The sequence below is a fragment of the Mesocricetus auratus genome, unplaced genomic scaffold (assembly GCF_017639785.1).
Source record: "Mesocricetus auratus isolate SY011 unplaced genomic scaffold, BCM_Maur_2.0 Super-Scaffold_100676, whole genome shotgun sequence".
Taxonomy (NCBI): Eukaryota; Metazoa; Chordata; class Mammalia; order Rodentia; family Cricetidae; genus Mesocricetus; species Mesocricetus auratus.
Genome location: NW_024429266.1, coordinates 82072796 through 82216974, shown reverse-complemented (window position 1 = coordinate 82216974; position 144179 = coordinate 82072796). Strand labels below are relative to the sequence as shown.

At 34.7% G+C, this 144179-nt stretch overlaps 1 protein-coding gene across 1 annotated transcript; it reads left to right on the top strand.

The window, feature by feature from the left end:
* Positions 1-52353: 52353 nt before the first annotated feature.
* On the top strand, positions 52354-140797 carry Cdh19 (cadherin 19). Its single transcript, XM_005077231.4, has 12 exons — positions 52354-52625; positions 70262-70564; positions 74300-74591; positions 89884-90003; positions 98188-98352; positions 105472-105656; positions 106163-106416; positions 115913-116034; positions 121399-121520; positions 131129-131246; positions 133623-133874; positions 139378-140797. Exons 2-12 carry the CDS (start codon positions 70346-70348, stop codon positions 139866-139868), a joined length of 2340 nt encoding a protein of 779 aa, XP_005077288.2. The 5' UTR covers positions 52354-52625; positions 70262-70345; the 3' UTR covers positions 139869-140797.
* Positions 140798-144179: the final 3382 nt, after the last annotated feature.

The window sequence follows — 144179 nt, the reverse complement described above, 5'->3', positions numbered from 1 at the left end:
TTGAACCACTAATATTTTACTAAGTAAAATTATCAGATCCTGAACATAGTTTTTGGGAAAAAAATGGTAAAAGTTTCTATCAAGTCATATTAATGAGATCAAAGCTTCTAAATATTAAAAATAAAAGTCTTAATTATGGAGATAGTAAAAGTATTATAGCATTCAAAAGCCTATATGTTATTTAAAACCTTCTCATGGCCCATTATCACAGGAAGAAAAAACATAAAGTGAATTTACTCATTTAAATGTTCAGTTTTAAAATGTTAGAATACAGATACTGTAAAGAATTCGAAGAATGTAATAGAAACAAAAGGGTTAAATGTGATGAAGTTGGGAGGACATAGTAGAGGAAAATTCTACAAGGAAATATAACTAATACCAAAGAAACTTAAAAATACTAAATGGAAACCTAGAAGTTTCCTAAAATGCATACATACATCAATGGTGTTGAAATGGGGTTACACTGTAATAGAGATGCATTGCCTTTTCCAATCAGTATAAGCTATCAAGTAAAATACTAATGCCTGAAATGAGCTGCCTCATTCTCAGATGTTGATAAGTGGAGTTTCATGAATTCTCCCTGAACACTACAGATTTTTTCCATTGGTTATTGTTAATCTCCAGAAGTTTATGGTAATGCCATATTCCTGAGGACACCAATAACTGGGTCATAGGGTATGAACAAAACAAGCTAATACCAGCCTGAAATCTTCAGTTCTACAGGATAACTTTCATTGCCTTGAAGGTACTATGAATGTCACCTGTAGATGAATGTTTCTGTCCCACCCAGTGTCACAGCTGTTTAGTTCCAAATAAACATACAGAGGCCTATATTAATTATAAATGGTTTGTTCTACTTCTCAGGCTTCTTAATGGATAGGTCTCTCTTAATTATTAACTCTTATTAATGTATGAGAATGTCTGCAGGTCCTACCTAACTTGTGACAACATGGCGTCTCCTTTACTGCACCAGGTACCTTTCTCTACCCATGTTTGTATTTCCTTCCTGGCTAAATCCCACCTGTCCATTGGCTGAAACAGCTTTATTCATCAACCAATAAGAGAAACATATATTTACAACATACAAATAGTCATCGCCCATCATTTTCTCACTTCTGTCCGAATAAAAGAAGGTTTAAAATTGAACAGAGTAAAATTATATACCACAAACCATTTATGAAGCAAGAAATATAATTAACATTTGGCAAAATTTAAAGAAAATATTTTGTCATCTGTCCTATTTTTGTGAGTCTGAAGTTCTATATGTAACTTACCTTTTGTCATAAATACAGAATATCATTCCCTAAATATCTTGTCTTTAAATCCATCAAAGACCCCAGAAATATATAAGCTCTAGAATGGACAACAACACCTTACTTCCTGAACAGTCATCAAAGTTTCCTTGTAATGTTGGCACATCCATCTTCAGCCCATAGGCCATAGTATCTGGTAGAAGTTTCAACGAAATAGACAGTTTGAAGATCTGTTCTATCTTATATTGGAAAAGTTCATTAGTTGCTTTCTTTTGTAAAGAAGGAACCAGGAAGGAGCATCCTGTCTCTTGACAACTTCAGGCCAGCCATCACTTTCCTATGTAAGTTGCTTGTCCCGTTTGTACCGGATGCTTATGGTCATCAGTTTAGGCAAGGGCAGTTCTTTGCTCAATAGGACAGTTTTGCCACATTGATGGCAAACTCCATAATGATTTTCCTTGAAGCACATATTCCTCTATGGCACAATTCGTTTTTCAAGGAAGAGTTGTATCTCATTTTCATGAAAATCCCTTGTAAACCATTTTAAATGATATATTCTGGAGGTCTTTGAAAGTTTATGAAGAATGCCTACCCACTTTAAATGCTGAATATCTAGAAACCCTAACTGACATAACTTTGAGTAATATAGCTGATCTAAAAATCTGTATTTAGTTATACATTATAGCTATAAAAGATCTGCATAAACTCAGTACCAAACCGAGAGTAATTTACATATAACAAAATTGACCTGGAATTAGTATCCATAAACCAAATCCTTACCAATACAAAGTATTCATTTTTATATAACATATTCCCGCCTATTTTTAGAAAAAGATTGATCATTAATCATTTATAACCAAACTTGATTAAATGAAAACAAATATTTATAAAGTTGAAATGAGAAGCCTTCCCACCAGCCTGGTTCCAGAGCCGCATCAGTCCCAAGTAAGCACACAGGAGGCTATATTAATTATAAAGCTGTTGGCCTTACTTGTTTCTTTCTAGCTAGCTCTGACTTAAGTAATTATCCCATAATTGCTAATCTAAGTATTTCTCTTACCGGAGAGGTTTCCAGGCTTCCTACCCCACGGCGTTACATCTTGACTTCCTGGGTTTCTCCTGTGTTTCTCCTACCCAGAGTAATCCTGGATTACTAGTCCCACCTATCTTGGTTCCCTATTGGCCAACAGTGCTTTATTGACATATACACAGGACTTCCCCATCATAAAGTATATTTGGGAATTTGTGCTTAATTCTCTCCAAATCCTCCTATTGTTTGGGGACTCTGTCAAAGCTCTGGGCACCCTGAGAAAACCTTAGATCCCTGCATCAAAACAGTATTTTTTGTGACATAATCAGCCATTACTTTGATAAATTCATATTAGCTGTGTGTGACTTCACAAGAATAGCACCTGATGAAGTAAACTGAAATCCAATGTTGGGTCAGACAAGGATTGAGGAGTTGCTCATGTAATCCTACCACTAGCTAGGAAGTATGTAGCCACAGCTGACTGATTGTGAAAGGTGAAAGTACCACCTATTTTCCTCAGAAATGTATCCCTGGTTCCCTTTTCAAGCACCAGGATGTGTGGTCTTACACATACGCATTTAACAGAGCACTAAGCAGACCCAGTAGGTTTTTTTTAAAGAGAGAACACATAGAGCTTGGAGTGAAAATTGATGAGGAAAATATCATCAAAATTGTAGAAGAATAAAGAGGGATAAATTTTCTCAAAACCTAAATAAGAATGTATTTTCCAAAATAAATGAAAAAATAAAAAAAATAGAGTACTGGAAAATTCTATTCTTTAAAATGAAATTAAAAACTGATTTACAGTTAATGGTAATAAAATTTAACCTATATTTTCACAGCAATAAACTTCCTCACGTTTGTGTTTTGTGTTTCTTTTTAATAAGATAATAGCCTGTCTACAAGCCAAGCAAAAGTCAATATGTGGAATGTAAATAAGGGTTATAGAAGACATGGTGTTGGGTTAAGGTCCAGAAGATGAGAGAGTACAGAACTGGAGTTCTTTGAATAGAATCATTCAAGAACATGAAAGTAGGAGTTCCTCAGGGGTGTAACAATGAAAGAACCTTGCTGAAGGAAGAAGAGTATCCATTAACAAAACACTTCCATTAAGATAAGGAATATCTCAGGGATCAGCAAACAACAGAGCACATATAGTGGTCCAGAAACCAGGAAACTTTATTTCTGAGTCAGTGTGTGACATGTGTAGAAGTGGGTTTAGGTATTTGGAATTGATGGAATTAACAAGGTGCCACAGTCTTTCCAGAGAGAGTTAACTTTTTGAGATGAAGAATTGAATAAACATTGAGAGTTGAGACTAAATGCCTTTCAGGAGGTAAGATCAAAGGAATGACTACTAGCAAGGATACTGCTTTCCAGTAGTCATGAGAAAGGAAGTGAAAAGAAGGGTATTAAAACATGTGTTAAGTGTTTATATAGAGACACAAGAAAAACAAGATTTGTGTATACATGGTTTGAGGCTCACAAGTTGGCATGGGACAATCAATCATGGAATTCATCCCTAGGAAAGACTCATTCTCTATCATCAGCAGTCAACAGAAGTCGTAGTTCTTTGTCTTGTAATGGGACTCTGTAAAATATTCTCTTTTTCACATTAACATGTCTTCTGAAATTATTATTATGGTTTTGTTTATGGAGCCATTTTGAGGAGCTACTCACTAATTACTATTTTGGATCTTACAAGTGTTTTGACCCCTCTTCACTGATATTATATGACTCACAGATACAGGAAGTATCTATAGGTGACTGATGTATGCATGATCTGCTGATCTCTACATATGTCTATCTGTAGTTTTCCGTGATAGAGAAATCACAAAAACCAAAACTGGACTCAGCAAGTTCTCTCTGTGTCTATATTGGTAGACATAAATACATATGTATGTATGGGTAAAAAATATGATCAAAGAAAAGAGGTTTACAAATGGAGAATGGAAAATATGACTAGGTGTGTTCCTGTTATCTGGTATCTCTTCAAGACCTTTATCATGAAGTGGTGTTGGATATTGTGAAAGTATTTTTTAGCATCTAGTGAGATGATCATGCGTTTTTTCTTTCTCAATTTGTTTATATGGTGGGTTACAGTGGTGGATTTTCATATGGTGAACCCTCCCTGTATTCCTGGGATGAAAGCTACTTGATTATGGTGAATATTTTTTTATGTTTTCTTGGATCCAATTTGCCAGTATTTTATTGAGTATTTTTGCATCAATGTCCATGGGCGATATTGGTCTGAAATTCTCTTTCATAGTTGTGTCTTTGTGTGGGTGGGGTATTGACACCTCATAAACAGTTTGGCAAAGACCCTTCTGCTTCTGTTGTTGGAATAATTTGAGCAGAATTGGTAATAGCTGTTCTTTGAATTTCTGGTAGAATTCTGCACTGAGGCCATATGACCAAGGGATTTTTTTTGGTTGGGAGACATTTTATTACTGATTCTATTTCCTTATGGTTTATAGGTCTATTTAAATTGTTTGTCTGTTCTTGATTTAATTTTGTGGGTGATATCTATCCTTTAAATTTTTGATTTTTTGGAGTACAGATTTTCAAAGTATAACCTGATGATTCTCTGAATGTCTTCAGTGTCCATTGTTATGTTCCCCTTTTCATTTCTGATTTTATTAATTTTCATGTTCACAACCTGTCATTTAATAAGTTTGGATGAAGGGTTTTCTGTCTTTTTGATTTTTCTCAAAAAAAGCTAACTCCTCATTACATTGATTCTTTATATTTTTTTCCTAGTTTCTACCTTATTGTTTTCAGCCCTCAGTTTGATTATTTACTGGCTTCTATTCCTCCAGGGTGAGTTTTCTTCTTTTTGCTCTAGAGATTTCAGTTGTGCTATTAATTCTCTAGTGTAACTACTCTCCAGTTTCTTCATCTGGGCACTTAATGCTATGAATTTTCCTCTTAGCACTGCTTTCAAAGTGTTCAATAAATTATGGTATGCTGTGTCTTTATTCTTAATTGAATTCCAGGAAGTCTTTAATTTCTTTTTTATTTCTTCTTTGACCCAGCAATTATTCAATTTCAATGAGCTTGCAGGGTTTCTGCAATTTGTGTTGCTGAATTTAAAATTTAAACCAAGGTGGTCTGATAGGATACATGGAGTTATTCCAATTTTTTGTACCTGTTGATGTTTGCTTCGTTGCCAAGTAGTTGGTCAATTTTTGAGAGTGTTACATGTGGCGCTGAGAAGAGGGTGTGTTCTTTTTTATTTTGATGGAATGTTCTATAGATGTCTGTTAAACCCAATTGGATCATAACTTCTGTTAGTTCCTTTGTTTCTTTTTAAGTTTCTGCCTGGTAGTCCTGTCTAGTGGTAATAGGGGAGTGTTGAAGTCTCCCACCATAAGTGTGTGAGGCTTTATTTGTGATTTGAGTTTTAGTAATGTTTCTTTTACGAACATGGGACATAGATGTTGACAATAGATATTTCAACTTGATTGATTTCTCCTGTGAAGAGTAAGAACTGACCTCCTTCATCTCTTTTGATTGATTTCAGTTTAAAGTATAAATTGTTAAATATTAGAGTTGCTGCCCCCATTTGTTTGTTGGGTTCATTTGATTGGAAAATCCTTCCCCCACTCTTAACTTTGAGGTAATGTCTGTCTTTTAAGCTGAGGTTTGTTTCTTGTATGTAACAGAAGGATGGATTCTGTCTTCAAATGGATTCTGTTATCCTGTGTCTTTATGGGAGAGTTAAGACCATTAATATTGAAGGATATTAATAACCATAGATTGCTCATTGTTGTTTGTTTTGGAATGGTTGGTGTTGGTGGAATTGTACGTGGATTTCCACTCCCCCCACTTTCTTTTGCTGTTGGGATTATCTATTGACTTTGTTTATCTGGTTGTAGTTAACTTCCTTTGGTTGGAGTTATCCTTCCAGAAATTTCTGGAGGACTGTGTTAGTATATATGTATTGTTTAAATCTGGTTTTATCATGGATTATCTTGTTTTCTCCATATATATTGAGTGACAGTTTTGCTGCATATAGTAGTCTGGGCTGGTATCTGTGGTCTCTCAGTGTTGGTCGAATATCTATTCAGGACCTTCTGACTTCCAGTGTTTCCATGTAGAATTCAGATGTAGTTCTAATAGTTTTGCCTTTATATGCTACTTGCCTTTTTACTTAGCTGCTCTTAATATTTGGTCTTTATTCTGTATGTTTTGGGTCTTGATTATTGTGTGGTAAGGGGATATTTTTTTGCTCTAGTATATTTGGTGTTGTGCAATCTTCTTGTACCTTCATTGGCATGTCTTTCTTTAGTATGGGAAATTTTTCATCTCTTATTTTGTTGGATATATTTTCTGCCCCTTTGAGTTGGGTTTCTTCACCTTCTAGATCTATTATTCTTATGTTTGGTGTTTTCATGTCCCATATTCCCTAGATGTTTTGTGTTAGGGATTTGTTGGACTTAAGATTTTCTTTGGTCCATGAATCTATTTCTCCTACTGTATTTTCAACACCTGAGATTCTCTCTTTAGTTGATTGTATTCTGTTTGCTATGCTTGTATCTGTAGTACCTGACGACGTGCCCAGTTTTTCTATTTCCAGCATTCCTTCAGACTGTGATTTTTTTATTGTCTCTACTTCAGCTTTCAACCATTGCACTGCTTGAAGTGTTTCTTGCAAGTTTTGCTTTGAATTTTCCTCCATTTCTTGATGTTTGTGTATTTCCTTCTCTTTTTCCATATACATGTATATTATATATATATATATACATATATATATATATATAATTTAGAAACAAGCTTGCTTGTCATGTCAATCCCAGCTCCTTCTCCCTCCCTTCCTCCCCTGGCCCTCCCACCAGCCTCCCCCTACCCCCCACCCAGTACCGACTCCATTTCCCAGGGAGGGTGACACTTTCCATGTGGGATCTCAAGAGTCTGTCATTTCATTCAGGCAGGGCCTAGGCCCTCCCACAAGTGCCCAGGCTGAGAGAGTATCACTCATTGTGGGATTGACATGCAAAGTCCATTGTGTGCCAGAGATAAATACTGATCTACTACCCAAAGCCCCATCCTCTTTGAGGGCCTCTACCATTTTCATGAAGTTGTTTTAAAGGTTATTATCTTCTGCTTAATTTTCATTGGTAAGTTCAAATGTTGCTGATGTGGAGTGTCTAGACTCTGGTGGTGTCATATTGTTTTTCTGTTTTGAGTGTGTTTTTGTATTGTCTCCTTCCCATCCCTTCTTCCAGTGTGTTAAGTAAGAGCCTCTTCCTCTACTCTTCCCTCTGCCCTGAGTGGGGACAGGAAAAGACCATCTCTTTCAGCAGGCTCCTGGTTACTTGGTCATTGGGCAAATCAACTTGCTATGGTCCCCAGTTCAGGAGATTCCAGAATGGGTGAGCAGAAGGAAGTAAGGACCAAGACGGGTTCTGGATCTCACCAATTTCAAACTTTTATTTCAGGACATTTTTCATGTGTAAAATGAATATTTCCCCTGTAGACAATAAAGAAATAATTGATACAATTCTTATACAATTACCATGATAAATTGATCATTTTGAATAGCTTCAAATTGAACAGTTAATTACACTTTTAAATCACTAGGCTTTCTAGGGAAAACATTTCATTTATATAATAAAACAAGGTCATTTATCCAAATCAGCTCATCTAAATGTAAAATAATAACTTGGTTTGAGAAAATCTGAATTTTCTAAGGCTACTTGTTATATATTAAATGTGCAAATTTCTCCATTACTTAGCAACATATTTATGTATTGATTAATTTATTGAAGTGTATGCTGAATTATTTAACCATACCTCACTAGATCATTTTAGCAGGCACTGCCACTTTTGATAATTCTAGGCTGTGAACAAATCCTTTTGGTGAAATATTTTCTACTTTCACATTTTCATAAATCATGAACATATTTGATAGCATTCAGTGTTACCTTACATAAAGGTACAAGTTTCTAACACTCTTCAGCTCAGACACTTGTTGGTCTTCTGTAGAGTGTTCTGCTTTGTTAAACATCTAAAATCATCATGTTTGTATATATTTCCTTCCACTTGTGTTTTACTGAATTGATTTAATTGCACTTTTTGTACCTACCATTTCAATTTTGTTAAACTTCAGATAGGCACAAGCATATTATTGCTTTCCTTTGAACTTAAGAAGGGAAATATTCTGTATGCTTTTTAAGATATAGAGTATTAGAATCCATACAAGGGCATGAAATGAGGAAAATTGGGTAAAATTAGGAAAAAACTGGGAAAAGAATGAGGTCTAACTTGAGGTCACTTGTGTAAACACATAAATGCCTATTTTAAAAATTTATTTAGAATATATTTGAATACACTATATGTGTTTGAGCATGTGTAATTTATCTTTTAAAGAAGTCAAATGCAGACATTTTTAACTACAATGAACGAAAAAAATACCCTAATTGTTGACTTTTCAAACAAAAAAGTTCACAGAAAATTCAATGCTTCATTTCTTATCATTTGCAATAATACTTTTTTAAATATTTGCACTCAAACTACCAGCTTTTTCATGGACAACCCAAGCTGTTTCAAAGAAAACAGGTTGCTCCCCAAAATAAAAAATCAAGGAGTCTTCAGTGAAGACACTGGCCATGCTGAAGGTATCAGTTACAAAACACATGGAATATAGAGAAGCTGAGCTGCCTCTATATAATCTTCAATCAAAAATTAAGTGTCTTTGGTTTATGAAGGCACTCTGCAAGATATATATATATATATATATATATATATATATATATATATATATATATAAAACCTCACCAACTATGCAACCCAGCTTCTTTGGCATACAGTGCTTTTGTTCTGCAAATCTACTAGAACAATTGTGGGGGTAACCAACCAATGCCTGATTTGAATAGGAGGCCCATTCCTCAGGAAGGAATTCATGTCAGACACTGCTTGAGTGGCCAAGAACTAGAGACTAGAGAGCATAGAGCCCAATAATAAAACTGAATATTTTTGATCTTCAAAATAATACTAATAAAATGACTCCTAATGATTGTCTTCTATACACAGAGATCAGTTCCTTGACAACCAACATCAGAGAAGTACCCCCTGAAGCAGATTGGAAAATACATACACAAATACACACAGACACACACACACACACACACACACACACGTGCACACACACACACACACACACACACACGAGAAAGGGGGGGAGACTTGAAAGCCAGTGGTGATAGAGGACAGGAGGACACCAAAGGAGTAACTCCCAGAAACTGAAGTAGCATACACATGTCCTGCATGGATCTCCCCAAGGTCATAGCTCTCACAGTAGTGCTTTCATGGAACTCCTGATTTTCAGAGCTAGTTGATCTCTGATTTTGTTCCTTCAATTAGAATATTTTCCTTCGATTCATTTTCCTTGTCTGATTCAAAGTGAGACCTTTCTCTTTTATCTTATGTTTTTTTCTCAATATGTTTTTATTTAAATTAGAAACGTGAATGTTTCACATGTCAGTCCCAGTTCCATCTCCCACCCTTCCTTGTCCCTTCACCAGTACCCCAGCCCTCCACCCAATCCCCACATCATCCCCCAGGGAGGGTGAAGCCCTCCTTGGGGGGATCTGCAGAGTCTGTCATTCCATCCAAGGCAGAACCTAGGCCCTTCCCCATGTGTCCAGGCTGAGAGAGCCTCCCTCTATTTGTAATGGGCTCCCAAAGCTCATTCCTGAACCATGGTAAACACTGATCTACTACCCAAGACCCCAGTGATTTCTGTGGCCTCCTCCCTGGCATTACATTCATGGAGTCTGGATCAATCTCCTGTTGGTCTCTCATCCATCAGTCTGGGACACTTTATATGAGAAAAGAATCCATTTTTCAATAAAAGGGAAAAAATCAGCTTTTGATGAATTTTAGTTGTGTGGGTGACTTATTGTCAATTTTCTAATTCTGGTTTATGAAATCATAAAATCATCTTTTTCCATCTTTCTCTTTTGAAACTCATTTGCATTCATTAGGAAAGTATACTTATCCAGTCATGCTTGATTCATTCCTGAAATAATCCCAAATTTTAATAAATAATCAGGAAAGGTGAATTTCATATACACAGTCAATAGATATATTTTGGCATTTTTTGTAAATAAGTCTCTTAGCTTTAGTTTCATTCTCTGAAACTCAAGAATATATAAGTCTTTACAAATATTTAATGAATCTTCCATTATATATACCTAATTAATTTATGATTATCATATTAAAATTACAAATATATGAAACAATGGAAATGGATTTAATATTGTATGTGTTGCAACAACATATGGGTCCGCAGTCATCCTCTATAAACACATTACAACTTATTGACATCAGAATTCTTAATTATCTCCTTTTATCAGTATTTTAACATACATGTATATGTGAATGTGACTTGTGACTTCAAACTCAGGGAAATGTAAGTATTTCCTAAATAGTGATTACATGTGTTATAAGAATAATGGTATGTGGAACCATTCAGTGATATAATTTTAGGCTCCAATAGTTAAGCTGCCCAACCAAGAAAGACTAACTCTTATGTGTGAGTTATGTCTTCCAACAATTCATATATTGAAGGTCTAATTTTCAGTACCACAGAGTTTGAATGCATTTGTGAAAAGAATCTTTAAAGAGATAATGAAAACCAGGCTATTATATTGAGTCTTATTATAAATATATGCATTTTTGTCAGAGATGTGCAATCAGAGAGAGTTGCAAGAGAGGTAGTACATTAAAAGAATGGTTACCTACAATCCAGCATGGGAGGCACAGTTATAAGCAAGTTTGCAAGCTTGGTCAACCACAGCTAGGCTTAGACTCTGGGAACTTCTGTTTTTTTAAGCTTACAAATCCATGCTATTTTATTTTGTAAGACCTAACAAACCTAAGCTCACACAAATAAAATTAAGATTCTCATTATATATGCCATCTTGAGAGGAAGGAATGAGAAAGACACTGGAAGTGGGAGGAACCACACTAGCTGAGTCAAATAGCTTTGAAATTGCTGTTTCTTCAATTCTTGTCCCATGCTTTCTTCCTTGTTTGTATGTATACATGTATGTGTGTGTCTGTGTGTGTTTTTATGTATGTGTGCGTTTGTGTATGACATTACTCCCAAGGAACAAAAATCTCTCTCCACATTTAATGAAATAACCAACACACAGAAGTTAAGGTATCACTAAAGTCCAAAATAATGATTAAGATTTTTATTTAGGTGACATACAGAATTATTAATGAAGTGTTATTTAAATGAGCAGTAATGATTGAAGGCATATACCTCACCAATATTTTCCCTCACTAACAAGATTGTGTGGTAGCTTAAGAGAGCTTGAAATTTAGACATCAGTGCACAATTTCAAGGCAATTAAACAAATTGGATATTGTCTCTTTCAGTCAACTTAGGTGGTCAAGAAGATTGCCTTGTCTGGAATTATTCTAGGCAACAATATTTTCTAGGTGTCTTCTCAGCATTCATCACTGGTTATACATTCTTGAGAAGGGATGGACATACTAAATATGATATGTTTATGGACTTCCTTAAGCTTTTGCATTCTTTCCTACTTAAGCTTAATTAGCGTCCATGCAAGAAGGGAATTCATACCTGAACTTAGGAAATCCTCTTCTTTAATGAAATTACCTACTAGGTAGAATATTTTATCTAGGGGATACAACTATACAGTAGTGACTCTTTCAAGCTGACTACCCAGGTTGGAAATCTGATGATGTTCCAAGATTTATCATGACAATCTAAGGGACAGAAGGAATCTAGGAGTAATAAACACACTTTAACAGTGGGAAATTGAGGATTATGACCACATACGTTATTTGAACACACTGATTTTTCTTGAATAGAAGCTTCTTGCTAAGTTTCTTCACTGATAACTTATCAAAACAACAATTTAAAATATTTCATATGTTTCATGTACAATGGCTATATAATGAGACCAGAGAGTTCTTATGCACTTGGTACATTTCCACTTCATATACCTGTTTGTATCCTCATTATGTCAAATTCAATATTAATTTATAGTTTCTGTGCTTTTATTTTGGTTGATCATATTCCACAAGTTAAAAGCTGTCATAACTTAAACCATAGAGATGTGCTCATCGTACATAATTTCCTGCTTTACTATCATTGTGTTATATCATTGTCTATCATTTCTTAATGTAATTGAATTGCCTATATTCTGAAAGTCCTATAATCTTGTATGTAACAATAACTATTGGTGAAATTTAAATGATGCCCTTTCCCAGGCTGAAAGAGCAATTAAAGTTATACTTTTAAATTTTAAATTAGAAACAGGCTTCTTTTACATGTCAATTCCAGCACCCTCTCCCTACTCTACTCACCTGCCCCCCATTAATCCCCTATCCTTGTCCCTTTCTGCTTCCCAGGGATGGTGAGGTATTCCATGTGAGATCTTCAAAATCTGTCATATGATTTGTGACAGGGCCTAGTCCTGTGTGTCTAGGCTGAGCGAGTACCCCCCCTAAGTGGAATGGACTCCCAAAGTCATTATTTTTGCTAGGATTAAATAATTGTTTTCTTTATAATATTTTTCTCACAAAACTTTCTAAATGAAAAGACATAAAATTTGTTTTATCCCCCCCAGAGACACCTGTAGGCAGAACAAAGCATCCAGCATCTGCTGCCGGACTTGCCCCTCCCTGCACCCTCTGGGAGAGAGTCTCTTGACCTATACTCACAAGACATTTCCTGCCAAAGAATTCCCCAAAGAGACCTGGAGGCACAACACAACATGAATCATCTGCTGCAATTCCTATCTTGGTCAAACACCCACCCATTGTAAGTGGAGAGAGCCTTGGACCCATACACACCAGTACAGGGAGAGACCCCACTTGTACCCACTGGAAGAAAGGATGGGAAGATGAGAGTATAAGAACATATTCAACAACAAAAAGGCTTACATGACACTACTAGAGTCTATGGATTCTACACCAGAAAGACCTGAACATCCCAATGCAGATGAAGCAGAAGAGATTGGACTTAAAACAGAATTATGAAAATGATAGAGGCTCTCAAAGAGGAAATGAGAAAATTACCTTTGATAAGTGGAATAAGAAACAAACAAAAAATTGGAAGAAATAGAAGAAATGACAAATAAAAATGCAAGAAATCAACAGATTTCTTAAAGAAGGGAAGCCAAGAAAAACAAATGAAACAGATGAAGGAAATAATTCAAACAGTTCATGGCCTGAAAACTGAAATGGAGAAGATAAACAAAACACAAACTGAGGGAAAGCTGGAAATAGAAAATCTAGGTAAATAATCAGGACCTACAGATGCAAGCATAACAAACATAACACAAGAAAAGGAGACAGACTCTCAAGTGTTGAAGGTAAACTATAGGAAATAGATTTATTAACCAAAGAAAATCTTATGTCCATCAATTCCTTAACATAAAATATTCAGGAAATATGGGACACAATGTGAGACCAAACGTAAGAAGAACATGTATATTGGAAGACAAAGAAGCCAATCCAAAAGGTGAAGAAAACATATTTAACAAAATCATAGAAGAAAACTTTCCAAACCTGAATAAGGATTTGTTTATGAAAGTTCAAGAAGCTTATAGAACACCAAATAGACCAGACAAAAAAGTCCCCTCCTTGCTACATATTAATTAAAATACCAAACTTACATAATAAGGATAGACTATTAGGAGCAGCAAATGAAAAAGGCAAAGTAACAAATAAAGGCAGAACTTTCAGAATTACACCTGACTTCTCAATGGAAACTCTGAAAGCCAGAAAGTCCTACATAGATATTCTACAAAAACAGAGACATCATGGATGTCAGTCCAGGCTACTATACCAAGAATAGTTTTCAGTCACTATAGATGAATAAAACAACGTATTCCATGAGAAAACCAGGTTTAAACAATATATACCCAGAAAGTCAGCCCTACAGAAAGTACTTGAAAGAAAACTCAAATACATGCAATTAACTATACTCAAAAAACATAGGCAAAATATAATCCCACTATACCAAAAGCCAGAAAATGGGGAAAATTCACACACAATAACACCATCCAAAGCAAATCCAAAACAAGAAACACCAATCAATGGTCATTAAGATCCCTCAATATCAGTGGTCTTAAATCACCTATAAAAAGGCATATGCTAACAGAATATAAATGAAGACAGGATCCATCTGTCTGCTGCATAGAAGAAACACAGCTCAACTTCAAAGACAGATGTTACCTCAGAATAAAGTGTTGAGAAGAGATTTTTCCATTAAAATGGCACTAAGAAGCAAGCTGGTGTAGCTAATATAATATCTAACTAATTATATTTAAACTAAAATTAATCAAAAGAGATGAAGTAGGTCATTCCATATTCATCACAGGCAAAATCCATCAAGATGATGTCTCAATTCTGAACATGTCTGCCCCAAATACAAAGGCGCCTACATTCAGAAGAGAAACATTATTAAAACTCAGTTCATACATTAAAACCCATATGCTTATAGTGGGAAACCTTAACACCCCACTCTCACCACTGGAGAGGACTACCAGACAGTAACTTAACAAGAACCAATATACAAACAGGAGTTATGGCCCACCTTGGCTTAACAGCCATCTATACAACATTCCATCCACATTGAATCTTCAGCACCACATTGAACCTTCTCCAAAATCGACCACATACTCAGCAATAAAGAAAACCTCAACATATAAAAACCAAAACCAAAACAAAACAAAAACAAGCACAAAACACAAAACTGGAATAAACCCATGTATCTTAAAATTAGAATGCAACATCAACACAAATTGCGGAAACCCTACAAACTCATGGAAATTGTTCATCACTCAGTTGCATTATTTCTGGGTCAAGGAAGAAATACAGTTGAAGGCACAACATATCCAAACTATGGGGCACTCTGAAAATTGTGTTAAGAGGAAAGTTCATAGCAAATGATCAACAGCCTATAATCCATACCTCCAGAGAAGTAGGAAACTAGGAGGACCCAAAGAGAGTCATACATGATTCCCTATTGAAAGAAACAAGAGCTCCTGAACCAACTGGGAGGAAGGGTGAGGGGGGAGGGAGTTAAAAGAAAGAGGAGTGGAGAAGAGGGGAGAGCGTAACATGAGGGATCAAGAAGAATACATGGGTGTCAGCTAGGAGGCCTGGACAGTCTATGGGGCCTCTGACAGTGGAACCAAGCCTTCATTCTGTAGCAAATGGAATCAGAAGCAGATATCCACAGCTAAGTACTAAGCCAAACTCCTGGAATCTAGTTGTAGAGAGAGAGGAGGGATGAGCAAAGTGGTCAAGGCCATGCTGGAGAAACTGACAGAAACAGTTGAACTGACTAAGTGCATTCATGGTCACTCAATTTTTGTTGACTGTGAAGAATTGTCACTTATATTGATTTAATAAAAGGATGATTGGCCAGTAACTAGTCAGGAATAGATGGGTCTAAGAGGCTAGGCAAATTATGGCAAGAGGTCAGCAGATAGTGAGAGGCCAGTCAGATGCAGAGGAAGCAAGATGAGATTGACTTATTAAGAAAATGTACAAAGACATGTAGCTAAACATATATAAGAAATGTATATTAATTTAAGTAGTAAGAGTTTGTCGGTAATAAGCCTGAGCAATAGGCCAAATAGTTAATAATTAATATAAACTTCTGTGTGTTGATTTGGGACTGAATATCTGGATGATCCAGTGGGAAAGAAAGTTCTGTCCATATGTGGTTCCCAAATATTTGGAAAGAATTTCCATGTAAAAACTGAAAAAAAAGCTTAAAAGGGAATTCTAAACACAAAAGAACAGAATGTAGTAAGGCTTCTTGGTAGCAGAATTTTCTATGGTGGGCTTTGTTTGCAAGAGGAAATAAGAGGTGTTGCACCATTACAAGACTCTTCCTGATTAGCAGCAAAAAGTACAAGGCTATTTTAGGAGACACTGTTACTAAAAACTTTTATGGAGTTTATAAGCAGCCAGTGGCATGATAATTGGTGATGACAAAACCAATAAATGCTGGAGAGATGTAGCAATAAACATGGCTCATACCAGTATCTCCAACTTCATGATAGACTCTCAGGAAGCCAAGGAATGGGCAGAGACAGGTTTAGCACAGTAAATACTCATGTGGTAGGAAAAAGGTAGAGATTTACAGCAAAGACTGACACAGATGAAGAAAAACCTCTAAACAGTCTACAGTGTCTATAAAAATATATCATTTGTTTTAACTATTTACTGTACAGTGCATATCATGTATTTCTTTCTTTTTTTATTTAGGTTAGAAACAATCTTGTTTCACAGGTCAATCCCAGCTCCTTCTCCCTCCACTCCTCCCCTGCCCTCCCCACCAGATCCCCTAGTTCCTCACCCAATCTCCACTGTGATTACCAAGGAAGGTGGGGCCCTTCATGGTGGATCTCCAGTATCTGTCATTTCATCCAGGGCAGGGCCTAGACTCTCCCCCAAGAGTCTGGGCTGAGACAGCCTCCCATATTGTGGCATGGGCACTGAAAGTCTATTTTTACGCCACGGGTACATACTACCCAAGGCCCCATAGATTACATAGGCCTCCTCACTGACACCCACATTCAGGGGGTCTGGGTCAGTCCCATGCTTTTCACACAGCCATCAATCTAGAGTCTAAGAGTTCCCCCTTGTTGAGGTCAACTGTTTCTGTGGGTTAAACCAGCCTACTCTTAACTACTTTGCCCATCAGTTCTCTCTTTTGGACACTGGATTCTAGTTCAGTTCAGTGTTTGTTTGTGGGTATCTTCCTCTGCTTTCATCAGTCACTGGATGAAGGTTCTGTTTCCTAGACTCCTTGGCAGTGGGTGTCCAACCAAAGTTACTAAGGAAGCATGCCAATTCTTCACTTGCCACTCTACTAAAAATAGATCTATATCTCAAATGTTATTGCACCTCCTGCCCTCTTGTGATGGTCTGACTTCTGAATACTTTGTCCCCTGTATTGCCAAGGCCAAGGCTCAACTCTTTATCACTTTCCCTGTAAATGTGCTCTTGAACAATGAAAACCAACTCCTGTAATCTATCTCTTTAATGGTCCTGAAGAAGAGTGTTTAGAATAGAAGAAGCTAGAAGAAGTTATACATAGGACAGAGGTAGAATTGTTGCAGAAAAATAAACCGATAGGGAAATGTAGTGTGAAGAATTCATTTTGACCTCTGATTTTTCTAGACCCCACACATTATGCAGCATTCTACAGGGTCCTTCTTGCAGGTAGAGTGGGGTAAGGGATGGTCCAGTTTGGGGCTGAGCAGGATGGTGAGTATCTATAGCTCAGAACCCCCCCATTAGTTACCAGGGAGAAAAAATACCCACTGAGTTGGGAGTCTGTCAAACCAGCATCTCAATTTATTCCAACAGGCAGGAACTTATATAGGACTGAGGTAGGGGATAGGGTAAGGTGACGAGGAGTTAAGGGACAATGGTATTCCACCAAGCAGGCAGGCTCAAGAGTTTACACTGGGCCTCAAATCCGAGCCCTAAACTCAAGTCATGCTCAGGTGCCTATACTGGGCTTCGCATCTGAGCCTTTCCTAGGCCCAACAGCTTTCTGACTGAATTATCAGAGGCCATTGAGGTTACAATGAATAACTTATTTATTTATATATTTTTCATATTTTGGAATTGTTATTTAATTATGTAATTAATCTTTTTCTTTCATCCACCAACTTCCTTGACCCTTATATTTTCTAATTCTCAACTATCAAATTCATGATCTCTTCAGAAAAATAATGCTGTAATATGTATTATCTGATAATATGTTTACATATTATATTATATATTGTTTATAGTGGGTACATATATGCATATATAAATAAATACATAAATATACCTTGTTCAGCCTTTGTGAAGTTACCTGTAAGTTTATGGTCTCAAGGGTGACTGCATGTTAGTGGACAGTCAGTTGATGTTCTCCTTCCTGCCAGGAAGACCATTTATCTAACTCTTACAATTTTCTAGTATCCTATAATTCTTTTTCTAGAGTTGAGGGCTGGTGATCTTCCCTCCTGTCATTTTAACATGCCTATTTCCAACATCACTGTCCAGGTCTTATTTAGGCGGGCATGTTAGTAAAATTTCATGCATATAGCCACTTTGATGTTTCTAGTAGATACAGCTTAACAGAAAACTTTCTGTCCCTATTGTTCTTATAATCAATCTTTCTGCCCATGTGTTTTTCTAAAATAATCCCTGGAATTTACGTGATGGAGTCCATAAAATTGCATAGTAGATCACAGTTAATATTAAGAAGGACAACATATATATATATATATATATATATATATATATATATATATATATATGAGGACAAAAGTCAGGAGGCATGGCCTGTGAGGAATAGTGCCTTTTTAAATTGCTAGTTGCCTCTAACTGTACTTCCGTTGTGTGAAAATATATTCCCGTTCTAATTTCAGCTTTGGGACTTGTCCTACAATCTTAGCACTATATTCTTCATACATTAGGCACAATTATTCCTGTGTATTGATAGAAGTATGACTTTCCCCCACATTGTGTAATTCTAGTGAATTAAAAAGTCACAGTCAAGTGTTTGTTCCACATTGTAATAAAAAAACCTTAGTTGCCTATTATCTATAATTATCTAAATGTCAAGACAATTTGGCCAGACAAGGTGTCTTTGTATAAATAGACCTTTTTAGCACAGTAAACAGAATACCAAAAGACAGATATTAGGGTTCAATCATCAAGCTGAAGTTCAGAAAAGGAAAGCAGCTGGCCACTAGTTTTTAACTTCACCTCAGACAGAAATGCATCCTAGCTCTACCAAACTTCAGACTACAATTCCAGGCTACTGTACTCTCTTCAAAGAGTCTGAAAATTCTTGAGATTGACTACTGAGGACTCAGTCTGCCTTTTCTATTTCTCAAGTGTGGGGATTAAATATGTGAGCTCAATCATCCTTTATACTTATTCATTCTCTTTTAGCACTGGGTGTCATTCAACTCAAAGAGATCCAATTCCAGTTATCTCCTGAGCCCTGGAATTAAATGTGTGAACCAGTACTGCATGATGTCTATAGCTTGAGGATGCAGACATTGATTTCTGAACACTCAGGCAAGCTTTAATAAATAATAAGTAATGTACATCCACAAATCTCCACAGATATTACTCAAGGACATAATGGCAGTACATCTGGATTTGTTGAATAAAAGCCTTTTGGAGACTAAAAGGAACAATAAGTGTCCTGAACTCACCTCATCCAACTTTATGGAAAATGTAGCACTCCCCTGATTGGACCCCAAATGCTACTAACACTTTCTATACACTTTCACCTCCGTTTATTGATTCAAGTTTTTATCTTAGGATAATTTCTGTGTTTTAGCACTGAGGTTTGTGTAATTAACAGAAAGAGGGAGATGGTTTTCTCATACAGTTTCTGTGGGAAATGAGCCCTGCAGATAGCCAAAAGACTGGGAGACATTAGATCCTGGTTTGAACAAAATAATTACAGGTCCTTTCCTTGTTCTAAACACATAAAGTAGAAGTTGTGCCTTTAGACTTGAAAGTATTTTTTTCTTTTTTTATCATTTTTATTTTAATTTTAAATAGCTTGTTTTACATGTCAATCCCAGTTCCCTCTCCCTCCCCTCCTCCCGCACTCCCCTTCCCCCCCACCCTCCCACCCTATTGCCAAATCCTTCCACATAGGGGATATCTAGAGTCTGTCATTTTACTCTGGGTAGGGTCCAGGCACTCCCCTAAGAGTCCAGGCTGAGAGAGCATCCCTCTTTGTGCTATAGGCACATGAAGACTGTTTGTATACCAGGGATAGACACTGATCCACAGCTCAGGGCCCCATAGGTTGCCCAGGCCTTCTCGCTGACACTCACATTTGGGGGGTCCAGATCAGTCCCATGCTGGCCTCCCCACTGTCGGTCTGGGGTCCAAGAGCTCTCCCCTGTTCAGATCAACTGTCTCTGCTGGTTTTGCCAGCCCATTCTTTGCCAATTTGCTCGTCACTCCTCTCTCTCTGTCACTGGGTTCTTTGGGTTCAGTTCAGTGATTAATTGTGTGTTTGCCTCTGCTTCCATCAGTCACAGGATGAAGGCTCCCGGATGGTTGTAGACATCAAGTTCATTATCAGGAATGGGCATTTTTTTTAGCAAGCTAACATTTGCCATATATTCTGATTCGAATCAGCATTGTGTGTTTCAGCCTTGCCTTCTGCAAGTTGCTATGGATACTCACTGACACTGCTTCTGAAGGGCAGCTGCACTCTCTGTGTGCCAGGAGAAAATGAGGTTTGCTATAATTTGCACTTTTCATGTTTTATTGATCACAAACTCTTAGTTTGTAAGTTTACTCACACTTAGGAAATGTAGATAAGTACATGAATTTTTGCTCCCTTCTTAGATTTATCTATTGGTTTAATATACCCTCTTTGTGACCCCTTCTTCTTTAACAAAGAGAATGAACTTTTTATAGCCACAGCTGCAACCAGCCATAAAGCTGACAAGTTATTGTTAAGTGTGTCTCTTGTAGTAACTAAAAAGAATGCTTTGTAACCCTGATATGCCTTATAAAATTTCTATTGTCAAAGAATTGCTGTTTTATGTGTATATAAACTGTAGACTTTAAAATACATGACTCAAACAGGAAGTGTGAGTTCACTCCATCATGTCATAGATTAGAAATTTCCTCAGACCTTCCTGCTTCACTCTGGCCCTCTGAACTTAAACCTTGATGTACCTTTGCAGAGCTGAACACTCAGTCTATTGTTAATTAGGTACAAGAATTATTTTGTAGATGTTCTAATTAAGATTGGGCACCATACAATCTCTTGTATTTCATATTTTGTCTTTGCAAAATGTCCTTGCATTTTACTCACTTATGGTGTTCTGCAAAGATCTCTGTGGCAAAGAAGAGGGAAGAGGGGTTTATTTGAAGAGGAGTGAGATCTTTATTTGTCTATGTATCCATAGGTGACACTATTGAGAATAGTGTTAGGGAGCCTCTGGTAGTGGAACCAGGATGTATCCCTAGTTCATGTACAGAATTCAAGAGCCCATTTGCCATGGAGGTATACTCTCTTAGCCTAGATACACAGGGAGGGCCTAGGCCCCACCTCAAATGACTTGACAGATTTTGATGATCCCTCTTGGAAGACCTCACTCTACATTAGGAGTGGATGAGGGATGGGATGGGTGGACAGGGGAGTTTTGGAAGAATGGTAGGGAGAGCAAACTGTGATTAATATGTAAAATAAGATTGTTTCTAATTTAAATAAATAGCATTATAAATCATTCTGGTTTCTTAAATTGTTGGTTTTAGGTTATCCCTCTTGTGTGTACAAATATTAAGTGTGTATCAGGCACAAAATAGATATTTCTTGGGCATCACAAACCCATTTCCATGAGACCTTGCTTATCTACACTGCCATGTTGTAGGTCCTCGACACTCATTACTTCCAATGCCTCATTTTCATTTATTTTGAGACTCTGGCATTTTTTGATTCAGGAGTATCCATCTTGTGTAGCCTCTATAGTGTGGGTAAATTTTATCTCATCTAAATCTGGATGTTTTTATATGATTGTGTAAGTCCTAACAATATCCATTCTAGAACAAGAATTGTGTATCATATGGCCTAATAGATTTCCTATCAGGGCCTTGCCATTGGTTGTCTTTCTAAGTTCCCCTTTGAGCCACAACAGGTTTCATTATAAATTGTAAAGCCAGTTGAGACCATATGCTCACATTAAACTTTTCAATATAGCAAAAGGATTTATTAGTATTTTTTATTTTTCTCTGAACAGAAACAGTTCTTCTGAATATTGTTTTGAAAATATATACATGTAACCATGTGTTTGTTTTGTGATTAACAAAGAGCATATACAGGAACTATGTTTATTTTACTCCAAGTAATTCCTTTAAATTTTCATTGTAGATTATTCCTCATGGCAGTCTTAATTAAAAAGTAATTCAGTAAAAAACATGGGTAACTAATTTTGACAACACAATAAAATTAAACAAATTCCTCTTGTAAATTCTGAATTGCTTGTACATGTATTTGAATTTCCACAATATTATAGCATACTTGAGACATTCACAACATATGGTAAACAAAATGAATTTCAGACAGATGTCACCGCAAGAAATTGAACAAATGGGTAAATGAGTGGACTACCACCTGAAGACCCACAAATCTAGGTCAGCGGTCAAGGTGCCTGTGAACAGGCTATTCACCACTCCTATTTTACATTTAAATCAACAAGCCACACTAACCTCTTAAACCCAATCATAACCATGAGAGCATCAGTTGCTCCTGGAAACACAGACACCTGCTATATAGATTGTGAGAAGCAAGACTCCCAGAGACACAGACACCAACTCCACAATTTGGACTAAGAGCGATTACTGCCACTGGAGGAACAGGCACCACCTGCACCAATCAGAGAAATAGATGGGTAGATGACATTGCAAGAAGACCCTCAATAACATAATGAGAAATGTTTTACCACCAGAATATAGTGTTTCTACAATAGCATGACTGAAATATCCCAATGTAGAAGAAGCAGAAGAAAATAATCTTAAAAATAACTTCATGAGGATGATAGAGGCCCTCAAAGAAGTAATGAAATTTTTCCTTAAAGAAATGAAGGAAAAGACATACAAAAATTGGAAGAAATCAATAAATCCCTTAAAGAAATGCCAAGAAAATGACACAATCAGTTAGAGAAAACAGTTCAAGGCTTGACAGCTAAAATAGAGGCAAGAAAGAAGACAAAAACCAAGAGAATTCTGGAAGAGGCAGACCTTCCAGACAGAAAGTATAGATACAAGCATAACCAACAGAATACAAGAGATCAAAGATACAATATCAGCTGTTGAAGATATGATAGAGAAGGTAGAGTCATCAGTCAAAAGGTTAAGTCCAATAAAAATTTAAGACAAAACATTCAGGAACTCTGGAGCACTATGAAAAAAATCAAAGCTAAGGATAATAGGAATAGAAGAAGGAGAAACACAGAAGACACAGAGACACAGAAGATATGTTTAACAGATTCAGAATACTTTCTTAATCAAAAGAAGGACATGGCTATGAAGGTACAAGAAGTTTACAGAACACCAAATAGATTGAACAAAATATACATATTATAAAGTTCCCTCACACATAAGAATCAAAACACTAAACATACAAAATAAAGAGTATTAAGAGTTGCAATTTAAAATTGCCAAGTAACTTATGAAGGCAGATTTATGAGAATTATAGCTCACTTCTCAGTGAAAATACTGAAAGCAAGGAGATCCTGGACAGACATTCTGAAGACACTTAGAGAACATGAATGCCAGCCAAGACTACTGTAGTCAGCAAAATTTTCTGTCACCATAAATGGAGAAAAATTTATATTCCATGGCAAACCCAGATTTAATTAATACTGACCCACAAATCCAGCCCAACTTAAAGTACCAGAAGGAAAATTCCACCCCAAGAATTTAGCTTCACCCACAAAAACAAAAGCAACAGATAAAATCACACCAACAAATCCCAAAGAGGAGAAACATGCAAACTAACATAAAAAAACCAAACCAAAAGTATCAGGAATTAACAATCACTGGTCTTCAATATCTCTCAATATTAATCATCTCAATTCATCAATATAAAGAAACAGACTAACAGTAAGGGCTGACCTTCTTCTTACAAGAAACACACCTCAACTTTAAATACAAATATTACATCAAGGTAAACAGTTGGGCAAAACACTTTGAAATTAAATGGTCCTAAGAATCAAGCATGTATAGGTATCCTAATTTCAAATAAAACAAACATCAAACTAAAATTAATCAAAAGAGATGACTGACAGTCCATATTTATCACAGGAAAAATCCATCAAGATGAAGTCTCACTTCTGAAAAACTACTTCCAAATACAAGGGGACCCACATATATAAAAGAAAAGAGTAGTTAATCTTAAATTGCACATCAAACCCTATACATTAATAGTGGGAGACTTTAGCACCCCAATCTCAGCAATGGACATTTCTTCCATAAAGAAACTTAAGACATAAGGGAACTAAGAGATGTTATGACTCCAATGGGTTTAAAAGACATCTATATAACATTCCATCCAAACACAAATATAGCATGAATAATGTAAACTTAGAGACAGTTATGGGAGTTCAAGGTGAAGATCAGAGAAGCAAAGATACCAGTCACTAGTTCTTACGTCTACCTCAGACTAAAAGGGTGATCCTGGTTTCAAAAATCCTTAACATGATTGAAGACTGAATGCCCAAGATTGAATACTGTATGCCCTTGCCCTATCTGATTATCTCTCTAATGCTGTAATTAAAGACACAAGCTCTCTTTCTCTTTTAGAATGATTCAATCTCATGTAGCCCTAGATGGCCATGAACTCACAGAGATCCATCTTCCTGTGTCTCTTGAGTCCTGGGATTAAAGTTTTGTGCCACCACTACCCAGCCTGGGATTAAAGTTTTGTGCCACCACTACCCAGCCTCTTTGCTGTGGTAAGCTTTACATTCTGATCCTCAGTGGCTTTACGAGATCATAAACAGTATATTGCCACAGACAAAAAGATGGTATCTTCTCACTGCCTCATGGAGCATTCTTTAAAATCAAACACATACTTGGTCAAAAAGCAAATCTCAACAAATACAAAATCTTGAAAAAAAACTGTTTCTTATTAGAGTTAGAATTCAACAACAACACAAATTACAGAGCTATAAACTCATGGGAAATGAATAATGCTCAACTGAATCACCAGTGGCTCATGGAAAAATGAAGAAATTAAAAACTTCCTAGAATTCAATTAAAATTGATATACCACATACCCAAACTGACAGGGTACTTTGAGAGCAATGCTAAGAGGAAAGTTCAAAGTACTAAGTGCCCACATGAAAATTTTGGAGAAACCTCACACTAGTGACTTAACAACACGTCAGAAAGCTCTAGCTCAAAAAGAAAGAAACTTTCCTCATTCATATAAAAGGCAGTACAATTGGAATATGGCAGCACAGATCTATGAAGACAAATTCATAGTCAGTCCAGTCATCTCTAATAACAGAACATTAACATGACAGTGCATTGAGAACAGAAACTGAGAAATTACACAGCAACTAGGATCACCTCATTCTTACATAGAAGGATGTTGTAGAGAAAGCAACAAAAACAGACTCAGGTCCAAATGAACACTAAAGTAGTCAATCATTGTTGTTTTCATTAATATTACACAAATCAAGTGAATTATTGATATTTATCAAGGTTTGTCTTTTGTATTATATCTAGTGAATACAAATATTTGAAAATGTGCCACCTGGGCTATTAGAGTTTACAAATCCAACTCCTTATTACCACATTCTAATCTTCCATAGCTAGGAAATTAAGAGTATAAATATTGGATTCATATTATTTAAGGATGGATTTTTATCCTCAAGGAGTCTGGAAAATTCGAATAAGTTATTGAACTCATTATTCTAAAGTGTCTTTAAATGGAAAATCTATTACTTCATGGATTTGTTAAAAGATCACTTAAAATGCCTAGTGAGAGCACATAGTCCTCAGTCCTAAAGCTGGGGAACAAGCATTGCACTGAACCAAACCCTCTGAAAATGGGAGCCAGTAAGTAGGCCTGAGAAGTCTATGGAACCTCTAGCAGTGAAATCAGTATTTGTCCGTAGTAAACAAATGGACATTGGGAGCCCATTCCCTATGGAGGGATACTGCTACAGCCAAGATACACTGAGAAGGGCCTAGTCACTCACCCATATGATTTGACAACTTTGATGTACTACCATGTAATAACTTACTGTCCTTGGGGAGCTGATTGAATGTGGGTTGGGGGTGTTGGTAGGGAGCATGGGAGGATGGGAGTGAGGGAGAAGGTGGGGGATTGATATGTAAAATGATTGTTTCTAAAGAAAAAAAGAAAAATCTTTGCTATTGTTTTTTCTTTTTAAGAAATCTTCACTCATATATTACATCCTCACAGAAGTTTCCCATTTCTCCTCCCCATCCTTCCACATTACTTATCATTTTCCCAAATTCTCTTCCTTTTTTCCATTTAGAAAAATGCAGGCCTCACAGGGATATCAAACAAACATATCATGTCAAGTTAAAATAAGTCTAGGCAACTTGCCTTGTATTAAGAATGAATGATGAGTCTTGGCCCAAAATACAAGTCAGCAAGACAAAATAGCAGTCCACAGAATGGGAAAAGATATTCACCATCTCAACATCTTACCAAGGGGTGATCTCCAAAACTCACAAAGAACTCAAGAAACTAGTCTCCAAAACACCAACTAATCCAATTAGAAAATGGGGTACAGAACTAAATAGAGAATTCTCAATAGAGTCTAAAATGGCTGAGAGACACTTAAGAAAGTGCTCAACATCCTTAGTCATCAAGGTAATGCAAATCAAAACAACTCTGAGATACCATCTTACTCCTGTCAAAATGATTAAAATAAAAAAAAAACAATGACAGATTATGCTGGAGAGGATTTGGAGAAAGGGGAACACTTATCCACTACTGGTGGGTGTGACAAATTTTGCAGCCACTTTGGGAATCAGTATGGAGATTCCTCAGGAAAATGGGATTCAGTCTATCACAAGATCCAGCAATTCTACTCTTAGGGATAAACCCAAAAGATGCACCCTCATACAATAAGGACATCTATTCAGCTGTGTCCATAACAGTATTATGTGTAATACCCAATAGCTTGAAGCAACCTAGATGACCCTCAACTGAAGAGTGGATAGAGAAAATGTGGTACATTTACATAATGCAATACCACTTAGTGGAAAAAAATGGAATCTTCAAATTCACAGACAAACGTGTGGCACTGGAAGAAACCATCACTAATGAGGTAACCCAGTCACAAAAAGAGAAACATGATAAGTACTTACTCATATATTGATTTTAGACATGGAGCACGGGATTGCTAGCCTACAATCCCACCTCCAGAGTGTCTGGGAAACAGGGAGGACCCTAAAAGAGATACTCATGGCACCTTGGAGAAGGGGAATGGAACAGGATCTTTGCAATTTAGGAGGATTGGGGGAAAGGAGAGGGAGCTGGGAAAAAGGGAGCGAGAGAAGAGGGGGGGAGAGGAGAACATAGGGAAGCAGGAAGTTTGACTTGGGGAAAGACTAGAGGAGAGCAAAAAAGAGAAACCATAATGAAGGGAGCCATCATAGGTTTGAGATCTGGCACTAGTGAGATTTTGAGAGATCTGCAAAGATGACACCAACTGGCAATCTAAGTAATAGTAGAAAGGCTACCTTAAATGCCCTTCCCCAACAATGAGATTGATGACTACCTTATATGCCATCCTGGAGCCTTCATCCAGTAGCTGAATGAAGCAGAGGCAGACACCCACAGCTAAATACTGAACTGAACTTCTGGAACCCAGTTTCAGAGAAGGAGGAGTCTTGAGCAAAGTGTTCAAGACTGGGCTGGTGAAACCCACAGAAACTGCTGCCCTGAACAAGCGGGATCTCATGGACCCCAGACTGTGGCTGAGAGGCCAGCATGTGACTGATCCAGAGTCCTTTAATGTGAGTATCAGTGAGATCTATGGTGCTTCAGGTCAAAGGTTCTACCGTTTGACTTACTATTGGAATTGTATATTCTATGAGCTTTTACAAACTCAAAATGACATGTATTCACAATTTAGGTAACTAATGCCTGCTGAGGGAGCACCTTAATTGGTTAAATTGGCTAAATTTTAACAAGCCATATCATATGTATATACATATATATGTATATGTTCATGTGAAAGATAATATATTCGATGAGTAAATAAGAGTTGGTAAACATTTTCCATAGTACGCTGCAGAATAATTTTATTTTTGTAGGTGATATATTTGTTCCATTTACATACTCTTATTATTGTCACATGAAATAATGCAGATTTACTATAGGTTGTAAGTAATTGTATGTCTTTAATCCCTCTCCTCTCTCTTTGAGTCTTTTACATTGCATGCATATCTTTTGAACTTGACACTCAGATTTCATATGTGTTGATCATATATTTGTATCTGTATTCTTACAATATTTTATGATGGTGAGATCCTGGCTGCTTATCTATGACACTGAGCTCTTGTGTGTGTTTATGTAATTTCTGTGGTTTACACTGTTTTACTCTGCATGAATTTGATATGTTAATTTCTTTTTATCCGTTGATGGGCATGTTCATTTCTGTATCTGTGCTACTGTTGCTGATCCTTCAACGAGGTTAGTATTCAAATAACACAGCTTAACACAGCATAGTAAAAAACAATGTAAATAAATGGGATGAATATAAACTTAGTCAAACATAAAGTAATAAACTAGCTAAAAGTAGCAATGATATTTTATTTAGTTTTGGTATTTAGTTTCTTCTTTTACTACATGAATGAGGGTACAAACTCTGTTTCAATACACTATTTTTATTTTTGATATATACCATTTATTCCTTTTTCTGGATTATACTACACTAACATTTAAAGTTTCTGTGGTAATTCTTTACTATTCAGACATTTTCCTCACACAGTTTAATCAGAATAGAATTTCCCTTCTCCCTCTCATGCCAGTTCTTTTCAACCTCTTCTCCCATTCAATTCTGCTATCCATTTGTCATTAGAAAAGAACATGCCTCAGAAAGGTAGCAACTGTTTTTTTGAATATATGACTGCCTTTGCTTACTTTCGCATTGATGAAGTTCAATCATGTTACCTTTCTGACACTTTTTACTTTAGACTTTTTAACATGATTTTTCAAGACATCATAATTTTTTCAATTGGCAACATTTGACAACCGTGCTTTTGAACACTTTATATTTTTCAGAAAATACTATGCATTTCAGACACAGGGAGCAGAGGCTCCTGAGCTAGAACTGACTTTGGTACCTACTCTTAGAGGACTAATGTTCAACATAATAGAAGGCATTATGCATGCTTCAAAGAATGTGGGTAACTAACAATCCTAAACAGCTGTGATGCCTATGAGCCACATGAACAAACTGCATTGCACAAACCTTTAGTGTGCAGTAATGCTTCACATACTTTAGAAGTAACCAGAAGCTCCTTAATTAGAATTAAGACCTGCTCCCCACAAGGGAAACTATACCTGATACAGGAAACCTCGCTACCTGCTCGGTCCTATGAAATCATAGATATTGGACAAACTAGAACCACTAATTTACTAAAACAGCATATTCACTGACAGCAATCTAAAGATTTGTTCTTATGGTATCAGGTAATTGTATTCCTCACCCCTCATTAAAGAAATGTCTCTTTATAGCTAACAAAAAACATTACAGAAAACCACAACCAATATAAATATAGAGACTCGTCCCAATTGTTCTATCTTCAAAATATGAACATAACTAGGTTTCAGGTATCATTGTTTAAGGCGAAATGGAAAAATTGTAAGAGTAAGAAAATTGGACTTTTCCATGAGGATGCAGCTCAATGAGTGTCAGAAGCTACACCCACAATGTTTTACCAACATTGTTGCCTAAAGATGAGATGAACAAGGTGATATAAATGTATGTGACAAAATAATTGAGGAAAAGCCGACAAGAACTCAGACTAACACAAAAATTACAGGCAATGAAAGAATGGAGAACTGGTTATCAAAACTTAAATCAGATCAGTACCCATCCCAAGTATACACACGGTCTCTGGACTCCCATAGAACAATGTGAGGTGCACTCTCACCCTGAACTCTTGGGGAAGGGTCTAGGCCCTGCCCTATATGAAATGACAGACTATGGACACCCCCATGGAGGGCCTCACCCTCCCTGGGGGAATGAGGGGATAACGGGGGGGGGATGGGGGGAGGGCACGGGAGGAGGGGAGGGAAAGGGAGAGGGACCTCGTACTGACTTGTGAAGCAACCTTGTTTCTTATCTAAATTTAAAATGGAAAATAAAAAATTATTAATATAAAAAAAACTTAAATTGTAAGCCTTGAAAACATGCATAAGATTAATTATATAGATACTGAGGAGTTTCTATCTATAAATATATATATTATACATATATTTATTAAGCAATTTAAAAAAGCACCATTATTTTTAAAAGGTAGGATATACATGAAAGTATTAAGAGAGGGATGGAAGAAAAATTTAATAGTATAATACAAAAATAATATAAAATCATATATATGTTTAGAAATGTAAGTTATTTACACCTTCATCAGTTAATATTATTAAAATGTTTGTATTATATAGAGTAACACAGATTTAATGAAATTTCTGTAAAATTCCAATAATTCAGAAAGAAAAAAATGAATTCTAAATTGATATATAATCTCAAAAGACTCAAATAATGAAAAAATATTGAGCAAAACATTAATATTATATGAATCAAAACATATGATTTTCAAGTACATTGCCAAAGGGAGTAATCTGAACAACATATTACTAGCATGAAAAGCAAATTGGTGTCTCAATTGAACACTAAAGAATCTATAAATAAACTCATATAAAGATTTATGTTCAATTCATGTTAAACAGAGAAAGCAACATCTAAGTGTGGGCAAAATAATCTTTTCAATAAAATTAAACTCAAAAAGGAGCAGGTTTAGGTACAAATGTACTCACAATACTGGAATAATATTTTTAAGTTATTTATAATTCCTCATCCAAACTTGATAGATTTATTGTAACTTATTACACCATACTTAGTTTATACCCATTGGAGGCCTGCACATTTCTGAAGGCAAATGGGGGACAAGTTGATATGTGGGAGAGGAGAGATGGGGAGTGATAGTAGCAGAGAGAGAGGAAACTAGTAGGACTATATTATATAAGAGAAGAATAAATTTTAAAAATATCATTATTGCCAGGTGTTGGTGGTGTATGCCTTTAATCCCAGCACTTGGGAGGGAGAGGCAGGCAGTTCTCTGTGATTTCGAGGCCTGCCTGATCTACAGAGTGAGTTCCAGGACAGCCTCCAAAACAATACAGAGAAACCCTGTTTCAAAAAACAAAAATGAAATAAAATGAAGTAAGATAAAATACCATGATTAACCAATGATTTAACATACGATGGGTAGCTGAATGTGGTAGATAACAACAATATTCCAACCTCCCTACATGCTGATGCAGGTAGAGTCCAAATTTAAGATTAGCCTGCGATTATGCCAAACATGTTTCTAACCAAAAGAGTAAGAATAATAACAAACTTGTACATTAGAGGTATATTCACTTTTTTTAGATTTATTGTTAAGATTATCCTTGGTATTTTATTAATTCCTATTATGTACAAATACCAATGACAGTTATTGTTTTATATCCATGGCCATAGAATAAAAGTAAAACAAGTCACTGTTTTTCCACTGCATTTTGTTACATACTACCTTTGATTTTTAATTCCCAATAGAATTTTAATTTCAGAAAGTTTATTTCTGACAAATAGTTGATATGACTTTCCTTTGTCCTTTTATCATTATAACTTTTTTTGGATGTCATTGTTTATATAATTAAATATAAATTATTTTTAAAATTTTTTATATTTTTAAAAATATTTTAAACATGTTACTCCCAGTTCCCTCTCCCTCCCCTCCTCTCCCATCCCCCATTAACCCCCAAGCCCCACTCTATTCTCCGTCCCCTCCCCAGGTAGGACAAAGCCTTCCATGGGTTATTTTCAAAGTTTATCATATCATTCTGCTCAGGGCCTAAGCTCTCCCCCATATGACCAGGCTGAGAGATCATCCCTACATGTAGAATGTACTCCCAAAGTCCATTTATATGCCATCGATAAATACTGATCTATCTGAGGTCCCACAGGTTATAGAGGCCTCCTCTCTGATACCAATGTTCAGCGGTTCTGTATCAGTCCCATGCTGGCCTCTCATCATGGGACTGATCCAATGAGTTATTTATGTGTGGTTTTTAGAAATGGATCCTTGCTGAAAGTTTATGGAGAACAATCTATAATATTTTTTTATATTTGTGTGGAAGACATCATAAACAGAAAGAAGTTATCTATAGCTAGCAGTTGCTAAAGTTAGTTCACTAGAAAATGTGTTAATCTACCTATATCCCATTTTAACCATACCCTTAAACTTATTTAAAGGAGATACCTGAGTCTAAGCATAACCTTTCACATACCCAACCCTAAGCAACTAAAAGCAACCTTATACAGGTGAATACTATCCCTTAAAATCAACAGTATGGAAAAGTGGTGTTGTTTTTTATGATCACTTCCTGCTGAAATGGGACCATGATAATTCCATGGGATCCTGTAGGACAAAAAAACTAGAACAACAAAAATATCTAGAAGACCAGCTGTAACATTGTATCTAGTCTCTGAGTGACAAGAGATGCTTGACTGAAGTTCTTCCCTGAAGCTCTGGCCAGGGTGTGATAAGAAGGTGCACTGTTTCAGCTACCTCATTTGGAGTTGTCTCCAGCCTTATAGTCACAGACAGGTTTTAGGGTGGTTGTTAGTTCAGAGGCATGAAGTTGAATCAAGTGGAATCGATGAAGGTGGGGGGCTCATCTTCTTTCATAGTCAGATTCTTCTTTGTATGATGGTTCTTTCTAGATAGATATCCTCTTTTCTTTAAGCATCTACACATTTGGTGTCTTCTCGCTTTTGAAATAGGATTTCCTGTATATGTAAGAACAAAATACTCCCCCTTCCTTTGTGAGGTCTCCATACAACTCGTGGAATATACCTTGGTGGATAAACTATCATTTCTCCTCATTAAGAGGTTTCTCCTTTTCATACCAGATCTTGATCAACATTGATGGGTTCCAAAGAATTTCTTCTCCTGTAGAAACAAAGGTGAAATCTCTACTCCAATGTAACACATATCCTGGTATCCTAAGTGAAGTAAAACATCTTTGAAGTACACTGGCTGATTTAATTCAGAAGTTTTTCTATTGTCCAGTGTTTTTCAGCAGCTGTATTTCCTTTCTTATTAGCATTAAGGAAGTTTAATGTTAGTAAAGAATTATGTAATCTGTGTTTGGGGTTTTTTGTTCCCCTTGCCTGTTTATAGAGCATTTCCTTTAATGTGCGATTAGATCTCTCAGCCACTGTTTGTCTAGTAAGATTGCATGGTATACCAATTATATACTTTAATTCATATTTTAAAAACTGCTTCAATTTGCTGGAGACATATGCTGGAGCATTGTCAGTTTTTATTTGTGCCACTATACTCATAAAAGTCATTACCTATAATAGGTATGTAATAACAAAATCAGCCTCCCCGAGCTCAGAGCAGTGACCCATTGAAACCCTGAAAATGTGTCTATTTTATGGTGCCCATATTTTAATTTTCCAAATTCTGCAAAGTGAAACACATGTTTGGACTTAAGTTTTGTACAAGGTGATAATCATGGATCTATCTGCAGTCTTCTGCACACCAGTACCCAGTTAGGCCAGCACCATTTGTTGAAGATGCTTTCTTTTTTCCATTGTATACTTTTAGCTTCTTTGTCAAAAATCAAGTGTTCATAGGTGTGTGGGTTAAAATCAGGGTTTTCAATTCGGTTCCATTGGTATACCTGCCTATTTTTGTGCCAATACCAAGCTGTTTTCAGGACTATAGCTCCATAATAGAGCTTGAAGTCAGGTATGGTGATACCTCCTGAATTTCTTTTATTGTATAGGTTGTTTTGGCTATCCTGCGCCTTTTGTTTTTTCCATATAAAGTTGATTATTGTTCTTTCCAGGTCTGTGAAGAATTGTGCCAGAATTTTGATAGGGATTGCATTGACTCTGTAGACTGCTTTTGGCAAGATTGCCATTTTTATTATGTAGATCCAACCAATCCAAGAGCATGGGCGATCTTTCCATTTACTAGCATCCTCTTTGATTTCTTTCTTTAGAGACTCAAAGTTCTTGATATACAGGTCTTTCACTTCCTTGGTTAGCATTATCCCCAGATATTTGATGTTGTTTCTGGCTATTGTAAAGGGTGATGCTTCTTTTATTTCTTTCTCAGTCACTTCATCATCTGTATGTAATAAGGCCACTGATGTTTTTTGATTTTACCTTGCATCCTGCCACTTTTTTTTCAGGTGCATTGAATAAAGCAGGTCTCAATTTAATGAGAGTTAGTGATGGGGTTACTAAATTCTCTGACCCTTGTTGGAGCCTGTATCTGGCCCATTGTACTGACTTTTTAAGCCACCCAAAGCTTATTTGTGTGCTCCTCACAGCCGATCCTGGAGTTCAAGATGGCTTTGAGCTATTGCTTTCTTCATGCTGAGCAACAGAGCACATGCTTCATCGAAGATTTAAAAGGTCTAGCATTCCTTGAAAAAAAAAGAAAAACACAAGTGAAAGGCAGCACTCTTTCTGTTGACGTTCTGGTCAATATACTGCCCAGCGAGTGCAGAAAACTTGGTAAATCACATCAGAATGCTCTACTCCCACTGGATTAAGAGACACAGTCTGTTGACCATACTCCCACCAGCCTTCACATCTCATGGATTTCTAGATGAAAGATGAATTTTCCATAAAAACACTGAGATAACTGTGACTGTTGATCAACATGTGAAAACTTCCCCTTCATTAACACTGCCTGTAGTAAGGTTTAGGTTTCACTCATGAGATTAGAACTAGAAATTGATTGAAGACCCTCAGTCAATGAGACAAAATAATGAAACTAACAAAAATCTTAGATCAAATAGACACAATGTAGAATGTCATAGAAGTATGAGGTCCAGAACCTTTCTCTGGTAAGAGACATGGAAATACTCAGACTAGCAATTCTGGATTAAATATTAAGTCAGTGCTAGATGATAAGAAGTCATAGCAAACGACCAACAGCTTATAACTGATGTAGCATCCTGTGTGTTATTTGGGGGGCTCAAAAGCTCGGCTGGGCCCAGACGGCAGGCAGGAAGACTACAACTTACAGGGCATTACCTGAAGAAGCTGTGAGTGAAGCAGAAACTGACAGAAGGCCACAGTGAATAAAGTCTGGAGTGCAAAGTTCACATGGCCCCGTGCAGTTTTTGACAGTGTCCATAGGTCTTTGACTTTCACCTGGCATCCTGCCACTTTGCTAAAGGTGTTTATCAGCTCTAGGAGTTCCCTTGCGGAGTTTTTCGGGTCACTTCTGTAAACTATCATATCATCTGCAAATAGTGAAAGCTTGACTTCTTCTTTTCCTATTTGTATCCCGTTGATCTCCTTTTGTTGTCTTATTGCTGTAGCTAGAACTTCAACAGCTTCAACTTGCCTGTCAAAAGACACAGACTAGCAGAATGGATACAAAGACAGAACCCATCCTTCTGCTGCATACAAGAAACATATCTCAACATCAAAGACAGAAGTTATCTCAGCGTAAAGGGTTGGGAAAAGATTTTCCAATCAAACAGACCCAAGAAACAAGCGGGTGTAACAATCCTAATATCTACCAAACTAGACTTCAAATTAAAATCAATCAAAAGTGTTGAAGAAGGACATTTCATATTCATCAAAGGAAAAGTCCATCAAGACTAAGTCTCAATTTTAAACATCTATATCCCAAATACAAAGGCACATACATTCGTGAAAGAAACATTACTAAAGCTCAAATTGCACATAAAATCTCACACACTAATAGTAGGAGACTTCAACACTCTGCTCTCACTGCTAGACAGGACCTCCAGACAGAAACTTAACAAAGAAACCAAAGAACTAATAGAAGTTATGACCTAACTGGGTTTAACAGACATCTATAGAACATTCCACCCAAACACAAAAGGATATACCTTCTTCTCAGCGCCACGTGGAACTGTCTCTAAAATTGACCACATAATAGCAAATCTCCACAGATGCAGAAAATAATTGGAATAAACCCCTGTATCTTATCAGACCACCATGCATTAAAATTAGAATTCAACAATAACACAAATCACAGAAACCCTACAAACTCATGGAAATTGAACAATGCACAATTGCACCATTCCTGGGTAAAGGAAGAAATAAAAAAAAGAAATTAAAGACTTCCTGGAATTCAATGAGACACAAACTTATGGGACACTTTGAAAGCAGTGCTGAGAGGAAAGTTCATAGCACTAAGAGCCCACATGAAGAAACTGGAGAACAGTCATACTAGAGAATTAATAGCACAGCTGAGTGTTCTAGAACAAAAAGAAGCAAACTCCCCCAGGAGGAGCAGCCTCCAGGAAATAATGAAATTGAGGGCTGAAATCAGTCAAGTAGAAACCTGAACTCTTGGGGAAGGGTCTAGGCCCTGCCCTATATGAAATGACAGACTATGGACACCCCCATGGAGGGCCTCACCCTCCCTGGGGGAATGAGGGGATAATGGGGGGGGGTTGGGGGGAGAGCACGGGAGGAGGGGAGGGAAAGGGAGAGGGACCTGGAACTGACTTGTGAAGCAACCTTGTTTCTTATCTAAATTTAAACTGGAAAATAAAAAAAAGAGGGGAACTGTTGATGGGGGAGCCGTACAGTATTTGCTTAGTGAAGGCATTCATGAAATTTATACTGTCCCAAATTGAAAGTTACCTCCTCATTGCCACTGAATGTTTTGCATCGTTATGACACTTTTCATATTGAAGCCATGATTGCATTCATGCATACACCTCTCTCTCCTCCACATGAAAAAAATTGAGATTAAAAACTGAGTTTTATCACTAAAAAAAAAAGAAAAAAAAAGAAACCAGGAAAACATTGAGAATAATCAATGAAACAAAGAGTTGGTTCTTTGAGAAAAACAACAAAATATCATTGTAACTCTTAAAGTAGTGTTTTGAACAAAGAGCTTAGATGATAGAAACATTGTACAAAATTTTCTCTTTTGGGCCACAATCTATCTCACAAATCATGACATGGAACCTTAATATTAACATTAACAGCTTGTTCTTATGCTCATTTCTTGCTGTGTGTAATTTATCCTGTTTCTTTTCATGTGCATTTTGCTTCAAGACTTTTTAACCAATATCTTTATGTATGTACTACCATGTTTAGCTGGCTTGTGGCTGTTCCCTGGCTTCCCCCTCTCATTTTCCCTCATTCTCTGCTTCTTCCCTTTTCTAGCTCCTAATATTTGTTTTTGATATGTTTTTAATATGCTTCTTCTGACTAGCTATTGACCATTCAGCTCTTTATTAGAGAAAACAGGTGCCTGAGGCAGTCAAGGTAAAGGTAATTCAGCACATCTACACATAATTAAACAAATGTAGCACAAACAGAAGTATATCATTTTTCATCATTAGCCAAAGCAGCAGAAATTAATGTAACGCATCTTTAAAGAGTTAAAATAATATTCTGTAGCATAAACAAATGTGACAGATCTTTTCCCAGTTAAAATAGTTTTCCAGAACAACAAGAGTTGTAATTTCCAACATGACATATGATTTAAAATTTAAATAATCAAAGAGAATATTTAAATGATGAGAGTATGAACCACAAATTTCATAAAAATTAAGTTTTATAATAATTGTTTTCCAAAATAAAAGTTTCATGGACTCATATTTTTCTGTGACTCAAAAATAAATAAATAAATAAATAGATAGATAGATAGATAGATAAATAAATGATAGCTTTTCCCACAAACAACCTACCTAGCACCTGGCAGCAATAGGATGGAGAACAAAAGGTGGGTTTATGCTTGAATCTTTTGTTTCCAACAACAAAAAAAATGTTGTTTTAGGATTATAACATCTTGCTATTGTGTTTTAAGTGCTTTTATCATATTTGTGTTGACTAATTTGAAAGGAGGTTATGTTTCCTTGAGATTTGACTTTAACATTGAAACCTAGCCCTCTGAGAGCATCATTTTTGTCTCGTCTGATAGCTTTTTTCAGACTCTTAAAAAACATGTATTTTCAACTAGCTTTAATATTACTGGTTTTTTAAGACTTCTCCCAATATTATAAATTTAAAATAGCTTACCATCTATTGCTTCACTTCTCCTTCTCCCAACAACATACTTGCTACAATGTTAAATCCAACAGTGTTTCCTGCCCTGCTCTTTCATTTCCCATATGTTGGTAGCATGACTGTTAACATAGAATAAAAAAAGAAAGCTTTACATAAGTCAGTTGTGTTTCACATTATATAATTGATATTTGCTACTATAAACATGGTAAAAACTGTGGAGATGTCATAGGTACTAGATGATACATTTAAGGGTTGTTTTCCCTTTATGGTCACATTGGAAAACTGTAAGCATTTGTAGGTTTCTGCTGCTCTCAATCATGGACAGTGATGTTTCTTATTGTATTTTGGTTAGTTCAGAGATTCATGAGTGCTCAAAGTGTTTGAAATAAGTTACTGTGATTTGTTAGACTTAGGTATAATATCTATTCATTGGGGATTTCCTCATGTATATATGTTTCTTTATTGTTTGATGACTAAAACACTATGAGACCAATAATGCAGGAAAATAGGTGGGACTAGGGGATGAGGAGAATTGTGGGAAATGTAGGCAGACTGGGTGAACATGTAGAGCCCAGGAAGAGAGGACATGGTAGGTGTTCTTTGCTAATAGAAGACCATGTGGAAATATATAGATTTATAGAAATGGGTTAATAACTAAGACAGAGCTAGCCAATAAGAAATCCCAGCAAACAGCTAACAGTTTTATAACTAATATTAAATGTCTATTTATTTGGGGGCTCAAACAGCTGTGGGAACCTCTAGCAAGAATTTATAGCAATATGTTTTTATTCCAAGTTAAAGTTTCAGGGAGCATCATGGAATATTTTGAACTTAAGTAAAACAAGAGTCAGGGAAAAGGAAGATGGCTGTGGTTTGCTGTTTCTATACATGAAGCAGCTTTTGGAAAGATGAACTATCAACAGTTGTGGTTTCCTATTGAAGACATGCAATATATCAATTCTGTTAAAAATTCAAGCATGGGATGAGTAGAGGCCTTAAAAGAGGAACTAATATCAGCTATCAGTTTTGAATATCAGAAACCCATTTGTCCTTGAAGATTTAGCAACCCTGGTGTATGATATCACATCTATATTCATTTGAACATAACTAATGATATTCAATTGGTTAAGACAATAATAGTAACAATAATAATAAAATTTTCCTACTGCTGCTGATGGACACTGATGAGAATAGTGATAGTGGTATTAATGAAGTAAAAATATGAAAAAAGATATGAAGTTGTGATGGAGATTTGGTGGGAGGAAGCAGTGAATAGGAAGTGGATATATTCAAGATATAATTTAAATATGTGTTAATCTTTTACAGAATAAATAAACATTTAAAATAAGATTTCTATGGTTATTAGATGCTCTTTGATAGTCACTTTATTCTTTTTTGTTGTTGATGTTTTGTTTTGTTTTGTTTGTCGTGATGGGATTTCTCTGTATTGTTTTGGAGCCTGTCCTGGAACTCTCTCTCTAGACCAGGCTGGCCTTGAACTAAAAAAGATGTGACTGCCTCTGACACCCAAGTATTGGTAATAAAGCATGTGCAACCAACACCCAGCTTGATGTATTCTTTGATTAAGAAATTTTCATGTTTTAAAATTTTGAAATCATGTATCATTTAGATTTGTCTCTAAAGTCTTCCTTGTTTAATATACAATGCTACTTAAAATAAGATTTCAAAGGAAGTGCTATTTACATATCTCAGGTGACAGAATACTCACCTATCATCCACAAAGCTGTAGGACCAATTCCAATGACCACCTAAAAACAGAGCATGGTGATGAAAATCTTTTATCTCAACAAGCTAATAGAAGTGCTAGGATTTAATGATCAAGAACTGCTCATATGAGCAATGGAAGTCAAGATCATAATGGAGAAATCTACAGAGAGAGCTGAACCAAGCTCATGTAAACTCATGAACTCTAGACCTACACCTGTGGAAACTCCAGAGGCCTGAACTATGCCCTTCTTATTTGGGAGGCATTATGAAGCTTGGACTATCAGAGGGGCCCCTGGTAGTAAGACAATTACATAATCTATCATTTTGAAGCCCATTTCCTGTGTTGGTATGCCATGGTTAGTCTTAATGCATGGGAGAACTTCTGGGCCCTGGCCCACCCTATTTTACCAGACTATGTTGACTCCTCATGGGAACTCTTACCTGTGAGGAGAAGTGAACTTCAGGTGTGTGTGGGGAGGGGAGGTGCAAGGAGGGGAGAGGGAGGGTGGAAGGAGCCAGGGGGGATTGGAGGAGTGATGGGAGGAAGAATTGTGGTTGGAATGTGAAATGAAAAATAAATACAAATATTGAAAAAAAATTCATGGACTGGGGTAGAAATTATTCCATAATTAAGAATACTAGATGCTCTGGCAAAGGACCAGAGTTCATTTCCTAGCAAACATGTTGGAAAGTCCAAAGTCATTTGTAATTGTACAAGTAGGATTTTGGAATCACTTTTTTGACCTACACATGCACCCAATTCATATCTGTATAGACTGACACACACAAATATATAAATAAAAATATGATATAAAAATTTGAAGTCCACAGGTGCTATCTTTATAAACAGGTATAATATCAAAATGATTACTAATGATTCATCAATATACCCATAGATTAATACATTTCTCAATATTTTTCAAAGAAGCTTACATTCATAGTAACTGAGTGATCAATAACACAGAGACCCAAGGCTCAGAAATCATTTCGGAAGAGTGTCTAAAGAAACTAGAAGCAATAGAGAACAAGGAAATATTGCCTTCTCGATACAAAGTCACATGTATGAATTTGGTCACATTAAATGCTAACATGGAGAGGAAATGAGCATGAAATTCCTCCCAATACTGAGGAGCTATCGGTAATCGATAGCTGCTAGAAAGATGATAAAGAATTGAGTTTTGCCACTGGTAAGTCTACCATCTTTCAGTGAAGGCTACATATCTAAGATTACATCAGCAGCACAAACTATATATAATTGGTTAAAAAAACAGTAAGTAAGGGAGTTGATGCTTAGGAAAGTGGGGTGGCTCTGCAAGGAGTGGGATAAGAAAGTAAATATGAACAAAATACAATGCTTGGCATTTTCAAAGAATGAATAAACAATTATTTTAGAAAAAGTTCTGAGATAATGTCAGCTAGCCTAGTAGATATGATCATGCATGGGTTAATGATTACATAGTCTACAAAGTTGAAAATGAATTTTGGTGTTTTAGAATCTGTGTTGCCAACTTCTAAAATGTGTGCCTAGATAATGGATACATGAATTTGTTTATTGCCAATTCTAACATTGGATATCTTTTGTTATGAGAATAATTTTGCAGTTTAGCCAAACAAATCATTTTGCAAATGTCATTACTCACAGCAATGCTGTCTTACAGGAAAGAGCAAAAACAAAGGCAGAAAGTGAACAATGACTATATCTGTGTAATAAATACATATGTATCCATGTACATATGTCAAAAATTTTCTAATCATTTTAGGAAAATGTCTGCTATTACTGAAATCTATAGCAAACAGTTACAAAAGATGTTTGCTGTATTTATTATTTTTTCACAATGAAACATTTTTTTCTGAATTTGACAATAAACTACTACCATTCTGTGAATCACAGATCATTTAGGGTTTCATTTTTATCATGTGATTTATGTAAATTCATATTTGTTATTGAAATACATGTACATAGTTAATAAACAGAAAAGACAATGTAGAAAATTTGACTACCAGAAAAATAACATCATAAAAAAGATAATCCATACAGAGAAGTCAATGTTATCATTCTTTCATTAACAGTTTGGTAGGTATATATAAGCATTACTGTGAGTTATACTCTAGTGTCGATTATGGCATTCTTATTTGCAGGAATCTGTGTCCTTTCTCCACTAAGCAGTTCTTTCTCCCAGGTGCATCAGAGAAGTAAGGAGTTTGAGTATTGTCTTTCTTCTGCTGGAAATACACAGATAATGATTTATGTCAACATAACAATAAACAACACTGTTTGCAGCTTCAAAGTAAAGTGTTTTCTTTTTGTTTACCTATGTTTTCTTCTTTAGAAGTCTTCTTCTTTCTTTTCTTTTGCTTTTATTCATTTTATCTTAGAGATAATCTTATTTTACATATCAATCATTCCGTTCCCTCACCCTCGAAAGCATCATCCCATGTCCCCCACAGACTCCTCCACAGCCCACCTTTCACCCACTCCGAAATAATGGTGATCATCAAAGTCTGTCACATCCTTTGCGGGGCGTAGTCCTTGCTTGATGTGTCTGGACTGTAGTATTATCCTTCATAGAGAATGGGCTCCCTATAACAGTGGAGCCAGTGTTTATCTGTAGTGTACAAGTGTTTTCTTTTAAGAAAACCGAGAAAGGAGTTGACAGCAGATAATGGATAGAACTTGAAGACAGATACTGAAGGTCCTATTTAATTTCATGCTTATGCATATCATTTCAAACATTAAGAAACATTTTAGTATGCTTGACTTTTGTTATCACTCTGGTATTCAGAAGATTCTTGTTACACTTATGCCATATAGTAGATACACTTATAATGCCCATTATTATAACATTAAGCATCGTGTAACATAGATCTTGAAATATACCATCTTGACTTACAATGATAAATTAGGCTCCTATATATTGTTGAAGACATTCAGGATGTTTATAAAGAAATGGAAATTAAAGACCTGTTTTCAAGGGGCAGCTTGCAATTCATCTGCCAAAATAGTTCAGGACCTCAGTAACCATATTTGTCTGTATTTGTTTTTAGATGTGTATTCCTCATTTATAATTTTAAAAACGTGATGCTTTTAGGATATTGGTGAATTTTAATCTTTTACCCTTTTTATTGTCCTTTTCATATTTTCTTTATTTTGAATTGATACAAACACATAAAAAGCATAAGCATTAAGTACCATAGATTTTTTATATTTTATATTTAAATTCAAAAAATTCTTCTATTTCACATCAATCCAAGTTCCCTCTCCCTCCCATACTCCATGGCCCCTACCTGGCCCCCATCCCATCCCTCTTCTGCTCCATAGAAAGGGCAAAGCCTTCCATAGGGGATCATCAATATCAATCATATCATTTGGGACAGGGCCTAGACCTTACCCCATGTGTCTAAGCTGATATTGTATCCTTCTATGGGGAATGGGCTGTCCATTCATACACTAGGAACATATACTTTCTCCACTACCAGAGGCCCTATAGACTTTCCAGGTCTCCTAACTGACACCCACATTCAAGGAGCCTGGATTTTGCCTATGTTGGTTTCTGAGCTGTCAGTCTGAGGCCCATATGCTCCCCCTGTTTCAATTCAATTGTGGGTTTCACTAGCCTGGTATTGACCACTTTGCTCATCCCTCCTAACTCTCTACACCTGAATTCCAGAAATTTGGCCCAGTTCTTAGTTGTTGGTCCCTACTTCTGCTTCCATCAGCTTCTGGATGAAGGCTCTAGGATGGCATATAGGGTACTTATCAAGCTCGGTATAGGAGAAGGATATTTAGGATAGCCTCTTCACTATTGCTTAGAATCATAGTTGGGATCATCCTTGTATAGTTAGACATTTCCCTAGTGCTAGATTTCTCTTTAAACCTATAATGGCTCCCTCTCTTAAGGGAACCATCTCTTTTCTTACACTCTTCTGTACTTCCTGCTCCCTCATGTCTTCCTTCCCCCTCCTTTTCTCTCAATCTCTTTGTCCTAGCTCCCTCTCCCCTCCCTCCATCTCCCAAACTGCTCAGGAGATCTTGTCCCTTTTCCCTTCTCCAGGGTCCTATGCATGTCTCACTTAGGGTCCTCCTTTCTTCCTAGCATCCTTGGAGGTGTGAGTTGTAAGCTGATAGTCCTTTGCTCTATGTCTAAGAAACATATATGACTGAGTACATATGTTGTTCGTTTTGTGACTGGGTTGCCTCAATCAGGATGAGTTCTTCTGGTTCCATATATTTTCTGTATATTTCAAGATTTCATTTTCTTTTTATGCTAAATAGTACTCCATTTTGTAAATATACCAAATTTTCTTTATCTGTTTTTCAGGTGAGGGGCATCCAGGTTGCTTTCTTGTTCTTGCTATTACAGTTAATCCTTCTATGAAAATACCTGAACAGATGTCCTTGTTGTATGAATGTGCCTCCATTGGGATTAGGCCTAAGAGTGGAATTGCTGGATCTTGAGGTAGACAGATTCCCATTTTCTTGAAGAACCATCATACTAACTTCCAATGTGACTGAGCAAGTTTGCACTCCCACTGGCAACAGAGGAGTGTTCCCCTTTCTCTGCATCTCTGTATCAGCATAAACTCCTGTCATATCACCCTAAACATGCTTGATCTGGTCTTTTACCCTTTTTAAAATTTAGATTATCTCAATATTCTAGTTCATTATCCTTCAAGGTCAACTTCTATTTGTGTTGATTCTGTAAATAAATATCAAAGCAGCCAATCAATATTTTACAGAAGATTCAGTATGTAATGAAACACTATTTGTAGTTATCTGCAATACTTTATGTTTTTCCCATGGCATAGTGACTTCAAATTTTCTGCAGAGTAAAAGCATACTTTATATCTGGGTAACTACAGCGTGGCTGGAAACAAGTCTGTCCATTCTAAGAACAGTGTTCTACTAAGTTCCAATTGTTTGGTTCTCTCCTGTATTTGGAAAATGCTTAATTGCTATTCCTCTTTATATGAATTAAACAAATTAGATATAATTATTAAATTTATTCAATGATTCCTTCCATTATAGCCATGGAGTCTAAACACTTAGTTGTTGATCACTAAATACCCCAAAGAAGTGAAATGAGGCAAGATGACCTGACCAGATTGGGAACATCGGGGGAGGGGTGAGGGAACCAAGAAAAAGAGAGGGGGATAAGAGGAGAGGAGAAGAAGGCATGGGGGAACAGGAAGGTTGAGTCAAGGTAAGAATAGAGGAGAGCAGGATGAGAGATACCATAATAGATCGAGTCATTGTAGGCTTGAGGAGAGATCTAACACTAGTGAAATCTCCAGAGATCTACAAGGATAACACCAATTGGCAAACTAAACAATAGTGAAGAGACTACGCTAATAGCTCCTCCTTGATGATAGGGTTGTTGACTACCCTATATGCCATCCTAGAACCTTTATCCAGGGACTGGTGGAAGCAGAGACAGATACCCACAGCTAAACACTGAACTGAACTCCTGGAACCTAGTGACAGAGATGGAGGAGTGATCAGCAAAGGGGTCAAGACCATTATGATGAAACCCACAAAGATAACTGACCAGATAAGGGAGAGCACTTGAATCCCAGACTGATGGCTGAGAGGCCAACAGGGGACTAATCCAGATTCCATGAATATAGTGCCAGGGAGGAGGCCAAAGAAATCACTGGGGCCTTAGGGAGTAGATCAGTGTTTACCATGGTTCATTAATAAGTTTTGGGAGCCCATTCCAAATAGAGTGATGCTCTCTTAGCCTGGACACATGGGGAAGGGCCTAGTAATAAAAAATAAAAAGTAAAATAGTTGTTTTTATTTTATTTATTTATTTATTTTTATTATTTTAACTTTAAATCGCTTGTTTTACATGTCAATCCCAGTTCCCTCTCCCTCCCCTCCTCCCGCACCCCCTGCCCTCCCCCCCCATCCTCCCACCCAATTGCCAATTCCTTCCACTAACCCCACATCTGACAGAGGGCTAATCTCCAAAATCTACAAAGAACTCAAGAAGCAAGTCTCCAAAACACCAAAGGATCCAATTAAAAGGTGGGGTACAGAACTAAATAGAGAATTCTCAATAGAGGAGGCTAAAATGGCCAAGAGACACTTAAGAAAGTGATCAACATCCTTAGCCATCAGGGAAATGCAAATCAAAACAACTTTGAGATACCATCTTACTCCTGTAAGAATGGCTAAAATCAAAAACACCGAAGACCATTTATGCTGGAGAGGATGTGGAGAAAGGGGGACACTCCTCCACTGCTGGTGGGAGTACCAACTCGTACAGCCACTTTGGAAATCAGTATGGAGATTCCTCAGGAAAATGGGAATCAATCTACCACAAGATCCAGCAATTCCACTCTTAGGCACATATCCAAAAGAGGCAAATTCATATAACATGAGCATCGTCTCCACTATGTTCATAGCAGCATTATTTGTAATAGCCAGAACCTGGAAGCAACCTAGATGCCCCTCAACTGAACAGTGGATAGAGAAAATGTGGTACATTTACACAATGGAGTATTACTCAGCAGAAAAAAACAATGGAATCTTGAAATTCGCAGGTAAATCGATAGCAATGGAAGAAACCATCCTGAGTGACGTAACCCATTCACAAAAAGACAAACATGGTATGTACTCACTCACATATGGATTTTAGACATGGATCAGGATAGTGCCAGTCTGCACTTCCACTGACAGAGAGTCTGGGAAACAGGAAAGAACATAAAAGATATGCATGGTACCCAAGAGAAGAGAAAAGAGGCAAGATCCTCTGAACAGATGGTGAACATGGTGAGGGGTGGGGAGGAGGGGAAGGTGGGAAATAGAGAGGGGGAGAAGAGGAAACAAGAGTTATTTTATTGAAAGTATTCTATATATTCAAGAAAATCCCTATTTAATCTCAATGAAATACTGTGCAGAACATGGTTAACCAAGTCAACAGGGAAATATTGAAACAAAAAAGAATCTTACTAGCCATGTAAAGATTGAAATACAAGAAAAGTAATTGGGAACTCAAGGTATCTGGTCTCAAATTATATTACAGAGCTACAGTACAAAAAAGAACAATAACATGAAAAAATCCCACATTCAACAAAGAAAGGAAGATGAAGACAGATAGGATGGAAGGCTCTCCAAATGACACACCAACTCTAAGGTTTTTTGCTTTTGTGTGTGTGTGTATGTGTGTGTGTCTTTCAAAACGTTTCTCTGTGGTTTTGAGGCTGTCAAGTATATCAGGCTGGTCTTGAACTCACAGAGATCCACCTGACTCTGATGCCTGAGTGTTGGGATTAAAGGCATGTGCCACTACTGTCTGGGTCACAGTTATTTTGTCCATGTGTGTGTAAACCTTGGGTGCTGTTCCATGGGATAGCATTCTCTTGGATTTTGCTCATTTGTGTTTTCTTTTTGCTTTGGTTTTCAGACAAAGTCTTTCATTTTGCCTTAAACTAGCTTCTGGTGCTATGAAACCTGGCCAGAAATCCTCAGAGATCTGCATGTTCTTTCTCCTAAACTGGGATTATAAGTCAGTCTACCATGCCTATCATACTTTTTAATTGGTTCTTTGAATGTGTGATAATGTCTTCTCATGTACAATGATAGTACTTCTCAGGGAGAACATCTCTTAGCCGCTAATTTTTCAAAATAATAAAAACATGTATTTACATTACTCCAACAGGGCAATGAATAATATAGTGAAATGATAAAAACACTAAAATTAAGTTTAAAAGCATCCTAACTACATAGGAAAATATAAGCAGAGCTCTGAGGCAGTCTAATGAATGAAATAAATCTTTCCAACATACACTTCACACACAGCATTAATATCTAGAATGTAAAATAATATTAAATAAACCACATAGTAATGCAAGCAAATATTTTAATCAATAAATCCCCTATGAGGAAATAGACAGTTTTCTAAGGAAGAAATAAAAAGGGACAATGAATATGTGAGGCAGACTCCCATGGCTAAGCACTGAGCTGAACTCAAGAAATCCAGTGACAGAGAGGGAGGCCAGATGACCAAAGGGATTAAGACTGGGATGGTTTAACCCCCAGAAACAGCTGACCTGACTGATGCCTGGGAATACAGCATGGGACTGATCAAGACCCCCTGAATGTGGGTGTCAGTGAGGAGCCCTATGTAATCTATTGAGCCTTGGGTAGTAGATCAGTATTTATCCCGGGTATACAAATCGTCTTTGGACTCCCATCCAAAATGTGAGATGCACTCTCACCCTGAACGCTTGGGGAGGTTCTAGGCCCTGCCCTAGATGAAATGACAGACTATGGACACCCGCATGGAGGGCCTCACCCTCTCTAGGGATCTGAGGGGATATTGGGGGGATTGGTGGGAGGGCACTGGAGGAGGAGAGGGAAACAGAGATGGAACTGGAATTGACAAGTGAAGCAATCTTGTTTCTAATTTAAATTTAAATTTAAAAATAAAAAAATATAAAAAAATCAACATTTTAACATTTTGGAAATTCAGATTAAAGCTCCTTTGAGACTCCATCTTGAAAAGTGTATTCTTTCCCACTTACCTGGTCACAGAACCATGACAGGCCCAAATGAAAACACAGGAGGCTATTTTAATTATGAAGCTCTTCACCATTTGATTGGTTTCTTATCACCTGGCTCTGACTTAATTATTAACCTATAATGGCTAATCTGAGTATTTCCACTTGGTCTTCTCTTACTGGATAAAGGGGCTGGACCTCTTACTCATCTGGTGTCCTACATCGTGATTCACTGTGCCTCTTTTCCCAGAATTCTCCTCGACTCCTATTTCCACCTATCTTGCTTCCCTATTGGCCAACTTGAAATTGTCTTTAAAAATCTATGTTTCTGGCTCCAATAAAAAATCTAGAAATTGAAACAGCTTAGAATCCCATTAAATGATGAATATCCAAACATATATTTACAACCAACCACATAGGTATTACATAGAATACAATGTAATGAATTCATGATGAAAAATGTTGTTTGCAGAAAAAAGCAGATGAGTCTATACATTCCTATATTAATAAAATTAAATGAGATTCATAACTGGGGGAAATGAGATTTAAATAAGAACAATTGGGATTAATGAGAACAATGGTGAAGAAATAAATGTTATGTAAAGGTAGAGAGATATATTGATGTCAGAAAGGGGCTAGCACGTAGTGACACAGTGGTGTGAACACTGGTGGCCCAAAGTTAGAGGGACATGCAAAGGAGAATAGCTATAATTACATATGTATGAATATAACATAGTGTAACTAATTTTACATTTAATTTTTAAACATATTTATTTGTCCTAATTATGCATGGCATTTTTGGACCCCACTTAAATGCTTGTTTGATCATTCTGAAGGTTAAATCAAGTTCTTAGATAACTGAGTAAATTTGGTTCTGTACTTTACAGTACAACATTTAAAGCTTGCCTTTGTTTTGTGAGAAAATTGAATTATAGTAAATAAAACTGTACTATTGAGATTTTTAATGAAATTTCTTATATTTAGATCATACTACATTTGACCTTTAATAAAAATATTGCAGAAAATGCCACTTTAGATTTAGAAGAATTAAAAAACAATTAAATTGTTAAGGACTAGTATCTGGATGTTGGGTAACATTTAATTGGTATTTGAAAGATGTTTAGAAATGGCCAGAGCAAAGACACTATACATGAAGAGAATGGGGATAAATGGATGGAAAATGACCAAAATAGATGTCAAAGAACAAAAATCACTGTAATTAAAGTGAAAATATCATGCCTAGTTAGACACCTACACTGCACCCAATGCAAGCAATGAGGGAGGTTGTATGTTACATTCTTCTGAATTAACAGATGACGATCTCAAAATTTAAAAATTTGAGTCAATTTCCAAGCTAAGGCGAATCAGAAAAAACAAGGAGCAAGGTTGAAAAAGAAAAAATAAGTGACTCATCAGTCATGCTTCATTACATCTTTAAACCAATGTGCACAACATTTCCTTGTATGAAAGTCTGGTAGCTTTTATACATTTGTAACCTGCAGAGCTTAATCTGGTGTATATATCACTGATAATGATTTTGAATTTAATTTCATTTTTCTTGATATCTATAATCTATACTGTCAGTGGAACCTCTTACTAAAGAAAGCAGTGGAATACACCCCAAAACAAAAGGTTGCAGCAATATGGATGAGGTTTGAAATGAATGTCGAATTCCGTAGTTTTTAAAGTCAATGAGTTTGGTGTACAAGAGTGCAGCTCCAAAGGAAGCAATATAAGTCTGACTCCCATAATTGTGTGTCAGCTTTCTTTCACTTTCTGTCTTTGAAAGATTTGAAGTGTGTTATTTATTTTTTTAGTTTTTTGTTTTTTTTTTTTCTTTTTCGAGACAGGGTTTCTCTGTGGCTTTGGAGGCTGTCCTGGAACTCGCTTGGTAGTCCCGGCTGGTCTCGAACTCACAGAGATCTGCCTGCCTCTGCCTCCCGAGTGCTGGGATTAAAGGCGTGTGCCACCAACGCCTGGCCGAAGTGTGGTATTTAATTACGTGCACATTGGAGTTTATATTAAGCAGAAAAGTTTAGCAAGGATAATAGTGGTTATAAACATGATACTTGGTGATGCCAATACTACTGCTCACATGACATTTTTGTATACATTACATACAATGTGAAGAAATATGTGAATAGTTCTCAGAAGAAGAATTGTAATATTTTGTTCTAAATTCTCTTAGTCTTCGCTTTTTTTAATGACTGTAGTCATTTCGTTTTTCCTAGTGTGTTCAGAATGCCAGAAACATTGGCCAGAGTCTCAGACAAAAGAAACACACTGAGGATTCAAGAGATTGTTTTGTGGGCATCATAGCTACAAATTCAAAGTAAAGAGATTATTGAGGGGCATTGGTAAATAGATTCATGGCTGTATTTTCTGATCTCACCATCATAAAATGTATCAGCATTCTAACTATTAATCATTTTTAAAATCTCTAAAACCAGTTTTGTGACTGCAGGTTAGCCAAGAAAAAGGAAAACAACTGTTCATCCCAGAAATTGTTCCTTCTGTCATAGGGTTATTCATAGGAAGCAATCTCAAGGACACCCAGGATCAAAAACCAAAAACAAACAAAAAAAAACAACAACCAACCAACAGTTAACAACAACAACAAAAACAGTTCCCCACACAGAGAAGATGCATGACAAACATCAGATGCTAGAGATTTGGATTTCATTGTGGAAGGGAAAAACTGGAATGGTCACAGACATTTTGAATTTTTTTAGGCAGAAAGAACAAAGAGAATCCTTAATTTTGAGTGTGCTGCCTCAGGAAAGATTTTTAAATAATGTGATTAGTAAAACTAAGGACCTCTATGTTGATACATATTCAATTATATATTAAAAATAAAGTGCTTTCATGTGAATATACATAAATGCACATATACAGTTTAGACTACCATTGCTTTGAAAATTTATTCAGCTAAAATTTAGAAAACAGTAAGTCATCATTCAGTTGATTTTGAGTATAGATTTTCAATAATGCCTGCAACACATAAGGCATTATTCATAAAAATCCATGGTAATAAATAAGTACATAATTACTATTATGTGCATAAGTGCACAGAATTCAAACAAGCTTCATGTTATAAAGTCACATGAAAGTTTTTGACTACTTGAAATAATGAATTTTATTTTACATTCCAATATGAAAGCATAAATTGACCAGAATATAATCTTGCACTAGGAAGTTACGAGTTATGTTCTATTCCAGTTGCTGATGTATCCTCATGGTTACTGTAAAAATGAACTTGAATGCAACACAGATTTTTCATGTCTCATTTTTATTCCAGAAATTGAAGTCTGTTTCCTTACACGTATATAAACACTCACATATTCAAGGTTCAAAATAATTTCATCAAAATTATTTACATTCACCGGGCGTTGGTGGCGCACGCCTTTAATCCCAGCACTTGGGAGGCAGAGGCAGGAGGATCTCTGTGAGTTCGAGGCCAGCCTCTACAAGAGCTAGTTCCAGGACAGCCTCCAAAGCCACAGAGAAACCCTGTCTCGAAAAACAAAAAAAAAGTATTTACGTTTTAGACAATGTTTATGCAATATTAGCTCTCCTCATTTGCTCAAAATAATTTTAATTGTAAATAACATGCACAGGCAACTTGTAAATGCATGCTGATTCCATAATAAATAATAAAGCTCATATCAGTAATTTTAAGTCCCCTTCTTGTGGTTTCAAGTTAGTTTTTTTTTTTACTTGTTGTTTGCAAATAGGAGAGCAAGGTAAACAGAGATAAAGAGGGAGAGAAAGAAAGAGAGAGAGGAAAGAAGGAAGGGAGAGAGAGAGAGAGAGAGAGAGAGAGAGAGAGAGAGAGAGAGAGAGAGAGAGAGAGAGAGAGAGAGAGAGAGAGAGAGAGAGAGAGAGAGAGAGAGAGAGAGAGAGAGAGAGAGAGAGAGAGAAAAAAATGACGGACAGACAGAAAAGCTGTGCTGGTACTACTTGTTTTGCTGTCTCCAATTTAACCTCAGACTAACAACGGCCATCAGAATGCCCTCATGGTATTTTGCACAAAAGACTCAGTGTTCCTGGTTCTAGTTAGAGAACCCGAAATAGCAGGAGTAAGCAATGACATACAATGTTGTGCTATTAAAGTCGCAGCATACCAAACACAGAGCACATTGAGATGTGGAGATTTTTCTGAGAAACGTGTAAAGTTAATTTAGAATATCTTTTTCTTCTTCCTCCGATAACTGCTTCTAAGGTGCGGTTTTCATTTTTTCAGTTGACCTGGGATTTCAATTTGAGCAGGTAAGACGGATGATCTGACATAGACTGAAATATAAATAATAAGCATTTATTAGAATAAGTTGGTAAGTAGTTGAAAAATTTTGGCAAGTTGGCATTTGATAATGCAAAAGCAATGTAGAAATAAGTGAAACAAATAAATGTGTTCGACATTTGATAGAAAAATACACAGAAGAAGAAATTTATATTATCTTAATAAAAATTCAGGGAAATGATGAAATAGTAGGAGATTAGAAACAGGTTTCTTCTATGAAGAGATAAGACTGCACTTTATCTTAAATTGTCATGCATTTGCATTTTTGCATTGTGAATATGGATAATGATGGTGTGTTCCTTCAAATCATGAGAAATATATTCCTATGTAAAATAAATATTTAAAATTTTGGAATGGGATTTTCTGCATGTTTCAATAGCACTGTTTATTTGAAGACTAACAGTCTTCCTTTCATTTTCTTTAAAAACTAATGTGACAGGATTTAAATAGTAAATAATATGTTTCATATAAATATTAAGACATCGAGGGAGATAGATACATTTTTGCATATATATATATATTTTGAAAGACATTTATATATCTCAAAATAAATGTTAGGCAAAAATAACCTATCCAGCCGAAAAATAGCAAATCAAAATTAAGAAAATAAAGAAGTTATCTCGTATATTATGAATCAATTCTATCAACCCTAGTTATCAATTTAATATATCATTTAGGGTTTTAATAAAAACCTAAAATAAGCAAAAAAGGTAGTTATAAAATATACAATATTAAAAAATATATAAAATGTTTGGTTCCATTTATACATGAGCTTTTAGAATGTATTCATTACTACAATAAAAATCATTAATTTAAATTTCATATCAATACTATGTTTATGATTAATCAATGCCTATGTAATTTAATAAAATCTTTATTCCAAAATGCAAATTTAAGCAAGAATATATCATTTTATTATGAAATCTTAAAATGGTGGAAGTAATTTTTTTACGTGAAGAATTAAAAACTTATATTTGTGTGGAAATGAAAAACTTACATAAAAAACAGGCAAGCAAATGTCACAGGTTTCTGCCTTCATCATAATGCAGCTAAACGGTCTGAAAAATTCTATATACTATTTTTTATTTTATTATTAAAGCATGTCAACTTCTTTAACACAATGATAACACTATCAAAATATGTAGACGAATATGAAATATAATTAAATTACTTGCATTAATCAGGAAAGGATATAGTCATTGTTCTGTGAAATTCAAGCAGAGCACTATGTCTTTTCTCTAAGTAAATACACATCGACATTATTGGAGTACTTCTTGAACTGATAAGTATAACGCTGCCCTTTATGTATAGTGCTTTGTGAGAATGAACCAGGCTACAGTATTCTTTAACTTCCCTGAATAAGACAGCTTTTCTAAATAGAGCTCCCTTTGTGATATGTTAGACATGAGCATTCTTTTACATATTTTTCACTGTTAACAGGGGCTTATAGGATATGTTTACTATTGGGGCATATCAAATTTATGAGCTAATAATAAATAAGCATTCAGAGATATAAAATCACATGTCAAAATGCATGTATACAGAAAGATTATTTCAAGTTGTTTCCATACTTTTATAATTTTACATTTACAGTTATTTTTATGAAAGTACCATTACATAGAATACTTACTTTACAATTAATATTATAATTTTGTTTAAATTATACCGAATAAATGTGGATCAATATTTTCATTATTAGTAAGAATGTGTGTGTGCCTGCTTATGTGTTTATCTAGGATTATGTTTTAAGGTTATATTCTAAAACAAAGAATGCTTAACATTTAGTTTGTAAGATATCATGTAACTATTATCAGTGTTATTAGTTGAAAAATAATCTGTGTCATTTTCTTTTTCATGTAAGCTTATAATGGATTATCATAAGATCCACCAGTCCACTAACATTCTTAATTTTCCACATCTAACTTCTACTTCAACATCTAATTCTATTAATCCTATGTACTCTTTTTTTCTGAATTTTACATATCTGAAAAATTATGACAATTATCTTGCTATCTTTGGTCTATTTCAATTCCTATGATGTCCCACTTTTCTGAAAATGATATAATTTAACTCTTTGTTTCAAATGTTTATATTGTATATATATATATATATATAGTTATACTACATTCTCTTTATTAATTGATTTAATGATGGTCATAGAGTTTGGTTTCATAACTTGTTTATTGTGATATTACAAGAATAAACATAGCAATCCACCTATTTCTTAGGCATTTAGATTTAGAGAATTTTGTCTATGTATCCATGGATGGACAACTGAATCATATAGTAGTTCTATTTTTGCTTTCTTAAAGGAACAGTCACATGCTTTCCATAGTGGTTGAACTAAATCTGTCATACTCCCGTAATACATGATTATGCCCCTTTCAAAACATTATCTTCATCATTCACTTGTGAAGAAACTTGCTTGAAATGGAAACTCAATAAGAATTTCATTTACTTTAACCAAATAACTTATGGCATTCAATAATTTTGTGTGACCAGTTATTTATTGGTCATGTGTAAATACAATAGCTTGAGTGGTATTTATAATGTTAATTTGTTACCCAATTCACTTTATTATTCATTCTTTTACTGATCTTTAATTTCCTCTTAGATGGAAACCTGGAAACCATTTCCTGTCATTCTATGGGCTGTCTTTTTACTGTGCTGATTGTCATACTTTGTGACTATATGGTCACATCTCTGACTCTATAGACTTTCTCTTTATTCTGATGTTGTCTTTCAGCATAGAGGCTTGGTGACTGGAAGGTCTAACTTGTCAGCACTTGCTATTCCTTCATGGACTCCTAGAATCTGCCTATACCTACATCTTGAACTATTTTCAATCTTTTGTTATAAAACTTCAAATTGTCATATTTAACATGAACAGTGTTGCAATATGAGTGAAAATTTATAAAAATTTATAGATTCATTATTCAAAAAGAACTCTACAGATTTCTAAGAAGCATATGTTAAAGATGCTGACTTTTTAAATAGTTCATGTCATCTCATTTTTTAAGTGTCTCAGATAGCTAATTAAGCTTTTATATGATTTTTCCATTTCTTTAGTCTGGATGTCTTTTGGTCTCTTGCTTGGCAGTATCTTTACATAATTATAATAGCACTATAGTATAATTCTATCTCCATAATTATGGTAACTTTAGTAATTCTTATTTTGCTCATTAGTACTTTGATTATGTTATGATTTCCCTACCTTTTGAGGCCCTGTATTCATTCCACCTCCCATAAGGAGGAGAAAAGTCTTATGCAAATATGTGAGATATTTAGATTTTTCATGCTTAATTTCATTAATTTACATGTATATTTCAAGTACAATAGGTAAAATATTTCATAAAAGATTAAGTTTTATATAAGTATCACTGGTTTCTAATGCACATATAAACATTCATGCTTGTTTTCATTTTCAATGGCAAAAAGGTATATTGCATTGTTTATTTTTATCTTCCACCTCTTAACATTCTTTTATCATTATCCTCAGTATCTGTTACAGCAAATTAAAAATAAAAACTATAAAACATTGCAATTAAAATAAACCATGGCCAAGGACTGCATATATTTTTTTATCTATTTCACTCCCACCCACAAAATATTATAAATAGTTCATTGGAGGCTATTGTTTAGTTACCAGCTGAAGACAGAGTTTCTGCCTAACCTGGTTCAGCAGCCATTGAGGTAAAAATATAGAGAGAGGCTCATATTATTTATGAACACTTTGTCTGATGGATCAGGCTTCATATTGGCTAGCTGTCTCTTAAGTATTTGCTCATTTGTATTAATCTATGTATCTCCAATTTGTCTAGGCTTGCCAGGGAAGCTCAACCATTTTGCTCCCTCAGTATCTATCAACTATTTTCCTACCTTTCCCAGAATTCTCCTAGTCTAGTAGCCTCACCTATACTTCTGCCTAGTTAATGGCCAATCAGCATTTATTCATCAACCAATAAGGGAAAAATATATTCAAGCATACAGAAGGACATCCCCCATCATCTCCTCTTTTCTTTCTAAATAAAAAGGAAGGTTTTAACATTTACCTAGTAAATTTATATAAAGCAAAACACTTATTAAGGAAAAATTATAGCTAACCTTATTTAGTCCTTTTATACTTGGAAATTTTTTTAAAAATATTTCATCATCTATCCTATCTTTGTGTGTATAGTTTTAGATATTACTTATCTTTTATCACTACTAAGGAAAACCATAACCATGACTTTCTGTCTCTACCTCCATCAATAAATTCAGAAGGATAACATAAAAATTCAAGAATTGACAGAGACACCTCCCTGCCTGGACAGTCACCCAAGTTTCTTTTACAACATTGAGGTATCGTATCTGGCAGACTTTTTAATGAACTAAGAAATTTAAAGGTCTGTTTGTTGTTGTATTGACAAAGTTCATAAGATGCTTTCCTCTGTAAAGCAGGAGCCCTGAAGGAACATTTTGTCTCTTAGCAAGTTCTGCACTGAATTTCTTTTTGAACTGCTTTTCCATTTTCACAATGTGATGTCAGGCAGTCCAGGCAAGAGCAATTTCTTGTCCTAATGTATATTTCTGACATGTTGAAGTTTCTTCTATGCCCATCTTCCTCTCTAATGATACTGGAGTTGCTAAGAGCAGTTTTGTCTCATTGTCAAGGAAAACCCTAATAAATATTTTAGATGCCATATTCTGTAGGTCTTTGAAAGGTTTTGAAGAATATTTATTCATTTGAAATATATGTAAGTATTATAGCTATAAGTTTTGACTATTTAAAATCTGTATTTAAATATATGTTACAATTTTAAATGAGCTGTATAATTACAATACCTAAATAAGAGTAGGAATATATGTATATATGTGTATATATTGTCATATACATATATGACAAATTGATCTTAAATTTGCATCATTAAACCAAAATCCATACCAATGTGTATTATTCATTTCTACATACTTTTATTCTTTAGAAAAAAATTGTGTGTGATCATTGACCATTTATATCCCACCTCATTTAAATGAAAACAAACATTTATAAACAATATTTGGGAATGTGGGTATAGTGCTTTCCAAACTGCTTCCAGTTTGGGACCACAGAATATCCCAGGGGCATCGTGAGATAACCCAGAATCACGGCAATCTCCTAACTGTAGTATCCTGCAATCGTGCATCATCCCAGTTGCCTTGGATTGTGGATCAATTGAGCCTGTGCTTCAGGGGCTTGATTGATGTAACCACGTTAGTCTGGAATCAATCCACAGCTTACATCTTCTGTGGAAGCAAAAGCAGAAACTTTTTTTCCCAAGTAAAATGTGCTTAGATTTAAATTTTGAAGTCAAGGCATTTAAAAATTATATGGGTTGGATTAATTCAGCAGCATTTATTATCCAATATCTCTTAGCAAATGTTGCTCCTTCCTTAGCAATCAAAAAATTTAAAGACAGCACAATAACATACCCTATCTGGACTATGTATATTTTCCATCTATATGTGGCTTTTTTAATACTATTCCCTTTATTTGTATTTTTTGTTTTTAAGACAATGTTTCTCTGTGTATTTTTGCTAGTCTTGAACTCACTCTGTAGACCATGCTGTCTTGAAATCCTAGATAGTCACTTGCCTCTGCATCAGGAGTTCTGGGATTAAAGTTGTGTGCCACCACACCCAGCTACTGTTTCCTTTTTTTTTTTTTTTTGGTTTTACTAGACAGGGGGTTTCTCTGTATTGTTTTCGAGGCTTTTGGTCCAGCCTGGCCTCGAATTTACAGAGATCTGCCTGCCTCTGCCTCCCGAGTGCTGGGATTAAAGGTGTGGGCCAGCACCGCCTGGCTACTGTTTCTTTTTTTAAGGGTTTTCTCTATCCTTTTTATTTTCTCCCAAGCATCCCAAGCCTATGTAAAGTTTAAACACAGTGTAAACCTTTTATTACTGTTTCTTCATCTGAATCAGTCTTTACTATATATCTCTATCTTTTCTGTCCAGGAGTCTTTAATCTACTAAACAGCATGGCTAAGATTAAAGTACTGGCTGGCATTTCCCTATACCTTGGCTTTCTGATAGTTTATCTAGCTTCATGGTGGAGGTACATGGATAGCAACAATGTTTATTGTCACAACTCTGCAGAGTTTCTAGGTCCCTGTCACCTCCAAGAATCATGGTAATAAACTACCTTTAATTGTAGGAGAGCCTCGTAAAAAGAGCCTTGTGTTTTTTTGTTGTTGTTGTTGCTAACACTGAGTCAAGAACACTGTCTTAGAGTTTTCTTCTAGAAAACATAGCACACCTGAGAAAACACTGCCGCTAAGAAGACCTTTCCTTTTTAGAATAACCTTGTAAGTTTTTTTCAGGTTTTATGTGGAAATTCTTACCAAACGTCTGGGCACCAGTGAAGATGGAGTTTCTGTTCTGTCTGGTGTCACAGCAGTTTAGTCCAAAATAAAGCCACATTGGCTTATATCAATTATAAACTGTTTGGTCCATGATTCAGGCTCCTCATTGGCTAGCTCTCTCTTAATTATTAACCCATTTCTATTAATGTATGCATCTCCAGTTTGTTTAGGGTTTCCAAATTTGCCCAGCCCTCTTTCTCCCTTAGTAGCCACATGGCATTTCCCAGTCAGCTGTTTCTCTGTCTTTTCCCTTTCCCATAATTGCCTTAGTCAGGTAGTCCCACCTACACTTCTTGCCTGGCTAAAGGTCAATCAGCATTTATTCATCAGCCAATGAGAGAAATATATATTCACAGCATTCAGAAGTGTATGCCCCATCAATCAGCTCTCAGCATAGAAAAACTAATATTAGTATTCTGTCATAGGAAAATACAGGAAATAATGAATGACTTTTATTCATAGAGACTAAGTCAACATAAAATGCCAATGTAGGTTCAACCAGAAGAGGATCCCATAACTAAGACAGTCTCACAACCACGAAGCTATTTGTAATTGATATCTGATAGAAAGTGAAAATCAGTTTTATCTGATAGATTTTTGCTATGTATATCAAACAAAATCCAAGATTAGTTGGCCAATACAAATTTAAATCCATTTATTATATATTTTTGCTTCATTATTTTTGTTTTTTTTGACTTACAAATGATTTTTAAATTTTTATTTTGCAATTTTGTTGCTTTGTTCATTTTTTAAGAAACTGAAAGAACACAATTTTGTGTGTGTTGGTAAATGGGGCCAATTAAAATTAAATTTTAAATAGAAAATAATAAAATCAATGAAAATATAAGTGTTTTCATAAATATTTATATATATATATTTCAATGTTTGTTAATTTGGTGCAATATGTAATGCACTTGCCTCTATGAAATCATTGTATTTTACCCTAAGAATAATAATAATATACATACATGTAAAGAAACATCATAGAACTGTTATGTTTTACAGGTTAGATTTATTGTACTTTCTTCAGTTTAAAATACCACAAAGAATGGGGTAAATGTAGTAATCATTAAGACTGAAAAAATTAAGAGCTTTGTTATGTAAACTATTGAACATCTGTGTTTGCATACAGCTTTCAGGGTGAAAATATCTGGGAAAGTCGGGACAGATTTCTGTTCTCTAGCTTCTTCTACTTATTTAGATTTTGTAAAATATGATACAAATGTTAATCTAAGTCCAGAAGTCTAATAATCATGATATATCTGGATTTCCCTCAGGCCATCATGTTTAATATGCATTGTTGACACTCAAAACAACCAGGTGAAAGCAATCCTTTCTTCACTGATACTATGGCATAGATTACCATTGTTATTTTATAAGTATTCAAAGGGGTATTAGGAATTAAAATAATTTGAATTAGTCATTAACTAATGTGTTATACTTAAATAAAGTATATTACATTTCTTGCTTCTTCTGGGAATAGAGAGAGCTAGCCTTCTGGGCTAGAGTGGAATATAAACTTAGTTGAGAAAGGAGTTCATCCCCTATTTTATGCTGAGAAGGTAGCAAAGTTAGAGTTGGCTGGTAGCTTTCTCCTTTTTTTCTGACATTTCTGTATATACCCCTGATATCTAGTCCCTGGTTTTTATTACTAAGACCAGTCAGAACACATGCAAAATATGAACACAGTGTATTTTTCTCCACATAAAACAGTCTATGACCCTAGAATTGAAGAATATAACCCTAGAGTCAGTAGGTGATAAGAAAAATCATCTGATACTTCTCATGACATGCTTTGTATATATGTTTTAGTACTGTAAGTAGGTCAAACTGGTCTATCAATTCCTGTAAGAATGAGAATACAACTTTTATCTTAAAATAAAAAAATCATTTAGTATGTCATTTACCCTACACTTTTTTCCAGGACTCAGATTTAATGGATGAAGGATATATTAATTTTATGTTAAAATATTTCCTGGTCAAATCATATACCAATTTCATTTTTCCTTACAAATTATTTAATGTATTATAGTGAGGGAAAATGTATGTTTTGAAAGTTTGTAGAAAGGAGGAATAATGAGAGGTAGATTTAAGGAAATTAGACTTTATCAGCTTATGTTACCTCCACTGGATTCTGTGTTGTAATTTTAGCCATTTTTTCACTGTCAGTATTAGCCATGTCGAGTGCCTCAAATGCACTGCTTATTCATCCAGAATCCATCCTCATTGAGTCCAGTTGTGAATTCAACACTTACAATGAAATGGCATTACCAGTGCCTTTATGTGCTATAATATCATTCAAGCAGTGAATGATACACTGCAATGTCAAATAGGACATCAGAATGGAGTTATGGGTAATAATGATTGCAGTCTTATCATAAGTATTTTTTTTAAAAATTCAAACCATCCATGTAAAAAGCTGGTGTGTGATAGTCACTAGAAACAAAAGAAATCCTGAGAATTGCTGGGGTTCAATGGGTATCCTATCTAAAGGGTAGACATGCACCAGATTATTTATCACATTCATACCACAAAATATTTTAAAAGAGAAAACTGAACACAAACCCAGCCACAAATTCCTTGCCCTAAAATCCATCCCACCTACAAGATGCTCTGGATCAATGATGATATAGAACTTGTGGGAGTGTCCAAACAATATTTGTTCCACTTGAGAACCCTGCTTATAGAGGGAGCACATGTCACTTACACCCTGGATGTCCAGGATCAAGCCTGAATGGCCTGGCTATATAGTGTAGAGATAAAAACAACAATACTGTCAAAAAAGAAATGATTTTCTGATATGCTCATAGATGAATATCTTGTCAACTTGTCCAGGAATAGTTAGAGATGCTTCATCCCACAGCATATGGGATTAGGTACAGAAAGCCACACCCAGATATTATGCAGACAGAGTCTATACTGAAGGTCACTACTGAGTCTCTCCTGTTAGAAATGGGGGAAACATAAGGAAGACTAGGAAGACAGATTGTAGGAGTCAGAGGAAGTAGAGGTCATGCAGGCTCGTGTGTGCTCACAAGGATTGAAGAGGCAAGCACGGTTCCTCTGTGAATATGATTTGGTTGTTTACCTTAGTTTTATTTTATGAAGTGAGTTTGTCTTTGACTCTTGAGATTCCTTTCCTCCTATTTGGTTGCACTCTCTTGATATGAGGGATTCACCTTGTCTTATTGCATCTCCTTTTATCATTGTGTGTGTGTATGTGTGTGTGTGTGGTTGTTGTCTCTTTGAGGCTTGCTCCATTCTGAATATGAAGCAGAGGGTAACGGATTTGTGGAGAGGAAACAAATGTTAATATAGGAGGAGTGGAGGAAGGCGAAAATATGCTTGGGATATATTGTATGAGAAAATGATTAATTTCAATAAAATAATCATTCCTCCTACAATATTCAATTGTATAACCAGATTGTAAAACACTGTAATAGTATTCACTTTGATATTTTTGTTTTTGTTTTGGTTTGCATTGCTTTGTTTTTTGCTATCAAAATTTTTCTTGCAACCATCATTTAAATGTCTTAATGTAGGTAAAAGATTTAGTTTTACACATGTAAATGGTTGTATCACTCCAGATATGGTGGCACATGTTTTTAATCTCAACATTTGGGAGTCGGAGTCTGGTAGATCTTTGAGGAATATATTGAGCTGAGTATATATTGAGTTCCAAGACTGTTAAGACTGTAGAGAGGACCCTTGTCAAAAACACAAATAAATACAAATGAATTAAGTTAAAAAAGTAAATATGCTCAAACATTATTAAATTCAAGGACTATTTCCTTAAATACTCAAGTTTTTCTCATCACCAACACCAGAGTAGGAGATATATGCATACTCATTGCCTGCTTTTAGACTCAGAATTGTTAATGTTTTAATTATTTCCTTTCTAGTTGTAGTTGTACCTAATACTATGTTAGTTTGCATTATTACTGAAAGTCAAGATGATGATTATTTTAAAATGTATTTGTCATAGGTGCTTTTATGGAAATTTGTCCCAAATGCTTCTCCATACTATACTTTATAATGACACTTGCAACTGAATTTTCAAAACTGTAATATCTTGCATACAGTTCTTTTTCATAGATATAATCCCCAAATCTTTGCTGTCAGTTTGTGACTTGTATTTCTGTTTATCAATAAACATTTCTTGTAGCCTCTATAATGGTGGCAAAATTATTGAGGTCACAATACCTGAATACCATGAATATTACCATTATAGTACAAGGAAAGATTTTGTTTGGAATACTGTGGTAGGAAAATGAAATGCAATAAAATATTTCACTGAAACAAGGAGGCAGAGGGAAATTTCAGAGTGCTAGAAGGCAATGTGCAGGTAGATTAAAGAGAGATCTGGTGGCGCTATACTGGGGCCTTGAAGGGGCTCATGAGCCATAGAAGGCAATCAGCTGAAAGCAGCTTAGGAATTGGGCATTTTAAGGACAAGATTCTTTCCAGAAGCTTTATGTTGTGTTCTGTGAAGTCCTTTTTGAAATTCTGATCCACAGATGGCACATAATAAACTGTTTCATTTTAATTGAATAATTTTGAAATTGGCTGTTGAACATCTATTGTGAAAAATGGTATCACTAGAAAGTAAGAGTTCAACTATGACAATGCAATTTTAAACTATCAATTTTAACAGATATGCATTTCATGTTTACAAAAGTCATTCAGCTGATCAGGGGTAAAGACAGGCACATCTCTGAGTTTGAAGCCAATGTGGCCGACAGTGAATTCCAGGACAGAGAATTCCTATGTAGGAAAAAGAAATCATTCAATCATATAGTAAAGATTTATTTTAAATTTGTCATTATTGACCACTTTATTTGTGGCGAAATATAAAACACAGTGCTGTGCTAAAACACTTCTTTACACTGTAAATGCATAAAACTACACCACTGTTGCTTCGTTTTGATTTGGTCTCAAATGAATTCTGGGTTTTTGCCTCCAACATCACTTTTCCTTTGTTGACCTGTAGCCTCTTGAATCCCTGTTATAAATCAGTCGCTTTTTTTGAATCCTTGTTACAAAGCAGTTGCCTTTTGAATCCCTGTTATTAATCAGTTGCCTATTGAATGCCTGTTTTTGTATTTTCCTATACTAGGATGCCACAGACTAAGCCAGGATGATGTCAAGTATAGGGTCAACTTGGTTTACACAATGAAGCTTTGTTACATAAAAATTAATGGAAAATGGGAAAACCAAAAAAAAAATCAAAACCAAAAAAACCCTCAGTTTCTCATTTACATATATATTGGGCTGTATGCCTGTTCATTTGTTTTTATATTTTCCCCACTGAATTAATTTCTAGTTATGATGCAACTAGAATGCTAGGAAGTTAACAAGAGAGTGGTAGAAGTCTGTAAATAAAATGATCATTTTTACCACATTTCCTTTTCTCCTATAGCAGTATCTGTGCTATCCAAGGTCAAAAGAATTTACCTCAGAGTTTTGCACCTAATCTAACTGAAATTATATTGGGATGTGTACCAATCTATATTTCCCTGTGACAACCGTTGATGTGTTTAACCATTGTTCTTTGTCTGGGATGGTTATTTGTCCATTCTTGACCTCTCATACTGCTTGAGTTGTTCTTGTGTTCCTTTATCTGCAACGAAAGGACTTGACAGACTAATACATCATATTTTTGTCCCTTTGTTCATGTCAGTATCTCTAAGAATTCTGGCTTTTCATTTGCTATGTGTCCTGACACATCAATAATCACACACAAATAACAAATTTATCCAAAAGGCTTATGAAGGAAACACAGTTTCACTTAACTCAATAACTAATGTGTCTCTGCCACTCTGTCTTAATTGAGGATTTTATCACTGAAAAAAAACACCAGGACCAAAAAGCAAGTTTGGGTGGAAAGTTTTATTGGGCTTGAGGTAAGCGTTGCTGTTCATCACTGAAGAAAGTCAGGACAGGAACTAAAACATTGCAGTTTCTCAGAGTCATGAGATGATGCTGAGGCAATGGAGAGTTGTTTCTTATTTGCTTCTCAAGACTTGCTCAGCCTGCTTTCCTATACAGGGATAGCACCAGGAAGCATGGCCTGTGCACTCTCTCAATGATCACTTAATGAGAAAATGCTTTACTGCTGGGTCAACGAATTTCCTCAACACAGTTACCTTTCTCTGATGATGTCCCTTGTGTCAAGTTGACACACAAAACCAACCAGTACACTCTCATTACTTCATAGGATTTAAATGTTATTCCTTTAATGATTTCCTTAGTATTATCATTTCATTCTGATGAATAAAGTGTCCCACATTTGCTTTCTGATTGCTGTTATTATGGATTGTTTTCTATATAATCTTTACAAATGGCACTTTGGGGTTATTATTCCTATGTTTTATTTTTTTGGTTAGTATTTAATTAATTCTTTTCAATGGTTATTGTGTTTTCCACTTGTTTGCTTTCATTACAACATATTTGTATACTAAAATTAACTTTTGCTTTTTAAGAAGAAAATTGATAATGTGAGCTTTATTAATGGACTTCAGTAAAATTAGCCTGAGGTCTGTCTACATGGTCAAAGATGTCTAATTATTTGCTTAGTGAAGTACTGATTATATAATCCTATAAATTTATAAGTACTATCTTAATAAAACATGTGAAATACATTCAGTTTTCTAAGCATTTCACATCATGTAATATTTTACAACATTTTCACTGAACTATTTAACCCTACTTAGCAAATTTTGAAATTGTATTGTCTAGGAAATTCTTAAAGATTCCTCTGAAAATACATTAATCTTTCTGGGCAGTAGTGGCACACACCATTTGTCCCAGCACTAGGGAGGCAGAGGCAGGTAGATATCTGTAATTTCAAGAACATCCTGGTCTACAGAGTGAGTGCCTGTAAAGGCTCTAAAGCTACAGAGAAATCCTGTCTTGAAATCCCACCAAAAACCACACTAATCTACAAGTAAATATTATATTCAAAGACATACCACCACAATACTCACTATAACATGCAGGGGTAGGGACTGAGGCATACAATAATGCAATAGAAGAACAGAATGTCTGCTTTTATTTAGTTGTTATGATTTTTATAACAAAAACAGTTTATTATAAAGAATTTTAATTAAACATAGGTTCAGACCCCAAAGGAAAACTATAATTAATACTATACCTATAAATAAGATAAAATAAATACTAGGCTATATTCTCATATATTAAATGCTTCATATTATATAGTTGGGGCTATATTAAGATACTTTTGAAATTTGAGAAATTTCCCAAACACAACAACACATTCCCTTACTCACTCTGTTTCTTTTATTTCCTTTTCCACCAGATTGTATGGTATTGGTACCCGAATAAAATATTTATCTGTAACATCTTATAGATATAAATGCAAAAAATATTTTTCTTTTAATTACAAGAAAAAAGTTTTTCTTGGTAAAAGTAGTTTTATTTCTTCCTCTTTTATAATTTAAATTAGAAACAAGCCAGTTTCATAAGTCAATCCCAGCTCACTCTCCCTCCTTTCTTCCATAACTCGCCCAAAATCCCCCATACCATATTTCCTCCACTCCCCAGAGGGTGAGGCACTCTATGGGGATTCCCAAAGCCTGTCACATCATCTGGAACAGGTCCCAGTCCCCCCATGTATCCAGGCTGAGAGCACATGCCTTCACGTGAAATGGACTCCCAAAATCCATACCTATGCCAGGGGTAAATACAGATCCACTACCAGAGGCCCCATAGATTGTCGAGAGAACCTTACAGACATCCACATTCCTGGGGTCTGGATCATTCCCATGCTGACCTCTCAGCCATCTTTCTGGGGACCATGTGCTTCCCCTTGTTCAGGTCAGCTGCTTCTGTGATCTTCATTAGCCTGGTCTTGACACCTTGCCCATCACTCCTCCCTCTCTGCAACTGGGTTCCAGGAATTCAATTCAGTGTTTGGCTGTGGGTGTCTGGCTTTGCTTCCATCAGTCACTGAATGAAGGGTCTAGGGTGACTTATAAGCTACTACTCAGTGGAAAAAAAAATGGAATCTTGAAATTCGCAGGCAAATTGATGGCACTAGAAGAAACCATCCTGAGTGAGGTAACCCAGCCAACTCATATATTAATTTTAAACATGGAGTAGGGGATTGCCAGCCTCCAATCCACTGGGAAATAGTGAGGACATTCAGAGAGACATATATGTTACCCTATAGAAGGGGAAGAGGACAGGATCTCCTGAGCAAATTAGGAGTATGAGGGGAGGGAAGAAGAAGAAGAAAGATGAGGAAATGGGAGACAAGGAAGCCTGATTCAGGGGAAGAATAGAGGAGAGCAGCATGAGTGATACAATAAGAGAAGGAGCCATTATAGGTTTGAGGAAAGATCTGGCACTAGGGGGATTTCCAGAGATATACAAGGATGACACCAACTGGCAATCTAAGCAATAGTGTAGAGGTTACCTTAAATGTCTTTCACCTATAATGAGATTTAAAAAATAAATTTTTTTTTTATTAATATTTTTTTTATTTTCCATTTTAAATTTAGATAAGAAACAAGGTTGCTTCACAAGTCAGTACGAGGTCCCTCTCCCTTTCCCTCCCCTCCTCCCGTGCCCTCCCCCCATCCCCCCCCCGTTATCCCCTCATTCCCCCAGGGAGGGTGAGGCCCTCCATGGGGGTGTCCATAGTCTGTCATTTCCTATAGGGCAGGGCCTAGACCCTTCCCCAAGAGTTCAGGGTGAGAGTGCACCTCACATTGTTCAATGGGAGTCCAAAGTCCGTGTGTATACTTGGGATGGGTACTGATCTGCTGTCTGGGTGTCAGTGAGGAGGCCTAGGTAATCTATTGAGCCTTGGACAGCAGATCAGTAAAAAATAAAATTTTGAGAAGAATATAAGTGGCAATTTGTTAAGCCTCTAGCATGTTTATTAAATATTCCTGGTTAAGAAAAATATCAAATCCTAGCAGAGGGAAACAACTATTGAAATTAGAATATGTTAAAAATCATAGGCTGAAGTAATCTTTGTTCATCACACAAGTAGGAAGAAAACTAATATAAAAATATCAAAAGGAAATTGGAAATAATACAAAGTTCAACATGAACATGTCAAAATATTTCTATCCTGAATCCAAAATTTTTGGATATTTTAAATTTTAAACCTGATAAATTTGATTGTCCTAAAGTCTTATTTTGTTATTCTGAATTTTTAGTGAACCTTAATTTTTGTTATACAATAATACTTTCATTCTTATAAATTGTTCATGGAAGCTAATGATCAATAGATTATAGCAAAATTACTTAGCAGAAATAAGAACCTGACATGAAACATGATTATATGAACTGATTTCTAGAAACTATCATTGAAGAAGAGATTTCACACCAAAATATTTTCAATGATTTTTCCATTTGTGCTTTGGTATGTGCATGCATGCACTGACATATACACACACACACAAACACACACATATTATATCACATCATGCATCAAATATTATAAATAATAAATAGATAAATACAAATTGAATTCACACAAAATATCAAAATATAGACTCAAGAGAAAAAAGGTTTGCTGAAATAAGACAATTTTACATTCATATTACCTTTGAATGATAATTTTCCAAATTATACAAAATGTAATTCTTCATACTCACTCATTGCCTATAGTTATTTTTTCTTTCAGATCTAATGTATCTATCTATCTATCTCTTTGTCTATCTATCTGTGTATCACCGATTCATGTATGGAGTTGTATCTATCTATCTATCTATCTATCTATCTATCTATCTATCGATCTATCTATCTATCTATCTATCTATCTATCTATCTATCTATCTCTTTGTCTGTCTATCTTATCTGTGTATCACCCATTCATGTATGGACTGGATTGTAGCTAAACCATGGTAATTCAATGTTTATCATGCACTATATTTCTTTGTTGAGTATCACACACACAAACACACACACACACACATACACACACACAGAGTTTTCAACAAAATGAAACATAAAGTCGGTAACTTCAATCGAGGGTGAAATTCACTCTAGTATCCCCAATTTTTTATTTTTTTGTTGACATTCATTAAGTAAATGCATAAGAAACATACAGCTCCTTGAAAAGAATACAAAGAAATCACAGAGTACCTGTTTTCTTTCTTGTTTTGTAACAAGTCTATTTAATATAAGCCAAAGATCTAAATATTTTCTCTAGAGAAGTTCAAAATTTAATTTAGAGTGTTCTTAGCAATGTCATTCAGAAAAGCTTCTCACCTGGGATTCTGTTGTTTTTCTTATTACCTTACTAAATTCTTATAAGAATTTACTGGAGTACATTCTGTCAAGAAATTCAGAAGAACCACTGCAATTTGGATTCCTGAAATTACTATTCAGTTGTTCTGCAAATGTGGGAAGCAAGATAGTAACTTTTGTGTCAGAGTTGCAGAGAGTAGCCTGGGACCGACAGGGTTCTGAATAGTTGAAGTAGGCTAAAATGTGTCTTAGTAGTTAATGTAAAATAGCCTTCATATCCAATTTACATATTTCTTCTGTTCCATTAGCATATGATTTGTCTAAAATTTCATATATTTGATGTTGTTTATCTGAAGAGAATGTTTTCCCTTTTTATTCCATTTTCAACTTCAGAACTGTCTTTATAACCCCTAATTATTTAATTTAAAAAAGTAAATAACTGCAATGCCTTCTTATTAAAGATGCTTTATAACATCAGTCTCACAATTCCTAAATATATCATGTTTTAGGTAGAAACATTATTTTTATTCATTTATTTAGTATTATTATATCATGAAGAGAAATGTAAGATAAATCATATTTCTATGAAATAAAAAGAGGAGATTAATATTATTTTCACATGGCTTGACTGTTGTATTAATCAATTAGCTGAAGTTTTTCTGAGATAGAAATAAAGAAGGAACTAAGTCAGTTAAATGATAATAAAATTGGATCTCTCTCAATGTCAGCTGTCGATCAAAGAGATTGTTAAAGGAACACTGCAACCTTCAGGCAGATTTATGAGTGTAGTTTAAAACAAATGGAGCTTGAGCTGAAATTTATAGCATTACAATTAGATTATTGCTGGGCTGCAAAATACAATTAACTAGCTTAATTGGATGATAAATTAAATGTCTGTTTTATTCCCTTATTCCCAGCTGCAAATGTTGTAACCTGACTTTAGTAATTATGTGAGAAAATGTTTTTTTAATGTCATTTTTCCTGTTTTCTATGTTTTAGGAATACAAAGAATAGTAAATATTGTAAAAGAATATTGAGAACAAATACAATTTGTTTGCATCATCCTTATTCTTCTGTAGAATAATGGTTAGAATCCAAATACACACAACAATGAATTGCTGCTTCCTGAAACACTGGATATTGGTCATTCCCCTCCTCTGGTTTTGCATTGAAGTTGCTGAAAACTTGCAACCTCAGAGGCCTCAGAGAGCAGCACTATCTCCTGTAAGAGCTAAGCGTGGCTGGCTGTGGAATCAATTTGTGGTACCAGAGGAAATGAATACTAGACAACATGTTGGACAGGTACTTACATTCTGAAGGAGATATGGAAGATGGGTTTATAAAGATTTTGTGTGAATGTGTTGGGAAAGTCTGATGATTTACACATGTTTAAGAGAGCCTTTAGAAACTCCCAAACACAAGCACAGTAATGAATTTCTATTTACAAACACCCACTCACACTTGAAGAGGGAAGTCCAGTTTTCAAATTTCTTTCTGTCTTTTCATGAATGTGTTGCATTATTTATCAACACTGAGAAATGTAAAGATGCTTTTTGTGGAAATAGATCAAAGCATCCACAGAGTGATATATCATTTGTGAGCACTCTTCAGCTTCATATACTGATATGCATAGCAACTGTTGGCTTACCTTCTTTCATATTTAATTAAGCATATTAATCCTATCAGTTTTAGCAGTTACAGAATTTCAAGAGCCTGCTAAGTTTGATTATTTTCACTGCATCAGAGGATTATATTTAAGAAACTTTTCCTTAATGAGACAAAACCTCTCCAATCTTTATATTTATTTTTATTATTACTTGATTGAATTTAAACAAAGATAATTTATATAGAATCCCCTCTTTGTATCTCTTTTGCTTTAAGATAGATGTAGCAAAATAAGGTTCTTGCTAACTAGGTGACAGTAAAATGTAATGAGATTCAAAAGGTGAAGCATTTAGAATTAACTTACTTAAGTTTATTCAGTCCATTTTGGAGAATGAATTTTTGGCATGTTCTTCACAATCTGTGAACACTTGACTTATCCTAACCACAATATATATATATATATATTCAACCACAAATTTTAAAAATCTTACCATGTGTGCCAATCACAAGTGCTATTTTTTCAGGCATTTTTATTTTGTATGGTGTCTTCAGGCAAATAACATACATGGCTATGACACATGAATGAGTGTTTCTGCATGTTATATTCTTAGTCCATTTTAAAGTGTTATTTATAAATGTTTTGCTATAAGAATATATGTGTAACATTTGCATGTATGGTGGTTGTGGATGTCAGAAGTCCTTCTAACTGTATTTAAAGACTACTTTGAAGCAACTTGTGGATTTTGGGAACTGAATAAAAGTCTTCTCCATAAGGATAAAGCATAATAAACCATTTAGCCATCCACACAGACATTATAATTTTAGCCTTACATAATAAAAATATTTACAAATATTAAACATGATTTCCTTCTAAATAAATTCAAATATCTAGTAAAGATAAAGGGTAGTGATGATACAGCCTATTTGATGGTTGTTAAATGATGGTAAATCACTAAGTTCAATTAGGTCAAAATTTACATTGATACTGAATTAAAAACATGAGGAAAACAACATATTTCATAAATTTTTTATCAAAATAAAGTACATTTCACAACATCCTTGCATGCCCAATAGGCATGGATATGAGGCAAACAGTCCAGAGAATATTTGGCTGTTATACTTTCTCCATAAATACTCAGCTCTTTGGTATTTTGAAATTATTTAACAAATACATGCAATACATTTATTTGTTTCTAAATTTCACTTCTCTTGTATTTGTTATTGAGGAAATTCTCAAGTTAACAAAATTATAGAATTTTAGTTCTTTTATCATTAGGTATATTCTTATGTAAATGTATTTCCATTATTACTTCATTAGCCTATGACATAGCAAATTCCACGAATTTATAAATACTTATATCATGTTAAAAATATGTCACAAGGAAGGCATATTGGTTGTTAGTTTCTCTATTTCCTGATGTAGAAATGGTATTTATTTTATTATTACAAATAAATTTTTTAAGCTCTAATATGGTTTTCTTCATGGTCACTTAGTAGAATTTATTATTATAGAACAATAACTCACAACTTATAGCATGAAAAACCCTATAAACTGTAGTTTATGTTGAATGTCTTTCCATGAAGGTCATACTCAGAAGAAGTGTATATTCATAAACAGTGATCCATGGAGAGATGCATGTTCAACAATAATAACGTTTTGAATTATGATGTAATCTATGTTTGTTTAAAATAACTTTGCTATGAGAGGTCATGCATCCTCTCTACTTTTTCAAATAGATAATTGTATTTTTACACACAAAATTGAAATTAATTATAATTAACTGTATAGATGATGACAAATTAGGTGCAGAGCAAATGACAGAATAATCACGAGAAGAAAATGTACATATGAGAATTTACAATGATATACATTGAATTTATTTTTAATACTGAGCTGAATTTCTGACTTGTAAAGTTTTAAATTCTTCCTTTTTCTGTGTGACACATTATCTAGATGTAGGCTACTCTTGGAAGTGCAATGCAAGATAGGGTGATATTGAAATTCTGACTCTCTTGCTACTTTGCGTCAACTGTTGTTCCTCTGTTAGATGGTGCTGGTGATTAAACTCAGGCTGTGTTTGCTTGCAAGCATTCTGCTAACTATGTACAGTGTCTAGCCTCTTGAGGTTTAAATTTCTGTCTATAGTTGTCTTTAGGGGAAGATATGGCCCTTCAAAGCCTGTTGTCCATGTGGCTCTAAGGAAGTTTGAATTGTTTTTCTTTTCCCTGTCTTTTGAAAAGGGTTTATTAAAGAAGGTGAGGATGGTCAGTGAGTAAATATGTAAGAATTGAGGCCTTAATACCTGCATTTGTTCCCTAACACCTAAATAGTGAAAAGAAAGAGTTTACTTTTACCTATAGTCATCTGATGGGTGACATAAGCAGCATGAAAATCTCCACATCCAAACATATACAATGAAAAATAAATATTTTAGGAGAATATAATGATCACAATGATAATAGTTATAAAGCTATTATTTTGTAATTGTATAATAGGGCTGTTAGTAGATTTCAATACAGACAAAAATGTGGTATTAATAAAATTATTCTTTCTAATTCTCTTTATATATATATGCAAAAATTTATGATGATGTCTTTTAGTGACTAAGACTACATTATAAAATAAGTGAACTTATTTGACATAGCTAATGAATATTTTAGAGCAATATTATTTCCTTTTTATCTTTTTCTTATTTATTTTTAATTTATGTTCATTGGTATTTTCCCCATGTGTAAGTCTGTGTGACTGTGTTGGAACTCCTTTAACCAGCATTAAAGATAGTTGTGATCCACCATGTGGGGTCTGGGTTTTGAACCTAGTCTTATGAAAGAGCAGCCAGTGTTTTCAAATATTGAACTATTTCTACAGCCCTAAAAGTCTAAACTAATAAGAGCAAACTAATTAGAAGTATGTGGAATTTTAATTAGTATAATTATAAATAATAATAAAATATAATTAGACTAACTATATGTAATGCAATTAGTATTAGTATCTAAATAGTTCCAAAATAATTGGACTTATTTTTTTAAATAGTAATATTGCTACTTCACTATATTGGAAATTAAGATCCTCTTCAATGCCAGAGGAAGATGTACATGTGATGTAAATATTTTACCTCATTTGATATGATGAGGAATTATCAACAGGGTTGTTATGGTTCATGCATTTAAACAGAGCACTGGGGAAACCAAAGTAGGTGAATATCTGAGTTCAAAGCAAACCTTGACTATAGAGTGAGTTACAGAGAAGGCAGGGTCTGGTTGTGTATACAGGGCTACACAAAGAAACCAGGTCTCAAAAATCAAATAATAATAATAAAAGGAACTGAATAGAACTGTTCATTTGATACTGTTTAAAATACATGAGAATCATGAATACAAAGCTGAATTTCCCATGTGTCTGGAAATTTACTTGTCTATCATTACTTGCAGCTAAGATCTGAATTGGACAATGGAAACAACTCTTTCCAGTACAAATTATTAGGGACAGAGGCTGGAAGCTTCAGCATTGATGAACGAACAGGTGACATATTTGCCATACAGAAGCTCGATAGAGAAGAAAAATCCCTGTACATCCTGAGAGCACAGGTTATAGATACGACCACTGGAAAAGCTGTGGAACCTGAGTCTGAGTTTGTCATCAGAGTTTTGGATATCAATGATAATGAACCCAAATTCCTCGATGAACCTTATGAGGCCACAATACCAGAGATGTCTCCAGAAGGTATTGCATATTAATTTATAACGGAGCTTTATTTACAATTATAATGAATTAAACTTATCAGTACATGTTTTGTAGAACATTGTTTTAAATTCCATATTAACCTTTCCTGTGACAAAATTTTAAGGGAAATACTTGCAAAATTACATAACATAATAATATTTTATAAGGTAGAAGTAGAAGAAAAAATATAAACTACTTCCTACTGAACACTATTTAGTACTTTATGTATTGTTGTTTCAGAATTGTTTGAACTTTCATAGTATAATATGATGATTTTAATTCTTGCATAGACTATGAATGTAACCTATATTCTTTCTGCCAGCAGCCTCTGTCTCATTGCCATTTTAGGATCCAAATAACACACAAAATACTTTATTAATTTTGAAGCTGTTGGTTGTTTACTTTAATTTCTTATTGGCTAGCTCTGACTAAATTATTAACCCATAACTGCTAATCTAAGTATTTCCACAATATCTACTCTTACCAGAGAAAGGGTCTAGACCTCTTTTTTCTCCTGCATCCTACATCATGACTGCCTGTGCCTCTGTTTCCCAGAATTTCCCTTGACTCCTAGGGCCACCTATCTTGCTTCCCTATTGACCAAAAGTGCTTGATTCACCAACCAGTAAGATAAGCACATATACAGAAGGACTTCCCTCATCATATGTGTATGCAATAACTTCTTTATATATAATGCTGGTATTTGGTATTTGAAGTGAATTGGATTTCAAACTTGAATATTCAAGTCGAATCAAGGTAAAATTAACTTTTTTCTCATTTGTAACTCCCTATTACGAATTAATTTCCCTGTAAGTCTACAAATTACATTTAAAATGTTTTGGTTTATATATTTGATGGATTAACAAATTATATAATGCATGTATGAGTTATTAAAGAAAGTAATTTATACAACAATACTACTATAGTCATCAAAAACCAGGAATACAAAAATAGGAGTGCCAGGAAAATTAAATGCAGTTTTGGTCATATCTTTTTAAATCTTATTACCATTAAAGTCATAAATTTGACAAATGAATAAAGTATGAGACAAAATTATCAGCTATTTTGGAGATCAAAAATATCTTTGGCCTAGTCCCGCCTACACCTACCTGGAGTGGTTAATATTGAACATTTTCAGTCCTTCCTTCCCCTCACTCTCCTTGGAGTTTCCTGAACCAGGGACTGAGTGCCTGCATAACAGGCCAAGCACAGCAGGGCAAACCATCTAGGGTCTGCCCATATCACATTACTAGTACTGCCTGCACCAATTGGGATAGGCGTAGACAAGGATTCACCCACTGGGAGAGCCATAGGAACCTTGGACCTCCCTGAAACCCTTGGAGAGAACCAAGAACCAGTACCCACCATGAGAGTGAGAAACCCACAAGAACCCACTGGAAGAAGGTATGGGAACACAACAGTATAAGAACACATTCAACAACAGTAAAGCCAATATAACCCCAACAGAAACTAGGGAGTCTACACCAGCAAGAACTGAACATCCCAATGCAGATGAAACAGAAGAGAATGATCTTAAAAATAACTTAATGAAGATGATAGAGAACCTCAAAGAGGAAATGAAAAAATCACTTAAAGAAATGGAAGAAAATACAAACAAGAAAACAAATGGAGGAAAAGACAAACCAAAAACATCCAAGAGATGAACAAATCTTAAAGAAAGCAAGGAAAGCCATGAAAAAACAATGAAACAAGTGAAGGAAACAATTCAGTTCCAGGCTTGAGTGCTGAAATCAAGACAATAAGAAAACACAGAATAAGGAAATACTGGAATTAGAAAAGTTGGGTAAATGACCAGGAACTACAGGTGTAAGTATAACCAATAGAAGACAAGATTTGTAAGAGCGAGTCTCAGTTGTTTAAGATACACTGGAGGAACACTGTCTTAGTTAGGGTTACTACTACTCTGATAAAAACACCATAACCCAAAACAATTTGGGGAGGAAAGGATTTATTCTTGCTTACAACTCTCAGGTCACAGTCCAACATCAAAGGAAGGTAGGAACTCAAGGCAGAAACCTAGCAGTAGGAACTGAAGCAGAGGCCAGGGAGGAGTGTTGTTTACTGGCCTGCAACCCTGTGGCTTATGCAGCTTGCTTTCTTATAACAGCCAGGACCACCTGTCCAGAGGTGGTAGCCCATGGTGAAATGGGCCCTCCCACATCAAACATCAATCAACAAAATGCACTACAGGCTTGCCCACAGGTCAATCTGGTGGGGCAAAAAAAAAGATACACTGGAGGAAATAGGATCATTGACCAAATGATATCTTAAGTCAAATAAATCACTAACAGAATATATCCAGCAAATATGGGACACCATGAGAAAACCAAACCTGAGAATAATAGGTATAGAAGAAGGTGAGAAAACCAGGCTCAAATATGTAGAAAACAATCATGAAAAGTCCCTCAACCAATAAAAGCCCAGCACCAGACGGTTTCAGTGCAGAATTACATCAGAAATTCAAGGAAGAGCTAATACCAATACTCCTCAAAATATTTTTTACAATAGAAGCAGAAAGGTTTACTATCAAACATTTTCTAAGATGCTATAATTACCTTAGTAGCCAAACCACACAAAGACAGAAATTAGAAAAAGAGAACTACAGACCAATCTCTCTCAGGAACACTGAAACCAAAATACTCAAGAAAATACTGGCAAATGGAATCCAAGAACACATAAGGAAAATCAGTCACCATGATCAAGTAGGTTAATCCCAGGGATGCAAGGATGGTTCAACATACAAAAATCTAGTAACATAACCCACCATATAAACAAACTAAAAAAATCACATGATTATCTCACTACATGCTGAAAAATCATTTGACAAAATTCAACACCCCTTAATGATAAAAATCTTGGAGAGATCAGGGACACCAGGAATATACCTAAACCTGATAAAGGCTATGTACAGCAAGCCAAGAGTCAACATCAAACTTAATGGAGAGAAACTATACATGATTCCTCTAAAATCAGGAGCAAGAAAAGGTTGTCTACTCTTTTCATATCTCTTCAGTATTGTGCTATAAATTCTAGCTAGTGCAAATGACAACAAAAGGAGACCAAGGGAATGTAAAAAGGAAGAAGTTAATCTTTCACTTTTTGCAGATGATATGATAATTTACTTAAGTGACCCAATAAATTCTACCAGGGAATTCTTACAGCTGATAATTACCTCCAGAAAACAGTGAGGATACAAGATTAACTAAAAAATGTCAGTAGCCCTACCATATATAGACTATAAATGGGCTGATAAAGAATTCAGAGAAATGTTGCCTTTTACAATAGCCAAAACCAACACAAAATATGTTGGGGTAATTATAACCAAATTAGTGAAAGACATGTTTAACAAGAGCTTTGAGTATTTATTGAAAGAAATTAAAGAAAATAACAGAAATTGGAAAGAACTCCCATGCTCTTAGATAGTTAGGATAAAAATAGTTCATAGCAGCATTATTACCATTATAACCAGAACCTGGAAGCAACTTAGATACTTTTCAGCTGAAGAATGCGTGATGAAAATATGGTACACTTACACAATGGATTACTAATAAATGTAAAAAGCAAACAATGAAATCTTGAAATTTGCAGGCAAATTGTATTAGAAAAGAAAACATCCTAAGTGAGGTAACCAAGTCACAGAAAAACAAGCATGGTATGTACTCATTCATATATGGATATTAGACATTGAGCAAAGATCATCAGCCTACAATCCATACCTCCAGAGAAGCTAGGAAACAAGGAGTACCCTAAGAGAGACATATACATGGTCCCCATTAGAAGGGGAAAATGACAAAATCTCCTCAGACAATTGTGAGCATGGGGGCATAGGACAGGTAGATATAATAAAGAGAAGGGAAAAAGAGAAGGAGTGAAAACATTGTGGATCAGGAAGGCTGTATCAGAGGAAGAATAGAGGAGAGCAAGAAAAGATATACCTTAATAGAGGGAGCTATTATATGTTTAAAGAGAAATCTAATGTTCTGATATCCACAAGGATGACCCCCACCTAAGAGTCTAAGCAATAGTGGAGAAACTACCTGAAATGCCTCTCCCTTGAAATGAGATTGATAACTACCTTAAATGCCATCCTAGATCCTTCATCCAGTAGCTGATGGAAGCAGTAGCAGATTCTGACAGCTAAGTAATGACTGAACTCCTAGAATCCAGTTGTGGAGAGAGATGAAGGATGAGCAAATGGGTCAAGACCATGATGAAAATACCCACAGAAATAGCTAACCTGACCAAATGGGAGCACACAGACCACAGTGGTAAAACTCATGGAATCACCATTGGACCAAACCAAGTCTTCTGTATGTGGGTGTTAGTTAGGAGACTTGGGCAGCCTATCATACCTCTGACATATGGAACCAATATTTATCCCAGGTGCACAAATGAACTTTGGGAGCCTATTCCCCATCAAGTACTTCCCTCTCAGCCTTGCCTTGATACATAAGTGAGGCCCTAGGCCTTCTGCCAAATGATAGGACAGATTTTGACTTTTCTTCCAAAGAAGGTCTCACCCTCCCTGGGTAGTGAATAGGGGTGGAATGGGAGGTCAGTAGGGGGCATTTGAGGATGGGTGGCAGAGGGAACTGGAATTGATATGTAAAATAAGATCTTTTGCAAATAAATATCTTTGAAGTCAAGGGAATATGTAGTTATGGATAATTATTTTATTAAGTATGTCAAATTTTGTACTGATTTAGACATACTGATTATCTAACTCAAAAATCTGTTTGAAATGATAGAGAAATGCTTGGTCATAATAATTTTAAAATGTGATAAGAGATTTTGAATTTTATTTTTGAAAATTTTGTGTCAGTATCCCTTTTTTGTAAAATATATTTCCCGTTGTATTTTTCTTCAAATTTTTACTTTTAACATTCCAATCATAAAATAATGGGATCATTCTAAGTTGATTAAAGATAATATGTTCTTCCATAGATAATAATTTATAATATAAATTTAGTTTAATAATGTGTGTCAAAATTAAATTTTATTAAAATACTTATGAAACTCCATTTAATTTGTTATTTTTATAGCTAATCAAATAAATTCTTTGTCCACCCTCACATTTTTTTGTTGTCCTCCTCATCCTCTTCCATAATGAGTTCTTCCTCCTTTGGTCTCTTTCCTTTTTTATATAATGTAATTTATTGTATTATCATGTACTGAGAATATTTAGTTTATAAGTAAAAATAGATTCACAAATTATTGTACTTAATTTCTAGAATTTTATTTATATTAGTTTAACATGTAACCAACCAATATCTAATCTTAAATTAGTATTGTTATAATTTGTATGTGATGAAATGCTAGTTATCTACAAGTTAAATATGATGATCATTATTTGTCTAGAGAAGTATGGGAAGTTTGCTGAGAGAGAAAATTTTAAGAAAATGGTAAAAGAGGCCAATCATCTGTTGTAACTGAGAAGTTCTCCATAGAAGAATGACCACAATCACATGTGTGCATGATTTCATTACAAGGAAAACAGACACATCACACATACGTACACAAGCACATATACAAGTAAAGTATGTGAAATGGTTTGAATGTAATCAATTAGAATGTAATATTATGGCATAATTAGGGGGAAATGGAAAAGCACTCTAGCTGTTGTCAAATTCTTTTTGAAAAAAGAGTTGGGATCCTGGACATGTGTAGAAAATTCATGGAAGCTGATGGTTTCCTAATGAATCAACAAAGAAGTCATCATTTCCTTCTGATTTTCTCTCTGAAATTTGACAAAAAGAGTGGAACTCAGAAAAATTTTCTCAAACTTTATATGGAGAAGAGGAGAATCAAAGCGAATAGCTGCTCACAGAATTAGAGTCCCTATTGGCAATGATTATGTTTAGCTAATAGTATTACAGCATGATTAATAACACAGTTTTATCTGTAAAGAAGAAAAAAGTTTTCCATCTGTTATAATGTACCATGACACATACTAACAATTATGTAGGGAGGAATAGATTATACATTTTATAGATTATTATTCCATCACTGAGGGAATTTATAGCAGGAACTTGGATGCATATGTAAATGAAATTCTAGAAATTAAAACTTACATTCCTTTATGATTCTATTGTTATTTTAAACAAAATATTCTCAGTACATGATAATACCATAAATTACATTACATTATATATATACATATACATATACATATATTAGATATTCCTGCAAATAGTGTGACGAAATAGACAAATTCTAATATTGCATGATTCTTTCCACAAAAATAATTTATAATAGTTGTAAAGGTTCAGTAGATGTTCGCAAAAATTAATACTTAAATTACCATCTATGAGAAAATCTCTCAAACATACACAGTCTAAAGATCTTAATTATTAATGCAAATATATACCCATGCAACATTGCACTATATATGTTTTTGTTGTTGTTTATTAGTGGGACAAGTAAACTAGTGGACTGCTATTTACAAAGTAGTCTTTTGTTGATTTTTTTGATTTTTACATTCTAACCAAAGTCCCCCCTCATTCCACTCCTCCCACTGCTCATCTGTCAAACATATCCACTCCCCCTCCTCTGTTTCTCTTTAGAAAAGGTGTTACTGACATCAATATCAGAAAGCCATGGTATATCAATTTTCAGTGAGACTAAGGCATATCCTTTCCTATTAAGGCTGGGCAAGGCAATCCTGTAGGAGGAAGGGGTTCTAAAAAAATAAATAGAGTTACAGACAGACCCTGTTCCCACAGTAAAGAATCCCTCAAGAAGATGAAGATACACACCTGTAACATGTATGCAACAGGCCTAGGTCAGTCCCATTCAGGATCTCTGGTGGCAAGCCCAGTCTTTGTAAGCCACTATTAGCCCAGTTTAGTTGGTTCTGTGAGTTTCCTTATAGTGTCCTTGACCCCACTGGAACCTAAAATCCTTGTTGCCCCTATTCTACTTGATTCATTCCCCAATGTCAAGCCAATGGTTCTTGTATCTGTTTCAAGCAGTGGCTGGGTAAAGCATCTCAGATAACTGCTAAGATAGGCATCAATCTTGGACTATAGCAAAATATTTTTTAAATCATTATATTTACTTTTGTTGTGCCAATGCTGTTTGGTTCTATCCAGTTTTTGACTGTAGATCATGACATCTGCTTCTATTAGTTACTGGATTTTGGTTCTATTATTATAATTAGAGTAGTCACTAATTTTATTAAAGGGGAAAGCCCAGTCAGATACCCTCTCCATTATTGCTCGGATTCTTAATTGGGATCATCCGTGTGGATTCTTGAGAATTTCTCTAGCATCAGGTTTCTCCTTAACCACATAATGGTCCCTTTGTCAAGAAATTTCTTTCGTTTCTCTCCTCCTCCAACCCTACCCCAACCCAGTCTTTCTGATTCATCATATTCTTCTGCCTTCTATCCCACACCCAGGAGATTTCAAATATTTTCCTTTCTGGAGCTCTCAATCTGTATCCTTCTTTGGATGCCCCTTTTACCTAGCCTCTTTGGCCTCACACAATTTGTAAGCCCCTTTACCTTAGCAGAACTTGAAGGTAGGACAAATTGTAGATTGTGGGTTTTATGGCTAGTTTGGAATTCCAGTTTCTTCATTAAAATTATTAAGTGGTGAGAGGAGATGAGTGGTTCAGGATTCCTATTACCCATTTTTAGAAGATTTAGTTAGTGTCACCTCATAGAACATGGCAAGTTTCCCTTGCACCAGGTTTCTAGTCCTTCCCAGATATGCCTCCAGATTCCAGATATAACTCTCAGCACTCTCTCCCTCCACTCTCCACTTACCTAATCCCTTCTATTTTAGTCCTTACTCTCAACATCTTTAACAAACCCGTTATTCATGCTGATGTCCATCCTATTTTCCCTTCAAAAGTATGTCCCTTGAACTGTACTTGTTACTTAGCTTTTCTGGTCCTTTAAATACAACATGGTTATCTTTTACTTTACTGCTAATACTTTCCATTAAGTGAGTATATACAATGTCTGTATTTCTGGATTTAGATTACCTCAATCAGGATGAAATTTTAATTCTAACCATTTATCATCAAATTTCATGATCACATAATTTTCATCATCTTACTAATATTCCATTGTATAAATGTACCACATTTTTAACACATTCTTTTGTTTGGGTCATCTGGTTTGTTTCTGGGCTCTGGCTACTATGAGTAAAGTTGCTAAGAACACAGTTGAGCAAGTCTCTATGTGATACTATGGAACACCTTTACACATATGTATATGGAATGTTATAGATGGGTCTTAATCAACCTGTCTGATTTAGGCCCATTTGCTGGGGCTTTTATTAAAATTGCTCTTGAATACAGCATGCAATCAGAGATAGTGATTCCTCCAGAAAAGATTTTATTGTTCATAATTGTTTTAGCAATCCTCGGCTTGTTTTTTGGTCTGTCTCTGTTGATATATATTTTTATGATTTAATAAAGCCACTGGAGATCAAAATGCAAAGCTAGACACAGCTATAGAGTCAGGCAGTGATGGTATACACATTTAGTCCCAGTACTCAGGGAGACAGATGAATATCCCTGATTTCAAGGCCAACTATGTTACATGAGAGCAAATTAATCTAAAAGAATAACAAAGATCATGCCATTGAACTCAGAATATTGAGGTATAAAATAAAAAGGAAGGGACTCAAGCAAGTTTTAATTTCAAGATTGGGAGAGCACTGTCTTTGGGTATTCATGAAGACATGTTTGTCATTTAGTCTAGGTAGAGGTAAGAGCTATTAGCTTTGATGTTTGCTTTTCTAATCTTCCTTAGTTTTACTAAATCATAGGTAATGTGTCACCACAGTTTGTTCATTTGTTTTTTCCATGTGAAGTTAATATTGTCCTTTATAGTTCTGTGAAAACTTGTGGTTTTGATGGGGACTGTGGACAATCTGATATCTTCTCCTATTTTTCTTCTAAAGATTGAAGTTCCTGTCATTTGCCTGGTTAGAGCTACACCAAGATATTTTATAGTATTTGGGGCCAGTGTGAAAGGTGTTTTCTCCCAGATTTCTTTCGCAGTTGATTACTTGTATATAGGAGGGTTTCTAATTTTTTGTTCATTTTGTATCTGAGAACTTAACTGAAAGTGTTCCATAGCTGTAAGGGTTTACTGGCAGAAAATTTGGGATTCCTTATATATATTATGATACCTTCTTTGAATATAATATGCCTTCTTCTTTTCTAATTTCTGTCACCTTGATCTCCTTCTGTTGCCTTATTACTGTAGCTGAAATTTCAAGAACTTTATGTAATAATAGATAAGAAGAAGGGGACATCATCATCATCATCATGCTGTGTCAGATTTTTTTGGAAATGTTTGAGTTTCTATCCATTTAGTGTGGTATTAGCTACTAGTTTGCTGTATGTTGCCTTTATTGTATTTCCAGATGGCCATTGTATCCCTGATCTCTCCAAGGGTTTCATCATGAAGGGGTCTCAGAATTTACCCAAGGCTTTTTCATCTCCTAATGAGATGATCATCTATTTTTTGTCTTTCAGTTTGTATATGTGATGGGTTTCCTTGACAGGCTTTCATATTTTGAACCATGTCTGCATCCCTGGGATGAAGCCTACTAGATCATGATAGATGATCTTTATGATATGTCCTTGGTCTGCTTGGAAGTGTTTGAATATTTTTCATCAAAGTTCATGAAAGTAATTCATCTTCAATTCTCTTTGCTGAGTCTGTTTGTGGTCTAGATATAAGAGTGACTATGTTCTCACAAAATAAATTTGACAATATTCATTCTGTTTCAATTTGTAGAAGAATTCATGGAGTATTTGTATTAGCAGCTCTTTGAAAGTTTGAAAGATTTCTTCACTAAAACCAACCATCTTGCCCTGGGTTGCTTTGTTTGTTTGTTTTGAGACTCTTAATGACTGCACATATTTCCTCTGAAGTTATAGGTTTGTTTAAATTGTTCATCTAACTATGAATTAATTTTGCTAAGTTGGATCTGTTGAGAAAATTTTGCATTTCATGAGTTGATTATTTCCTTCCACTAACCCTTCCTGGTTATGTTTGCTTCCTTTGGTTCTAAGGCTTTCAGTTGTAACAGTATAACATTTCTCTAGTTTCTACATAAAGACAATTAGTGCTATGGACATTCCTCTTTACACTACTCTCTCTGTCTCATATGTTGTGCATTCATTTTCATTAAATCTAGGAAGTTTTTAATTTTCTTACTTGGTTCTTATTTGACCCAGTGGTATATTCATAGTGAATTGTTCACTTTCCATGAGTTTGTAGGATTTCTGTGTTTCTGTTGTTGAAATTCATCTTTAATACAGGGTTATCGAATAAATTGTATTGGGGTATGTGTATATTCTTTCATCTGTTGAGACTTCCTTTGTGACTGAGTATGTGGTCAGTTTTGAGAATGTTTCACAAGCTGCTGAGAAGGTATATTCTTTTGCATTAGGTTGAAATGTTCTGTAGATACATTTTTATACACAGTTGAGGCATAACATATGTTAGTTTCATCATTTCTTTGTTGTTTTCTGGTTTCACTGAGTATTCAGTTGGTGAGACTTGGGTTATTGAAGTCTGCCAGTCTTCATGTGTGGTGTTCAATGAGTGAACTGAACACCACACATGTTATTGGGATGTTATCCTGGTGGATTTTAACAACTATAATTATTAAATTTCATTCTGTGTGTCTTTTGATTAAAATTGGTTTGAAGTCTCTTTTATTAGATATCAATGTAGCTTCACTAGCTTTCACCTTAGGTTCATTTGATGGGGAAATGCCATTATATCAGTGTACTCTGAGGTCATGACAATCTTTGAATTTAAAGTTCATTTCTTGTATGCAGCAGAAAGATGGATCATGTTTTCATATGCATGCTGTTGGCCTGTGTCTTTTTATTAGTTACTAATTCCTCTGCTTTTGAAAATGAACTGATAAATTATTTCTCTAATTTGTCTGAAATAATTGAATCTACTTAACTTCATATTACATAATTTACCTTTAAGTGATTTTAATTATTAATGTTTTATTTATTTTATTGCAATAGATATCTGTCATCTTTACATCAGTTTATTGTAAATACACAGTAGTAGTACTGCCTTTTCAGACAAGGAAAACAGTAATGTAAACAAATTAAAGACTATAGGAGGCATGAAATATCACATTATTTCCTCATGAAAGGATATTCAAATTCACAGACATTGTTGAGTTATACACACAAACACATGCACACAAACAAATACACATATTCACTCAACCATTAAGAAAATGGTCAGTAATTTAAAGACAAAAAAGAGGGGCTAGAAGAAAGTTTTGTATGGAGGAAAAGGAAGGGATAATTATTTATTTCTATTATAAAATATGAAAGCTGTATTTTAAAAGTGGCAACTGTTTATTTTATAATCTCAAGTTTATTTTTATTTTTAGTAAGTTTCATCCAAATAAAATTGTTTTCTTCATTTGTGCTTAGTTATTAATTATTCACATCAAATTCCTTTTGCTTTTGCTAGAGTTCCATGTTGTAAGCCAACCCTGCATTTGTAGTGTGAAACCCTTTGAAATATATTTTACCTAAATATTATTTCTGTACTGAATTTTCATTAAATTAAGGAAGGAAAACAGATCAAATTTGAGTGACAGTTACTAAGGATCCCCTTCAATGTTTTTCTAGATTATTTATGTGACACACTTTTATCGAATGAATAACATATGAATTAAAAATCCATGTACTTCATTCACATATGTATAAATGCATAGCAATACATATACACATATATAAAGACATAATACAAATGCATATGTACACATAAAATATTTCATTTGAATGATAAAGACTACATTTATGCAAGTCACATGTTTTATCTAACATATTTATTCATTATATTATCAGTCTCTCTTCTTCATTCTACCACTCCAGTGTACTTCTTCATCCAAAACTGTGTTTCTTCTTCTTTAACATAAACATGCATACATAAACATGAACACATTTATAAATACATTCTTTTGGGTCTATTCAGATTACCTGCATGTATAAATTATTGGTTTGACTACTTGATAATTGATAATTGATAACAAACCAGGTATATCATTCCTTGGGAAGATTAAATCTCCCTATATTAATGTTTAATGCTGTAGTTCTTCATCTAGAAATGTGCTCCAGACAACTAGAGAATGTTATTAAGGTATCAACTTTTTTTAAGTTGCTCAGGATGTAGGTAGCAGCATTGTTGAATTTTTTACAGTAGCTTTGTTGTTATATCTGGAATATACTATCAAACATCATAATTCCATTTCCTGAGGCTCATACAGGGTGTTTGCTCACTCTTCTGGGATATGACTTGATAGATAGGTGAAAGATTGTGTTGTAGAAAATGTAGGAGGTCAGAAACCCAAAATTGAAATTGTTTATTTGGTAATTCTGCATGCAACCTTCTTGTTAACACTTTCTTTTTGAAATTATTTGTTTTAATTTTAAGATTATAATTATATCATTTTTCTCTCTCTCTTTTTTTCCCCCTGCGAACACTCTTATATACCCTTTCTAGCCATTTAAATGTAAAGGCAGCAATTAAATATTTGTTCCTATCAACGACCAAATGCCAATTAGCTTATATTTGACTACCGAGAAAACTTTATTCTCTCAAACAGATGATTATTTCCATTAAGAGATGTATTATTGTTTTCTTAGTAAATTTGCCAATTATAGATGATACAGTCTATCATTAACTAGAGGATAATGTAGAAACATTCCAAATTTTACAAAATTAAAATGCAGAATTATATAGAATAATATCATAACCTTTTATTTCTAGACTTATAGCTTTGTAGGTTCTTATTTGGAAAATAAGAGATAAACTTACCAAATTTTTAGGGAATCAGCATATATTAGAACCTTTATTAAACATGTATGTATATATGCACACACATTACTGGTTCTGTGGAAAGACAGAACTTATTTGAAACACAATAGAATTTAGAGTTGCCTAAGTATAAAGGTATGATCACACACAACACCAGGGACAGGGAGAAGGTTCCTAGATTTTCAGTCCCTGTGCCCAGCTCCAGTTTCATTGAGTGGCCATGTTTCTTTTTCTTTCTTTTTCTTTTTCAGTTTAAATTTAGATTAGAAACCAGGTTGCTTCACAAGTCAGTTCCAAGTCCCTCTCCCTTTCCCTTCCCTCCTCCCATGGCCTCCCCCCCAGCCCCCCAATATCCCCTCATTTCCCCAGGGAGGGTGAGGCCCTCCATTGGGGTGTCCATAGTCTGTCATTTCATCCAGGGCAGGGCCTAGACCCTCCCTCAAGAGTTCAAGGTGAGAGTGCATCTCACATTGTTGGATGGGAGTTCAAAGTCCATGTGCATACTCGGGATGAGTACTGATCTACTGCCCAAGGCTCAATAGATTACCTGGGCCTCCTCACTGATACCCACATTCAGGGGGTCTTGATCAGTCCCATGCTGGATTACCAGGATGATGGCTGGGATACAAGAGCCATGTTTCAAATAAGAACATGCATAGAAAACAGGTCACTAGATTTCCAACTGTCATAGACAAACAAGCATATTAATGTAAAAATATCTGAATATATGTATGTACATAACATTCACCTAGGGATGCATACAATGATGATTAAAATTTCATGGTAGTTAATAAATCACCAGAAATCAAATTCCTTATTAATCTATTATGACAGAGGTATTCTGCACATTTACATCACATAGTTTTTCATTACTTTTCAAAGGAGTTTAATTAAATTGTGCACAGTTAACAATGTTGTGCGATGCATAAGACAACTATATTAAGTTTTCAATTTAGTACAAAGTAGGTAATTTATCAAGTACTTAGGTTTTGGTTATAAGTAATATTTTGATAATTTTTGCTGTGGTTGTTTGTATATTTTTTGATGATCAGGGGATAATTCTCTGGCAAAATTAAGGGTTCTGAATGCAAGTCATTCCATTTCATTTTCCCTCATTATTTGTATACTTTTGGGTTCAATATGTCTAAGCATGTCAAATATATAAAATTTCTTGTTATCAAATTAGCTGGGCATGGATGGCTTTGATGAGAGTTTAGGAAAGCAAATATATATGGATTAGGTCTAGAAACCAGGAATGGGAATCTTTTCAAAGGACATAGAGATGATTAAAGAGGAAATACAATAATTAAAAATTGCAGTGCCAAATGGTAAGTTAAAGTCCCTTCCTACGCAGTGCACTGCACACAAATTATATTAATAGTTTGTGAGATTTTGTTTAAATTATTATGATTTTAAAAATCTTGTAAAGCTAAGTTTTCATATTCTGATCATATGAGATATTTAATATTTAGAAGAGGTGAAGGAAACATTTTTCATACATTATTTTATCCCATATATTTTATTAGGTAAGTATATGCATGATCAAATATATTAATAAAATTATCATCTAGAATATTCTGTTTGTTCAAAGAGGTTAAAAACAATATACCAAGGTGAAATAGATGCAAAACAATAAGTCATAGTTACAGTTTATATTTTCAGAAGTTTAAATATATGAAGTTTATCACTACATAGATACTGACTTTTATGAAATTGACTTTTGGGAAAAAATTCATCAAGAGACTTGAGAAGTTTACTTGGCTTTGTGTTCTTTTCATTCTTATTCATGAAGAATACCAAATTTTCACAAATATAAATTTTTCCTTCGATTCATGGGTGGAACTTTTACATTTAAAGAGATACAAGAAAAAGGTTCAGTATTTAAATAGAATTATTTGAAATCTTTTAATGTTTTAATAGATATACAAATAATTATGTACCTATGTTGAATTTTAATAGTAATGCTTGCCTTATATATCTGCTTTATTTTATTTTTATCATCCAATTGAAGTGAACATTTACAAAGATCAATCTACCTTTCTTCAATGTTTATGCATTCTAGATAATCTCATTAACATTTACAAATATTTTCCATTGTTACTTGTTTGTTTTATCTACAAACTGCTTTGTTAGTTTTGTTGTTTTTCTTCAAGGAATTCTGGTGACTATGCATCTTGGAATGATCATAAATAATATGTGTCGATGAATGACTGGACAGTTTCATTTCAAATTGATAAGCTAATAATTTTCAGACATTGTGGGAATAAGACTTATTTTTATACCTTTATTTTCTTATTTTACATTAATTACCATAGTTGTCACTTGAAAAATAAAGGATGGAATTATTTTTTTCTTCATTATCACCATTTCACTTTATTAAACTAAATTTATTTATTGAGTAAGAACCACAACTGAATTTACTGATATTATACCTTTTCTCTTTAGGAACATTTGTTATCAAGGTGACAGCTAATGATGCTGATGACCCTGCAACTGGCTATCACACTAGAATCCTGTACAATTTAGAACAAGGCCAACCATATTTTTCTGTTGAACCAACAACAGGTATTTGTGAATTTAAAAATCATGCATTCCTTTATGTTTCCCAAGAGGGAAAATATGAGCTCAAGTCATCTGGATACATACCTGTTCTACAATAGATGTCATATTTCACCATTAGTTGTGAAGTGATTCTTTAATGTCTATTTTCACTTAAACTTTAAACAGTGTTTCTATGATTCAGAAATTGGATCTTACATGTCATTTCACAGAATAGTTATATGTGTGATATAAAGAATATGTAATGATTCTTATAAATCTATCAGAGAATTAAAGAACAAAGCAACTTAAAAATATGGGGAGAAGACATTATATGAAATTGAGCAGATGTCATTTACCAAAAGCCTAACGGCATCTTAAAAGCTCCCAACTAGCAGAAACATAAGGAAACTGAAGCCCCCCCTCTGAAAAAAATACATGAAGATCCATTTACTTTCCTAACTAGATGTCTATTATTCACTGTAAAATATTATGTATGTGGTATCCTGTGGTAATGAAGTCCCTTAAAACACTGATATGAATGTTGTACATTTTTATCTTTGAGGAAGGGTCATTATACACTTTTTAAACAAGAAAAAATTATCATTGCAGTTCTAGTTTGCATTAGTCATTTGAATACCCTTGAAGACAAGGGGAATCCACATGTATCTTTTTTTAAAAGAATATTTAAAAATAAGTAGTATTGGGATTGAAGCAAGAATCTTATCTTAAACATACAGAACAGAAACTCTACTATCAACTATAAACTATAAACGTTGACTACTTAATATTTATATGACGTTTCTTATTCAGTGAGTTTTAAATATTATGCCAATATGCAAAGCAAACACCTTATCCGTCTTCCTCTTGAGAAATTATAGGCCTTAATGATTCAACATACTAGCATAAGGAATCAAATGAACAATCTTCTTGTTGTTACTAAAATAAAAAGACTAAAATTTTAAAAAATATAACATATTTTGTTAAACATTTAAATATTTACTTTTTATGTATTCACTTAGGAGATGTGCATGTCACATTTTGTACAGGTCTCTGAAATATTTTTCATATATTTTGTTATTCAGAACATGCAAGAGAGATGTTGATTCATTTATTGCAGTGCATTTGTTAGACATTATTCTTTTGATTATAATTTCTAATAATACATTTTGATCATGTTTCCCCTTTCTCATCCACTTCTAGATACTCCCCACCTCATTACTACTCAACTTCTCTCTCTCTCTCTCTCTCTCTCTCTCTCTCTCTCTCTCTCTCTCTCTCTCTCTCTCTCTCCCTCTCTCTCTCTCTGTATGTTTCTGTCTCTCTCTCATAACAAATAAGTAACTTCAGGTACAGTCTATGCAGTCAGAAGAATGGGTAAGTGGAACACCTTTCCCCTAGAACTCTCTCTCATCTGAGGTTAATATTCCAAAGACCCAATGACAATCTTACTGCCAAGTGGGCCTCTGAAGCTATTCTCTGCCCCCATTTCTGGTAGATAATCACTGATAAACTGCAGTTCACAAATGTCATAAAAATATGGGCAGTCCATACGACTCAGAAGAACTTAGACAATACTAGTAAGAGGCACTAGCAGGGTGCAGGCCATAGTTATCTAAAGAAAAGGTGTAGGCCATGCAAATCTGAAAAACAGAGCACATCAACTAGAGGAACAAAAAGATGAATTCAGGCAGAGACTCAATGTTGGATCAGAGATCACACTGACCTTCAAAATTCCAGATAGGAAACATACCCATGAATACCCTGCACACTCTCATTGCCCTACAACACTAGCACCAATCCCTACAAAACTCCATATTACCACTTCCCGCCCCCAATGCCAGCTGAGACACACTGTGGGAACAAAGGCCAACCTAACATGCAGAAGTCCAGCCCCAAACTCTGATAGAGACACCCTGCCCAAGTAGAGTTCAAAATTGCTGGCAGAAATCTGGGTCCCAAATACCAGAAGACAAAAGAGGAAAAAAATGGAAAAACACAAATCCAAGAAAGAAAAATTCAGAAATAAGCAATTAAATGTGTAATCACCGCAAACACAGGAGCCATGATATCAGTGGAAGAAGAAAATAATTAACAGACAGAATAATATGTCACAAGAGGTCAACAATCCTACTACAGCCAGCCTTAATATACCAACACAGATGAACCACAAGATATAGTTCTTAAAAACAATGTTATGAAGATTACAGAGGTCCTTAAAAAAGAAAGGAATAAATCTCAGAGAGAAATCCAGGAAAGCACAAACATTTGGAGAAAATGAATGCACCCCTCAAAGAAAGCCAAGAAAACACACACTTAAATGAATAGACTTGTTCAAAACCTGAAAATGGAAACACAAGAAGAAAAGAAACACTGGGAGAACTCAGGAAGTGGAGAATTTAGGTAAGTTAACAGGAACTTCTGAGGCAAGGATCACAACAAAACACAAGAGATTAAATGGAGAAACACAGGCAATAGGGATACGATAGAAAAGGTAGATATATCTTTAAAAAAACTGTTAAATCTAAGAAATTCCTGACAAAAAATATCTAGGCAATTCTGTGATACTGTAAAAGACCAAACCTAAGAAAAATGGGAATAGAAGAAAAGTCCAAGCTCACATGCCCAGAAAGTATTCTTAACAAGATCATAGAAGAATATATTCCTATTCTAAAAAGGACATGTCTATAAAGATACAAGAAGCTTACAGAAAACAAGGAGATTGGATCAGAAAAGAAAGCCCACATGTCACATAAAAAAGAACATTTAAATTTGCAAGAAAATAAACAAGAAAATTCATAGGATGGCCTTTTAGATTTAAACTCAACTTCTCAGTTTTCAATCTAAAATCCAAAAGGGCTTGGACAGATATCTTGAAGACTATAAGACACCACAGAAGTGAACCCATACTACTTTACCTGGCAAAATGTTCAATCACCATAGAATGAGAAAACAAGTTATCCAATGACAATATGAACTTTAAACAATATCTGTCTACAAATTTAGCTCTACAGAAATTACTAAAAGAAAAACTCCAACCCAAGGAGTGTAACAGCAACCATGGAAACACAGGAAATGAATAATTTCACACCAGCTTAATCTAAAGCAGGGAAACACACACACAAACACACACACACACACACACACACACACAGTCACCACCAAGAACAACAAAAATAAATGTAATTAAGATTGCCTTGTCATTGATAATCCTCAATATAAATGGACTCAATTCACCAATAAAAGAAAAAGGTTGTTAACATATTTGATACAAAAACAGGATCTATTATTCTGTTCCTTACAAGGTATACCCCTCAACATCAAAGACATAAATTAATCTCAAAATGAATGTTTGGAAAAAATCTCCAAGCAAATTTACCAAAGAAACAAGCTGTGTCAGTTGTTCTAAAAATAGACTTAAAACAATAACTAAATGATATCAGGAGAGACACTTCATATTCATCTAAGTAAATAATCCCAAAAGATGATGTCTCACTTGTTCACATGTATGACCCAAATGCAAATGCAATCACATTTTAAAAGATATTCACTGAAGTTAAAATCACCCATCAAACTTTATTCACTAGTATTGGGGGTCTTCAATAACTCAATTTCAGAAGTGGAAAGGAAACCTGAACAAAAAATGAAGAAAGAAATAGTGGAACTATCATATATCATTAACCAAATGCACCTAACAACTATTTAAAGACCATTTCACACAAACACAAAAGAATATAGCAACTCATGAAACTGTTTTCAAAGTTGACCATATTCTCAATCACATAAGCAAGTCTCAACTGATTCAAGATATTTGAAATAACCATCACATCCTATCATACTGCCATGAATTAAAGTTGAATAGCAATGCAAAAGAAGAGCCTGCAAACTAATGGAAAATAAAGAACTGTTTCATTAATGACCACGGAATAGAGGGAGAAACAAAGAAGACAAATAGAAAATACCTAGAATTCACTGAAAATACAACATATCTAAACTTATGAGAACCAATAAAAACTGGGTTAACAAGCAAGTTCATAGCACTAATTGCTTACATAAATAAAATGAAATGGTCTCAGATTAAAAACTTAACAGCACACCTGAAACCTGTAGAACAAAAGAAGCAAACATACCCCAGAGGAATAGTAGGTCCTACTAGATGTTGGTGTGTGGAAGATTGAAAATAGATTCACTTCTTTCATCATGCACAAAATTCAACTCCAAGCTGATCAAAGACCTATACATAAAACCAAATTCATTGAACGTGATAAAAAACAAAATGGAGACTAGCATTGACACTGAAAACTTCCAGAACAGAGCATCAACAGTGTAAACAGTAAAATAAATAATTACTAAATGGGATCTCATGAAACTGAAAAACTTCTCTAAAGCAAAGGGCTCCATTAATATTACAAAATGGTACCCCTAAGAAGAAGAAAACACCTTATACAAACCCACTTGTGACAAAGGGAAACGTTCCAAAATTTGTAAATAACTCGAGAAACTAGACATCAAAACACAAAATAAGCACATTAAAAATGGGTGTACAGATATAGACAGATTTTTCAGTGCAGGATTTGAGAATGTGGACATTCATCCATTGCTGGTGGGAATGCCAACTTGTGTAGTCATTTTGGAAATCGATGTGGTGGTTTCTCAGGAAGATGGAAATTGACCTACCTCAAGACCCAGCTATATAACTCTTGGGAATATACCTAAAGTATGTTATATTCTACTGTCAGGACACTTTCTCAACTATGTTCATCACAGCTTTATTCGTAATAGCCGTAAAATGGAACAAACCAGATGATACTTAAGTGAATAATATATAAAAATGTGTACATTTACACTGTGACATAGTGGATTATTACTCAGCTGTGGTGATAAACTGTTTACAATTTAATAAAGTCACAGGAGATCAGAATGCAAAGCATAACATACTAGTTAGCTATAGAACCTGGATAATGGTGGTACATACCTGTAACGCCGGGACTCAGGAGACAGAGGCACATGGATCTCTGTGTGTCAAAGACCACCCTGGTCTCCATGAGTGTGATCAATCTAAAAGAGCTCATGCCTTTAATTATAGCACTAGAAAATTATATAAGGAATAAACAAAGGTTTTTCGGGAGAGATTTAGTTTCCAGTCACAGGAAAGACAAGAACTCTATTTCAGTTTGGTAGAGATAAGAGCTAGTGGCTACCATCTATGCTTTTCTTATCTTCAGATTGAACCTCAATATCTGTCTCTGGGTTTCATGCTACATTCAGCTCAAAAATGATACATTGTAATTTCCAGCGAAACTAATGGAACTAAGAAAAAATTCATCCTGAATGAGGTAACCAAGGTCCAGAAAGACAAGCATGGTGTCTACTCACAAACAGGTGGACACTAGCTATAAAGTAAAGGATAATGCTGCTACAAGCCACAGACTACAGTGGAAAAGCATGAAACAGAAATCAAAAGGGGATACATTATCTTCCTATTAAGTTGAAATAGAATAGATTTCTTTGGTGGACTAGTGGAATATGAGGAAATCAGGTGTGGGGGTGTCGAGGGAGAGAATACTGGGAGAAATAACTGGAATTAGGGGACACTTCAGGCATGATGCAGAAACTGAGTGCAAGCTAAACTCCCTGGAAACTCAGAGAGAGGTACTAGGGAAAATTCATATTAATGAGGAATATAAAACATGAACTGGCCATCTTCTATAACTAGGAAGGTCTTTCAGAGGAGGAACAAGGGCAGCAACCCTGCCACAAAAACTTTTACTCAAAATCTGTCCTTCAGGCAAAATACTTTTGTGGCAGTGACTAAATAATGACTGATACAACTTGAGACTCTGTCTCTGATTCAGCATAGAACTTAAACCTTGAGGACCGAGGGTTGATGAAGATATCATTTTTGGGACTAAGTACTCCAATGTCTCTTACTCTCTGGACATTGTTATTTTGTGGATCTCTTTTTTATTTCCCATGCACTTCCAGAAGAAATTTACCTATAGATATAGCAATATGTCATGAGGAGTATTTTTATTGCTATTTTTCTATATGCAAATAACATCAGTAACTTTTCTTCTAGACCATGACCCATCTATTCTCAGTTTCTTACTTTTTTAGCAACTCTAGGTATGTGCTCTATCTCATGCAGTGACTCTCATATATAATTTTATAAAATGTTATTCCCATAACATTTGTAGTGCAATTGAACTATTATATCCTTCAGTGAATTTGATATTGTAGGACACAAACTTTTAGCTGAGTAATATTGATGATTAACTCTATCATATAGTGTCATATGTGTTACCTGCTAGCACCATGTATACCAGTCAGTAGATGTGAAGTTTCTGATAAGGCAATAACTTTATTTTTCTGTTCTTGATTACATGTTAGTGTTGTCTTCAGTAAAATGACCATAAAGTGGTTGTAGAAAGAAAGACATTTCCTTTCAAAAGACAGAGATATGTGGTATTTCCTGCTTCTGCGGAACTTCTTTGGCCAGTGACCCAAAAGGATTTAACCTACTATATATTCTACTTGGTTCATTGTCCCTACTATCATATGATGCCTTTATTTAGATTCCTTTGATATATGTACATGTTTTAGGAAGCTTCCGACATGGAAAGCTTCCACTTCACAATCAAATGACTCTACTGATATTTATAACTTCCCATATTGCATCCTTTATCCTCTTCTTTACATTAGTTGTTTACGAGGTATCTAACATCTGTAGGTATTTGGATTTTAGTGTTCGCATTGAAAGATTTCAAGCCAATATCCACATGCATTAGAAAACAAATGATATTTATCTTTTGAGGTATGGATTACTTCACCTTGGGTAATATTTTTCTACCTCTACCCATTATCTATAGCTTTTATAGTTTTTTTCTAAATAGCTAAAAATCATTCCATTTTGTAAATGTACCACATGTGCATTATCCATTCATTAATCAATGACAGGTATTCCTAATTATTGTGAATATAGCAGCAATGAACATGGATAAGTAAGTATCTGTGTTGCAGGTGTTTTTTGTCAGGTTAACATGTTCAAGAATAGTGTAAATTGATTGACTCCCATTTCCTGAGGAACCTGCACACTGAATTCAACATGGATGTACCAGTTCGTACTCCCACCAACAATAGATAATCTTTCCCCTTTCCCTGAATGTTTTCCTTCCTGAGTTAACATTTGTTTCATTAATATTAAAACATGAAGATTTAATACCTACATAAATCTTTTTGAAAAGCTGACTTTGTGCGAGACATTATTCCACATAGAGTAAATTTCAAGGTTTCACACTGTGATGTTTAAAATAGAAAAAAAAGAAAGAAATCATAAACATGGGTTTTTTGTCATAGAACTTGCAGATGCTTAATAAACATATGGATGTCAGAGATATGCTAAATTGAATATAAAGGATGAAATTAGAAAATCGGAATGAATGTAATTTAAACTTTCTTGTAAAGGAAATTTTGGTTAAAGCATAATAGGATAAGTAATGGGTAAGGAAATAACAGAGAAGTCTTACCTTCTAAGTTATAAAAGACACTTCCTGAATTGGGAAAAACTAAGGCTCCTGAATCACTAGGCTAACGCCTGTTGTACTATTGTAATAAGAATATAAAATTACACATTAGTGATCTGTTAGGAACAATGAAAAACATTTCTGTTTAATTTTACTATTCTTACACTTACCTTTGTTAGTGACTAGTGTACAAGGGAATGAGGGTTACATCACAGTATGCTTAAGAAGCCAAAACCAGCAGAGATAGCTGATCTGAACAGGGGAGAGCTCTTGGACCCCAGACTGACAGTGGGGAGGCCAGCATGGGACTGATCTGGACCCCCCCAAATGTGACTGTCAGCGAGAAGGCCTGGGCAACCTTTGGGGCCCTGAGCTGTGGATCAGTGTCTATCCCTGGTATACAAACAGTCTTCGTGTGCCTATAGCAAAAAGAGGGATGCTCTCTCAGCCTGGACTCTTAGGGGACTGCCTGGACCCTACCCAGAGTAAAATGACGGACTCTAGATATCCCCTATGTGGAAGGATTTGGCAATAGGGTGGGAGGGTGGGGGGAAGGGGAGTGCGGGAGGAGGGGAGGGAGAGGGAATTGGGATTGACATGTAAAACAAGCTATTTAAAAAAAAAAAGAAGCCAGTTAACAAGGGATCATGGGTAATAATAATAACTCAATTTGTATTACTTTTAATAGGAGTCATAAGAGTATCTTCTAAATTGGATAGAGAGTTACAAGACACGTATTGCATCATTATTCAAGCCAGAGACATGCTTGGTCAACCTGGAGCCTTGTCTGGAACAGCGATGGTATTAATTACACTGTCTGATATTAATGACAACAAGCCAATATTCAAAGAAAGTGAGTAGAAACTGTCTTGGAATTTGATGTACTTTATATCATTTCAATATGCACAGATATTAAATTGTTCACTAAACACAGACCATTGCATCAGTATAAAAGTGACTTAAAATGAATATGATAATTTTATCCATTTGAGTTATTCTAATTAGTTTTAAAAATATGAAATAGAAAAGGAGCAATATATCTAAATTCTGCTGTAGTCACCAGTTAACAAAAACTGACCACTGATCTATAATCTTTGTAAAGTTTGCTATGGGTCTCATTGTGTTATAATCAAAAAACCCGGGACATTTCCTATAAATATTGGGAATAATCCCTTTCCTTGTTCATTAGATTGTTGGCACTATTCAGTTGTCTGTGTAGCTAGAACTAGAATCAGGTTATTTGATGCCTGTGTGTTGGAGGACAATCTTAATACAAAAGTTGCCTACTAATTCTTGACTGACCATACATCTCAGAAGCATCTAGTGAAGTAAATATTTTTCAAAATGACATATTTATGCATAAAAATTTTGCCTCTACTTCTACATCAATGGGTTCACATGCTCAGATTGGGGCACTAAGTGAGACAAGGTAAATTCTCGGTGTCAATTTAACTTACTAGCAATTTAGTTCTATCTGAAACCTGATATTTTTGGCTATTTCAAGAAACATATTTTTTGAATCGTAGGAAATTGAGATGAATTCCTTTTTGGAATTAGTTCTCTGAACATCCAAATAATAATTTAACTTGAAATTTTAGTTTATATTCTTTAGCGAGAGAAGGTGACATTTGATCTGCTTGTTTATTCTATATTTTAAATCATGTGAAATTTCATTATTTCCCTTTTCTAAAGAAGACCCTCTTTGGAACAAAAAACACACATTTACAAACATTTTTAAAAGCATGGACAATTTTCAACTGTCATAATATGCCATTTAATAAGCACAAAAAATGAAGAGAATAGTAGATATATTGTTCAGCTATGGAATAATTTTCTGGGTATTGATTATAAATTCACAGAAATGAAATCATCATTTCATTTGGCTTTCAATTTTTGTATTTTAAAGTTTTTGTTAATACCATTTTGTCATTTTTGTCTTTCATTTGTGAGCTTCTTCTGTTTTTTTTAATTTTTTGATACCTGGTATCAATTTGTATTTCACAATATTTTGAACACATAGCTACTCTTCTGCCTCAATTTTTCCTGTAAGGCAAATACATCATGAGGTATATTACTTGGGAAAACTATCTTTTGACTGCCTTCTATTTCAATCCTCACCATCCACATTCCCCCAAATGTTACTTTTTACATTTCTTCCTCTATAATAGCATCTTCATTGATATGAATGGCACTGTAGGTAGTTCTTTACTGTTCTTTACTGATTACAATCAGCATTTGTTCACATACTGAACTTTGAACCTTCCCAGCTTTCATTGTTTCATTAGGATGGTAGTTTCCTGTGGATTTCAATATATAAAGTTACCAGTTATAAAGACTTGACATAATTCTATTCAGACAATACTTGCCAATATCATAAATAGTATGTCTTCTTGACTAACAGAAGGTTATGAACTACATAATGTCTTTGAGTCAGCAATTAAAAACTCATACACAGTATACCTAACAGTGGTGCTAAAGTATTAGACTATATCGAAACATCTTCCTTTGTATATATTACACACTTTTATGATGTCAAATATTTTTTTGTTAATTTCATGCTGTAGTATTGTGCTATCCTTCAAATTTTTTATCTAGGATATTTTTCCACCTCAATTAATATCAATTCAAGTTTTCTATTTCCCATAGAAAAATTTTATGTTTCAATTCACATATTCACATGTAACAGTATACCAAAAATTAATGATTTACTTCACACTAAGCTGTGAAAACCCATTTCCAATCTAATCTTTTTGTTTGAATTGATGAATGTTACATTAAATTTCTTGTTTTTCATAGTCTGTGAGCAAATCAGAATCCATATACACACAAATGCAACCACATTGCACAATATTACACACTCTCACACACAAAAAGTACATGGAAACACACAAACCGACAGAAGTTTACACACACATACACACACACACACACACAGACACATACACAAACTTTGAGATAAATACCACAAACTCACCCACCTGCTCTAATACATGTACACATTTCTTTTTCATTACAAAATGGGAAATAATTTTCTTAAAGATCTTCAACCATTTGTTTTCAGCTTCTATTACTTATTCTAAAACCTGACTAATCTAAGAAATCTCATTCTCTCTTTAAAGTACTTAAGTGCTTCCCAGTACATCACTTCTCTCCTTGTTTCATGTCAATACCTTTATTTCCCCTCTCATCAAAATGGGTTCTCATCTAATTTTTCTGCATATGTCTTTGATCTATATTTTCCTACTCAACACAACTTTGGTGAAATTGCCAGATGAACAGCAGATATTCTCACCATAGTGTTTTATCTCACCCATGGAAAACAGGGAACTCCTTGGTATAAACTAAATTTTACCTCTTCTCTGATCTTAGAACAGTCAAAACTTTGCCTTTCAGTTCCCCATAGAATTTTATTTCCACAGATATCACTTGCTTCAGGTAATAGAAAATCTTTTTGTTGGAGAGTGAGGATGCAGGCCTTTAATCTCACCACTCATGATGTAGAGGCAGGTGGGTCTCCATGAGTTCAAGGTCAGCCTAGTCTACAAAGTGAGTTCAAGTATAGCTAGGGATGTTACACAGAGAACGCTTGTCTCAAAAAACAAAAACATAAACAAAATCTTGTCTACTCTGGATGCATCCTACATTAGCAAAAATGTAAAATAATCTCACTATAGTAACATCTTAGAACTTATGTATAATGGCTTTTACCAGTATTGCTTTTAAGCCCATAAACTATGGGAAGCGTTTTTTTAATTTAATTTCAATTAGAAACAAGTTTGCTCCACATGTCAATCCCAGCTCCCTCTAACTCCTCTCCTATCCTGACCCCTTCAGCCCTCCCCCTACTGCTCCCCCAATCCCAACTCCACTCTCCAAGCAGGGTGGGGCCCTTCATAGGGGAATCTCAAAAGTCTGTCATATGATCTGGGGCAGGATCTCTGCCCACGCCTTTGTGTCCAGGTGAAGAGAGTATCCCTTCACATGGAATGGGCTCCCAAAGTCCATCTGGATGACAAGCTAAATGCTGATCTATTGTCCAAGGACCCAAAAAATGCTGAGGCCTCCTCACTGACACCCATGTTCTGGGGGTCTGGATCAATCCCATGCTGGCCTCTCCGTTATCAGTCTAGGGTCTATGAGCTCCCCTTTGTTCAGGTGAGCTGTTTCTGTGGGTTTCAACTGCCAAGTATTAAAGCCTTTGCTCATCACTCCTCCTTCTCTGCAACTGGGTTCTAGTAGTTCAGTTCAGGGAAACATTTTTATTCACTCATATTATTGCAAGATTTGAGAAGACCACTTTGTAAGGAATCTATGTTTCAATAAGCCTTTTCATAATATAATGTAAACTACACAGATAAATCGTGGGTAGAAGGGAATAAGTTTAATTTTTCTATTTTGAAAAAATAATAGTTTAATGTAAACTATTTAATATTTAAACCCAAAGAACATCCTTTCATATTTTTATTTTTTAGGATTTATTTTTATTAGGTATGTGTGTCTAAATATGCCTTATGGATGTATGGCAGAAGAAACCACTGTAACTACTGGAAGTTTGAATGTTGATATTGTTGATCACTCTGTTACAGGTGCTGGAAACTGAATTTGTATATTCTGAGGGAGCAGTCAGAGCTATTAACCACTGATGTATTTTTCACTCCCCATGAACTTCATGTTAAATGCATGATAGGAAGTCATTATTTTAATTTCTGAAGTCACATTTTTTAATGAAAGAAGTTCCAGTACATAAATCATTATTTTTATTTTAAAAATGAAGTGGTAGAATATCAGACATATTTAACTAGCATTGTTTTATGTTTAAAGCAATACAGAACTTCAAAGAAAACTCTGTGAAGTTATTTGAAGAAAGTCATAAAAGAACTCTTTTAATAATTCCATTATGTATAATTCTTCTCACTTATTACCATTATGAGAATACTGACATAACAGAACATTCCTATCTCTCAGCTCATTTCATAAATAATACTGTAATAATGGTATCTTTCTTTATTATATTTAGTCTTATTTCTCAAAATAAAGAAAAATATTCCTGCATTCTATCACTACAACATATTGTTTTAAGTTATGTCTTCGATTTCTTTCATTACCAAATCAATGAGATTATCTTCATCACCAATACTGCTGAATTATTACTACATTTACTTTCCAACGCCTTTGGGTTGAACTTTCCATTTTTAATATGGTTAATGCAATTTGAGATCAAATCTTCAGAATTATTTTATTATACCTAAAGCTCAATAATTTTTGCTCATTCTAAACTTTTTTTAAAATTTAAATTAAAAGCATTCTCCCTTCCTCTCCCTCGTGACCTCACAGTTCCTTATCATCTGTCATGCCCACCCTATAGGCACTCCTCAGAGAGGGTATGGCCTCCCATGAGATGATCTTCAAAGTTTGTCCTATTATTTGGGACAGCACCAAGGGTCATCCCCCCACTTGCATCTAGGCTGAGAAAGTATCCCTCCCTTGGGAACGGTGCTTGAAAAAGCCAGTTAATGCACTAGAGATAAATACACGTTCCACTGTCAGAGGCTCCATAGACAGACAACCCCTACAACTGACACCCACATTCAGGAGAGCTACTTTGCTCTTATGCTGGTATCCCAGCTTTCAGTCTAGAGTACTTAACCTCTGAATTTCTGTGGGTTTCCCCAACTTGTTGTTGACCCCTTTGCTCATGAATCCTCCCTCTATACAATTGGACTTCAGGAATTTGACTCAGTGCTTAACAATGCGCCTCTGTTTCTCCTTTCATCGCTACGTGATGAACGTTCTGTGATGATATTTTACGTATTTATCAACCTCATTATAGGGGAAGGGCTCTTAAGGTAGCTTCTTTACCATTGCTTAGATTCTTATTTGGTCTGTCCTTCGGGATTCCTGGGAATTTCCCTTGTGCCAGTTTCTCATTAACCCCAAAATGGCTCCCTCTCTCAAGGAATCTCTTTCCTTGCTCTCCTTCTCTGTCCTTGATCCCACTTGTTCTCCTCCCCCTTCCACTTCTCCCCTCATCTTTCTCCTAACCCCCTCTCACCTCATGCCATGCTCTCAAATTACTCAGGAGTTCTTCTTGCTTTTCCCTTCTTGGAGGGTTAATGTATGTCTCTCTTAGGGTCCTCCTTCTTTCCCAGCTTATCTGGGTTTGTGACTGGTTATCCTTTGCACTATGTCTAATATCCACTTATGATTGAGTACATACCATGTTTGTCATTTTGTCCTGGGTTACCTCAGGCAGGATAGTTCCTTCTATTTCCATCCATTTTCCTCCATAATTCAAGATGTCATTGTCTATTATTGCGAAGTAATACTTCATTGTTCCCATATACCATATTTTCTTCATGTGTTCATAAGTTGAGGGGCATCTAGCTTGCTTCCAGTTTCTGGCTATCACAAATAATGTTACTATGAACATAGTTGAACAGAGGTCCATTTGGTCTCAGTGTACATCTTTGGGCACATGCCCAAGAGTGGTATTGGTGGATCTAGAGACTGGTTCCCCTTTTTCTAAGAAACTGCCATATTGATTTCTAAAGTAGCTGTACATGTTTGCATCTCCAATAGGAATGGAGGATTGTTTCCCTTACTCAACATCTTCTCCAGCATAAGGTTTCATTTGTGTTTTTGCTTTTTGCCATTCAGACAGGTGTAAAATATTATCTCATTTCCAATTCCTTAAGTGCCTTTCTGTCATTTGACTGTCCTCTGTTGATAATTCTGTATTTGGATCCCTAAGTTCTAATTGGATTATTTCATGCTTTGGTGTCTAGTTTCTTGAGTTCTTTGTATATTTTGGAGATCGGCCTTCTGTCAGATGTGAGGCTAGTAAATATTTTTTCCCATTCTGTAGGCTAACGACTTTGTCTTGCTGATTATGTCCTTTGCCTTACAGAAACTTCTTGGTTTCAGGCAGTCTCATTATTAATTGTCGATTTCTGTGTCTGTGCTACTGGTATTATGTTCAGGAAGCAGTTTCCTGTGCCAATGCTTTCAAGAGTACTTTCCACATTCTCTTCTAAATGGTTCAGTGTGCTTAGATTTATGTTGATGTCTTTGAATCATTCATAGCAATAGATATAGATATAGATGTCTCTCCAGTTTCATACAGTCAGCATCCAGTTATGTCATCACAATTTGTTGAAGATGCTTTCTTTATTTTGTTATTGTGTAATTTTAGCTTCTTTTGCAAAATCAGGTGTTCATATGTATGTGTATTAATATCATATTTTGATTCCATTGGTCAGTCTGTCTATTTTTGTGCCAATACCAAACTCCTTTCATTATTATAGCTCTATAGTAGAGCTTGAAGTGAGGGATGGTGTTTGCAATCGCCACCAGAACCCCAGCACAACACTCCACAGACCTTAAAAGAAAAATATGGAAAAGGTACATATGGAAAAACAAAACGCCGAGTATAGCCAAAATAATCTTATACAAAAAAAATGAACATCTGGAGGCATCAGCATCCCTGACTACATTTTAAATAAAAAATTATACTTAAAATTTCTTGGAAACATCAGACAACCAAAAAATATTCAATAAAAATTCAAAACCTATTTTAAATAGTTTTAATTACAGGATATAATACAAATAAATTAATAGTATTGAGGAGAAATGCATGAATAGAAATTTGAGTATACATAATAATGTAATGATGCATTTTGGAGAAAATTCTGATAATTGAAGTAGATGTTAAATTTATCCAAATAGTTTGAGGCCAGACTGGACCGACAGCCGCCAAAACAGAGAAACACTGTCTCGTAAAATCAAAAAAAAATTTATCCAAATAAATGAAAAATAATAAACACATATGTACAAGAGAGATAGAAAACAATATTAAAATATAGAACTTGCAGGAAAGGCATGGGTTTTCCTAGAAGCCCAAAGAAATTTTAAAATTGGCAGTTTCATATGATAACAAAACTTATCTTAAATTAATGCAATTGTGTTTGCAAAGGTTTCTACCGCTTCACTGTATCTGAATCTGCACCCAGTGGAACAACTATAGGAAAAATTATGGCATATGATGATGATACAGGAGAGAATGCCGAAATGGACTATAGCATTGAAGAGGATGATTCACAAATATTTGACATAATCACTGATAATGAGACCCAAGAAGGGATAGTTATACTAAAAAAGGTACATATATTTAAATCTTTAAAGATTTGGAGAAAACTAATAAAATTTACATATGTAATTATAAGTAGTTGTTAATTATGTTTTGCTTTGCTAATATTTAACTGAGATGTCATAATATGTAACTGGGAAATACAATTAATTTACAGATGAATAATGGAGATTTTTAAAGTATTTCTAAATTAACTTGTGATCTTTAAAAATTTTAATGAAATCTAATTTGGAATAAATATACCTTTGCCTAATAAGAGAGTAACTTTCCATTTTCTAAATTCTTTATGTCCTTAAATACAGAATTTTATTTAAAAAAAGTTTATAGTACCGGTTATAGTACTGGTTTGAACAAATTTAAATTTTAATACCTGATTAATTTTTATAATGAATGAATTTCCATAAATTAATTTCATGCCTAGATAAAAAGAATGGAAACATGAATAAGTTAATATTTTCTAAGTAAAGATTTGGTTAAGTGAAATTATTTTTTCTGAGCACACTGCATTTATTTGTAGAAAGTTGATTTTGAGCACCAGAACCACTACGGCATTAGAGCTAAAGTTAAAAACCGACATATTGATGAGGAGCTTGCAACAGCCCATGTAAATGCCTCTTCAACCTACATTAAAGTTCAAGTGGAAGATGAGGATGAACCTCCTATTTTCCTCTTACCCTATTATATATTTGGAATTCCTGAAGAAAAGCCACAAGGGTCAATTGTAGGAACAGTATCTGCTATAGACACAGATCGAAGACAATCTCCAGTAAGGTATGTCTTTATATTTACTCACATTATCGTTGTCTTAATAAATGAATGAGCATGCTCACATGAAATATTGCCCATTGAAAATGCAAAACAGGAATTTTGTAACCTAGATACTTATATATTACTTAACAGATTTTGAAAACAGAAATAAACAAGTTTAAATAGCCTGTGTTGTCCAAATGCAAAGAAACACTCAAGGTGAACATGTGAAAAAGCAATCCTCACCTAAAATTTACGACCATACATTGTGTGTGTGTGTGTGTGTGTGTGTGTGTGTGTGTGTATGTATGTATGTATATGTGCCCGTGGGTGTGTTTGATATGTATGTGTGGACATCTGCCCTGCTTTATCATTCTCTGAATTATTCCCATGAGATAGCCTTTAAATGAATATGGTAGTAGGTCAGAAGACTACAGGCATCATAGGTTCTTATTCTTCACCATCTACAGTACTAGGTTGCCAGACTCATGAGATGACAACCCAAGATTTTCACATGGTCATTATTATTTTACAATAATACATGCTTTAACCCACTGAGACATTACCCCCCGTTATCAGATCCAATGAGATGACCAGTGGGGGAAACACTTTCTACAATGGTGAGGATGATTTGATTAAACTCAGGTCCTGGTATATGGATGGCAGAAAGAAAAACTAAGTCATTTGTTCTCTGACCTCGGTGAAATGCTCAAATTTGTATAGGTCTGTTTCCTCAAACACACGCACACATGTATAAATATATACATATGTATATATGTATATACATATATATTTATATATAATATGCATATATTATATATATAATAATAATGTAAATAAATGCATCCCAATGCACAAATATAATAAGCAATGAATAGAGGACAGAAGCACTGCAGGTATCTCAAAGGAGGACTGTGGTGTTGGATTGGAACCTTACCTTCTTAGCACAGTTATATTTTAATATTCCTATGGAAATGCTCCCCAGGTGGTCTCATATATAATAAACCTCATGGACTGTCATTGGAAAATCTTGCTCATTATTTGAAACAAGTATCTGAAAATATTTACAGAAATATGTTTGTTTGGAAATACACCACTAAAAGAACAGAAATCAATTCCACCAGCATGTTAAACATGTCTGATTTTATTGATGTGTTGGTGAAAACACAAGTGGGACACAGTTAAAAATGAATTAGATCTTTCTTCTTTGCCCTCCTCTTCTGCCCTTCTCTTATTTCTAACTCCCTCTCCCTCACACATGCTTCTAATTAGCTTAAAAGATATCATCCCTTTCTCCTTCTCCAGTGGAACATGTATGTCTCTCTTAGGGCCCTCCTCTTTCCTGACTTCTCTGGAGGCGTGGAATGTAGACTGCTACTCCTTTGCTCTAGGTCTAAAATCCATATAGGAGTGAATACATACCAATATATGAGTGAGTACATTGTAAAAGTATGGTGTCAAGGAAGAAAACACAACAGTGAAATACAGTGAGGATTTTTACTCAAGACCATGTAAATAAACATAAGGTCCTGAAAAAGCAGGAATATCTTCTTATATTTGTAGCTTAGGCAAACATATTAGAAAAATAAATATTTTAGGCTTTGAAACAAAACTGGATTTACATATTTTCAGATGACTCTACATGAACATCATCTTGTACCAGTTTTTAAGAGTAAATTCGTTTCAAAATATATATTAATTTATCAGTGAGTGATTTACCAATGATATTTGTCACTTTGGAAGTTATAATAAAAGTAAAAAGAACCCATTGTCTTGCTATTGATTAATTTTATGACTCGTTTCTTACTTTATAAGATGAAGTAATAGCCAAGATTTGTCCCCTATGCATGCAATATCAGGAATTAGTAATTTGAGAGAGGAATATTTCTCTGGGTTTTAAGTTAGCTTTGGAAGCCCTATAAGTTGTAGGCCGGTAGTTCTTAACCATCATAATTCTGTGACTTTTTAATACACTTCCTCATACTGTAGTAACCCCCATCCATAAAATTATTTTCATTGATTCTCTATGACTGTGATTTTCTACTGTTATAAATTTTAGTGTAAGTATCAGATATTCAGGATATGTCATGTATGACATCTATGAAAGAGTGACTGGCCGGGTATTGGTGGCACACGCCTTCGATCCCAGCACTCAGGAAGCAGAGGCAAGCAGATCTCTGAGAGTTCGAGGGCAGCCTGGTCTACAAGAGCTAGTTCCAGGACAGCCTCCAAAACAATACAGAGAAACCCTGTCTCGAAAAACCAAAAAAAAAAAAAGAGTGAGATCTTCTCTAAAAAATTATTATCAGCTACCAAAAAAGGAGATATGCATATTGAAGTTTTCAAGTGTACTCAACGTCAAGAATTATTAGTTATTCTTCTGAATATGGACTGGAAAAGAATTGGCATAGATACATGGAGAAAGGGTTTTCTTGAAGAAAAAAGTAAGAGTCAGAAGTGTGTATCTATTCTAGCTTAGATACAACTCTTAGAAGCCTACTGCTGATTGTTGTTGTTTGTTATTGAATGGTTGAGTTTTTATATTATTTTTGATATTGCAATGCAACTATAATATTTCTCCATTCATATAGAACCCTCTTTCTTCTCTTTAAAATCCACAACCTCATGACCTCCGTTATCACTAATTGTTGTTACATTATTGTTTATTCTTATGTATATATATACATATTCTGTACACATATGCATATATAAATGTTTTCAGGGTTAACCATTTTGTATTTGATACCAATTGGCATGTTTCTCCCTAATGAAAATCATTTGTACCATTCTCAGCATCCTTTACTTGCCTGCACTTTTTCATGTATGTTTAAACCTACTTGAAATTTTCAAATCCATTTTGGCATATTTATTTGTTGTTATTGTTGTTGTTCAACCAGTGTTTCCACAGTTATACGAATGAAATTTCAAATTTTACCTTCTGACATTTCTAGTAAGCACAACATCATAAAAACCTTCCTGATCCTTTGACTCCTGCAATCTTTTTCTCCCTCTTCAGCTATACTTTATGAGCAGCTAGTATCGGAGTGTTTTGTAACAATGTACACTGTGACAGGGCTCCACACAACTCTGTGATTTGGTTGGTTGTGATTTTCTGTAATGGCCATATGTGTTGCAAAGAAAATATTCTTTAATTAGGGGGAGGTACTACCCTTATCTGGTGTTAACACAGTAACAAACAGCATGGCACGTTGATAAGAGAGGTAATTCTGTAAGCTATAAATATGTGTTTCTTTTGTTATTTGTTGAATAAAACTCTTTTGGTCAATGTATAGGCATGATGTAGCCAGGCAGGAAGTACAGGCTGGTCTACTACAATAGGAGAAGACTGGGTAGAGGAACACAGTGAGGCACCATATAGCCACCGAAGGAGTAACATGCCAGAGAATCACAGATAATCCTCAATTTCGTATCGATATATAGTTTAATAGAAATGGATTAATAGATAAGAGAGAGCTAGTAAAATAGAAGCCTGAGCAACAAGCCACACTCTTTTTAATTAATACAAGCCTCTGTGTGTTTATTTGGGACTAGAGGGCAGCAAGACATATTTGGGAAGAAACTTTGCCTTCAACAGGTTAATCATAAATATGCAGGAGTGTCACATATATCTTGGTGCAAACTACAGGCTCTGTAATTGTACTTACAAACCATTCAACTAGAGGGAAACTATGACTGACCCAAGAAACATGGTGAAGTTATGAAACATGGAGGAGGACATATAAAAGTCAGTTTCTAAAACCACATAAGCCCTATGTGTTTTAACTTTTTAGTTTAATTTTCCTATAGAATCTAGAACAAATTATCTGATCTTGGATATAGTTCTAATTTCTAGAAGATGCATTTTAAGCTACGATAAAACATAGTTTCTCATCAAACTTTTAAGTGGCTTTGTTTTCAATGGTGTATTATATAAACAGAATTAAATGTTAAATAAAAACACAACCCTTAAATTCTGCTAAATTTTGCCAGCAAATGTATTTATTCTAAAATTCACCGCTTGTAAATATCTGCGATAATTGTATACAAAAATAAATACTTCTAAATTATCATTCTCTCTAATTACTATTTTAACCTTCTCTTGAACACAAAGCCTGACACTAGCACAATATTTTTTTTAAAACAGGTCAACACAAATATAAAATAACCTGATCACTGCCACATTAATATAGCAAATCTCATGCATGTTTCTGGAAAATCTTCAGTTATGTGTTTTGAAGAAGAATGCATCTAAGCCTTGGGTATTTCCTCATTAATTATAATTATCAATCAATCACAAGCAGATCATAAAAACTGAGTAGCTCAAAAACTGCTTATATTGTAGATTAGCACATTTAATTTAGACTTTTCCATGAAATAATTTCTATGTCAGCTACTTTCCAAGAATACTCAACTAAATACATCATTTATATGTTTGTCCAAATGAGGAGATATTAGATAGAAAAGACATCTAATATTTGAAATTTATTTTCCAAAATAATCACATGTTGCTATTTTATGTATAGATAATTTATTCTTGATAAAAATTATAAAATGTTTGTTTTAAACATCTGTAGATAATCATGTTTTCATATGTGATGTAACTTACTGGTTTAAACAATGTTTGTGGTATAGGGTAAAGTCTAATGGGCTAAAACTTCACTAAGGAAAACTCAAAATGCACATAAAATCTCACACACTAATAGTAGGAGACTTCAACACTCCGCTCTCACCGCTAGACAGGACCTCCAGACATAAACTTAACAAAGAAACAAAAGAATTAATAGAAGTTATGACCCAACTGGGTTTAACAGACATCTATAGAACATTCCACCCAAATACAAAGGGATATACCTTCTTCTCGGCACCACATGGAACCTTCTCTAAAATTGACCACATAATAGGAAACATAGCAAATCTCCACAGATACAAAAAAATTGGAATAACCCCCTGCATCTTATCAGACCACCATGCATTAACATTAGAATTCAACAATAACACAAATCGCAGAAACCCTACAAACTCATGGAGATTGAACAATGCACAATTGCACCATCCCTGGGTAAAGGAACAAATAAAGAAATTGAAGACTTCCTCGATTTCAATGAGAATGAAGAAACAACATACACAAACTTATGGGACATTTTGAAAGCAGTGCTGAGAGGAAAGTTTATAGCACTAAGTGCCCACATGAAAAAAACTGGAGAACAGTCATACGAGAGAATTAATAGCACAGCTTAATGTTCTAGAACAAAAAGAAGCAAACTCCCCCAGGAGGAGCAGACGCCAGGAAATAATCAAATTGAGGGCTGAAATCAATCAAGTAGAAACCAGGAAAACACTGAGAAGAATCAATGAAACAAAGAGTTGGTTCTTTGAGAAAATCAACAAAATAGACAAACCTCTGTCCAAACTAACCAAAAGACAGAGAGAGAACATGCTAATTAACAAAATTAGGGATGAAAAAGGGGACATAACAACGGACTCTGAGGAAATCAAGAGAATCATCAGGGCATACTTTGAAAATCTGTACTCCACAAAATTTGAAAATTTAAAGGAAATGGACAATTTCCTGGATAGATATCACTTGCCAAAACTAAATCAAGAACAGATAAATAATCTAAACAGAACTATAACCCCTAATGAAATAGAAGCAGTCATCAAAAGTCTCCCAAAAAAAAAAGCCCAGGCCCAGATGGCTTCCGTGCAGAATTCTATCAGAAATTCAAAGAAGAGCTCATTCCAATACTCGTCAAAGTATTCCACACAATAGAAGCAGGAGGCTCACTGTCAAACTCTTTCTATGAGGCTACAATTACCTTGATACCCAAGCCACACAAAGACACAACTAAGAAAGAGAACTATAGACCAATTTCCCTCATGAACATTGATGCAAAAATACTCAATAAAATACTTGCAAATCGGATTCAAGAACACATCAGAAAATTCATCCACCATGATCAAGTAGGCTTCACTCCAGGAATGCAGGGATGGTTCAACATTAGAAAATCTATCAATGTAATCCACCATATTAACAATCTGTGAAAGAAAAACCACATGATCATCTCACTAGATGCTGAAAAAGCCTTTGACAATATCCAGCACCCCTTCATGATAAAGGTCCTAGAGAGATCAGGGGTAACAGGAACGTACCTGAATATAATAAAAGCAATATACAGTAAACCAACAGCTAACATCAAACTAAATGGAGAGAAACTCAAAGCAATTCCTCTAAAATCAGGAACAAGACAAGGCTGTCCACTCTCTCCATATCTCTTCAATATTGTACTTGAAGTTCTAGCTACAGCAATAAGACAACAAAAGGAGATAAAGGGGATACAAATAGGAAAAGAAGAAGTCAAACTTTCATTATTTACAGATGATATGATAGTTTACATAAGTGACCCAAAAAACTCCGCAAGGTTACTCCTAGAGCTGATAAACACCTTCAGCAATGTGGCAGGATACAAGGTAAACTCAAAAAATCAGTGGCCCTAGTATATACAGATGATGAAGTGACTGAGAAAGAAATCAGAGAAACATCACCTTTTACAATAGCCAAAAACAGCATCAAATATCTGGGGATAATGTTAACCAAGGAAGTGAAAGACCTGTATATCAAGAATTTTGTGTCTTTGAAGAAAGAAATCAAAGAAGATACCAGAAAATGGAAAGATCTCCCATGCTCTTTGATTGGTAGGATCAACATAATAAAAATGGCAATCTTGCCAAAAGCAGTCTATAGATTCAATGCAATCCCTATCAAAATTCCATCACAATTCTTCAAGGACCTGGAAAGAACATTAATCAACTTTATATAGAAAAACAAAAGGCCCAGGATAGCCAAAACATCCCTATATAATAAAGGAACTTCAGGAGGCATCACCATACCTGACTTCAAGCTGTATTATAGAGCTATAGTCCTGAAAACAGCTTGGTATTGGCAAGAAAATAGGCAGGTAGACCAATGGAACTGAATCGAAAGCCCTAATTTTAACCTACACACCTATGAACACCTGATTTTTGACAAAGAAGCTAAAACTGTGCAATGGAAAAAAGAAAGCATCTTCAACAAATGGTGCTGGCATAACTGGGTAGTGGTATGCAGAAGACTGCAGATAGATCCATGTTTATCGCCTTGTACAAAACTTAAGTCCAAATGGATCAAAGATCTCAACATACATCCAGCCACACTGAAACTTTTAGAAGAGAAAGTGGGAGATACTCTTCAACGAGTTGGTACAGGAGACCACTTCCTAAACATAACACCAGTGGCACAGGCACTGAGATCGACAATTAACAAATGGGACCTTCTGAAACTAAAAAGCTTCTGTAAGGCAAAGGACACAGTCAAAAAGACAAAAAGGCAGGCCACAGAATGGGAAAAGATATTCACTAACCCTACATCTGACAGAGGGCTAATCTCCAAAATTTACAAAGAATTCAAGAAACAAGTCTCCTAAACACCAAAGGATCCACTTGAAAGGTGGGGTACAGAGCTAAATAGAGAATTCTCAGTAGAGGAGGCTAAAATGACCAAGAGACACTTAAGAAAGTGCTCAACATCCTTAGCCATCAGGGATGTGCAAATCAAAACAACTCTGAGATACCATCTTACTCCTGTCAGAATGGCTAGAATCAAAAACACCGAAGACAATTTATGCTGGAGAGGATGTGGAGAGAGAGGAACACTCCTCCACTGCTGGTGGGAATGCCGACTCATACAGCCTCTTTGGAAATCAGTATGGAGATTCCTCAGGAAAATGGGAATTAATCTACCACTAGACCCAGCAATTCCACTCTTAGGCATTTATCCAAATGAGGCAGGTTCATACAACAAGGGCATCTGCTCCACTATGTTCATAGCAGCATTGTTTGTAATAGCCAGAACCTGGAAGCAACCTAGATGCCCCTCAACTGAAGAGTGGATAGAGAAAATGTGGTACATTTACACAATGGAGTATTACTCAGCAGAAAAAAACAATGGAATCTTGAAATTCGCAGGGAAATGGATAGCACTGGAAGAAACCATCCTGAGTGAGGTAACCCAGTCGCAAAAAGACAAACATGGTATGTACTCACTCATATATGGATTTTAGATATGGATCAGGATAGTGCCAGTCTGCACTTCCACAGATAGAGAGTCTGGGAAACAGGAAAGAACCTAAAAGATACGCATATATGCATAGTACCCAAGAGAAGAGGATAGAGACAAGATCCTCTGAATGGATGGGGAACACGGCGAGGGGTGGGGGGGAGTGGGACCTGGGAAGAATAGAGGGAGTAAAGAGGAAGGGAGTTGGTCATTGGGGAACAGAAAGTTGAGGGGGTGGGGGTAGAATAGGGGGAAGAGGGAATCATAGGATCGAAGACAGATCAGGCACCAGAGTGACCTCGAGTGATCTAAAGGTATAACATCAATTGGCAAGCTAAGCAATAGTGGAGGGATCACCTCGAATGCCCATTCCTGATAATGAACTTGATGTCTATAACCATCCGGGAGCCTTCATCCTGTGACTGATGGAAGCAGAGGCAAACACACAACTAAGCACTGAACTGAACCCAAGGAACCCAGTGACAGAGAGAGAGGAGTGATGAGCAAATTGGCAAAGAATGGGCTGGCAAAACCAACAGAGACAGCTGATCTGAACAGGGGAGTGCTCTTGGACCCCAGACTGACAGTGGGGAGGCCAGCATGGGACTGATCTGGACCCCACAAATGTGAGTGTCAGTGAGAAGGCCTGGGCAACCTATGGGGCCCTGAGCTGTGGATCAGTGTCTATCACTGGTATACAAACTGTCTTCATGTGCCTATAGCACAAAGAGAGATGCTCTCTCAGCCTGGACTCTTAGGGGAGTGCCTTGACCCTACCAAGAGTAAAATGACAGACTGTAGATATCCCCTATGTGGAAGGATTTGGCAATAGGGTGGGAGGGAGGGGAGGAAGGTGAGTGCGGGATGAGGGGAGGGAGAGGGAACTGGGATTGACATGTAAAACAAGCTATTTAAAATTAAAATAAAAAATGATAATAAAAAAAGGAAAGTGCTTACTTCTCAAACAGAAACAGTAGTAGGTTGACAAAGACTTCATTCATGATTTGGTTGTACTTTGGTGCATAAGAATCATGTATCTTGAAATTTCCGTTAACCAACATTTATCAATTAAAACCATGTCAAAGATATGAGTTGGAGAATCATGAATTTGCATTTATAATACCTCAGTGCCAAACTAAATCCTTTTAATTTACAATTTTCAAAAATTAGTTATATTTATTTTAGGCATTATAATATAATTATATAATCTGTTTCTTCATTTTGTTTCCTCAAAATTCTCCCATATAACCCCACGCCATTCATTTTCAAATTCAATGTCTTTTTCTCTCATTAATTGCTGTTTCATTACTGTTTGGAAACAGCGTTTATTCTAATCAGAATCTTAAATTTGAAATTTATGCTCCCATTAACATTTCTATAAATTAAATAATGCTATCTGTTTTAATATTTCTTTGCATTTTGGTGCAGATATTCAATCACTGGAAGCAAAATGTTCTATATCCATGACAATGGAACAATAATTACCACTAACCTGCTTGACAGGGAGGTCAGTGCTTGGTACAACCTGAGTGTCACAGCCACAGAAACATGTAAGTCCTGATTAACCAGCTCCACAATCAGTCATTATATTTTTATAAATTTGAAATCATAGACTGATATAAGTTGAATTTTGTAGAAATTAAAATTTTATATGTAATGTCATATATGTAGGTAATTTTATTATAAGGTAGTAACTGCTAACAGTAACTGAAGCTTCCTATGAATTCACTATTAAATACCAAGTTTTCCTCATTTAACAATTATTAACTTCATAAAAAACAAAATTTTAATGAAACACAGTATAGTGAAAACTGATTTCTAAACTAAAATGTATTTTATAGCAGTATGTCATGATTTTGTCTGGTTGAATATTTATATTGACAATAAAACTAATGGATGTTTTATAACTTTTAGCATATATTCTCCATATTAATTCTTAAAACAGGTGCATTCAAAAACCATATGTATTTGTAAAGATAGTTATAATGTTGTTGAATAGGTATTGATTCCTAAGTTCTCCATTTGCTAAAATGGTGTTTTAAATTTTTGTCACTACTGTGCAAACAGTTAATCTACTGAGTGGAATTTTGAGTTATTTCTTTTTAAATGGAATGGATTAGACTATTTATACATTTATAGATAATATATAGCAACTGAACAGGAATGACTATACCTTATCTATTTTAGAGTGAAATATTAGAACTAATCTTATACATTAGTACCAAGGCATATTTAACATAAATCATATTTTAATCTAATTATGTTGTAATATATGAAAGATTCAAAGAACATATATATATGTATATATATAACAAAAAACATGAATTCTTTTCAAACTTGTGCCCAGTACTTGCTTTCAGACATTCAAGTTTTAATTATCCACAGTGACTATACTTTGATCCCTTGTTCCTCTTATTGTTCAGACATAGGCAGATTATCTTTTCATATTATAAATATACATCTACTCATACATCTTTGTTGACTGTTATTGTCCTTCAAATTGTGAATTCGTAATTTTTCTGATCAATTATACTAATTAAAGCAAAATATAATATTCATATGAAAACTGAAAAGTAATTTTATGTAGTCAATGAACAGTGCATGTAGCACAACAAAAGATGAAGACTAATCACAGAAAATATCGTATCTTTCTTGTTATTGATTTTATAGAGACTTATAAAATAATTGGATCTTTCTTAGCATTTGTTAAGGCTCAAATCATATGCTTGCCTTATAACACACTACATATAGCTAGTATGTGACATTTTAGATTGGGAATGTAATTTAGCCTGCTTTTATTCACCATTATGTTGATTTTGTATTGAAGAAGACAGGTGAGCTTGAATGTTGATGATCAAAGTGGAAATGCTTCACTTCAGAAAACAAACATTCAAAATGCCATATGCAGCAAATTTGAAGAGGTTACAGCACCACAATTTATTACATTCATCTGGTTTACACAAGCTTAATTCCTACTTAACTGATTCAGGCTTAAGTCTGAAATAATGTACAGGAAGCTATATGAATCCTATTTCTAGAATTAATAGGTCTATATGACCATCAATATCATAAAAAATGTATACTTCTGAAATAACACTAATAAATTATGATAAGTTTAAAATAATAAAAATAAAGCTAAAGGATTATGAGATTTGTTGTAATAGAAGAATCCTTTAGTTTTGTTTTTTTTTTCTGTTTCATATAAGGTGTCTTTTCTTACATGAGACATAGATTTTTTCTTTAGAGTAGAGAGAACCACACTCCAACTCCAAAGCAAGCTTTCATTATCAATTGAATTGGGATTACAGAAAGTCCATTTCCTTTGTATATAGAGCAGCAGAATAAAATTAGGAAGATTAATGAAATTTTATCCATTTGGAAATGTGATATACTATCAGTCCGATTTATCCTTTTTCTGAGACATTTTCTTTGGATGATTCATAGTTTTTTCCAGAGGTCTCATTTGTCCAGGTCTCTTCAGATTCCTCAGCCAAATTATTTATTCTTGTTGAAAGACTGAAATAAAATCATGTCCCAATCTGAACTTTGGGATATTTCCAAATTCGACAGGTTATATCTTATCAAATGAAAAGCACTTTCTAGTCATATAAATTAAGAGTGAATGGCCAGGCTGCTTGATGAATTATACCTATTCAAATCAAGAGTTCTCTCCTGTTTCAATATACTCTTTATTGATTTTGACAGTATCTGTAGGTTTTCTTCTGTGGAGCAAACAAAAGCCAAGCCTCTTCTCCATAATAACACATATCCTGCTTTCTGTTCCAAGGTGAACACATTGTTAAATTATATAGGATGATAACTCACTAGCTTTTGTTTTTGTTTATGTTTTGTTTTGTTATTTTTTACCATAATCCAGTCTCTCCACAATTGTAATTCCTTTCAAATTAGGATGTAAAATTAAAATTAATAAAGTATTGCTTAATCTATCTCTGGGTAATGCTATAGATCATCCTTTAGGATTCCAAGCTGTAAAGTGAGTATTGGTTGAATTACCTAATTTATTTAGCTACTAAATTTGTTAGTATTCTTCACTTTCCAAGTTTCTTTTTAATGAAAATGTAGGAGAATTCCAAGGACTCTGGTTGATTACCCAATATGTTAAGCATTTAGCTTTTAATGTATAGCCTGTTCCATTGCCTGTAATTTTTCTAATGTCAAAGGTCATTTTTCCACCCAAACAGGTTTCTCAGTTAACTACTTTAAAATTAAGGCTGTTGATACCTTTGAGCAATTGGCAGCTGTTGTGCACTGCTTATGTACAACTTGTAAGGTTATTGATTGTTTTTGTTAATATGTTTTAATACTTTTTCACAGAAGCATAAATTAGTTCATAGTTTGTTTCTGAGATTGGAGGAATGTTAATCTGTGTTTTCTAATGGTGGAATAAATCATCTCCCCATATATTCACTGCTATGTCAGCTACATATGTCTTTAATTTCTCTATCTGTACTTCTGTCCACATACAATTGACCCAACGTGCACATTTTTAAAACATGGAATGAAGTTTGAATCCCTAGAAGCTGGACATTTACTTTCTGAAAAGGCCATTATGGATGCCAAGATACTGATGAAAGTATTGCTACATCTTCACCTGTTTATACTCAACCCTCAATTTCCATGACATTCATTTGAATTTTTATCTTAGGTCTCTGATCATTTATAGCAGTTTGCCAAATCACTTTTTAATGGTTTTCATGAAAAGTTCTGTCATATCTAATGAAGCTGCTACAAGATCCAAAGCAGTATGGCTTTTAAGATCAAGAATTTACATTTTAAGTGCTCTGAGGAGTCCTAGTGCCAATAAGGAATGATTGAAGTAAATGTTACTGTGGCCTATCAGAGGAACCTCAAGTTATTTCCCTATGGCAAAGTATTATCTTGTTTGTCTCTTTCTTAATCTATATAATTTAGTTCAATGGTGGCCTTTTCCACACCTTCTGTATACTCTAGAAGGTCATGGCATTCTGTTTGGATAATGTGTAGAACATATGTTGTTTCTAGAAAAACTTTTCCTAAAATCCCTTTTCAGATGATATGGTTTACCACAATAAAAATATTTGCCGATTTTTCTTAAAATTTTTAGAAATAACTTCTATCCAAGTATCATCACAAGTGGGAGATCCAATGTCAACTTCATTTTAATTATTTCATCTACTGGTGCTGATTTTGTCTTTAAAAGCCTAATCTCACCTTTGTGCTCTGAAATAGAATTTTCAAAAGCCAAGGTTTTAATTAATGTTTGTCTAACTTCTGCATCAAATATCATTCTATTTACAGTTGAAGTCACTATTTGTAAAAAATCAGTTGATGATTTTTTTGGGGACTTCTACAAGTTTAGTGACTGATTTATTCCTTTTCCTGATTCTTCAACTTTTCTCAAGCATTCAAAGGTTTTATCATGTATGGGGAAATGGTGTGATCATCAAGAATAAACTGTGTTTGCACAACAGCAAATTTGCTTTCACCAAGGAACTTTGGGAAATTTCCACACATCTAGATCAACTTCATTATTCTATTTCCACCATGTTTTCCATTGTAACTGATGGTCACTTTCCACCATTGCTATAGCTAAATCTTTCCTGTCTTGTGGAATAATTCTGTTATAAATTGGTCATGAATTTAGCGTCTACTTCACTAAAGGCGAATACATAACTTATGCTACTAATGTTTCCTTAAATCACTTTAAATTTAACATTTCTACAGGATCACAGTTAACTACTGACTAGCCTTTTGGTACTTATCATCTGGTGGCTATTTCTGAACAGTAGCTAGATATATTAAGTCTGATTTTCTAATACCCTGGGACTGCTCCTCTTCAGTTTCACAATGTAATGCTATGGTAGGGTCTATTTTAAAATCTACTGTCTATGTGTGGATGTTTTCATCAATTTTTAATTAATTTTTCATATTTGACAGTGATATTAAACCACTTTTTTAAAGAATAGCACAGGAACAAACAAAGTGATATTAATTATATAAAACATAATTTCAATCCCAGGTAAGCTGTTATCACTATTTAATTTTCCCATTTTCAAATTATTCATTGTGGGACCATGAAAAAACTGAATAACCTTCATAGTCTTATTCTTCCCATTCAAAACATGGTACAACATTTTTTAAATGTAATTCCTCTGTTGTTTTTTTGTTTTTTTTTTATGCTCATGTTACTTTATTTTTATTAAGGAATACAGGAATCTTTAATAAAAACTTTGGCCAGGCAAGACTAAGCTGTTTGTTTATTGGTATTGAGGGTGTTATTTACCTCTTTCCTATATAATAGGTTTCATTAAAACATACAGATGATACTTATTCCCTGAGTTGTCTTCTAAGTTACATGAGTTTCAGTCCCAGTACCCACTCTGCTGGAGTCCAGCTCCAGAGGCTTTTAGGACATGAAGAGGAGATATGGAGTACAGCAGACAAGAAAAGGAGATTTAACAGTCTGAGGGTGAACCAGTTTAACTGCTTGTTGTATTTTTTGGGGGGGAGTTGTATCACCTTGACTCCAGCTAGAGTCACCAGGGAAGAGGAAACTAAAGCTGAGAAAATGACCAACATAATTACTATGGGTGCAAGCCTGTGTACATTTTCTTAATACATTGTTTAACATGGGGTACCCAGATAGCAGATACCCAGATACCACCTCTGAGATAATGGTCCTTAGTGTTGTAAGAAAGCAGGCTAACAAACCAATGAAGAGCAAAGCACTAAGCAACATTCCTTCATAGTTTCCTTTTCAAGTCTCTATTAAAGGTAAATATATGAATTACATAGACACAAACCTTAGCTTTCCTCAAGTTAAAATGTCAGTGTACAACAAACCTTTAATTCAATTAATTGCATGACTTTTAATAGAGATATAATTAGTTACATTCTATATCTTTAATTTGCAGACAATGTACAACAGATGTCTTCTGTGCCTGTGTATGTACAAGTATTTAATATTAATGACCATGCTCCTGAATTCTCTCAGTACTATGAGACTTATGTTTGTGAAAATGCTGAATATGGTGAGGTAAGATAAAAGATCACAATTGATCTCTAAATCCTGAGTAACAGAGAATTTCATGTTTTGTATTCTTTAAGTATAAGATATTAATTGCTAATATAATGCAATATATTTTATATTACGTGAAGTATATCATTTGTGTTATATTCATCACAATATATTTGGACAAATGCTATATACATTTTTACTAAAGAAAATAATAATTTAGTATACCTATACTGTGATTTTTTTACTTTGTAAAAACTTAAATCCATTTTGTTAAATTAGTTCTTAGTTGGTCTAAGAAATAGAAACCCAAAGTCAAGTACTGAAGAAGGTGCAGAGAGATTAGAGAGAATAAGCAAGGCATGGCCAAAAATTGCCACCTTTGCATTTCTGCAGACAAGTGAGTTTCTGTTTTCTCTGGTTATATACTGTTTCTGCCAAGCTATCTTAATTCCTTTCTGTCTGTAAAGAAATACAGACATCTATGTTTAGCTAATGGTAGGCTTATTTCTTTTACTTTCAGAAGGCTTTATTTGTATAAGCAAGATATCTCCTCATAAGTTCCCTTTATGTGTCAATTTTAAATATAGGTTATAACTAATGTAAGAAAAAACATATAGTAAGTATAATAAGTATGTACAATATATACAGGCAATAAACCCATCAACAAGGTCTAGTCTATTAGCATTTGACAATTTCAGAGAAAATACTCCATTGTCAATTATTTCTTGATAAGTCCAAAGTCTTGTCCCTAATTCGTTTTGTATTTTAATTTGCATCATCACATTACTTTTAATGTCTTCCTAAAATATTATGTTTTACACATCTATAGTGAGTTTTTATACTGAATCTGGTAGACATGGAACACTGTAACCATACTATGTATTCTGTACTCCCTCAGAGACTCAAAAAGGAAATAATATTAACTGAGTACACAGGAAGCACAAACAAGTGACTTTCAAACATGTGAGAAATGTCAGAAAAAGCTGGCTGCCTATACAGTCAACCAGGGTTTCTCTGCATTGTTCAGGCTTCTTTTGGGGCCTATAGACTTAGCATTTCTGATGGACATTTCTGTGAAACAAGATATTCTGAAAAACTAGTCCTCCTTGTCTTGGCAAGTTTAGCAGTCAAATTCTTTAGTGTCCTGTTTGTTCAACTTGGACAGTATCCTGTCAGGAGTTGAGGGCAAGGGGACTTTCTTGCTCAGTGGCTTACCTATGCAACAAAGAATGGAAACTTCATGTGGAGTTTCTTTGATGCCCATCATCTTCTCTGATTTACAATAATGCTTCCAAGAGCAGGCATGTCTCATTATCATAAAAATGAGCCTGCATTATTAAAACTTTTCAGATGCTATGGTTTGTAAATCTCTGAAGTATTTGAAGATAAACTTTTTGGGTAAAACATCTCTTTGACATTGTAAGCATAACTAATGTGACTACAAGTTCTATAGTAATAGTCAACTAATTACTAAAATGCATTTTCTCACCATACCATAGAGTTGACAACAACAAATTTCAAGGACTAAAAATTTGAATTCCATTTTAAAATGACCTATACAGGTATAATACCTTGAAAATATTAGAAATGTAAGTACAGTAAGTTTTAACATAATTTGTTTAAAATTTGTAACAATATACTACATTTGCATGCATTATATCAAATCGATCATAAAATATTTAAAACTAGTAGTTGCTTTTTGAGAGTAGATTCGATATTCGGCCCTACTATACTATCATATCTCTATTGTCTGTTTATACTTTTCGTAGTAGATTCAATAATCTATTCTTTTTATCTAGTCATATTTGTATTATTTTCTTAAAAAATACTTGAATAAAATGCCCTTCTTTCAACTTTCTTCCTGATCAAAAGTAGTGCATTTTTACCAATTCCCTTAAACAGTGTCAAATATCAGGACCCAATGAGTGACCAATTATCATTCATCCCATCTCTTGGGAATGTGGGTGTTCTGTTTTTAAAGTTACTTTCTATTGTCTATGGCTGATGGAAATTTTAGGGGGTGCTGAAAAGAAAACCTGGGTTAATTATCAAGGTACCATTTATTGTCCAGTCTCTGAGTAATGGGAAAGTACAGGACATGTTTAAAATTCTAGTTAAATTAGTCTGTGAGATTGGATCGTTTCAAATAGCTACCTCAAAATTGCTCAGAGCAGTGTCTGTGAGACTGGATAATCTAAAGACGTCAGGTTGAAATTACTATTCCCAGTTTGTGGTCCAAAGCTGATCTTGGTGTTATTCAGTTTAATGGTGTTGTCATCATCCTAATGAACTTTAATTGTGGGGCCTCTTCCTCCTTTTGGAAACTTCAAAAATCACTTGATAAAGAATCATCTCTTCAAACCAAGAAGTGTCTTCTTCAAATCAAATCTTTATTAACTATTATTCTGTCCATATTTTTCTTAACATGCAGTAGAAAAAAAGCAAAACCTCCTCTCCAATGTAACACATATATTGGTTTCCATTTGCTGATCAACTTAAAAAAATCATTAGACCTACTATATACAGAGATAAAGAGAGCTGAGAAAGAAATCAGAGAAACATCACCCTTTACAATTGCCACATACAAGATAAAATACATTGAGGTAACACTAACCAAGCAAGTGAAAGACCTCTATCACAAGAACTTTGAGTCTTTAAAGAAAGAAATTATATTGAGTAATTTTGCATTTAAGTTTGTGAGATAGATTGGTATGTAATTATCTTCCTTGTTTTTTTGTGTGATTTGGGAATTAGGCTAACTGTTGCCTCATAATTAGTATTTAGAAATATTTCTACTTTTATATTCTGTGTAACAATTTGAGGTGTATTTGGGAATTCTCATAGAATTCTGTGCTGAAAACATCTGGCCCTGGGCTTTTATTGGTTTCAAGAGTTTTAATGACTGCTCCTATTTTCCTTGGAGTAGAAGGTTTGTTAAAATTGATTATCTGGTCTTGTGACCATAAAGTTGTTCACTGCTTTTATATTTTCCAATTTTGTGGAGTACAATTTTTTTGAGTTGATCTTGTATCCTGTCACTTTGCTGAAGGTGTTAATCAACTGTAAGAGTTGCCTGGTAGAGTTCTTTGGGTCACTTATGTAGACTATCATATCATCTGCAAATAGTGAAAGTTTTGCCTCTTCCTTTCCTATTTGTATCCCCTTTATCTCCTTTTTTGTCATATTGCTCTAGCTAGAACTTCGAGTACAATATTGAAGAGGTGTGGGAAGAGAGGACAGCATTGTCCCTGATATAAGCAGAATTGCCTTGAGTTTCTGTCCATTTAGCTTGATGATGGCTGGTGGTTTACTCTATATAGCTTTTAATATGTTTAAGTATGTTCCTGTTATCCCAGATCTCTCCAAGACCTTTAACATGAAGGGATGTTGGATTTTGTCAAAGGCTTTTTCAGCATCTAGTGAGATGATCATGTGATTTTTGTACCTCACCTTGTTTATATGATGTATTACATTGATAGATTTTCTTATGTTGAACCAACCCTGAATCCCTGGAATTAAGCCTGCTTGATCACAGTGGATGAGTTTTCTGATGTGTTCTTGGATCTGATTTGCCAGTATTTTATTGAGTATTTTTGCATCAATGTTCATGAGGGAAATTGGTCTTAAGTTTTCGTTCTTAGTTGTGTCTTTGTGTGGCTTGGGTATCAGTGTTATTGAAGCCTCATAAAAAGAGTTTGGCAAAGACCCTTCTGCTTCTATTGTATGGAATACTTTGAGAAGAATTGGTATAAGCTGTTCTTTGAATTTCTGTCAGAATTCTGCACTGAAGACATCTGGCCCTGGGCTTTTTCTGGTTGGGAGACTTTTGATGACTCTTCTATTTCTTAGGTGTTATAGGTCTCTTTAAATTGCTTATCTGTTCTTGATTTAATTTTGGCAGGTGATATCTATCCAGGAAGTCGTCCATTTCCTTTAAATTTTCGAATTTTGTGGAGTACAGGATTTCAAAGTGTCCCCTGATGATTCTCTGGATTTCCTCAGTGTATGTTGTTATGTGCCCCTTTTTATTTCTGAATTTGTTAATTTTCTGCTGTTTGGTGAGTTTGGATAAAGGTTTGTCTATCTTGTTGATTTTCTCAAAGAACCAACTCTTTGTTACATTGATTCTTTATATTGTTTTCCTAGTCTCTGCTTTATTGATTTCAGCCCTCCCTTTGATTATTTCCTGGCATCTACTCATCCTGGGGAAGTTTGCTTCTTTGTTTTCTAGAGCTTTTAGCTGTGCTGTTAGTTCTCTAGTATGACTGTTCTCCAGTTTCTTCATGTGGGCACTTAGTGCTATGTACTTTCCTCTTAGTACTGCTTTCAAAGTATCCCATCAGTTTGGATATGTTGTGTCTTCATTCTCATTGAATTCTAGGAAGCCTTTAATTTCCTTTTTAATTTCTTTTTTGACCCAGGCTTGGTGCATTAGCGCATTATTCAATTTCCATGAGTTTGTAGGATTCCTGCATGTTATTTTTTTAACTCTAACTTGAAAGCATGGTTGTCTGATAAGATACATTGAATTACTCCAACTTTTTTGTACCTGTTGAGGTTTGCTATGCTGCCAATTATGTGCTGGGATTTTTTTATTTTTTTGGTTTTTACGAAACAGGGTTTCTCTGTATTGTTTAGGAGGCTATCGGTCCAGCCCGGCCTTGAACTCACAGAGATCCGCCTCCCTCTGCCTCCCGAGTGCTGGGATTAAAGGCATGAGCCACCAATGCCCGGCCATTTCTTGCTTTCTTGAAGTGAAGTTTTATTTCCTTTTTATGGTTCTCTGTCAAGTTCAGGTTGTATTTTTAAGGTTGTTTACTCCTGCTTCATTGGTGTTGGGATATTCAGGTCTTTCTGTTGTAGAGCCACTAGGTTCTGTTGTTGCCCAGTTGATCTTTCTGTTGATGAATGTATTTTTGCACTATACCCATCTCTTCCTCAAATTGGTAAAGATGGATCTGTTCCTCTGGAAGCCTCTGGTGAATTAATGCTAGGGCTCTTTCTCCAATTGATGCAGGAGATGCATGTGTCTCTGGGTGTCACTTTTATCATTGGGGACAGTTGGGTGCTAGGAGGACCATGAGTTCCATGGGTTTGCAGGATGGAGTGGGACTTGTAGTTTGCATAGTACAATGGGAGGCATGGTTGCTGTTGATGGTGAGTCCTCTGTGCATGAGTCTTACCTTCTGATCTAATTCTGGGTCTTTTCCACCAATCAATGTGTGCCTGTGTCTCAGGGGGGCACTGATGCCTCATTCAATGGTGGGCTGGATGGCTGGGGGTGGGTGATGGGTTCTGTCTGATTGTGGATCCGAGTGGGACTTTTACGTTGCAGAGTCCAAAGGGAAGCATAGTGGGAGTGGTTGAAATGCTTTCCCACAGGAATCTTGGCTGCTGAATTGCTGCTGTGGTTGAAATTTGAGCAGCTTTTTTTCCTATTTTCAATCTTTTTTATGAAATTTCAAAAAATTGTATATTCACTCCTTTGTATTTGACATATGTACATTTTATAAACTCTTGACAAAGAGGGACTTAAAATATTTGGCATTAACTAGATTTAAATCAAATATGTAGTAAGTGTTTTATAGGAAGATCAACAAATGTTCATTCTTACTTGTATTATTAAACTATTCACACATTGATTTTAGATTTGAGCAAATTCAACTCATTTATTTTGATGGATTGAATGAGAATGATCTCCAATACTGCATACATTTGAAGGGTTGGTTCCCAATTGGTAGATTGTTTGACATATAAAGCAGTATTGTTTGACATGAATAGTAAAAATCCAGAAACAGATTTTGAGGTTCAATCTGAAGATCAGAAAAGCAAAAAAGCCAAGCCACCAGAGAACTATTACCTCCATCAAGGCTGGGATGATCCTTTCTCTAAACATGGCTGGGGGATAATTGGCCTGTCCTAAGTTCTGTTCCTGTTTTATGTAACTATCTAGTGCTGGGATTAAAGCTCTGTGCCACAACTGCCCAGCTTGTATGGCTAACTAGTATTGCTGCTGGAATAAAAGACCAATGCCTTGATTCTATGAATTTGCTAGCTTTGCATTCTGATCTTCAGGTAAGCTATATTAGATCATAAACAATATATCATCAAAATTATACTGAAGACAGGTTCACTCTTTAATTATAAAATGTTTTACAAGCTCATTAATAAATAAGCAATTATGAGAAAATGTTGACTGTAAAATTTTATCTGTGCTCAAATTTATTGACATGGTCAAGGGCATAAATATAATTTCACTCTATGAATAGTTTACAACATAAAAAGTTGATCTATATAATAGTTGAAACTTAGTTATTCTTTGTATCAAATTAAACCAGGTAAAAGATGCTTTATTCTTTAAAGTGCTTTACAGGTTGTCAATTAATCATACATATTGCATTTTATATAAAGTTTAAGTATATTTATATGCTTATATACTAGTATATAATATATGCATAATTAGTAATAAAATGCCTATCTCTCTACCAGGAAGAATAGCTCTAAGAGACATTCAAAGGACTGTTTATCATCCATTCTTATTCTGGTTGATGACAGTACTTACCTGAAACTTAATATAATTATTATAAAATGAAATTATTGAAAGATTTTATCAAAAGAGCATTTTAAAATTTTCTAAAATAATATATATGTTTAAATCATACATAGGTTCATACTAAAAGTGGTTATTGTAAAATTTTTTAAGTTTACAGTATTAATTTTTATCATAGAATCCAAAGATAATTATAGATAGGAAGTCCAATGTACCATGTAAGGGGAACTAAGACAGAATTGCATGCAGACAACAAATGAAATACTAGAAACAGAGCTATCAAAATTGACTATAATGTAGGTTTATCCCTAATACTTCTTTTCTAAATCAATGATTATTTTATTAATTATAAAATATCATAATTAATTACTGAAAATCATGTTAATTTCAAAGAGCTCAGTAGACTCAGTTAGCTAAATAAAATAGCTTAGATAACTAATCACCTCTAAGGAGAAGTACTTCTTAGATTTATTTGCACACTGAAATGCATTTTTCCAATTGTTAAATTTTAAGAGAAAATAATGTGAGCCTATTAATATCCATTTCTTCTTTTTTTTTCTATTTTGGTGACACTCACCCTTATTTTTTTCATTTAAATTAGAAACACGAATGCTTCACATGTCAATACCAGTTCCCTCTCCCACCCCTCCTCCCTTGCCCCTCAAACAGGCCCCCCCACAAGTCCACACCACATCCCCACATCATTTCTCAGGGAGGGTAAGGCCCTCCTTGGGGGGATCTCCAAAGTCTGTCATTTCATCCAGCACAGGACCAAGGCCCTTCCCCATGTGTCAAAGCTGAGAGAGCATCCTCTATTTGTAACGGGCTCCCAAAGATCATTCGTATACCATGGTAAACACTGATCTACTACCCAAGACCCCAGTGATTTCTGTGGCCTCCTCCCTGGCAGTACATTCATGGAGTCTGGATCAGTCCCTTGTTGGCCTCTCAGCCATCAGTCTGGGATTCAAGAGCTCCCCCTTATCCTGTCAACTGTCTTTGTGTGTTTCATCATCATGGTCCCTTTGCTTATCACTCCTCCATCTCTGCCACAAGGTTCCAGGAGTTCAGTTCAGTGTGTAAGCTCACAATCAAAAACTAATATCCATTTCTTAAAGATTTGTCTTTGGTAAATAAAATATATATATCTATATACATATATATATGATAGTGCTCACCTGAAAATTAATATAAAATATAATATATATATATACTATAATATAATACATATATACACTCAAGTTGAATGCACTGTTTTAATAGTGCCTCAGATGCTTTCAAGACTGACATCTTGTTTTAAATTATGGGAATAAATTATATCTTGTTGCAAATCCATGTATGAAACAAATACAAAAGCATTTATATTTTATGCAACTTACCTATTTTATTTGTTTCTAGGATGAACAATGTATTTTGGTTAGTTTTAATTAAGTACACTGGAGCATACATACAAAATCATTGGTTTTATCTTCTGAAGCTTTCATTTTCTAAAGGGTGTTTTTTTTTAAAATTGTGTTTGTATTACAATTCATGTAAATGCTCTCAAATGCTCTATCTGTGAGTTACACTGGCAAAACCTGTAGCACAAGCTGGCCTCAAATTCATGATCCTCCTGACCCTGCCTCCTTTAGCAAGTTCTACAAGCATGAATCATCAGTCCCAATCTTCCCCACTTTATTTTAAAGACTCAACTGTGTGCTTTTACAACTCTGTTAAATGACAGAGCCTTTTAAGGGCATTTCAAAAGATTTTTTCCTACATTTTTTTCTTTTTGGGTTGTAAAGAATGTTTATCATGTTTCTTGCTACAGTGACTTTAAGGCAAATTAATTAAAATACCTAAACTAAAAAATGTGCACGACTTCAAGGTAAGTGTATGCTTCATGATTTCTTTTAATTCTTGTTTTACTTTGAAAAATAAAACAAAACCACATAATCAATAAAAAACTGCAACACCATTTATGGTAATCTACCTAGGGAAAGTTTTCTTGTTGAGGATATAATAAAATTATAGGAATGTACACAAGCTCTTTACAAAGGAAGTCCAGGTGAGCCTGCAAATGAATCCATAACGTTATATATTTATACCTAGCCAAATGTCTGAGGTCAGAAAATTTGCAAGTAACATAACATGGATTAAAAATACTACAATATTAAATACTTGTCCTCATTAATGTAAACAAAATCATAAAGAATTTTAAAATGAAATGAATATCTTGCTATAATGTGATAACCATATTTATTACAATAAACTTCAGTTGAATAAAACTTTTCTTACAATCATATATTTAAAAATTTATTATTTAACTGAAAACAATTTATTTAGAAAACATAAATCAATATGAGTGCATATTGTACAGATTGCTTCAGTTTCATAAAACTTTTATTTGCACCCATGCAGAAAATTAACTGGTCTTTGAAATATAACGTATTCATTTGGATCTTTTATCTCTCTATCAAGTAAAGTTTTGTTTGAAACACTGTTAAAAGCATTTTGATGATGATTTGATGGAAACAGAAAACAATAGTTACTATAGTGAATTTATTTTAATTTCCAGAATTAATCACAATTTCACTGCATGATCATGACTGGTTTATCTATTTTTTTAATGTAATGAATAAGTATATATCATGTCATAAGACAATTAATTGACAACTGATTTGATTCCATGAGCATTTCTTATAGTTTTATGATTTCAGATAGAGAGTGGCACATAATTGGGAAGTTATTTTCCTATCATCTATTTGGTCAAAGGCAATCATACATTGCCTTTATGCTTTAACTTCATCATTTCTGAAAATAAACCTCATAACTAATTACTTTATTGAAAAAACTAATCACTTTAAAAATGTTTATTACCAGGAATTCTATACTTCATGACTGCATCTACAAATCATAATGACTGACTATGTGATGAATAATGAGAACAAATAATGAAGTAAGGGAAAAATATAGAAATGATGCAATAGTTCCAATGATATTATTAAAGTAATTTGTAGAAAAAGTACATGAGATAAGAGCATTGAGCAATTTGAATTTTAAAAAATAATAATCAGCTTTCTTTATATTTTTCCAGATAATTCAAACCATCAGTGCAATAGACAGAGATGAGTCAATAGAGGATCACCATTTTTACTTTAATCACTCTGTGGAAGACATGAACAACTCAAGTTTTATACTAATAGACAATAAAGGTAACCCCCCCCCCATGTATAAGCATGTTTGGTATAATCAAATAAGTTTTATACAAGTGGATATGGTAAAATGATTATTTATTGTTGATGCAATACGGAAAAATATAACAAATGAGCAATGGTCAAAATTGAAAACAACTCAAAATCAATTTTAAGGACATTGATTCAGTTACTCCCCACATTTCTCCAAACAAGAAGCACATGCAGAAGTCATGAGTCAAGGGACTAGAAATGTAATTGCTTTTTCTAGCATATGTAAGACCAAGTGATTTACATATACAATCACCTTACATAAATTTAAAATAGAAAACTATCCTTTATTAGAGATACTAAAATATGTTACAGCCTCTTAAATATAACCATGGTGGTGACATCAGTAGTCTTTTGCCATATTGGATTCTATCAATTATCAAGATAAAGACAAAGAGCTCATAATCTATATTTATGTTACGTGAATTTACCTTGATTTAATTATGAATACCTGTCAAATCTAATTAGGTTACATAAACTTAGTTTTTAATTATGTTTCTTACTTCACAATCCGAAGACTTTATTAACTGAAGAATAAATTTCGCAAAGTCAGGATTTTGTTTGGAAAGGCAGAATCTCTGTGTGATATGTGCTACTTATGGCTCAATAAAGCTTGCCTGAAGTTCAGGGTGCAAAGCCAGACATACTATTTAGATATAGAATTTCAGCAGTGGTGGTACACAACTTTAATCCCAGTACTCAGAATTAAGAACTAGACTAATCTGTTAGCTCAAGGCTACACTTACTACATGAAATTGATCCATTCCTAAAATAAACAGCTCACACAAAAGTAATCTCAGCACCTAGAATCATGTACCTTAGTCCCAGCACTAGGGAGCTGGAGAGAGGAGTGATATGGCTGGGCAGAGAAAGAAATAAAAGACAGAAGGAGACAGGAACTGAGAGATTTTTGCCTCTCTTATCTCAGCTCGAACCTTGAACCCCAATATATATCTCTGAGTCTTTTTGTGTGCTGCATTTCTGATCCTTTTGTCTAAAGAAAATAAATAATAAAATATTTAATTTAGCTTTTTCAGTAACTTTAAAGATATTTTCCATATATATATATATATATACATATATATATATATGCCTGCCTCTCTGTCTGTCTGTCTATCTATCTATCTATTTAAATTTTGCATTTTACCTAAAAGTTTGTGCATTAGATACAGACTTGTAGGGAAATTAATGTTTTATATTGTACCTCTCAGTTTGACTTTATGGATACAAATATTATTTAGGGTAATGGGAATGTGCCCTGGTTTGCTTATGTTGCTGTGATATAACATTGTCTTTTTTTGTATTGGAAAGAAAATCGTTTAATTACCTTTCAGTTCATTTTGGTGCAATCCAGATAAGGAGCTTGAAGCAGAAACCAAAGAGGCTTACAAGCATGTTTTTGTCTTACTTGCTCAGTATTCTTTCTTAGAAAGTGTAGTCCCATTCTTCCTACATCTACTGGCAACCAAGAAAATGTTTCACAGATACGCCCACAGGCCAAGCTAATTAGACATTCCCTGATTGAGGTTCCATTTTTCTCCATTATATCAACTGGTAAACAAAAATTAGCTATCATAGAGGGCCACTCAACAGTAACACAAACACAGCAAAGAAACAAAAGCCTAGAAATGTAAAACTCAAAAAAAATTTTGGAATAAAAACATGAAAATGTCGATCTAAGTATTTCATAGTTAAGAAAATTTTCATATAAATGGAACTGATGATTATCATCTTAATTTATGCTTTGAAGTTATCTTTGAAATATCCCCTAATTTCTTCAGTATTTCTATTTTGAGGAACGAACTGAAATGACAAGTAATAAATGTATGTCTGGAATTTATATGAAATACAACTTAAAATGTCACAGTAAAAAGAATATCCTAACAAGATTTCTCTCCAAAATTGTTTTATGAATTTTCTAATTAGAATGAGTAATATTTAAGAGTACATGGGTTTGAAGGTAGGTGACAGAGTATCTTACACATTTACAGTATTGTGAAATTAATTTGTTCTGAAGGAGTGTTGGGAAAATTTACTGAAAATAAAGTTGAGCTAATTATATGTCTAGTGCTAAATAGCCCCTACTAATGGTGATTCGTAAGTACAGAAACATTTTCTTTTCTTTTCACTATGTGTCTTCTATATTTCTCAGGTTGCATTGTGACTGATTTAAATAATTCTTCTAGTTATATAACTCACTTTCAGAGTATTTGAAAATGATTTCTGACTAGATATTTTAATATTTTCACAGATATGATTATAATGAAATGTCTTTGCCCTTAGTACTCATTTTCTTCATATTTGGTTTACATTGTTGAAAAATATGAAAATGCATTTCTTTTTTAGATAACACAGCTGTAATTTTGACCAATAGAATTGGTTTTAGCCGTAAAGAAGAACCTGTCTTCTCCATGATAATCTTTATTGCTGACAATGGAATCCCATCTCTTACAAGCACAAACACCCTTACTATACAAGTCTGTGACTGTGGAGAAAGTGGAAGCACAGAGACTTGCACTAGCAAAGGACTCCGTTTTATCATGGGATTCAAAACAGAACTAATAATTGCCATCCTCATATGCATTATGGTAATATTTGGTAAGTTATTTTGAATAGCACAAATTTTTATTTGCAAAATAAAACTAAAAATATTTGAAGGAGTTGGTTATAAAATATTCTCTGTACATGTTTATTTTCTCCAAACATATTGAAGTTTAAAACCAAGTTTACTTGGCTTTTAATTCTTTGTGTTTGTTGCATATTTGATATTTCTCACATGTTACAAAAATGTGTGGTGATATATTATTTATGATTGGCTTATAATTCAGAAAGTAAAGTTATTTTGAAGCCAGGAAACCAGGCACATACCTTCAATTCCTGAAAACAGAACCTAGTAGATGGTGGTACATTCCTTAAATCCTGCAATTCAGGATTCAGAGGTAGGCTTATCTCTGTGAGTCCAAGGCTACCCAGATCTATACAAGGTTTATCCAGCCCTAAGGGGAAACATCTCACACAAAAAATATCTCAGCAACCGGGATCTAATGTCCTTAACTCCAGCATTAGGTAACTATGTAAGACTGGAGCAAGGTCTCGGTATCTACCCTTCATTCTCTAGCCACACTGAAAATAGGAATTCCCCATTCCTTTTAGAGGCAAAAGCTCTCTAGTAGATTGGCTGCTTTGCTTCCCTGAACATCAGGTTGAACCCCAATATCTATCTCTGGGTCTTTTCTTTAACATGGAACAATTGGCAATCTACTTTAAAGTATGAATTTGGGAAAAAAAAACAGCTTTGATGCCACTAGGCCAGTTCCAATCCTGAGCGTCAGGCAGAAATCCTGCTTAAATCTCTCCTGCCTGTGTCCCTTCCTGACAAACTATGTTTTTTTCTGTTTTCTCCTCAAATCTTTGCACGAGTGTGGGACTTCATGTTTCACCAAACTCAGGAAATGTTCTGGCTTTTTCTAAAGACCCTCTCCCCTGGCTAACACTTTCATCTCAAGACTATAAGCAAGTTCCCTGACTCAGACATGCTACATCTCACAGTTCACTGACGTTGACAGATTCGGTAAGGTACTGGAAATTCTTAAAAGGAGGAATTAGTTTAAAAAAACAGTTATTTTCCCATAGTAAAAAATGGAGAACACTATTAAATAGAGAAAATTAGGTCTGTGTATGATTGCATACTGGGTGGTTTAAAAATGGAACATGGAAAGTTAATCAACATAACCAGATTTGACCTACTATTTATTATTTTGATAATCTTTGTTGTCTTTTTGGTAATTATTGGTTCATCTCTAAAAATATTGGTTCAGATGTGTGCTAAGATGCAGGCCTCATAAACAAATTACAGTGATATTCAAACATATACTGAGAAATTACATGGAGAACCTAAATCACATTGCATTTTGAGGTTAAAAATAAACACTCTAATGGGTAAGAGAACCACCTTTAATATATCCAGTAACATTATAAAAAGTGCCAAATAAAGGAGATTTTATAACAGCTACATGGAAGACACTGACAATATTAGATTTATGGAAATTCAAGGAGGCTGATGTGTCACATGGCATCCATTCACCATTTATTAAACAAATGATAAGCATGTGGTCTGTTTGCAATAGGGTTATTCCTGTAGATTTTACAGATTGGATTAAAGCTCTCTTAGATCCTGGACCACAATTGCAATGGACTTCTGGTTCAGAGAAGAGGCTAAGAATATTAAACAAACAGCTAAAGCTTGAGGTATAAATAATTTCCAAAATCAAATTCTTCAAGGAGATTATGCTACTTTAGAGAGGCAATGTCAACATGATGATCATCTCATGCTTTTAATGCATGCAGAAGCTTTAAATGCTTTGATAGAATTAGAGAAGGAGGAAAGCAAATTGGATCAGTTACAATAGTTATACATGGCCCAAAGGAAGTGTTCATGGACTTCATAAAAAGATTGTCATTAGTCATCAATGAAATGGTATCAGATACTTAAGCTAGGAAAATAATAATTGAAAAAATGGCATTTGAATATGCTAATGCGCAATACAAAATGAAAATTATGACTTTAAATGCAAAATCAGCATATTTGGATAATTGGGTTAGATATATAATTAATATTGTAGCTCATGTTTCTGATGATGATGCATGGATAGAAGATGTGACTTTAAGAGGTTAAAAGAAAAATCAAAATTTCAAATGTTTTAATTGTGGCAGACATTGTCACCTAAAAAGACATTGTAAACAGAGCATTTCTGAAAGCAATTATTTTATAAATATAATCCAAACAGAATACCTCTCCCTTCTGGATTATGCAAAAAGAGTGACCAAGGCAGACATTGGAAAAGTAATGTAGGTAGGTAAAAGATTATCAAGGTAATTCTTTGCCTTCAGGGCATGCCTTGAGAGTATTCTTGAAAGCCCCTATGCTGAAACTGGTTCATTCCTCTCCTGCCACTGTGGAGGAAACTTCTTCCCAAAATAATTTAAAAACCTAATACCCAATGAAAGAACACATATTGTTTTGGATGATAGAACACCTTTAGAAAATAAAACAAAAATTGAGAAGAAGCCATAGATCAAATTTATAAGGATTAGATTAGGAACCTCCCAAATGTTAGGTTTGGGGAACGGTTTTGATTTTGTCTTTTCAGGAAAATAATAAAAAACATCTTTGGGAATTTAACAGCTTGGACAAATAGTCATACCAAGAAAATGAAAGAATTATCCAGAAATAATTACCACAAAAAAAGAAATAATCTGGCCTAATATGATCTCTGAAATCTCCAAAAACAAGGTTTGTAACACAAATAAATAAATGACCCAGACACTGATTTTTGTGGTTCCAATTTTAAGCTGAATCTCTTAAAATCAATCCTGCTGGCCACTAGATTCTCAACTCTATCTCAGGATGAATGGACTGATCCAATCATGAGCTCTTGACCAAGGCTCAAACTGCTGAATCTCCTCAATGTGTTTGGAGAATCCTGAGACTGCAATGTCTTTCTATCCTCCTTGAAACTGAGCCCTCCTGACTTTAATGTGGCTGGAGAATCAATGCCTCATCTTCAGTGTGGCAGGAGAATGAATGCCTCCTACTCAATACTGAAGACCCTGCTTCTATCTTTTGTACCCCTCTAGTACTTGGACTAAAGGCATGCAATCTGTTACTCTTTTATACCGATTCAATCTCATGCATCCCTAGGTGGCCTTGATTTCAGAGAGATCTGTCTACTTCTTTATCCTGACTCCTAGGAATAAAGGTGTGTATCACCACTTCTTAGGTTCTGGATGCTGGTATTAAAGGCGTGTGCCTGACTTTGTTTCTGAATCCTCAGGCAAGCTTTAATAAATCATAAATAACATTTCATTACAAAAACTGAATGCAAACTGGGTAAAGGTCACACATAAATTTTTCCCTATCACATGGGAAACAGCAACAAGATTTCAGGGAGTTTGAGGCCAAAGCTGTCTACAAAGTAAGGTTCAGGACAGTCAGGACTTTTAACACAGAGAAACCATGTCATGAAAAGCAAAACAAAACAAAAAGGAGAAAAAGTAACCCAACAACAATTTTACCAGGACTATGATAATCCCTATAAACTGAACAATAACATTTAAAGACTGACTTTGGAATACAAACTGCTCAGAACAATTTCAAAGGGACCAGCTGAGATGATCTATCCTCAGAGACACTGCTCTAATTAATTTTTAGTAGGTCACCTGAGATGATCCATTCTCACAGATACTGCTCAGAAAAATTTCATGATGGTCAGCAGAAATGATCCAGTCTTACAGACATTGCTCATAATTATTTCGAGGAGGTTATTTATCTGAGATGAGTCGGCCTTACAGACTACTATAGTCATGGTACAATTATGAAGAGACTGGACAAAAATGATGCAGCTTGGCAGTTAATTCAAAGTTTTCTTTTCAGAATCTCCCAAAGAGTCCTTTGCTCCCAGATGGAAGGAAGTAGCTTTAAGGAAACAATGCCTTTTTCCCAAAGAGGTGGGGTGGGTTGTATTTGGCCATTCCTTAGGTTATGGATATTTGCCATTGTTTAGGAGGAATGTTTACAAAGGATTAGTTACAGTCAGGAACGAAGTTCAACGAAGGGGTTTTGATTCAAGTTTCTTACTTTGAAAAGAAAGGAATTCAGGTATGACAGGATAAAGGGGCATATTATTGAATCTGCTCTTGAAAAACAGGGATGATATAGTTATCATAAGATTTAAAAGGTACATTATTGGATCTGTTCTTAAAAATTAGTTTTAAATATTTTACACTTGATTGGACTTTTGTATATTATACACAAATATTTTATATTGATACAATCATGAAATTAAATGGTTAAAACATACTGTAGGTACATTTCTAATCTTGTTCAAGGTGTTGGACAGCTCATTAATCAATGTAATGCAAATTTCTAGTTTCTGAAAATATTATTACCAACTATATAAGATAATAAGGAAATATAGGTTAGTAATTAGTCAACTATTACAATCAAATGTTAAGTCATATTAAGCATATCATTAACATGGGCATTGGAGTTCCAGCCAATGTCAATTTGCATAAACTGTGGCAGAAAAATGAGCCTTGATCCATATTAGCTATTTATCTCAGCACTAGATCAAAGGGAGGGGTTATATGAGATCCTGGAGGCTATAGCACCATTTTTGAGGACATAAAGCACCCAGTACATATTCTATATATCAAGATTACACAACCAAATTCATAGCAACAGATATTCTAGAGTCTGTATTTCTTGCAGACTTTGCAAGGCAAGTTTTCTCAATCAGACGTTAATTCTGGTAGGTTGATATTTAGAATATCAATTTCTTCTTCTGTAATAAAAGTCAGTTTTTCAGCATGTCTTTGACAATAATAGTTTTAAAAGAATAAAATTGCCAGGCATCGGGCGTTGGTGGTGCATGCCTTTAATCCCAGCATCCGGAGGCAGAGGCAGGCAGATCTCTGTGAGTTTGAGGCCAGCCTGGTCTACAAAGCAAGTTCCAGGGCAATACAGAGAAACCTTGTCTCGAAAAAACAAATAAATAAATACATACATACATAAATAAAATCTACCAGAAACTGTTAATGTATGACAACAAGGTCTGAAATATAAATAAATATAGTATATATACATATGTGTGCAGTTTATAGTCTATTCATACTATGAATAAAATATACATAGTACTCTATAAATGATAACTTTAAAAAGAATTGTTCCATGATTTTGCCTCAATGAATATCAAATAGTTCCTCTTTTAAACTTCCATTATCATGTATCATTGATTACTAAGTACATTCAGTTTGGTAAAATTCTATTATTGCACTTTTTTCTGTATATTACTGGAAAATGAATTAAATTGCAAATTGAGTTTTAAATTAAATAAAAGCAGTGTAATTTATTTTCTCCACACATTCCTATAAAGCATCAGCCAGAATCATGACTGTGCTTCAGATATCATTTAATGTTTACTTGTTTCTGTAGAGTCTTAGACCTTAGGAAATTTCTTGAACTTGTGTTAAATGCAAGGACTGCAAAATTTACACTATGCTCCATGAGTTAATTCATGTTCATATGTCATTTTTTCACCAGGGTTTATCTTTTTCATGCTGGCTATGAAACAACGGAGAAAGCAGACCCTATTTCCAGAGAAAAGTGAAGAATTTGGAGAGAATATATTTTGTTATGATGATGAAGGTGGTGGGGAAGAAGACTCAGAGGCCTATGATATTGTAGAGTTGAGAAGCAGCACAGTAATGAGAGAAAGGAAATCTCGCAGGAGCAAGAGTGCAGAGATCATTAGCTTTTATAGGCAGTCCTTGCAGGTGGGCCCAGACACTGCCATATTCCGAAAATTCATCCTAGAGAAGCTGGAAGAAGCCAACACAGATCCATGTGCTCCTCCCTTCGACTCACTGCAGACCTTTGCCTTTGAAGGCACAGGTTCATCAGCTGGCTCTCTCAGCTCCTTAGGATCCAGAGCCACTGATCAGGAAGATAATTTTGACTACCTTAATGACTTGGGTCCTCGCTTTAAAAGATTAGCATGCATGTTTGGTTCTGCAATGCAACCAAACAATTAAAGCTTCCCTATACCAACAGGCAAGAAGTATTAAGTTGCATTTACATGAAGTGGCAGGCTTTTTGTAGAATTGTCGTCTCTGGCAATCTATATGTTAGGGGTCCTTGCTTTTATAATTATGATAATTTCAAGTACATAGCCATGGTCATTTCAACTTCAACATGGAGATGGGAAGGGAGAAAACAAATCATATTTCATATACCACTGCAAGTCACTGCTGCTGTTATCATTAAGATGGTCCTCCAGAATGTTTCCATATAATCTAATGCATATTCTCAACAATTCAGAAGGCCAAAATGAGTAATGTACCAAATAAATCTATCTGCACAATTTTCAACTACCCACGTTTTTACAAGGTAAAAATGAAGTCTCTACATATACTAAATTCCTGATTCTGTGCAAAGATCAATTTTGAGACCTGGGAGAAACCAGGGTGCTTCATAAAGACTTCTTCATATGTTAGCAGTTTTCTGATTGAGGTTCCATGAAGTATTTGATTATGAAATTTTTATATTTTTGCCAAGATTACTCTTTAGTACTCTGAATTTGATCATGTATTTAATATATGAATTAATCAGAGTTGCACTTTAGCTCATGTTGCTTCACTTATTCTGAGTTTGTATAACAATTGGAAGCAAATTAGGGAATTTTCATTGATTAATATGCTAACACCTCCAAATGCCAATTCTTTTCATGAAAAACTACAATAACCAAATGCATGTCAACATTTACTTATGATTAAATTGTACTTTTGTAACTGATGAGAAGTGCAGAAAAATTTAAGTATATTTTCCATTCTACTTAAACTGTGATAGATGAATGATGGTAATACTATATTCCAATTTGAATTACTATTTACCACACGTTATAAACACCTGTACTGTGTTTCCATTATTTATATGAATATATAAATAAAACATGATGCCAGTCTCTGCATTTCTGTTTAATGTTAGGTACTTAGGTACTTCAGTGTTATTAGTTCGTATTGAATCTGAAATCATATACAATGGAAATTTTTGTTTATAGTATTATGGAATATAAAGTGCTAAACTGTCATACAGACAACTCTCAGGTAAATTAGACTATATATGGCCATAAATTATGATATTTTTAATTTACTTTTTAAGAATGCTTATTATATCAAAACAATGATAGTCAAAATTGATAGCTGAATAGAAAATAATGCAGTGAGTACAATTCTCTTCAATTTGATTTTTATAACTATTTTTATTAATAGTGTATGAACTTAAATTAAAGTATATATATTTATATGTAACAGGGCACAGGATAGTTACATTTTTTCTTTGCATTCTGAAACTTAAACATCTATGTAAAATAATAAAAGAAAAGTATAAATATGAAATGGGAATCATCTTTGTGTTACATATATTTTCATGTTGTAAGATCATGAAACAGTCACATATGAAATACAACCATTAAGACAGTAAAAGTAAATGAGACATTGTAAGCTACAATAGATCATTACACATTAAATAATATTATTATGTAAAGAGGAAAACTAGAAAACAAAAATATTACCCCAAACCACAAAACGTATAATTCATATAGAGATGTATGACTTAGTAATTTATTATTCCTATCATATTGGCCTACTATCCAATCATAACTTATACAAATTACAATGATTAAAAGCAATCCATCAATAATTATTCCGTAAATTTAAAAATGAGTTTCATAGACTCTTTTCTGAAGACCTGAAAATTATGGCAAACAAAGGTGACTAAATACAAATAATATACAGTCAAGAAAAGAAATCATGTCTTCAGATCACAGCATGGAATTTATGCCTTAACCCCCTGGTCATCTGTATGAACGACTTATATGCATTATATAAAATATATAGCAATATGTTTATTGTTCATGTCCAGTTACTCTTAGAAGATTTCTTATAAATACATCATGATTACAATCGTGATATGTCGATATGTCATTAAAACATAACATTTTTAGTCATCCTAATGAATATGATCTAATACTAGGAAATGCATAACAATCCTACATACATGCTTCAAATTGCCATTGATTAAAATGAGTGATATTCATTTATTCAAAGAATATAAGCAGTAGTAAGTACTCAGAACACATTTTGTGCCTCTTGATATGAGTATGAATTACTTTAAGTGAATTTAACTACTTGTCTGAACTTTGTATGATCTTTGTTACCATCTAATATTTTGTATTCTCAGTTTATACTGTTTAACCAAGGGTGAGCCTCCTAATTACATAGTTATACCAAAGAATAAATAACAAGATGGAAATAGAATAGTATGTTAGAGAGTGGCAATATGTAAGGACTTAGTCAATGACTGAGAATCATGATGGTATCCAATTTCTTTTGCTTTGTTGGCAACCCCTTTTCTCCTGGGAAAGAGCGCTTCCAAAACTTCCCAGCATCTATTAAAATAAACAATGACCCATATAGCATTTATGACTCACTTCTTACATGTTCATGATCTCCCTTCTTTCTTTCTGTATTATTTTAGTTTCTTAATTATATTTTATCTGTCACTGTCATCTCAAAAATATTTCTCTTGTCCCTCCCTCCTCACATTTGGTCTCTTCTCTGAAAGACACACCTGTCTACTAATTCACTCTTGGTAGTCCTTGCTTTCCCTATTTTAAAAAAATTACAATACTTAGCTACTTGCAATTAATAATAATACAAAAATATACAGTTTTCTCTTTTTCTCAAATATTCAAGTATAAGGCCTATGTGATGTAAAAGTCATGTACTTTGTTATTTTATACTTTTGCTATAGGACATAGAAAATGAGCCATAAATATTTTTCTTTGGATGTAAAGTAAACTCAAATCTTTTTTAAATTAGTCACATGAAGAATTTCTATAAATTATTTACATTGCATATTAGAATATAATGTGGAATTAATGTGTTACTAAGAAAAACTCATTTCAGGATAATTATTTAAAATGGAAATGTTTGTTCTTATCTTTTGCTATCATGACACATTTTAGCTTGTATTCATCAGTTAAAAACAGTGCAGTGTGTATTAATATTAATAATACATTCATATTATTGAGTTAATATAAATTCTTTGACTATTAATGTAGACAGATTTATGGACAGGTTTTCATGGTATATAAAATATAGAATATTAAAACCACATATCAAGGTCCTATAGCACAATATAGAACAAAATTTGTACCTCATGTGTACTTAGGCATCCAATGCTCTTCAAGTTATATGAGTTAGCTTGAGTCTTGGACTCTACCCAACAATGTAAAGCCTAATTATAAAGATGGAATCAATGTATGCATGGCATTTTATACAGTCTAATATTGCTGGATATATATCTATTTAAATTTTTTTGCCGCAAAACAAGAAACTGCAAGCTGAATTTCTAAGTAACAAAATGGAATTTTTAGAATTTTTCTATTACTAACTTATGGAGCTCTGCAGGTGGCATCTGATCAACCCTGCCATTATGGGGAAAACAAACCAAACAAAGTTATGAGTTTTCTTTTCTTTTTTTGTTTTCTTTTTATTGTTTTTTATTTTATTTTATGTATGCTTTTTATTTAAATTAGAAACATGCATGCTTCAAATGTCAATCCCGGTTCCCCCTTCTCCCTCCACAAGCTCCACCCCCTCACCCCACTCCCAGCCCAATCACCACATCATTCCCCAGGGAGGGTAAGACCCTCCTTGCGGGGATCTCCAGAGTCTGTCATTTCATCCTGCATAGGACCTAGGCCTTTCCCCATGTGTCAAGGCTGAGACAGCATCTCTTCATGTGTAATGGGTTCCCAAAGTTCATTTGTATGCCATGGTGAACACTAGTCTACTACCCAAAGTCCCAGAGGTTTCTGAGACCTCCTCACTGACACTACATTCATGGAATCTGGATCAGTTCCCTGTTGTTCTCTTAGTCATCAGTCTGGGGTTCAAGAGCTCACCCTTGTCCAGTCAGCTGTCTTTGAGGGTTTCACCAGCACGTTCCTGACTCCTTTGCTCATCACTTCTACATCTCTGTTACTGGGTTGTAGGGGATCAGTTCAGTGTTTAGTTGTGAGTATCTGTCTCTGCTTCCATCAGTCACAGGATGAAGGTTCTAGGATGTCACATAAGGTAGTCACCAACCTTATCATCAGGTAGGGGCTATTAATGTTGTCTCTCCGCTATTAATTAGTTTTCCAGCTGGTGTTATCCTTGAACATTTCTAGGAATCTCACTCGTGTCAGCTCTCTACTCAACCTATAATTACTCCATCTATTATGGTATCTCTCATCCTGGTCTCCTCTATTCTTACCCCGACTCAGTCTACCTGCTCCT

What these genes read in the sequence shown, in the direction of transcription:
- Cdh19 (XM_005077231.4), top strand. Translation starts at nt 70,346, where the DNA reads ATGGTTAGAATCCAAATACACACAACAATGAATTGCTGCTTCCTGAAA. An exon ending in CTAGACAACATGTTGGACAG is followed by an intron (nt 70,565 to 74,299) that starts GTACTTACATTC and finishes CATTACTTGCAG; the next exon opens with CTAAGATCTGAATTGGACAA. An exon ending in TGTCACAGCCACAGAAACAT is followed by an intron (nt 116,035 to 121,398) that starts GTAAGTCCTGAT and finishes TTTAATTTGCAG; the next exon opens with ACAATGTACAACAGATGTCT.